Genomic DNA, 106,202 nt, shown 5'->3' on the forward strand with positions numbered 1-106,202 from the left:
ATGTAGAGCTATCGTGCTCTTTTTGTTTAAATGCTGATGAAACAGTGGACCACTTATTTTGGTCATGTCAATACACTCAGGAGTTTTGGTATGATATTGGTGCTTTTGTTAAGTTGAAGTTTTTGCCAGAATTTTCTATACAAATGAGAAATATTATATTTGGGTATTTTGACTCAGACCCCACAAAAGAAAATATTTGTTTTATTATACATTTACTTCTTTTCTTAAGCAAATTTTATATTCATAAATGCAAATTCTCAAATTGTAAACCTGTCTTTGTGGTCTTTTTAAGAGACACGGAGAATTATATTAATTTGATTTCAGTATATAATAATAATAAGAAAGCTATGAAGACTGTCAGAATTTGCTCTGCACTTTTTCGTGTAGGAAGTCTTATGTCAAACAATGGCCCTTTATTGCATTTATTATTTATTTATTTTTTTTAATTATTATTATTTTTCCTTTTATTTATTTTTTTTAGTGTATTTTTTACTGTTTTATTTTATTATTGTCTGTTCAAGTGTTATGTGGGTATTTTGTATGTTCTTGATTTCAGCAATAAAATAAAATAAAAAAAATGTTGGTCCGGGCAAACTTTTAAAACTTCATCTTTTTCATTTATTTTGTTAAAGCTTTCGTTTTGTAATATTTATTAATTGCTATATAATCATATATAAATGGTGCTTTGCATATAGTCACCTCTTTGTAAGCAGTGTTGATATTTTCTGTACTTTTATCTTCAGTATTTTTACCTTGGCATTAATAATAATAATAATAATAAACTAAGATTTTACGGTTTATGACACGACAGTGCTGTCTTTTATTTTTTTCCCCCAGCAATTTGCACTACAGACATTAAAACATAGCAGTAGGTTTAAAATACACATTTTGAGGGCCTCTGCCTTTTGTTCATGTTTGTTTTTTAACTATACATATTTCAACTACCAGTGTAACATTCCATACATTTTAGAAAGCAAACACTGTTTGTGATATTTAGCGGTGAACATTAAATGAAACATTATTTGTATTTTAAGCTAAATAACAACATATACAAATCATCCACAGTAAAATAATAAATAATTTGCACAATTTAAGTTTTAATTGAGTAAAAAAAAAAAAAAATTAAATTAAAAAAAAAACAGAAAACATCTTACACTATATTGAAAACACATGAACTGCAAGTAACCGTGATTGTTACAGTAAAGACACATTGCGCGCGCTCACATACACATACACACACACACTTCACTCTTTGTATGTACCAAGACCTCCATCGTCCATAAAGCAATCCCAGCTACAGTAGCCAGGGTGGTCATCTGAGGAGTAAAACCCCAGAAGCACTCCCTGTTGTCCATTTCCCTGGTAGCCAGCCCCACAGTCTTTATAGGATAAAAATATTCCATCGTGTTTCTTCATCCTTTTGTGCATAATTTCACCCAAGCCCTGTGCGTTCTGCTTGCACTGCATGTTAAGGACAGCGTCAGTTCGCCATTGTAGCGATGATAAGATAAAATTACTTGAGTTCAAATTTGAAGAAGACGCCATCTTGATTAATTCAAGTGGAGGTGACGTATTTCCTGTTCGAGAGTGGAGCTCGACTCGCCCACGGTCTGCAGCCAGACCCCTCTCAGATCCCGAAGCGCAGATGTTTCGAAACACTGCTCAGAAGCGTGATTCGAAACACCCATGTCACGTGACTAAGGCGATTCGAAGCATCGGGGCGTGGCTTACCTGCCAAATCTGCGTTTGATTGACAGGGTCGGGAAGAAATCACACAATCGCACATCTGTGTCAACCTAACTCCCACAAAGTATAAAAGTGAAGTTAAAGCATCTTCACTTCGTGGGTTTTTGTGAGAGGAGAGAGATAGTGATATTTATAGTGTAATTTCGTTATTTATATTTAGGCTACATTAAAGGTCCCATGACATGCTGCTTTTTGGATGCTTTTATATAGGCCTAAGTGGTCCCTAATACTGTATCTGAGGTCTTTTTCCCGAAATTCAGCCTTGGTGCAGAATTTCAGCCACTACAAGCCAGCCCAGATAGCACACGTACGTCTGCGAGATGTCTGTTAAAGATCTCTTGATCTGGAAAGCATCTGCTGTCTACAAACGTCTGACAGACGTCTTTCAGATGTCAGTTTTACATACATTCTAAATCATAAACATCTTAAAGACATCTAATAGACGTCTATTTGACAACTAAAAGGAGACGTCCAATAGACGTATTGCAGATGAGCAAACACCCTAAAAAATACGTCTTGCAGATGTAAATGCAGATGTCAAATAGATGTCTCCTAGATGTACGTGTGCTATCAGGGAGTCCCACAAGCTTTCCTTAGGACGTGCCATTTCTGTGTCTGTAGCTTTAAGGACGAGAGAGGCGGGGCAAGGTGGAGGGTAGGTGTGTGGCCTTAACCAGCTTGCGCTACCATGCGCTAATGTTGACAGTGGATGTATCGCAATGGCTCATAGACACACAGTCCTTCAAGCTTTTCAGTTTGACCCAGAATCTGATCCGGATGGAGAAGCACCAGATGAAGAAGCTGCAACTCAGCGGCTACAGCAGGACGTCTCCGAATGGTTACTTTAAAATATTGTGTCTGGATACGGTACTTTAGTTGGTTTGTTTATGTATGCTGTTACAGTTATTATCATGTAGCTAATGCTAGCCATAGGCTCGGATGAAGGAACTAAAAAAATATTCTCTCCCTGCTGGAAAAACCAGCATAGACCAGCAAGCTGGTCATACCAGCAAGACCAGCATATGTTGTGTTTTGGTGCTGGTATTCTGCTGGTGACCAGCATGGGATGCGGATGCGGTTGCCGGACTCTTGTGAATTACGGGAGTGAATGACGCGCTAGAATCAGCCCGAGTATGCTGGCCCGAGTCCGGTTGCCGAAACTGAGCCGACACTGCCGGTGTTAAACCAATTAAACCAATATTAATTTAATTAATAACAACAACAACAAAATTTACCAAAACAATATTATATATATATATATAGCCTACATGGAAAAAAAAAACTGTTCATGTAATTAATTGGTTCTCTAAAAACTCTCTAAAAAAATGTATTATTAAAGCCAGTATTTTTTTTAACAATGTTGTTTCCACAAATATTACACACACCATAGAATGACACCATATAAATGTAAAACTATGAGAATTTATTTGAATTTATTATTGAAAATTTGACATCAACAAATGCATAAAAACACTTTAGAACCTCTAAGAACTCCCAGGACCTCAGGTTTATCCTAAAAGAGGACAGAAAAAGGAAAGAGAGATAAAGAGAGGATACATATAGACACAGTTAGTCAGATCTCAGTGAACTCAATGTATATGCTCCAAATTTACCATTTACCATTAAGAAGAATTTATTTGTTTTAGGACCTGCTCTCTTCTTCCATGCCTTCTGTTTATAAACTTCTCAGTTTCTCCATCCAGCACACTGCAGTATTTGCAGAAAAATAAATAAATATATATTTATAAAAATATACATCAGAATCAGAAAGAGCTTTTATTGCCAAGTATGCTTGCACATACAAGGAATTTCTTTTAGTGTCAAAAGCTTCCAGTTCACAGAGACAACAACGGCACACAGACAATAAAAATAAGATGAGAATAAAAGGCATTTAACTGTTCTGTAGATTTATTTTTGGTACTTAAGCACTTTTAAAAGCAAGTACCTCTGTGCTTTTACTAAAGTAAAATTCTGTCTTTACAACTTTCACTTGTAATGGAGTAATATTTGACCAGCAGTATCTGTACTTTCACTCAAGTAATGGAGTTGTGTACTCGTCCGCCTCTGGTTTCCATGCGTGACGAAATTTCAGACTCTGTGTGCAAAGACCTTAACAGTTAATAATATTTTATTTCAATATTTATTTTAAAATTCCAGTTAAAGTTTTAGTAATTTTGTTGTGCGTTTTTATATATATATATATATATATATTTTTTATTTTTTTTTTTTTTTTTTCATTAAGCTTAAGTTGTTATTATAGCACTTTAACGAACTTAATTTTGAGCTTAATTTTGTTAAATGTTTAGTTACAATTTGTTGTGCGTTTTAGTCATTTTATTATTATTTTTTATATATCTATATAGTTTTAGTGTTTAGTATAAGTTAATGTTTTTTAAGTAATGAATTTGTTTATTTTACTTTATTGTATTTTTAAATGTATTTTATTTATTTATTATTATTATGTTTTGTTTTTGATGTGAAGACAAACTCCTTCATTCTGGCACATTCATACATGACCCTGTCGATCATTCATTCACAATGACTTGGATTGGAGTGATTATAGCTTGCACTATTGAAAGAAAAAATAAATAAATATATATTTATAAAAATATACATCAGAATCAGAAAGAGCTTTTATTGCCAAGTATGCTTGCACATACAAGGAATTTCTTTTAGTGTCAAAAGCTTCCAGTTCACAGAGACAACAACGGCACACAGACAATAAAAATAAGATGAGAATAAAAGGCATTTAACTGTTCTGTAGATTTATTTTTGGTACTTAAGCACTTTTAAAAGCAAGTACCTCTGTGCTTTTACTAAAGTAAAATTCTGTCTTTACAACTTTCACTTGTAATGGAGTAATATTTGACCAGCAGTATCTGTACTTTCACTCAAGTAATGGAGTTGTGTACTCGTCCGCCTCTGGTTTCCATGCGTGACGAAATTTCAGACTCTGTGTGCAAAGACCTTAACAGTTAATAATATTTTATTTCAATATTTATTTTAAAATTCCAGTTAAAGTTTTAGTAATTTTGTTGTGCGTTTTTATATATATATATATATATATATATTTTTTATTTTTTATTTTTTTTCATTAAGCTTAAGTTGTTATTATAGCACTTTAACGAACTTAATTTTGAGCTTAATTTTGTTAAATGTTTAGTTACAATTTGTTGTGCGTTTTAGTCATTTTATTATTATTTTTTATATATCTATATAGTTTTAGTGTTTAGTATAAGTTAATGTTTTTTTAAGTAATGAATTTGTTTATTTTACTTTATTGTATTTTTAAATGTATTTTATTTATTTATTATTATTATGTTTTGTTTTTGATGTGAAGACAAACTCCTTCATTCTGGCACATTCATACATGACCCTGTCGATCATTCATTCACAATGACTTGGATTGGAGTGATTATAGCTTGCACTATTGAAAGAAAAAATAAATATGTATTTAATCATATTTGAGTGATGCATATTAGCAGGTACAGGGTTTATGCAGATTTTATGAAGGTAAAGAAAATGTAAGATTTAAGGGATAAACTGAATGCAGCATGTCAATATGGTCTCTAAATGCAAATTAATAACACTTCAAAGTTTGAAAATACAACTTTCAACAGATCTCCATTACTTTTTCATTCTTTTAACAAAGTGTGTAACTAAATAACATTTACTGAACCTTCTGATCACACTTCAATAAACCGATGCTCTTCCTCAGTATTTCTGTCTTGTTTTGCAGTGCACTTTATACAAAGTCTTGTTTTCTGAGAAACTGATCAAAATAAAGTGATTTCACGATCAAAACGAACAAATATCTGCCAATGGGCTCAGAAAAATCTCATTAATTTAAAGGGAAAAAACTTCATTTTGTTCAATTTCAAGGAAAACAGGACTTAATATGTGACCCTGGACCACAAAACCAGTCATAAGGGTAATTTTTTTTAGATTATTTTACATTTAACTATTTGACAACAACTATTTGAAAATCTGGGGAAGAAACTGTTCTTGTGCCTGGCTGTCCTGGTATATGTGTGTGTGTGTGTGTGTGTGTGTGTGTGTGTGTGTGTGTGTGTGTGTGTGTGTGTGTGTGTGTGTGTCAGTCTGGTATATGTGGCACAAGTTTGCCTATTTAAACATGAAGCTGGTTTTCCTAACTTAGCATAAAGACCAGGTAGGAAGACTTGGGTAAAGTTGGTTTCATATTCGCACATTCACAACATTCACAACATTTCCGCGTTCAATAACTTTCTAATTATATGTGCAAAACATGTTTCTTTTGCAAATTCGATTCAGCGACATCATTGTCAACCTACTACCTTTTTTTCACAATCGAACAAAATGGCCAAGTATTGTTTTAATGGCATATTTACTTGCGAATGTCCGCCGAATGTCCAATGTAGAGCGGAAAGCAAGATAGGGACCGTCTAAAAGTTATATATTTTTAATTGTGTGCAAAGAGACAATTACTTGTATCAGAAATATCACTCCCATTATGCCTTCTAATGCTCCTTTAGCAACAATAAAAAATAAATTAAAAAAATAAAAACTGCAATATAATTATGCTGTTTGAAGAGACGTTTAGGAAATGACAAATAATGAACTTGTACATGAAGTGTAACTTTGTAGCAATACATACAACTGGTAAATCATGTGTAATCTCCTGAACATAGTTAATGTCTAATTTCAATTTATAATGCTTTTTATTTATTTCTTTGCCTCAAAATGAGCAAGAGGTGTTAACGATGGCATATATGATTTATTTCTATAGGTTTTGAAAGCATGGGTCGACTGCTCCAAAGCAAGTTGGAACATCTTGTCTGGACCCTACAGAACATACTGCAGCCCATGTCTTGCTGTGTTATTCACCTCTGGTTTTTCTGGTTTTAAGTGTGCTAAACACTTAACATTGTAACAGTATTCTCCAATTGTTGAGTTGAGATGAAAATAATTGCTAAAATAACTTTTATGTTTTCCTGTTGTATGAAATCTTTATTTAACATTACACTCTGACAATATCACAATTCATGTGCATTGATTGATGTTTACAGTCCTGCAGAAATATCACTGTCCATGGTACTGAATCCATCAGATTCTTGACAAGAACTCAGAAAGCATGGTATTTTGGGTCAACACTTCATAAAGTAATGGCTAAACTTTCTTTAAGATGTTTTATAAATAAATTGTGCCTCACTCACATATTCTATAATTGTTTTCTTTACATGTGTAATTTCTACCAACATTGTATTCAAAGTTTTTCTTCATTGACACACCTTCCAGTTCAATAACTTTTGAAAAGAGGCTCACACTGTTCCAAAACAAGTTGTTAAATATTTATCAGACCTTGTACAACATAGCAGAACTCCTTAAAGGACAAGAAATCGCTCTAAATGATACATTTCCCACATCTCTCTGTAAGATGGGTTTCTTCATAGAGACACCTTCCAGTTCAATAACTTTTGAAAAGAGGCTCACACCTTTACAAAACACATTTCTAAATATTTAGCTGAAATTGTACAACATATCAGAAGTCTTTAAACTACAAGTATTTGCTCTAAATGATACATTTTCAACATCTCTCTATTCTATGGTGTTCTTCATTGAGACACCTTTCAGTTCAATAACTTTTGAAAAGAGGTTCACACCCTTACAAAACTAGTTGTTAAATATTTAGCTGAAATTGTACAACATATCAGAAGTCTTTAAACTACAAGAAATCGCTTTAAATGATACTTTTCCCACATCTCTCTGTTAGATGGGTTTCTTCATAGAGACACCTTTCAGTTCAATAACTTTTAAAATGAGGCTCACACCCTTACAAAACTAATTGCTAAATATGTATCAGACCTTGTACAACATATCAGACGTCTTTAAACTACAAGTACTTGCTCTAAATGATAATTTTTCAATATCTCTCTATTCTATGGGTTTCTTCATAGAGACACAACTTTCAGTTCAATAACTTTTGAAAAGAGGCTCACACCTTTCCAAAACACATTTCTAAATATTTAGCTGACCCTTTTCAACATATCAGAAGTCTTTAAACTACAAGTATTTGCTCTAAATGATACATTTCCCACATCTCTCTATATTCTATGGGTTTCTTCTTAGAGACGACTGCCAGTTGAATAACTTTTGAAAAGAGGCTGACACCGTTACAAAACAAGTTGCAAAATATTCATTTGACCCTAAAGAACATACTACAAGTCTTTAATGTAGTAATATTTACTGTAGATGTAACATTTTTAACATCACTGTATTCTATGGATTTCTTCATTCACATACCTTCCATCCAAAAATATTACATTATCTAAATTTATTTATTACTGTAATGCCTGAAAATAGTAACTTTTTTTAATTAATGGATTTATTTATAGAGGAATTATTTGCTTTAAAAGAACTCTGAAACCATTATCAGCAAAGTATAATACAGAAATGTTGCAATTGTATCATTTAGAGCAAATACTTGTACTTTAAAAACTTCTGATATGTTGAAAAGGGTCAGCTAAATATTTAGAAACTTGTTTTGTAATGGTGTGAGCCTCTTTTCAAAAGTTATTGAACTGGAAGTTGTCTCTATGAAGAAACCCATAGAATAGAGAAATGTTGCAGTTGTAACATTTAGAGCAAATAACTGTACTTTAAAGATTTCTGCTATGTTCTACAAGGTCAGATAAATATTTAGAAACTTGTTTTGTAACGGTGTGTGCCTCCTTTCGAAAGCTATTGAACTGGAAGTTGTGTCAAAGGAGAACCCCATAGAAAACAGTGATGGTAGAAATTAAAAAAGGTCTGCAATGTCTTTCTCTAAACTTACTGAATATACTACTGCTAAGCATTAAACCTCAAATGAACTTGGCTATGTTTGTATGACATGGCGCTGTCCACATATGTGGTGCTGAAGGTCCATCCACAATCCTACCTGCACATTAAAGTTTCAATAACTTTTCGCTACCCAAGTTAACACCAAACCACTTTGATGTTATTATGCACACTCCAAAGAACACACTACACCATGGGGATTGGCATATTTATTGCATTTAGTTGACTGTGAAATGCAGCTATATATACAGCTCAAATCTTATATGGTGGAACAAACAGCTCCAAAGCTTTTTCAAAGTACACTGTTGCTGCAGTCTGGTAAAGATTTCCTGGCCAGAGAAAAATATATATATTTTTAGCATTCTTGCATCCTAATTAGGAAATAAACATTTTAGGCCTTGTAAGCATTTTGTAGATAATAAATAAAAAGTGAACTATCAAAATATCAAATGTCACATTTATTCCTCCCTCACAAATGCAAGTGTGCTTTTAACAACTACATTCACATAAAGGGCCAGCAGAAGACAACAAGCACCACAACAATATGAAACATAAACAGAATACTAAAAAAAAAAATTGTATTTCCATAACATATCAAATGGGCAATACACATTTCTCAGAATCAGAAAGAGCTTTATTGCCAAGTATGCTTGCGCATACAATGAATTTGTTTTAGTGTCACAGGCTTCCAGCAGAGACAACACACAGACAATAAAAAATAGGATGAGAATAAAAATACACACATACACTGTCCTCCAAAAGTTTGGAAACACCCCTGGCAAAGTGTGGTTTTGGATGACATCAGCATAAAACCTTATCATTTTTTTTGGTGCAAATACTGTACATTAAAGTAACTTGACATTATCATTGAAGACCAGCAATAATAATTTTCATTTTGATTACATAATAATGGCAATATATACATGTCAAAGTCAGACATGCCCCTTTGCCAGCTGTGATGCCTGGTTACTGGTTTAAACTTGGCCCAGGTTTTTAAAAGATTTTTGGGTCAGCACACCTTAATAGCTTCAACAATTGATTGCCAATTAAGTTTTGAATACAATTAACCTGTTTTATGAATGAGCTGTAATAGCTGCTAATGGTGGATATTTTGATGAATCGAAAATTTAAGTATTTTCTATGTATAAACTGTTTATGTAATAAAATATGTTTCCGTAGTTTGCGTTGTCCCTTATCAGTGCAAAACAATTTTCTTACAATTTGAACACTTTCAGTATCAGCTCCTCTAACTAAATAGCTTACAAACACACATCACAAATCCATGCTTGTTCTTCTGGTAGCAGATTAATGTTGAGGCACTGAACATGAAACTACCTCTGGCATAATTCACATTGAATCTGGAAGGGAAATAGGACATGTTGTTAGATGTATTAAGAAAGTGTTGGAATTATTAAATGTAGTTGTGAAAACAGTCAACAGGCAGAAATGGCGTAGTGAATAGATGCATTGCTCCTCTGTTTGGGCTCTTTCTTTTTCTCCACACACAGAGCAGTACTCCTCTCTTCACACTGCAATCATTTGAATGTAGATAGGATTATAATTCATCTCTCTGTGTCTGACATGGAAATATACTGTTCTTTCAAAGTACTTTATACCTGATGCCAGCAAAATTTCATTGGCCACATTTTTCCTGTAGTGGCAGATCATCTCCTTCTATTAATGCTGTCAGGAATTTTTGGGAACTCTTCCACCACCGGTTTCGCCATCTAGAAGGACAGCAATGAAAATTAATAGACACAGTGTCATATGGGAAAAGGTGAAGACAGTGTTTATGTAAACCACTTTCCCCCTCCATTTACCAGCATCACAAAGACACCACAGCTGGAACCATCCTCCTGAAATGAATGTTGGATTGTGCCAGGTTTCCACTTGGTACTCACCAAGTCCTCTCTTTCATACTTGTTTTTTCTCATTTGGAAAAATTCTCTGTTTTTGGAAAAATGCAGTGTGTGTGTTTATTGTGGTTTTAAGCAACACCAACTATGGCAATTTACCATCATTAATGTTGTGGAGCTAAACAAGCCAAATTACTTTTTAAAACAAACTGTCCTACCAAAGTTTTTTGCAGGCTTTTTTGGCTTCTTTCATTTAATTTGTACCACTTTGAGGGTCAAGTATTAAAAATGGTGTCAGTGTAAGCATGTAGTCACTAAAATGGAGAAAAGGAAACAAATAAATTATAACTACTAAGTCAATCAAATGTCGCTGAAAAGATCAAACATTTCTATATGGGCATGTCCATGTTTACATGTACTAGCTTAACATTTGTATTTGCAGTCTTTTTACTTACCACAAACCTCTAGTGTATGTTGTTGATATTTACGAAAGTGATGAGCCCATCATATTGCTCAAAGTTGACCTGTTTATCAGAAATATGCATAATCATGTCTATGTACTGTACATGTAAAAATTAAGAATCATAAGGAGCTGCTCTCACTGCTCTCATGTGGCCTCAGTGTTTGGAATTCCTTGGGATGTAACAGGTACTCAGATTCTGGCTAGAGACTTATCAACTCTGTAGGTGGCTTCTTCCATAGCATGTCGACCTATAATTACATGCAGTTCATACAGTAATAGTGTACCTTAATATATGCAATAAATAAATAGTTTTCATTTTTGTATAATGATTTCATTACCTCTTCCTCTACATTGAGTACCTTTGCAGGAAGCTGACATGCATCAAAACTTGAACATTTCTTGCTCTGTGTCACATACTTGTGGATCCTTTTTTGGGGGGAACATGTTTTTTTTTTTTTTTTGTGGAACAGAAAATCATTTGGAATTGGTGGATGGGAAATGTTTGTTCTTCTTCATCCAAGTTTCTTGAGACTGATCAAGGTTCATAGGTGGCTCAGTTGTCATTTGCACTGTGTGTTCATTCGTTCACTGCTGTGTGTGTGCAATTTGGATGGGTTAATTGCAGAACACAAATTCCGAGTATGGGTAACCATACTTGGCCACGTCACGTCACGTCACTTTCACTTAAAATTTTTGGGACAAGAGGGGAGGGGCTGAGAGCCGTGGGAGCCACCAAGCCTCACGTTCATGGTTCTCAGTCCCACCCCATGCATTACAATGATAATTATATATTTAATAATCTTTCATTTAATTCAATAATTTCTCATTAATTCTCAGGACACTGCTCCACTTGTCCAAGTCGTAACATCTAGCTGCTGGGGTGCCTCAGGGCTCAGTTCTTGGACCACTTATATTCTCTGTCTACATGGAATCACTGTCTACATTTTGTCATTCAGAAACATGGCTTTTCATATCACTGCTATGCTGATGACACTCAACTCTACCTCTCATTCCATCCTGATGATCTGATGATAGCTGCTTGCATCTCAGCTTGTCTAACAGACATTTCTTGCTGGATGAAGGACCATCACCTTCAACTCAACCTTGCCAAGACAGAACAGCTTGTGGTTCCATCAAACCAACCACTTCATCACAATTTCACCATCCAGTTAGACACATCAACCATCACTCCTTCAAAAACAGCCAGAAAACTTGGAGTTGTGATTGATGATCAGCTCACTTTCTCAGACCACATTGCTAAAACTACCCAGTCCTGCAGATTTGCTTTATTCAACATTAGGAAGATCAGGCTCTTTCTTTTGGAACATGCAACACAACTCCTTGTTCAGGCTCTTGTTCTGTCCAGGCTGGACTATTGCAATGCTCTCTTGGCAGGTCTTCCAGACAGTTCTATTAAACCTGTACAATTAATCCAGAACATGGCACCAAGATTAATTTTTAATGAGCCGAAAAGAACGCATGTCACGTCTCTGTTCATCAATTTGCACTGGCTACCAATAGCTGCTCACATACAATTCAAGACATTGATGTTTGCCTACAAAACCACCACTGGCTCGGCACCCTTTACCTAAATTCACTACTTCAGACTTACGCACTCTAGAAGCTTGCGTTCTGCAAGTGAACGACACATTATTGTGCCATCCCAAAGAGGCACTAAATCACTTTCACGGACTTTTACATTAACTGTTCCCTCCTGGTGGAATGACCTGCCCAACTCAATTTGAGCAGCTGAGTCCTTAGCCATCTTCAAGAATCGACTAAAAACACATCTCGTCCATCTATATTTGACCCTCTAACTCTAACACACTCTATTCCAAATCTATCTCTCTCTCTCTCTCTCTCTCTATATATATATATATATATGTATATAAAAAACACACACCTTGTTATGTGTATTAATTTTCAGTTAAAGGCATTTCATTACTGAATTCAGAGATGTCATTGTCTAGCTCAGTTTAGTTTAAATAGTGTCTATGCAATCAAATGGACGATAATCGCTGTAAATTGAGTATTTAATCTTATCATTATACATTACTGACACTCTGTCCTCCAATTTGATACTGTTAAGTGCTTTGACACAATCTGTATTGTTAAAAGCACTATATAAATAAAGGTGATTTGACTTGACGTGTACTGCGTTAGGCTAACCACGACTTGTCATAGCACTTGCATTTTATTGTTCTTTTGTTGGTTTTGATTACTTCTATTGTCATCACTTGTAAGTTGCTTTGGATAAAAGTGTTTGCTAAATGATTGAACATAAATATGTGGTTTGTTTATATAAACATTGTGTTCACAATGATCTTTTGTTGTTAATTATCAACAGCATATACTAACATGATAATCAAAAATGTTGTCACTATACATTTACATGTAAATAATCAAACAACATGAAGCACACACAATCTTAAAGTTTTGCTGTCCATCCTGTCCACAGGTTCTACTCTTCACGACAACGGTAACACTACAAAACCAACATAACAGAAACTTCTGTAAATCCTGAAACTGGGAAGTGGATTTCTAGTTCCCAGCATGCTTTGCATAGGGCTAGATCAGGAGTGTAAATATGTAAATTAAGTACTGCTTAATGTGTTTTTAGTAAAGGAAAGACTTTTAAAGTTTGTTGTTCAGCTATTTTGACATTTAAAGAGTTTTTGTTTATGCCGATTTTGAGGTTACCATTATTGTGAAGTGTAGGCCTTGTGGTTAGGCTATGGCTACATGAGCTAAAACTGTTGTTCTCAATGATTTGACAATCTTTTTTGGTTTGTTTTAGCGCATTTGCAGGCTGAAAAAGATTGATGTGAGAGCAAGTGTTATGTTGGATGTTTGTTCTTATGAGTAAAACAAAATACATCAATTTAAAGCCAATCACATGACTTATATGGTCAGCATTTCTATTCTTCCCGATTATATAACACTTATGTGCTTATAGTAGCTAATAAGCTAGTAGTAATCTAAACACAAACTCCACTCTTCACCACAATGGTTAAATGTTTAAAATAAATAAATATTAAGTTCCAACAGGTTTCTCCATTTTCATAAAAATGCAGAAAACTCATAACTCTGCAAAGGCACCAGTCTGAACATCAACAGCACTGGGTGGATCTATATGAGTGAATTGTGTTGAGAACATTCACAGAATATGTGAAATGAAACTGATGTGATCTCATTAAATTAGCATGATTTTTACTCATCAGTACAATTAACTAAATTTAAGTTCAAATAAATCAGTTCAACTGTATGGAAATAAGTGTCATAATTTCATTAATGCTTCAGCTGTTCTGGTATTTTGACACAACTCCTCCCGTGGCATCAAGATAGAAAGACACAGGAGACCTACTTTGCAAATGATGCAAGAGAATGCTGATGACATACTCTGTGTACAAATGATCAATGAACAGATTCATACTGAAAAGTTGTATGTAGCCTGGTATTTTGTGGCACATTCCTTGATTACTGTCTGCATTAACTATATTTATATCATGATGTCAGAGTGAATGGAATCCCTTTTCCTCATTTCTGAGCCTATTACTTTTAACTCTTTTTTATTGAGACATTGTGTCATGTTCCCAGCCAAGAGTTGCTCGTTTGGTGTTGAGTGTGCTGTAAAAATGTTGACTGGGTTCATGCGTTAGGGTCTTTGTTATTTTTCCTCTTTTTAGGTTGGTTACTGGCCTAGCCTTTTTCTCTGAAAGTTTGTGTTGTATATCTCCATTTTGTTGGACTAACATGTTTACATCTTGGCCCAGTGCAGCAGGATTATTTTGGATTGTAAAACAGGGTCATTATGTGTCAAATCAACCAGAGGTCCCCAGTTCAAATTTTTGATTTTGCTAATATTTTTTTCTGAAGAAAGACAGACATGTATAGTGATGAAAGCCAAAATATTAAATGTCATGGATGAATATTTACTAAGTAATCCACTATTTTGTAGAGGGGATCAAAATGGCCATTTTCACCTGAGATTCAGAGCCAAATTACAGGGGGTAAAAATGGCTTCAGAAAAATGGCAGCATCATAATGTAATTTTTACACAGAGACTGGTAGGCATGTTAGTAAAATCTGTTCACTTTAGCAATCTTTTTTGCATTATGTGCCAATGGTGACCATTCAAAACTGGGGAAACAGCACTTTTCAAGTTTTTTTCTCCAAAGTTTGCATGCCTGTAACTCAAGAAGTATAAAGATATCTTGATGCCCTTTTACATATTGGGTCTTAACAAACATTCCGTTTGACATCTCCATTTTAAGGCCCTATAGTTAGGTTCCAGAGATATTGGAATTTTAATATGGCTTCAGATGTAAATTGTTAAAATGTACATATTTTCAGTGGTCAAAAACCAAATGTGAGTCAATTTGCAAAAATATGATTTTCTTTTGGAATCTTCATTTTCAAGGCACTACATTATTCAATCCCAGAGATATAGGGACCTCAATCAGGCTCTATTTTCAGATGGTTGAATATTACATTTCAGCACTTGAAAACCAAATGTTGGTCATGGTCACTTTGTATACAGCTGATACTTAATGTATTTTAAAGCAGAATGTCTGAAGAATAAGTAATGTTGAAACTAGGAATGCGTCTTGTTTCCCTCTATCAAAATAATTGTATAGGACATACCTGTTTGAGTGTCATAAATATTGGTGCAGCCCCATGTCCAAATTGTTGTGTCCTACCCATTTTCACACCAAATGTGGTTTTGTGTTTATCTAGTCATCATTGCTGACAATGCAAATAATAACAGTAACCTAGTGTTTAGGAATGTGCAGTGTGACATGATCAGGATTAATTGTTGACTCTAGATAAAGAATGAACAGTGTGAAATGTACAATAAGATTACACAGGATCCCCTTTAACACTATAACTATGCTCAAATTATATAACAATAAAAAAGAAAAATAAATTCTAATAATTAATCCAGGTTAGGCAAATCTTGGTTTATTGATGTGAATGCAATGTGTGGTAAAAGCAACCACTTTTCCCTATGAGGTGTGGGATTTGATTCAAACATGTTGAACTCTTTGTTAGCTTCAGAAGCTGTTAAAATGAATAAAATCCCTTCTTCCAAATATCCCTGAAACTGATTCAAATCTTATGAATAGACTACTGAGAGAAAGATAATGTCCCTCAACTCCAATTTCAGTGCATTTTTAACACTCCAACAGGTATGTTCTGTGCATATTGTTTTGATAGAGGAAAACAAGATGCATTCCTAGTATGCCTAGTAACATTACTTATTCTTCAGAGATTCTGCTTTAAATACAATAAGTATCAGCTGTATACAAAGTGACCAACATCTGCTTTTCATCCACTAAAATAGGGAATATTCAACAATCTGAAAATGGAGCCTCATTGAGGTCCCCATATCTCTGGGACTGAACAATGTAGGGCCTTGAATATGAAGATTCCAAAAGAAAAGTTTATTAAGAACTAGAATCTAAAATCATATTGTGATATCTTCAATACTTCTTGAGTTATAGGCATGCAAACTTTAGAAAAAGAATATCCATGGCACTCGGACAGGTATGTTCAATGCAGTTGCTTTGACAGAAGTAAACAAGATACAACTCTAGTTTCAACATTATTTGTTCTTCAGACATTCCTCTTTAAAAGAAAAGTATCATCGTATTTTTGCAAATTGACCCACATTTGTTGTTTTTTTTACCACTGGAAATATGTACATTTTAACAATTTACTCTTGGAGCCATATTTAAATTCCAATATCTCTGGAACCGAACCATATAAGGCCTTAAAAATGAAGATGCCAAAAGGAACATTTGTTAAGACCCAATATCTAAAAGGGCATTAAGACATCTTTCTACTTTGAGTTACAGGCTTGCAGACTTTGGAGAAAAAAACTTAATTCACATAATTCAACAAAAATTGCTAAAGTCAACATATTTTACTAACAGACCTACCAATCTCTGTGTAAAAATTACATTATGATGCTGCCATTTTTCTGAAGCCATTTTTACCCCTGTAATTTGGCTCTGAATCTCAGCTGAAAATTGCCATTTTGAAATTTGGTTGATTTGACACGGAATGACCCAATAGTATTTGGCTGGGCAAAAGGGGAATGTGCACACTGCTTTCATTTGTAAATGTGGAAGATTTTTTGACATGTTGATATTTAAATGAGAGAGTACAACATAGATTTTCTTTTTTTTTTAAAGCGGTCAGACACATGGTCTGTCCAAGGTTGTCTTGATTTTGAGGACCCTTCTTGTGGCCTAATCTTATCTCACATTTTTTTCGACATAGGGTTATTTATTTATTTCACCTCTAAACATCATCTCCAAACATTTAGTCCAGGCTCTCCCTCCTGTACTTTCATGGCCTCAGGTGTATGCTTGAGACACTCTGAGTCAATGTCCGGCTCCTGGTATATAGGTTTTGAGTCAGAGTCTGTCTCTCTTTCCAAAATATCTGTGTTGCTAGATTGAGTACCCACACCTTGACAATTAAGATCTAGCCCTAGATGCCAGATCCCATCAGAAAATAACAGTTTGTCCGGTAACAGAACAACTAGTCGGCAGAGCTGTCGATACCCAAACCCTGTTTACAGCAAGTCTTGTCTGGTACCCAAAAATACCCAAAACGACTGTTAACAGTCTTCTGTCAGTCAAGAATTTGACCGAGGAATGCCAGAGAAGAGCGGAAGCAGGAGACGAAGTGATGATGGTAAAAAGTAGCAGAGTTTATTGAACAATCTTAGTTGCGTTTGTCTCAATGCTCAGACTTTGTCTGATGAGCACAAATTCAACAAGTAGTATTATACCAAACTGATTCACAACAACATCCCATTAACCTTGAGTTTCCATAAACATTCCCTGCTATCTCTTATTCATACAGACAAAACAGTTCATTAAACCCCACAATCCTAAAATTGAACAATAATGGAATTGCATAAGCAAGAAAAACAAAAATAAATATGAACTATAGAAGCATAATAAAATTAATAAGTAAATAAATGAATAAATGTTAAAAGACTTAATGATTTAAATGATAAATGATAAAAATAATCAAATGATAAATTATATGAATGTGTAATGACTAATGATTATATGAATAAATGATTATAAATGAATAAATGAATGAATAAATGAACAGTTTGCATTTGAGGATCCTCAGAACCTTTAGTGCCATACTGGGTTTCCACATCTGTCACTTCTGCAGCTGTTGTAGATCAGTTTAATCAATTACTAAAATTTCAAACACATTTAGATTCACCCTTCTGTTATGTCATACAGTGCCTTACGAAAGTATTCAAACCCCTTCATTTTTTTTTTTTTGTTTTGTCACATTTTATGTTGCAACCTTATGTTTTAAAAAAAAAAAATTCCACATCAATCTACACTCCATACACCATAATGGCAAAGCAAAAACAGAACTGTCACAACTTTGTAAATTTATAAAAAATAAAACACTGAAATAAGTACATTGCATAAGTATTCATACCCTTAACTCAGTACTAAGCACCTTTAGAGCCTCAAGTCTTTTTTGTTTGATGCGACAAGCTTTGATCATCATCATCTGGCAATTATCTGCCATTCTCTCACCTGTTCACCTCTTAAGCTCTGTCAGGCTGGATTGGGGCAGATGCACATTTTCAGGTTTCTCCAGAAATATTTGATTGGGTTCAAGCCCAGGCTGTGGTTGGGCCACTCAATGGACATTCACAGAGCTGTCTATAAGCCACTCTTGCTGTGCTTAGGGTCATTGTCCTGTTGGAAGGTGAACCTTCTGCCCAGTCTGAGGTTGTGAATGCTCTGGACTGGGTTTTCATTAAGGTTATCTCAATATTTTGCTGCATTGAGCTTTTCTTCTTCTCTGGCGAGTCCCTCAGTCCCTGCCGCTGAAGAACAGCCCCACAGCATGAGGCTGCTACCAGCACACTTTACTTTTGGCATGGTACTCTGCAGGTGATGATCAGAGCTGGTTTCCTTCAAACATGATGCTTGAATTCAGGTTAATCAGACCAGAGAATCTTGTTTCTCACAGTCTGAGGGTCCTTTAGGTGCTTTTTTTGCAAATTCCAAGTGTGTTTTCATGTGTCTTCACTGAGGAGAGGATTGAGTCTGGCCACACTGCCATAAAGCCCAGATCGGTGGGGTGTTGCAGTCAGGTTGTTGATCACCACTCTAACCAAAGCCCTTCTCCATCAGTTGCTCAGTTTGGCCAGGAGGCCAGTTCTAGGAAGAGTCCTGGTTGTTCCAAATGTCTTCCATTATGGATAATGGAGGCTACACACTTCTGTGAAACTTCAATGCAGCAGAATTTTTTTTCTGAACTCTTCCCCAGATGTGTGGTTTGATGCAATCCTGTCTCTGAGCTATACAGGCATTTTTAGTTTTAGTTTTTTTTTACTTCAGGGCTTGGTCTTTGCTCTAATATGCATTCTCAGCTGTTAGACCTTTTATTAAGACATGTATGCCTTTCCAAATCATTCCCATTCAACTGAATTTGCCACAGGTTAACTTCACTCAAAGTGTGGTAACATTTACAAGCAATATGAATGCTCCTAAGCTAAATTTCAACTGTCCCAGATAAGGGTATGAATACATATGCAATGGAATCATTTCAGTTTTTTATCTTTAATAAATTTGCAAAGATGTTAAAAACTGGTTATTTACTTTGTCGTAATGGTGTATATAGTGTAGATTAATGTGCGGAAAAAAGTAATTTAAAGCAGTTTAACATAAGGCTATAACAAAACAAAAGTGAAAAAATGAAGGGGTTTGAATTCTTTCACAATGCACTGTATACACACACACACACACACACACATACATATATATATATATATATATATATATATATATATGGCTGTGGCCAAGTGCAATGGATTCTATTTACACTAAGTGAAAATAGCAGTATATGTTAATGATATGCTATTTACACTATGTTAAAGTAGCAGGATTTTCTGCTATTTATACTACTTATTGCAAATAGTGGCAATTATCTGCACTTCAGTATTGTAGTACATTATAAAACAGTATGCAATAACGTATTGAGTGTAAATTATAATTCTAATTTAAATTATTAAATGGATGCAACCTCATTGGGATAATAAAGCCCTCCCTACACCTACCCTAACCAATACTTTATTTTCAACTTTTGATTATTTCCTTCATTTTATTGAAGCTAAATGCCTTTCCGATGCGATATGAGATTTGAAAAGGGAGAAAAAAAGTTTGGCAAAATGCGGTCTCGAACTCGGGTCGATCACGTCAAAAAGCATGCATTTTATGACATACGCCACTGGAGACACACTCTTATATACGTCTTTTATAGTATTGACTATCCCAATCACACCTTGGTGGGCAGATTTAGTGTAAATAGCTTCTGCCAATAAGACGGGATATTTGCACTTAGTGTGAATAGACACTCCGTTTTGTTATACAATATATATAAAACAAAACTCCCTGTTGAACAACTTTGCAATAAATTTATTTTCATTAGTGTATTTGTGCATCCTGAGCTGAATAGGTTTTATAATCAATAGAGAACAAAACTATAGATTTGATATAAATATGTACTTTTAATAAACACTTTACTAGAAAAAAAATGCTGTATGAATGCAACAGTAGTTTCCTCTGCTGGACAACACCTGCCACCTTGTGGGGTATTTTGACTTGAGTACTGTGCTGTTACAACAGTTATGTGTCTGACAAAGCAAATTAATAAATATCCCTTTGTAACATACAAGATCAAGATGATAAACATTCCTGACACATCACTACAGTTAGAATTAATAACTGAACATGATAATTAGAAAATTACAAAATACTTTAATGTTTATAATTGTTTAAAATGTTTTTAAAATATGTGTTTCAGCTGTTTAAAATGTAAGAGTTTGTCCAAATAAACCTCCTCTATGATGACTTTAGTACCATGGACAGTAAATCGTTGCAGGCTGTAGTGATCGAAACATGTTATTTGTAGACGGTCCCTCAGATGAGCGACACTCCATAGAGGTAAGCGTGTTTATCAGCGTCTTTAAAACGTCGAGTTCTACAGAAAAATGTGTTCTGCTTTGTGCTCATAGTAGTCGGTAATGATAACTGACCGAAATTAGCCTTTTTTGATGCAGATTAACAAAGTTATTGAACGCGGAAGTCCGAATGTGCGAATATGACACCAACTTTACCCAAGTGGTAGGAAGAAAAGGTAATCACAAAAATATTAGAAGAAATGTAGCAGGAACATTATTACACTATTCACATAATATGTTGTGTAATTAAATAATTAAAATTCACTAACAAACTACAAAATACATAACTTTTAAAACAGATCAGATAATGCAAGCCTGTTAAATAAATAAATAAATAACTGCTGCATGACATATATTTAATGAACCTAAATAAAAAAAAATTGAGAAAATGTTTGACAGTCAGCTTAAAAAATATATACTTACAAAGCCAAAGCCTGTGCTGTGGTGTGCTGTGCTGTGGTGTGGTGTGCTGTGGTGTGGTGTGGTGTGCTGTGGTGTGGTGTGCTGTGCTGTGGTGTGCTGTGCTGTGGTGTGGTGTGGTGTGGTGTGGTGTGTTGTGCTGTGCTGTGGTGTGCTGTGGTGTGCTGTGGTGTGGTGTGCTGTGCTGTGGTGTGCTGTGGTGTGGTGTGCTGTGGTGGTGTGCTGTGCTGTGGTGTGCTGTGGTGTGGTGTGGTGTGGTGTGGTGTGCTGTGCTGTGGTGTGCTGTGGTGTGGTGTGCTGTGCTGTGGTGTGCTGTGGTGTGGTGTGCTGTGGTGTGGTGTGCTGTGCTGTGGTGTGCTGTGGTGTGGTGTGGTGTGGTGCTGTGCTGTGGTGTGCTGTGGTGTGGTGTGCTGTGGTGTGGTGTGCTGTGCTGTGGTGTGCTGTGGTGTGGTGTGGTGTGTTGTGCTGTGCTGTGGTGTGCTGTGGTGTGGTGTGCTGTGGTGTGGTGTGCTGTGCTGTGGTGTGCTGTGGTGTGCTGTGCTGTGGTGTGCTGTGGTGTGGTGTGCTGTGGTGTGGTGTGCTGTGGTGTGCTGTGCTGTGGTGTGGTGTGTGTGGTGTGGTGTGCTGTGGTGTGGTGTGGTGTGCTGTGGTGTGGTGTGGTGTGGTGTGGTGTGGTGTGGTGTGCTGTGGTGTGGTGTGGTGTGGTGTGCTGTGGTGTGCTGTGGTGTGGTGTGGTGGTGTGCTGTGGTGTGGTGCTGTGCTGTGCTGTGCTGTGCTGTGCTGTGGTGTGGTGTGGTGTGGTGTGGTGTGCTGTGCTGTGGTGTGCTGTGCTGTGGTGTGGTGTGGTGGTGTGCTGTGCTGTGGTGTGGTGTGGTGTGGTGTGGTGTGCTGTGCTGTGGTGTGGTGTGGTGGTGTGCTGTGCTGTGGTGTGCTGTGGTGTGGTGGTGTGGTGTGCTGTGCTGTGCTGTGGTGTGGTGTGGTGTGCTGTGCTGTGCTGTGCTGTGGTGTGGTGTGGTGTGGTGTGGTGTGCTGTGCTGTGGTGTGCTGTGCTGTGGTGTGCTGTGCTGTGCTGTGCTGTGGTGTGGTGTGGTGTGCTGTGGTGTGGTGTGGTGTGGTGTGCTGTGCTGTGCTGTGCTGTGCTGTGCTGTGCTGTGGTGGTGTGCTGTGCTGTGGTGTGGTGTGCTGTGGTGCTGTGCTGTGCTGTGGTGTGGTGTGCTGTGCTGTGCTGTGCTGTGGTGTGGTGTGCTGTGCTGTGGTGTGGTGTGGTGTGCTGTGCTGTGCTGTGCTGTGCTGTGCTGTGGTGTGGTGTGCTGTGCTGTGCTGTGCTGTGCTGTGCTGTGCTGTGGTGTGGTGTGCTGTGCTGTGGTGTGGTGTGCTGTGGTGAGGTGTGCTGTGCTGTGCTGTGCTGTGCTGTGCTGTGCTGTGCTGTGGTGTGGTGTGCTGTGGTGAGGTGTGCTGTGCTGTGCTGTGCTGTGCTGTGCTGTGCTGTGCTGTGCTGTGGTGTGGTGTGGTGTGCTGAGCTGTGCTGAGCTGTGCTGTGGAGGCTTTGGGGTGCAGCAGCTACTGACACACAAACAAAGGGGAGCAAAACAAAAAGCCTCACTCAATATCAGATAATGTTTGTACAAACTGAACATGGCAAATCCAAGATGCAGGATGACTGCTTGACTGATAACTTACAACAATCGGATGACAATCTGAAAAAAGAAAGAAAAAAAGAATAAATATTTTCATTTTTGAAAGTAATTATAACTTTACTTGAATATGACTTTTATTTCTTCCCTGGTGTATACACATGCATATATGTTTTACTTTTATAGTAATTATTTGTTATTAAAATGCAGAAATATTATTATTTTTACTATTATTATCTCATAAGGATAGGCTACATTGGCTTGTGTGAGTCTTCTGTCTCTCGCTCGCTCGACCACACACGCTGAGAGAGAGAGAGAGAGACGCCGGTTTCACACCGCAAGCGTGAGCGGCGCGTGAGCAGCGCGTATTTTTTTCGGCGCCCATGTTAACAAATGAGTGCATTCACACCGGGAGCAGGAGCAGCGCGTGAGCGTCGAGCAGGAGCGTCGCGTGAGCGGCGCTGCAGCGATGGTTTCGGCGCCGAGTCTATTTTTGCTGCGCCGCTCACGCTCAATTAAAGTGACAGCACACTTTTGATGGACAAAATAAATATTTCACACAAAACGTGCTAAAATGCACAGAATAAGCATGTCTAGTGTGTTTTAAGACGAATTGGAGTATGTCAGGAAAGAAAATGAACAATTAAAATATGTGTAGAATATTTACCCATTTTAACTTGTTTTTCATTTTAATTGCCATAAGCAAATTATAACTTAAAGCATTTTATCAAACTCACAACGAACAATTCATCTTGCTCAGGATCTTAAGTTACAATGGAGTATATACAGTAGGCCTACATAATAAATTCATTATTCATTCATTATTGACAGCTTCTATAAGAAATGGAGATATGGGTAAAAGTATATATTATTAAAAATAATAATAATTAAAAAAACAGTATAAACAGCACTTTCTATATTTGAGTATGACTGAAACAACATGATAGGAGATGTTTTGTTGTTGACCATTTACACGCTAATCCCCAAGACTTCAAAACTTTCAAGTTTATAACTGACCAACTTCTAAAAACAAATTTATAGTTGTCTTTGTAAAGAAATATGTCGTTTTGGAGCCGCTGCTGTGACGCTGAACAAACGCTTCCAGTGTGAATACTCTGGCGAGTCTGCAGCTGCAGTGACGCTGTAGTTACGCTGACGTGATGCTGCCGCGAAGCTCACGCTTGCGGTGTGAAACCGGCGTCTCTCTCTCTCTCTCTCTCTCTCTCAGTGTGCGTCAGTGTCGCGCGCTCTCACTCAGACAAATCTGTGGGACAACACTGCTTAAGTTAAATGTGAAAATATTAATTGTAAATGGCTACATTTTTTTAAACTAACGTTACCTTGACCGACATGAATGTGAAACGAAAGGAGGTTTTCTCAATTCTAGCAGATCTGCGCAAATGACGTCACACAGAACGGCATTAACGGTAATTAACGGTGCTGAAGAGCGGGCCGTACAAAATAAAGACGGAAAGGCTCCTTTATGTGAACAGTAGGCTTATGGTACATTTAAATGACAGGCCGTCGATTTTATACTTGTGTACACAAAAAATACTTTACCTCGTGAAAGCTCTCCCGTCAGGCGATGTCCACTCAGAGTCCGGCTGTGCGCGTCACGTGACGACCGCAGCTTATATAACCTCCGGTTCTTTCGCGGGCTTTGCACGTGAGGTGTCAAATAGTTAAAGTTACATTTATATCTATTGATTTTTTTTTTTTTTTTTTTGCCAGGAAAAATATAACATGAGGTAATGATTGTAGCCTACATCTTAGATTATTAAAAAAAAAAAAAAAATGAAATAAATTACACACACACACACACGTTTGTTTTTGTGAAAAGTGGGGACATCCCATAGGCGTAATGGTTTTTATACTGTACAAACTGTATGTGCTATTGTCCTACACCAACCCTACACCTAAACCTACCCCTTACAGGAGACTTTCTGCTATTTCAGATTTTCAATACACTCCACTCTGTGTGATTTATAAGCGTTTTGAAAAGTGGGGACATGGGTCAATGTCCTGAAAAGTCACCTTCACCTTGTAATACCTGTCATACCCTCGTCATTATACACATCTATGTCCTGATTTGTCACAAAAATGCAGTAGCCGTTCACTGCAGAACAAAGGCGCATACACACACACACACACATATATATATATATATATATATATATATATATATATATATATATATATATATATATTGTTACAGTTATTAATAATAAAGTTTCACTCACTGATTTCAGAAGATTTGCTGTGGTACTTTTATTTGGACATAATAAAATCACTATTATAACATCTGAAATCATATTTTGTAAAGTTTACCACTTCTTACTGAGGTATCAGTTTTGCAATCACACACAGTCAGAAAGTGTCAATTTAGATTAAGGAACATTTTTAAATTATAAGCAAAGTCCATTTGAGGTCAGCCTAAAATTAATAGAAATATTAAAATAATAATAAAATTGAATAAATAACTTTGACAGGCAAAAGGTTTACAACTTTAAAGTATTTTGTTTAAAAATATATATTTTTGTAATTTTATAATTCAGCCTAATTGATTGATTGTGTGTGTACAGTTTTATTTTTTTTATTTTTAATTGTGGGGACCAAATAAAATAGGAGCAAATAAGGAGTAAAACTTGAATTTTTGACATTTTAGGACTGAGACTTCTGGCCCACAGTCGGGCTGAATGTGGCTAAATGTGCCGTTTCTCAACCAGAATCGGGCCAGATCCACAGATCCACAGACACAGATCCAAAACCTAGCCAAATCTGGCAACCATTACTGTGCCAGGCTGGTTGACCAGCATCACCAGCAAGACCAGTAGACCAGCATCACCAGCAAGACCATGCTGGTCCACCAGCTAAACCAGCACCAAACCAGCATATACCAGCATAAACCAGCATAGGAATTACGCTGGTCTATGCTGGTTTTTCCAGCAGGGCTAGGAAGGACGCAGCCTCGGTAGGATCCAGCCTTCCGTTTGAGAATCACCCTCTGCTCATCTCAAACAAGCCTAATGATTCACAAAAGTTTCGAAGCTTCACCGAGCTGAGTCGCGCCCGTCACTTTCACTCTGGGCTCCTCCCGTCCTTTGTGACGAAACCGAAAGTAAATTGTAAGGAAAAGCGCATTTTGAAGATCGCCGTTAAATCCAAAATAATGAGACGAATTCTGGAGCAGTAAGAACGGTCAGAAACATCACACTACAGTGAGTTCATTTACTTCTGATATTATGTTGTATTATTGTTTGTGTTGTTTAGTCGCGTTGTGGTCAAACTCGATCTTTAAACGTTAAGCTTCAAAAGTTATCCGGGATTTTGTGGAGTTGTGACGCATGTAGAAATGAACAAATTCATCTTCAGGATTATAATGATATTGAGCTCTATGGATTCTGCTTTTAGTTCAGATTAATTTACGGATTCATTACAGTCTAAATTATACAAAGATGTGATCATTTAAATATGAAATAAATCTCTCTTCGGTGATTTGCGTATGTTCAGGTTTAGTGATAGTCAGATATTCTCTGGTGGTTTTTGAGAGTTATTTTCTCCGTTCTTGATCGTTTTTGAACTTTTGCTTGAACACATCGATTTTGTGTTTTGAAATTCAAGAGTATTGTAAACTTTTACAGCCTCGTCGCCCGCAAACTGCAAAAAATGTGTGGCACACTGCACTTTTCTGACGTTTTATCTGTGGTTTTCCATCAGGAGCGGGTTTAATATCTGAATGCACATCTTCCAGTCTGCTGTGAGATTCACTTGGAGGTGAAGGTTGATGGTGTGTTATTGTGCAGTCTTGAGTAATTGTTTATTTTTATGTTCATTTATATTGATTTTTGTAAATTCAGCATGAGCATACATTTATTTAAGGTTGTAGTTATTTTTTTGTTTTTGTCATTTGGTTTCAGTTTTAGTTATTTTAGCACTTCGACTTAAATTAAAATGAGAAACATCATGAGAAACCGGCTAAAACAACATAAGTCTTAGTTTTATATTTTAATTTACGTTAAAATTTATTTAATATAATGAAGTTTTAAATTTTTATTATTTTAGCTAATGATAATTACTGTGGTTTACACAAGGAATGCTTCAAGCTCACTTCACTGTTGAGATATGTATTTTAATCGCTGCCATCTATGGATAGGCCTATACAAAGAAGCAAACATTTAAATATGAAATAGATCTCTTCTGTAGGCTCCAAATAGTAATTAAAGATCTAAAAATTTCTAAAATGTTTGTCCGTGGAAAGCAAAGCGCATCTGATGTTTTGGTTTTGAAAGGAACATGCAGGAGTGAGAAAATAAAGTGCGGGACTTAATTGATGTCAAAAGAGTTATTAATCCTCTGGTGTTGTTCAGTCATTTTGGACCGAAAAAAAAATAAATAAAGGAAATTTTAAAAATCACTACTTAATCGTTGCGAAACTCTGTGACTTTTATGACAGTCGCTATGTGACTTACAGCATGGTATTACAGAGGATTTTTTTTTTTTTGTCCAAATCTGAATTTGAACAAATTTGAACAAATCTGCCTCAATTCAATGGATTTTAAAAGTCCCATATTGTCAAAACTGAATTTCCTGGCTTTGTTCATGATAACTGAGGTCTAGGAGCTATGTAACTACCGTATAAGTTTCAAAACCAGGTCGATCCACAGTAAGTGCACACAGCCTGCATAAAGTTGTGACTTCTGTAAAAATGTGACGTCCGATCTTCAGTCACCGCCTTCAGTCACCACCCCGAGCACCGCACCGTCCCATCATCCTCCAGCCACAATTAATCACCACAATGTATACAATTACAAATGATTATAAATCGCCAGTTTGTTGTTTTACACATATGCACACAGACATTATTTCATACACGACATAGTTGTGAGATGCAAGACATCTTCAGACGCTCATAACAACAAAAGACAATACTTTATTGAACCTTTTCTGATAAGAAGTGTGCACTGCAAACGCGAGCATTTTTGACGATCGTTTCTGTCCAGTCAGCTCGTTTTATCTCGTTTAAACACAGCTGTTGTTGGCTTTTTGTCTGGCAGAGGCAGCAGGTATGCGATCAAATTTCTAATTTGAGGCTGTATTACATCGATTCTGGCACCCAACATCACAACAAGATGATATTTAAAGGAACACTCCACTTTTTTTGGAAATAGGCTCATTCTCCAACTCCCCCAGAGTTAATAAGTTGAGTTTTACCGTTTTTGAATCCATTCAGCTGATCTCCGGGTCTGGCGATAGCACTTTTAGCATAGCTTAGCATAGATCATTGAATCCGATTAGACCGGTAGCATCGCGTTCAAAAATGACCAAAGAGTTTCGATAGTTTTCCTATTTAAAACTTGACTCTTCTGTAGTTATATCGTGTACTAAGACCGGCGGAAAATTAAAAGTTGCGATTTTCTAGTCCGATTTGGCTAGGAACTAAACTCTCATTCGGCGTAATAATCAAGGAACTTTGCTGCCGTACCATGGCGCGGCAGGCGCAGTGATACGCGCGCCTGAAAGTAGTCCCCAGCTATATTATAACCAGGTACCTGGCTGGGGACTACTTTCAGGCGCTGCGTAATATCACTGCGGATAAACATTGCCATTAGACATATGCTGCAAACTAGTGGGCCCCCTAGTTCACAACAATGCCAATGATTGGACATGATAAATATTTTGTCCTAAGAGACCAGTTGTATTGCTGAATAGGTCTCATTTTAGAATTTATAAATAGAATTTGAATCAATTTATGTGTGATTGTAGCCATGCAAGTCCTATACACATTACAGTGTTTACATACAGTACGTTCATAAGACCATACAATGTGCACAAGGTTTTAAAATTGCGAAAATGTTTGCCATCATTGAAATGAAATTATAAAAAAATAATTTCCTTTGTCCAATATGTATGAAATCAATAATGATTGATAGGTTTGAATGATGTGAGTAATTTAGACCTGGATGTCCTTATGTTCAATACCAGGTAAGTATATTGTGCAGTTTCAATAATGAAAGTGTGTTCTGTATGCTGGTGTGTATGTTTGTGTGTAGGAGATGGGTGATGTCTGGCCTACCATAATCTGTGTTGTTGTATAATTTTTGTTCTGGCACTACACCGGGAGGTCATGTAACTATTTGTTTATTACTATGAGATGTGGATGACCCCTTGAAGTATCTACACCCCCGTCTCCTTGTTGTGTGCGTGCAAGTTGTTGTAGGTGGGACCAGACACCCTTGTGGAGTTTATCCCTCAGAGATGGCAGCAGTCAGTCTGAAAGAGAAACAGACAGCGAGAAAAACAGCCTAATCTTGAGCCTTTCCACAATTTGCTTGAAGACTGGTGGATCTTAATTTTCCTGTAATGGCCACAGCCATGCAGTTAATGCAGATGGTTGTGATCCAAGATTGCATATCATCAGGAGCAAATTTTTAGCTTACAAAGGCATATATCATTATCATGATCATGTTCTGCAAACAAAAGTCCAAAATAAACAGTGTTAATGGTCAGATATGGAAGCTAGTGTTTCAGCACCGTCTAAGCATGTTGCACCTTAAGCTGCTGCTACAGCTGAGTTTACACAGTCTGCTGTGTTACAGGCATCATGACACCCAGATCTGCTGGGAAATTTAACTTCTAAATGCTACTGTTTACACAAGTCAGATCTGTTGGTGCTGCAATGTTAGCTTAGCAATTAATATTTTCCTATTCTCTTCATAAATTTGACCATTTCCATCTCTGCAGTCTGTGAAGACTTGTGAATTTCTGCCTGATTTTAACATTACACACAACTTTAATCACATGTCCAGTAAAATGAGTTCTCTGATCAGATTTCATATGCGTTGTCCTTCCCAGAGAAGAATGGTTAAGTTTGTTAACTCTTGCGCAACTGTGTTTGTGGTTTTGTTGCAAGGGAAAAGACAAAACTTATACCTTCCCTTGTTACTGGGTTGCAAATCAATGAAATCAAATTTAAAACATCTTATGGCCTTGGATGGATTTGGCCTATTCAAGATATTGCAATCAGATTAGCAAATTCTGGACATGTTATTTTTTCTCCTTGAAGATTCTTACACAAATAGAAGATAAAGAAGCTGTTTTATATGAATTATATTTCATTAAAAATAGTATGAATTAAAATACGTTTATTACTGGTCTCTGGAGGGCCTCCTGAGCAACTTGTTTAGAATGACTGGTTATCATCTCACTGATCTTTTTGAAGATTTGTCTCTGTGGCTACAGCAGTCCTAGCATGTGCATCATGTGCACAGCAGCAGGCCAAACTGGAAACCAGTTATGGATTGTGCTGCTGTAAACCTTCAATGAACTGCAAGCACATACTGAGGGCACAGGCCAAATCATTGCTCAATCTGAAGATTTTTGTGACTACAATCATGGGATTGGACACAATTTTCTCATGTTTATGAGCTAAGACGTCACTAAGTTGATTCTCTTGAGAATCTCTTTGAGTATAAGAAAGTTTGGGGGTTGGGCAAACCCAGAGCAAATGCAAATGCAGAGTACACATGTTGCTTTAGATTTATGGCCTCTTCATGTTTGTATGTCTGCTTAAAGACAAAGACTAAGAATCAAACAAATGTGTAGTGATTTTTGTCAAATCTAAAATAAAACCAATCTATAGGCTGTATTTGTTAAGACTGAGCTTTGAACAGTGTTGTTGAGCCAACTATTGTGATCTCAGATATTTTCAATATATTTAATTTGATTAATTTGACTGTTTAACTAATTCTCCCACAGGAAAAGTGGTGCATGTCTTCTGAATGGGTTTAACCCTCAGGCCTGGCTACAAGCCTCATCAAAATTGTCATTATGTGCATTACATTAGATTTTGAATTTCTAATGTCTCTTCGTTTTGCAGTTCTCTCGGACTGAGACATATAATATATAATATATAATATATAATATTGTTTGCCAGATTAGAGTTTCTTTTAAAGTTCTCAAATTTTTAATTTCATTGCTCTGTCTTGCCCGACTTCACTTTCACATACAAAAGATTCCAGTGATAAATTAATTATCTTTTTAGTTCATCTAATGTTTGCTTTTCAAATGTGGCAAAGTTATTATTGTAAGGCCAATAGACAATAGTGACAGGAAATTATTTATATAAGGATTTAGGTTGCAATTTACAGCCCTCTGTTGAGCACCAGAATAAAATTTGGATGATGTTATTCCAATTTTAGTTTTGGTTCAAGAGACTTCATTCCTCATCTACTCTGCTGCTATCATGTCCCTGTCGAATCATGTGGTTTTGTCTAATTCTTATTCCCACCGGATTTCTACGGTCTCCGGTCTAATGATGAGTATTCCGACTCATTCTACAAATGTGTCTATATGGGGTGCGTTTAAACTTTCCCTCAATTATTCTAAAAAGGTAAATAAGAAGTGACTTACCGCAGCAGCTGGAGAAAAGCAAGGAGAAGCTCAAACCTCTTTCCGGAGCTTTTTTAGACATTGCGCTGAAAAGACCCTCGCCGATATGAAACGGGAGATCACGGAAGGGACAGTCACCAACTGTAAGGATCCACCCGCTAGCCCAAACAACGGAATCCAGCGGCCTGGACGAAGGTTTAATGCATGTTCGGTCTTTTACTTGCGCTTCTGAATTTATCAGGATTTAGTTTCAATTTTGACCTAGCTCCAATTCTGATCTGACTCCAATTCCAAGTGATCATTAAATTTAGACTAATTAAAAATTGATCACAAATATCGCTTATATATTTAATTTAGATATTTGATTATTCTCGACATACCATATTTTCAATTATCCATTCACTGGGGACCTAATGTCTCTTTTGAGCCTATAGCGTCGGCCGAAGCGCCGGTCTCACGATCACAAACTCGCCAGTCTGATGTTAGTCAGAGGATGCAGGTAGACTAATACCTAGTTGTCTGCCGCCAACTGCTTGCTTATGACAAAAAGCGTAGTTTATTTAGTCTTTTCCCGAACAACTTGCTAGCACCAGTGATAGACAGAAATCTGAGGTCTCCGATGACGTGCCTACTGCTCCGTTCATTCATGAGCCTTCAGTTTGACTGATCCTGGCCGTAGATTTGCGGTAACAAAAGCCTCCTCACAGTCTAATAGTCATAATGATTTAAGGACAGTTCAGAATAAATCAAATATAACAATTTATTATTAGTCAGGTAAATGTGTCGTGCCAATTACATAAAACAATAAGCCAATTCAAAAATAAGAAACTACATAATATCAGTTGTTCAAAAATGAATCTAAGAGTAAAATGTTTACCTGGCTTCAAGAAGAAAATACATAGTATGGAACATATTAAATACCCTCCACACTACGGGCTGATCTGACTACAAATCGCACCGACTGATTTGCAACTTTCCCTTAAATACTACCAGAACAAAAGGCCCATAAACATTTATTCTCTGCCCCAAAACAGATTAGATCTGTGGGGGATGAGAAACCTCTCTAGGAGCTGTTCTCATATTTCCCATAATATAAGTGACTGCTGTGAAATTGAGACCAGTTTACCCATCGCACCGAGACCTTTAAAATGATACCAAACATGAAAGGGAAAAATAACAGGTTCACAAGATACATGATATGTGGTATTTGCATATTCTTAATGAACTTGGAGTGAACCTTTTTGGGGAGAAAGAGGGAGATGCAGAGATGGCAGGGTGAGGAAGGGGTCGTAAATGATCAAAGAAGATAAGTTTGGTTAGGGTGGTGTTGTCTGTTCTCTTTGGAGATCTTTTGTTGTCTTTGGAGATCTCTTCTCCAGGTTAGTTTCATGGCTTTATTGCATGGTATCTGTGAGTTCGTGAGTTAATTTCATAAAGGAAATAATTTCACTCCCTACACAGGATCATCATCAAATGCATAGCTGATCAAAAATGCAGCTTTTCCCGGAGCATTGGGAACTTTTTGTAACTCCACGCTCCAACTTCTCCCTGATGCTCTGCATGGTCACCTGTATGCTAATGCGTGCATATATGCGTTGCGTATTGCTTAGGCGATGTATAACATTTATAATATAATCAGTATTTAATACAGTAGCCATGTGTGCTCTGCCCGTATATGGGCACAATAAAAGGACAGAAGCTAAATGAGCCCTAGTCCGACCCGAGCCCGATCTATAAAAAAAAAAAATGGCCCGAGCCCGGCCCGAATGGACTCAGCGTGTCGGGCTCCGTCGGGACCCGACGGGCTTGCAGACCTCTACTTCCAGCTAGCATAATCGTGAGTTACCTGTGCGTCATGAGGCCATTCACATGTCGCACCCAGAGCCATAGAGAGAGAGAGTTGCGACAACGGAAGTTCAAAACGCTCGATCGTCACGTGATTCACGTAGACCTCAATAGTTACAGGAAGTTAATAGCGGGCCATTGGAATGCACTGAGTTAGAGAGACAGCCCTGCTGGAAAAACCAGCATAGACCAGCATAATTCCCATGCTGGTTTATGCTGGTCTATGCTGGTATATGCTGGTTTGGTGCTGGTCTATGCTGGTATATGCTGGTTTAGCTGGTGGACCAGCAAGACCATGCTGGTCTACCAGCCTGGTCTTGCTGGTGATGCTGGTCTACCAGCATGGTCTTGCTGGTGATGCTGGTCAACCAGCATGGTCTTGCTGGTGATGCTGGTCTACTGGTCTTGCTGGTGATGCTGGTCTACCAGCCTGGTCTTGCTGGTGATGCTGGTCACCAGCATCTCACCAGCATCCCATGCTGTTCACCAGCATCCCAGGTAGCCAGTGGAATCAGGCCGAATGCGGCTGAGTGTCGGCTCACTCGGCTGTGTGCTGGCAGCGGCTTGCCAGAATTGAGCCAGGTCCGGCCTGGCACAGTAATGGTTGCCAGATTTGGCTTGGTTTTGGATCTGTGGATCTGGCCCGATTCTGGTTGAGAAACGCCACATTTAGCCACATTCAGCCCGACTGTGGGCCAGAAGTCTCAGTCCTAAGTCCTAAAGTCCAGAATGATCCCAGTCTACTCCCCTCAGAATCGTTTTCTAGCTTTGAAGTTCAGTTATTTAAGATGGATGGCTGTAATCCACTATTATGTATACTTGTTTATAGACCCCCCAAGTACAATAAGGATTTTATAAGTGAGTTCTCAGATTTCTTATCCTCTGTGGTGCCCAATGCAGATAGGCTCTTGGTATTGGGCGATTTTAACATACATGTTTGCTGTCCCTCTAAGCCTATGGTTAAAGAGTTTCTACAAATTATTGACACCTTCAATCTCATACAATCTGTTGTTGGTCCTACTCATAACCAAGGGCACACACTTGATTTAATTTTATCTTATGGCCTTTTAGTTAGTGATGTAGGTATTGAGGAATCCTTTTTGTCTGATCATAAGTCTATTACTTTTAACACAGCTGTCCCTAGTCCTGTACTATACCGTGCCTCGCATACCGGTGTACTCGCTTTTTAACTCATCCACATCTAAACAATTTTCTGATGCTTATATTACTTCCCTATATCTTACGAATTAGAGTCTAACTGTCTTGGAGGTAATCCTGACGAGCTGGTTAATAAGTTTAATGGACTATGTTCAAATATACTTGATGTTGTTGCCCTTTTAAATTGAAAAACTAAAAGTCGTGTTCATCCCTGGTTTAATGATGAAACTAGGGCGATTAGACAGAAATGGAGAAAAGCGGAAAGGAAGTGGAAGAGGGATAAATTACAAATATCATATGATTGTGTCAAAGAGTGTATGATTCACTATCAAAAAACTGTTAAGATTGCAAAGGCAAATTATTTTTCTGATCTCATTGCTAAAAATGCTCATAGTCCAAAAATATTATTTAATACCATTAATAGTGTGTTAAATCCGATGTCTAATTTATATCCAGATCCGTCTCCTATGGCCTGTGAAAACTTTCTTAAGTTTTTTACTGAAAAGATCGATGATATAAGATCATGTATTGTTCCCTCCTCTCTGGACCTTCCTCAGTCCACATCAATTTCTACATATTTATCTGAATTTACTCCAGTGTCTCATAGTTACTTGGTGCAAATTATTCATAAAATGAAGCCCACCTTTTGTTCCTTGGATGTTGTCCCCCCTTGTCTCTTATTAGAGACACTTGACGCTATTACTCCTAGTTTACTGTCAATAATTAATAACAGTTTAATCAGTGGAAAAGTCCCATCTTATTTTAAGCATGCCATTGTGCAGCCGCTACTCAAAAAAACAAATCTTGATCCAACAGTTTTAAGAATTACCGTCCCATCTCTAAATTGCCGTTTCTATCAAAAGTTTTGGAGAAGGTTGTTTTAATCAACTTTCCTCTTTCCTACAGGAAAATGGTAATTTTGATAAATATCAGTCTGGTTTTAGACCTCAACACAGTACAGAATCTGCATTGCTAAAAGTTTTAAATGACTTGTTGTTGATCGTCGATTCTGGCAATTGTGCGGTTTTAATTTTGCTGGATCTTAGCGCGGCATTCGACACTCTCGATCATGGCATTCTTTTAAATCGCTTACAGCAAATCGGGATCCAAGGTTGTGTTTTAAGTTGGTTTGTATCCTATTTAAAGGATCGAACCTTCTCGGTAGAGACTGGCAGATATTCTTCATCTTGTGCACCGGTTTTGTATGGGGTTCCACAGGGCTCAATTTTGGGTCCTGTTCTATTTTCTCTGTACATGCTCCCTTTGTATGTTATATTTAGGAAGCGCAATGTCTCATACCATTGTTACGCAGATGATACTCAGTGTTATGTTCCCTTGCACCCAAAGGATGTCTCCAGTCTACAGTGTTTATTTGATTGTCTGAGAGATGTTAAACAGTGGATGTCTGCCAACTTCCTCCAGTTAAATGAGTCTAAGACTGAGGTCCTACTCTTTGGCTCCCCTGCTTCTACAGAGGTTGTGGCCAGTATAATGGGGCCTCTATCTGGTAATCTTCATTCACATGTCAGAAACTTAGGCGTTACTTTTGACTCTGCTTTGACTTTTGATAAACAGATCAATGCTGTGGTTAGAAGTTGTTTTATCAGCTAAAGAATATTGCAAAAATGAAGTCATTCTTAACATTAAGAGACATGGAGTCTGTAATACATGCTTTTATCTCATCCAGATTAGACTATTGTAATGGATTGTACTGGGTATTTCACAGTCCCTACTTTCACGTCTTCAACTTGTTCAAAATGCTGCCGCTAGACTGTTAACTGGAACAAGAAAGAGGAACATATTTCACCAGTGCTGATCTCTCTTCACTGGCTCTCAGTTAAATATCGTATCCATTTTAAAACATTGCTGTTTGTATACAAAGGTTTGCATGGACTGGCTCCGTCATATATCTCCGATCTCCTGTTTTACTGTAGTGCTTCTAGGAACTTCGATCAACCAGTAGTCTTCAGTTGACTGTTCCAAGGACACGCCTGAAATTGAAAGGTGACCGTAATAAAATTACAAAAATATATATTTTTAAACAAAATACTTTAGAGTTGTAAACCTTTTGCCTGTCAAAGTTATTTATTCAATTTTATTATTATTTTAATTAATATTTCTATTAATTTTTAGGCTGACCTCAAATGGACTTTGGTTATAATTTAAAAATGTTCCCTTAATCTAAATTGACACTTTCTGACTGTGTGTGATTGCAAAAACTGATACCTCAGTAAGAAGTGGTAAACTTTTACAAAATATGATTTCAGATGTTATAATAGTGATTTTATTATGTCCAAATAAAAGTACCACAGAAAAACTTAGGTTAGTGGGTAGGCTAGTGATTCTCTGCTGCCATCTTCTGAAATCAGTGAGTGAAAGTTTATTATTAATAACTGTAACAATATATATATATATATATATATGTGTGTGTATGTGTGTGTGTGTGTGTGTGTGCGCGTTTTTGTGAAAAGTCAGGACATAGATGTGTATAATGACAAAGGTATGACATAGGTATTACAAGGTGAAGGTGACATCTCAGGACATTGACCCATGTCCCCACTTTTCAAAATGCTTATAAATCACTCAGAATGAGGTTTTTTTGGGGAAAGTTGACATGCACAGTCTCCTGTAAGGGGTAGGTTTAGGTGTAGGGTTGGTGTAGGGCAATAGCACATACAGTAAGTACACTATAAAAACCATTAGGCCTATGGGATGTCCCCACTTTTCACAAAAACGAACATGTGTGTGTGTGTGTGTGTGTGTAATTTATTTTATTTTATTTTATTTTTTATTTTTTTGCCAGGAAAAATATAACATGAGGTAATGATTTAAATGTAGCCTACATCTTAGATTATTTAAAAAAAAAAAAAAAAAATCAATCAATAGATATAAATGTAACTTTAACTATTTGACACCTCACATGCAAAGCCCGCGAAAGAAGCAGAGGTTATATAAGCTGCGGTCGTCACGTGACGCGCACAGCCGGACTCTGAGTGGACATCGCCTGACGGGAGAGCTTTCACGAGGTAAAGTATTTTTTGTGTACATAAGTATAAAATCGACGGCCTGTCATTTAAATGTACCATAAGCCTACTGTTCACATAAACGAGCCTTTCCGTCTTTATTTTGTACGGCCCGCTCTTCAGCACCGTTAATTACCGTTAATGCCGTTCTGTGTGACGTCATTTGCGCAGATCTGCTAGAATTGAGAAAACCTCCTTTCGTTTCACATTCATGTCGGTCAAGGTAACGTTAGTTTAAAAAAATGTAGCCTATATATTCATTTTACAATTAATATTTTCACATTTAAGCAGTGTTGTCTCACAGATTTGTCTGAGTGAGAGCGAGCGACACTGACGCACACTGAACGCCACACCACACCACACCACAGCACACCACAGCACAGCACAGCACAGCACAGCACAGCACACCACAGCACAGCACACCACAGCACAGCACAGCACAGCACAGCACAGCACAGCACAGCACAGCACAGCACACCACAGCACAGCACACCACAGCACACCACAGCACAGCACACCACACCACACCACAGCACACCACACCACACCACAGCACAGCACAGCACAGCACAGCACACCACACCACACCACAGCACACCACACCACACCACAGCACACCACACCACAGCACAGCACAGCACAGCACAGCACACCACAGCACAGCACACCACAGCACAGCACACCACAGCACAGCACACCACAGCACACCACAGCACAGCACACCACACCACACCACAGCACAGCACAGCACACCACAGCACACCACACACCACACCACAGCACACCACACCACACCACAGCACAGCACAGCACACAGCACAGCACACCACAGCACACCACACCACACCACACCACACCACAGCACACCACACCACAGCACAGCACAGCACAGCACAGCACAGCACACCACAGCACAGCACAGCACAGCACACCACACCACACCACACCACAGCACAGCACAGCACAGCACACCACAGCACAGCACAGCACAGCACAGCTCAGCACAGCACAGCACACCACAGCACAGCACACCACAGCACACCACAGCACAGCACACCACACCACACCACAGCACACCACACCACACCACAGCACAGCACACCACACACAGCACACCACACCACACCACAGCACAGCACAGCACAGCACAGCACAGCACACCACAGCACACCACACCACACCACACCACACCACAGCACACCACACCACAGCACAGCACAGCACAGCACAGCACACCACAGCACAGCACAGCACAGCACACCACACCACACCACACCACAGCACAGCACAGCACAGCACACCACAGCACAGCACAGCACAGCTCAGCACAGCACAGCACACCACAGCACAGCACACCACAGCACACCACAGCACAGCACACCACACCACACCACAGCACACCACACCACACCACAGCACAGCACACCACACCACAGCACACCACACCACAGCACAGCACAGCACAGCACAGCACAGCACAGCACACCACAGAACAGTCTTTGGCTTTGTAAGTATATATTTTTTAAGCTGACTGTCAAACATTTTCTCAATTTTTTTATTTAGGTTCATTAAATATATGTCATGCAGCAGTTATTTATTTATTTATTTAACAGGCTTGCATTATCTGATCTGTTTTAAAAGTTATGTATTTTGTAGTTTGTTAGTGAATTTTAATTATTTAATTACACAACATATTATGTGAATAGTGTAATAATGTTCCTGCTACATTTCTTCTAATATTTCTGTGATTACTTTTTCTTCCTACCTGGTCTTTATGCTAAGTTAGGAAAACCAGCTTCATGTTTAAATAGGCAAACTTGTGCCACATATACCAGACTGACACACACACACACACACACACACATATATATATATATATATATATATATATATATACCAGGACAGCCAGGCACAAGAACAGTTTCTTCCCCAGGCAATCTACAGAACAGTTAAATGCCTTTTTATTCTCATCTTATTTTTATTGTCTGTGTGTCGTTGTTGTCTCTGTGAACTGGAAGCTTTTGACACTAAAAGAAATTCATGTATATGCAAGCATACTTGGCAATAAAAGCTCTTTCTGATTCTGATATATATTTTTATAAATATTAAATATATATTTATTTATTTTTCAGCAAATACTGCAGTGTGCTGGATGGAGAAACTGAGAAGTTTATAAACAGAAGGCATGGAAGAAGAGAGCAGGTCCTACAACAAAGAAATTCTTCTTAAGGTATATGCTCCAAATTTACCATTTACCATTGAGTTCACTGAGATCTGACTAACTGTGTCTATATGTATCCTCTCTTTATCTCTCTCTCCTTTTTTCTGTCCTCTTTTAGGATAAACTTGAGGTCCTGGGAGTTCTTAGAGGTTCTAAAGTGTTTTTTATGCATTTGTTGATGTCAAATTTTCAATAATAAATTCAAATAAATTCTCATAGTTTTTACATTTATATGGTGTCATTCCAACTGGGGGGTATTGAAGGGGGAACTGCACGTGTGTGTGTGTGTGTGTGTGTGTGTGTGTGTGTGCGTATGTGTGTGTGATATTTGTGGAAACAACATTGTTAAAAAAATACTGGCTTTAATAATACATTTTTTGTAGTTTTTAGAGAACCAATTAATTATATGAACAGTTTTTTTCCATGTAGGCTATATATATATATATATATATATATATATATAATATTGTTTTGGTAAATTTTGTTGTTGTTATTAATTAAATTAATATTGGTTTGTATTTCATATACATTTCCATTTGGTATCCAGACTCGGGCCAGTACCGGCTAATTGTATAATTTATGCTGGCGTGATTGTGGCCCGATGCCGGCAGTGTTGGCTCAGTTTCGCAACCGGACTCGGGCCAGCATACTCGGACGATTCTGGCATTCACTCCGTAATTCACAAGAGTCCGGCAACTGCATCCGGGCGAGCTATTTCTTCCGGCTTGCGGATTTGGGCTGTTATCGGGCGGATCATTTTGGCTACCTGGGATACCAGCAGCATCCCATGCTGGTCACCAGCATACCAGCACCAAAACACAACATATGCTGGTCTATGCTGGTTTTCCAGCAGGAGAACTGCGATTTTTGGTAATTAGTAGACAATAAAATACTTTATTTACATTATTTATAAAATAATGTATCGTAGTATATGTAGCTGTATCAGTGTTGTTTATAAAAGATAAAATCCGCTAATATTTGAGGATTAATGTGGTCAGCTATCCTTACCTGCCATGTTAACATATTTTAGGCTGGCGTTATCATGGTAAAAGTCCATGTTTGTTATATAAACGACATCGTGGTCTTTACCAAGATTCAACCTCTCTGTATAAATATAATTATGTGTGTGTGTGTGTGTGTTCTAACAACTTGTATGTTAGTCAAGTGCAATCACATCTTAATGTTCGTTGTCGTTTTATTAATCTAATGGTGAATGTTAAGTTTGTTGTCTTTGAAAATTCATTCCAAATAAGTGAAGATATTTTAAGACTAAGTGGGAATTAATCTCTTTTAATGTTTTTGATTCTTGCCCAGTCAACACGTGAGATCACGGGATGATCACAGTGACATCACACCATTCTCATACGGTGATCCTCACAGTGTGAGTAATATATGAGCTCATTGTGAACTCAAAATGTTGAGCAGGTTGAGACGAGGCAGCTCAAATATCAGTCGCTGGGGGACATTCTACTTCCTGTTTCTCAACACTATCACAGAGATATCACAGTGCTCTCACATGATGAGCTCATGAGTGCACGCCCAGCTAACAGATTTCTGTTATAAGAACCTTCTCCAAACATACAACTGACTTCCAGCCACAGCCTTAGATGAAATCAACTGAAATAAACAAATCACCAGCTTCACTCATTATTAACCAGACTGACTTAATTTCTGTCAGACATCTTCAAAAGCGCTTATTGGGAATTAACAGAGATGTAGATGATGATGTTTTATTGTTTTGTTTGATGTTACCATCATAGTGATTAGTGTTTGCTTTAGTTGGGCTCTTGACCCTTGACTTTATAACATTATATTTTTTTGGGCTGCTATAACTGTGTTTGTAAAGCACATATGTTATGGCAAGGAAACCCAAAAACAGACTGCAACCAGGTGGTTTGTTATTGATGACAACAACACAGTCATCACCTAGATTCAATATGCAGTCTTGGTCTTGGGAAGTTGTGGCCTAATGGTTAGAGAGTCGGACTCGTGCTCGTAATCCAAAGGTTGCGAGTTTGAGTCTTGGGCCGGCAGGGATTGTACTACGAATGAGGTGCCCTTGAGCAAGGCACCAAACCCCAACTGCTTTTACATTTATATGGTGTCATTCCAACTGGGGGGTATTGAAGGGGGAACTGCACGTGTGTGTGTGTGTGTGTGTGTGTGTGCGTATGTGTGTGTGATATTTGTGGAAACAACATTGTTAAAAAAATACTGGCTTTAATAATACATTTTTTGTAGTTTTTAGAGAACCAATTAATTATATGAACAGTTTTTTTCCATGTAGGCTATATATATATATATATATATATATATATATATATAATATTGTTTTGGTAAATTTTGTTGTTGTTATTAATTAAATTAATATTGGTTTGTATTTCATATACATTTCCATTTGGTATCCAGACTCGGGCCAGTACCGGCTAATTGTATAATTTATGCTGGCGTGATTGTGGCCCGATGCCGGCAGTGTTGGCTCAGTTTCGGCAACCGGACTCGGGCCAGCATACTCGGGACGATTCTGGCATTCACTCCCGTAATTCACAAGAGTCCGGCAACTGCATCCGGGCCGAGCTATTTCTTCCGGCTTGCCGGATTTGGGCTGTTATCGGGCCGGATCATTTTGGCTACCTGGGATACCAGCAGCATCCCATGCTGGTCACCAGCATACCAGCACCAAAACACAACATATGCTGGTCTATGCTGGTTTTTCCAGCAGGGAGAACTGCGATTTTTGGTAATTAGTAGACAATAAAATACTTTATTTACATTATTTATAAAATAATGTATACGTAGTATATGTAGCTGTATCAGTGTTGTTTATAAAAGATAAAATCCGCTAATATTTGAGGATTAATGTGGTCAGCTATCCTTACCTGCCATGTTAACATATTTTAGGCTGACGTTATCATGGTAAAAGTCCATGTTTGTTATATAAACGACATCGTGGTCTTTTACCAAGATTCAACCTCTCTGTATAAATATAATTATGTGTGTGTGTGTGTGTGTTCTAACAACTTGTATGTTAGTCAAGTGCAATCACATCTTAATGTTCGTTGTCGTTTTATTAATCTAATGGTGAATGTTAAGTTTGTTGTCTTTGAAAATTCATTCCAAATAAGTGAAGATATTTTAAGACTAAGTGGGAATTAATCTCTTTTAATGTTTTTGATTCTTGCCCAGTCAACACGTGAGATCACGGGATGATCACAGTGACATCACACCATTCTCATACGGTGATCCTCACAGTGTGAGTAATATATGAGCTCATTGTGAACTCAAAATGTTGAGCAGGTTGAGACGAGGCAGCTCAAATATCAGTCGCTGGGGGACATTCTACTTCCTGTTTCTCAACACTATCACAGAGATATCACAGTGCTCTCACATGATGAGCTCATGAGTGCACGCCCAGCTAACAGATTTCTGTTATAAGAACCTTCTCCAAACATACAACTGACTTCCAGCCACAGCCTTAGATGAAATCAACTGAAATAAACAAATCACCAGCTTCACTCATTATTAACCAGACTGACTTAATTTCTGTCAGACATCTTCAAAAGCGCTTATTGGGAATTAACAGAGATGTAGATGATGATGTTTTATTGTTTTGTTTGATGTTACCATCATAGTGATTAGTGTTTGCTTTAGTTGGGCTCTTGACCCTTGACTTTATAACATTATATTTTTTTGGGCTGCTATAACTGTGTTTGTAAAGCACATATGTTATGGCAAGAAAACCCAAAAACAGACTGCAACCAGGTGGTTTGTTATTGATGACAACAACACAGTCATCACCTAGATTCAATTTGCAGTCTTGGTCTTGGGAAGTTGTGGCCTAATGGTTAGAGAGTCGGACTCGTACTCGTAATCCAAAGGTTGCGAGTTTGAGTCTTGGGCCGGCAGGGATTGTACTACGAATGAGGTGCCCTTGAGCAAGGCACCAAACCCCCAACTGCTTCCCAGGCACTGCAGCATAAATGGCTGCTCACTGCTCTGGGTGGGTGTACACCTTGGATGTGTTAATTGCAGAGCACAAATTCCAGTATGGGTCACTTTCATAATCATTCATGAAGAGCTACAACAGTATAAGACACAAACATTATTAACTACTCTGATTCTTGATGTTTCTCTTTGTGTTTAAATGACAGTGTATGAATCTCAACAATGGTGACAATCAAAAGCTTCATGCTGCAATGCATGCTGGGTACCTAGTCTCTGTGCAGTGAGTGCACTTTGACCTCACATTACTATGAGCTCACAGTGAGGGCGCTGTGAGGTTACACTTTTAGCTCACTGTTACTTCACATTGTGACCTCATCACAAGTATCCTGTGAGCTCATGGTGACATCACTGTGAGATCAAATTGTTGACTGGGTGTGCACCCCTCCGTTATTAATATATAAATATATATTTGTAGTATATTCAAATTTAAAATAACTTAAAACATTTTTACTCATTTAATCATATTTTATGTATGTTAACTTTTGTTATGCACTTATTTACGTACTATAAAGCATGCTGTCCTTGAACGGTCTCCGCTATAGTGTGCTGTGCTGCATGGGATGCTCCAGTCACTCACAGAAAGGAGTGTGAATGTATGGTTTCTCTACTGACACGGAGATGAGAAAAAAATGATGCATCAAGTTTTGTTCAATTCACATTTGTATAGCACTTTTTATTATACAGTTTATTGTTTCAAAGCAGCTTTACAGAAAATTAATGTTTCTACATTACAAATAAGAGTTCTGTTAACAGGTGAGTAACAAGTAATGTTCATATGGCAGAAATGTTCTAAAATGAAGCTATACAAATCATGCAGTTAAGTAATGTCATGAGTTCAGAAACAATGAATAAATTAAAGCAATGGTTATGTGATTTGATCATGTTGATTACAATGAAAGGATAATTGAGCAGTTTTGTATGTCAGAGTCAGCTTCATCTGAAGTCCTCTCAAGGGCTGGCGTCATCTCTTCACAGGTGCTGGTCATCTGAAGTCTTCATGAGAGGCTGGATATAGTCAGCAGGAGCAATCTATAGATTACACCAACAAAATGTGATGTAATCATATCTGGGAACTGGCACTTTTTCACAAGGAACAGGGAGAGACTTGCCAAACCCAGTGAAGAGACTCATTGTGAGGGTGATATCTCATTACAGGGAGTCTTCAGGTGCTTCTTGTTCTGATCCAGATAGAGAAGGAGAAAAACACAGGAGAAACGGTTAAGTGATGCTCCATCACATTTCAGTCCTGTGGCATCTGCTCCTTCAACACAGTGCTTCTACAGTAGCTAAGACATTTAAGTATAAAATACAGTACAGGTTTATTGTGATTACTTCTATAAAATAGTAGTGGTAGGCCTATATAATACATTTTTGGAAATTTAGCCTATAGCATGATTCTGAAATGAAAACTGCTCGCCTATTTTAAACTTTTTTTATTCTCACTCAGGTCCATCAGCATCCTTTGCAATAAATCTAAATCTATTAAATAACTTCCCAGCAGCAGAAATCACGTTTAAAAGCCTTAATTACACAACAACGAATAAACTGCCTGAAGAGAATGAATAACATCCCTAAATCTACTAATTAAGTGAGGAGTAATCTAATAATAATCTGTTTTAATGCACAAGGTAATTTGATTAGCTGTGATGATAATATGCAATTTTGTTCTATAAATGTCTTACCTTTTAAAAGTTCATCACAGCGGTCTCTTCTGCTGCATCTCTACGGCGCTGATAGTATGAGCGCTAACTTCCGGGAACTATTGAGCGGCTCCATGATCCAGTAGCCCCTCACTGCAGAACAAAAGATCCAGGGGGCGGGGTTGGATCCACATCCAGGGGGTGGAGATGGGTGGGTTTAGGGATCAAGGGGTGGAGACGGGTAGGTTTAGATAAATGTAAGGTGGGAGGAGTTGGATCTAGATCCAGCCACACCCCCTGGATCTTGTGTTCTGCAGTGAGGACCATCTCCCATGATCCGCCATTGCTGTAAAAAAACGGTCCATTGGAGTCAACGGAGTTGTCACAACTCTCTCTCTCTATGGCTCTGGCCTAGCCATGCGTCACTCAGAAAACAACAGGCCAATCAGAAGAGAGGCTCATGAATATTAATTAGACAGGCTGTTCTTAACAGAGCTCCTGAGAGAAGAGCTGTAAAAATATATCGAGATGGTTGTTGGTACTTATACCGCAAATGTATATTCTTAAGGACATCAAAACCTAAATTAAAACTCCAGAAAGGTGTACAATATGGGACCTTTATATACTTTTGCTCTATTTTTAACTTACTGCATTAATTGATAAATTATATACAGATAAGGGGTGGAACGGTACGTGCACCGAACCGTACGGTTCACGGGCAAATTCCAAATGGAAGTGATCATCCCTATCCCGTTGGAGTGAACAGGGCATGTTTGTGCCATTATTTAGTCGTTTGGAATGCACTTGGAAAAGGGAGAGATGTAATTTCCTCATTAACTTCAGCTGGGATGTTGCCGTGACAACACAGCACGCTGATGTCGCTGTTTTAACAGCATAAATGTCTTTTTATTGTTGTTAGCATAACTGTTGCAAATGAACATACATTTTATATTTTAAAATGTTTTTAAAGATTTTTGCTATATATTATATAAAAACTAATATGTATACAACTTTTTAAAATATAAAATGTATATATATATTTTTTTTATGTCCATCAAACGAATCTGCTAAAGGCACACCTTAAGAAAAAATGTGCTATTCCCTGCACTGCACCTAAAATGTATAATTGCAAAAAAAAAAAAAAAAAAATATATATATATATATATATATGTTTGTATTGAACAATAATGGAGCAACGGATTTTGTGCAGAAATAAATCATACAAGTTGTTTAGTTTTAAAAATCTTATAAATGTATGAGGTGGCAAGGGGGCATTTTACCCCACACACGGTATTGATACAAATACTTCAGCTAAAATAATGTTTTTTTATTTTTTTTTAATAATGTCTAAGTTAATACTTGTTCAACAATCACTTTCACTTTTGCAAAGTTTGTACTATTTTCTGCTTATTCAAAAAAAATATATAATAAAATATTTTTTTTGTTTAATAAATATACTGTCATTAAAATATGTTAATATATAAAATATATATTTTTAAAACACAGAAACAAAATCATTTTAAAAAGTATAGATTCTGAAAGTATTGAAGGAGATCCAATAATAATTTAATATATATTAACAGTAGTAACAACAAATTATATTTTATTATATGATATGATTAATATCATGTTTTTATTAAATATGATGGTTTCATTCTAAACATGGTGATTATGTCTAATATGGACACCCAACATAATATATGATATTTACCATCTGAATCTAACCATGTCATGTCATCAAATGGAAAAGTCAGCGGTCTATTAATTATCATGTTAATTACTGTGCGCCTTTAGCCCCAACAGCAGGGGCGCTTTTTACCCCAAATACCATATTTTTACATATTCTTTCCTTATCTAAAAACTGTTGCTTTAATTATCTTAAACAAAGCTGAAAATCATAAAGAAGACCTTTGTCTCAAAATATATGATTTAATTTTAGCGATTCTCATTTGCTACTTAAATCTACAACATAAAAAAAAAAAAAAAAACATAAAATATTAGACCAAGTAAGCACAGAATCAACTTTGCGCTGCTGCGCACGATCACTTCAACGATCAGACAAATATACACGTGCACCTTGAAAAGCGGCTGTTTTGTAAAGTGCTACGCCAAAGTGCTTGTGCCATCTAGTGGTTTAGATGAAAATAATATCAAAGACACCTTTTACCCCAGGGTGCCTTTAGTTGTTCCCTAAATACACTGAGCTTCGCGATTGATATCGCTTATCCTGCCCGAAAAGACCATAAACATTACAGTTCACATCTGCAGTAATAATTAACTGACAGACATGAATCCTAAAAACTAATAATGTCTGTGCAAATCATGACTTTTCACTTTACACCTACGTGTACCTCTGACTAGGCATGAGATTTAGTCTCAGATGTAGCACTACGCTGAGATGGTGCAACGGGTATAAATTCTGCACACAACTTAAAGCGCATTTTACATCCAACCTAGTCTTACAACTGGGTGTAAATCCAGCCGGCCCCTGATGTGTAACATTATATTAGATCCGTGCAGTACAGCAGATCTTAATATACAGGCCCTCTGCCGCATTAATGTTAATCTAACAATAAAATAAAAGAGGAAATCACTCGCTGATCTTGACTGAACTGATGTATTTGTAATGAATACACTAAAGACTATACAGAGATTTTTACATCTGATTATTTGTTTTTATTACTTGAATGATTCTGTTTAGATGTGAAATGAAAAATGTAAAGCACTGTTAATTTAATTAGTTTCTTTCTTATATTTGTTCCAATATTTGCATGTTTGTTCTTATTTTTAATAACACCGATTAAATAACAAAAAATAGCTATATTGTGATTATTAATACAGTAATTATTAAGAAATGAATTGGAGGAAAAGATGAATCGTGATGCATTGAGAATCGTTTTATAATCTAATCATTACCCTCTGAATCATAATTGAATCGTGAAGCAAGTGAAGATTCACGTCTAGTCACAATAACGTCTTCTGTGATTGGTCAAAACACCCCGTGCAGTGCATTGTGGTATCATGGAGGAAAAAGCTGAACATGTATTTTTCCTATAGATTGGTGTGTGCTGAATGTGGTTGTATTACCAGAGATTTTGAGGTACGGTTGCTCTGTGATTTTGTTTTTGAACCTTCAGAAAACTTCTAACTAGGCCTAGATTTCTCTCTAAATTGTCATTGCTGACTCTATCAACTTCAAACAGGTGTAGCTCAGTCGATTTTTGTACAAATCCAACAAATCATACGTCACTCTGAAGGTTTTGTAATGGAGAATGTGAAAATAACACAAACAATTTTAGAAAATTTGCCGATTGTGACTTATTTTGCCAGCACGAGTCACAAATGTATTTCTGCTCTAAAAACCCTATAAATCCTTATTAAAGTGTCTGGTTTGTGATATTTAAATGATGAGGCCCAGATAACTTATAAACTTTCAGAAGGGGAAAACATAAAATAAAGACTTGCAGTAATATGGTTGCATAAGCGTGCATTATTTAACTTTTTCAAATATTAAATATTGAGCGGCTCTTGTCCAGTTTCTCTTCGCTCTCTCCAGTTACACTGATGATCGTGATATATGAATCACTGCCTGATTTGTGTTATTAATAGTTTGACTGATCTTGTTTGTTTGGTGAAACTCGTTGTGGAGGAAGAGCAGCAGAAATATAATGTGCTGCATGTGTGAGATTTGAGGGGTTTTCAGCAGCGCTTCAACAATGAAACATCAGCTCTGAAAATACTCCTCATCAGATGTCATGATCAGTTAGTTGATGTGTGTCAGTGGCGTCCACGTTACACATCAAGCTCTGAACAGATGGATGCTTTTCTCCTGCTGCTGAAGTCAAATATGTTCAGTAAGACACAAGAGCATCAGTGAGCTCAGATACTGACGATGCTCATGAGGATCACTCTTCAGATCTTCTTCACTACAGTCAGTAAACCAGCACTTTATGATTCAGAAGAAAAGGATCCTGCTGCAGCTCCACATTCTCTTCAATCTCATCGTGTGTGTAGCGTTAAGATTTACTGCAATAATCATCACAATATTATGTGTCATTTGTGCTCTTATGTCTCCATATGCAGGTGTGAAGTCAGTTTGTCATCATGGAGAACAGAGAGAGATCTTCATCTCCTGATCACAGCTGTGTGTCTCTGAAGAGTGACAGATCCTTGCCTCTTCCTCCTGAATTCAGTAATGATCCAGTGACCTCTGACCCCAGGTGAGACACAATTCAGTATAAGACACAACAAACTGACTTGAAATAAATGAAACAGCCGACAGAACTAAAAGAAGAGTTATGTATGTGTGTTTATCATGATATTCAGGAGGAGGAAGAGGAAGATATCTTCATCTCCTGATCACAGCTGTGTGTCTCTGAAGAGTGACAGATCCATGCAGATTCTTCCTCCTAATTTCAGTGATGATCCAGTGACCTCTGACCCCAGGTGAGACACAATTCAGTATAAGACACAACAAACTGACTTGAAATAAATGAAACAGCCGACAGAACTAAAGGAAGAGTTATGTCTGTGTGTTTATCATGATCTTCAGGAGGAGGAAGAGGAAGATATCTTCATCTCCTGATCACAGCTGTGTGTCTCTGAAGAGTGACAGATCCATGCAGATTCTTCCTCCTTATATCAGTGATGATCCAGTGACCTCTGACCCCAGGTGAGATATAATCCAGTGTTAAGGTCAATTCATGCTGCGCTGATAAACACTGACCAGCGTGAACAATCAGCGGATCACAGTTCATCATTTCTCAGACGCTCCACGAGTCGACAAGTGCTGCTTCAACATGTTCAATCAGAGAAACACACACTGAGCAACAGCAGCAGATTCAGACACACACTGATCCACAAACCAGAACAAGAGTGTGTTTCCACTGTTAGTGACCCACAGACTGTAGAGCTGTGTTCGGTGCATCGATACGATGATGTATCGTCACAGAGGTTTGATTCTGTCTCTGTATGGATATCGCGGCACGTGTGCAGCAGTGGACCACGCTTAATTTGAACACAATATAAAGAGGTCCCTGAAACAGAGCTTCACACTTGAGCAATACAGAAATATCTGCTAAGTGTGTTACTTATCTTTGTCAACCTGGCAACCATGTGTGCACTCGCTCTCTCTTCACTGAGGATAAACACGCTTGCTTTCTGAAAACACCGGTTAGCTTGCAGTTTAGCGATCTACACTTAGATACTCTATTCTCAGAAAAGTGTAATTCATCAAGTGTTCATTTACGAGAGAGCTGTGGCTTTAATTGCTTTAGAAACAATGATGTTACCAGCTCCTTGTTGAGAAAGTAACCCAGTCAACAATTTGATCTCACAGTGATGTCACCATGATCTCACAGGATACTCGTGATGATGTCACAATGTGAGGTAACAGTGAGCTAAAAGTGTAACCTCACAGCGCCCTCACTGTGTGCTCATACTAATATGAGGTCAAAGTGCACTCACTGCACAGAGACTAGGTACCCAGCATGCATTGCAGCATGAAGCTTTTGATTGTCACCATTGTTGAGATTCATACACTGATTCTTGAGGTCTCTCTTTGTGTTTGAATGAGAGGGTAGTTAATAATGTTTGTGTTTTATGCTTTTATAATCCTTCATAACTGATTATGAGACTGCTGGATCCTATACTGTATAATCACAGCGCTATTATGTTTAGAAACTGTTGATTTATAAAACCTCAACCAGACTGCATATTGAGTGTAGGTGATGGCTGCGTTGCAATCATCAATAACACACCAATATCACCTGGTCGCAGTCTCTTTTTGGGTTTTTTTTGCCATAACAAATGCGCTTTATAAACACAGTTAGAGCTGCCCCAAAAATATATAATGTATAAAGTCAAGGGTCAAGAGCCCAACTAAAGCAAACACTACTCACCATGATGGTAACGTATGTTTCAGTTGTATCTTATAACAGAAATCTGTTAGCTGGGCGTGCACTCATGAGCTGATCATGTGACACCACTGTGATATCACTGTGATAGTGTTGAGAAACAGGAAGTAGAATGTCCCCCAGCGACTGATATTTGAGCTGCCTCGTCTCAACCTGCTCAACATTTTGAATTCACAATGAGCTCATATATTACTCACACTGTGAGGATCACCGTATGAGAATGGTGTGATGTCACTGTGATCATCGCGTGACCTCACGTGTTGACTGGGAATGTAGCTCTTGATTGATTAAGATATTTTACTGATAAAATCGCGTGGCAGCGCTGAGAAGTTTGTGTTGCTGAATGTCTCTGCGTATGTAACGTGATCTGTGTGAGTGACTGAACGTGAGATACAGTGAAAGATGGCGTGTTACAACTCTTCTAATTAGGGGTTCGAGCACGCAGTGCTGAAACCCTATTGTAATTGTTAGGATTTTTATTATTATTATTCCGCCGTAAAACGAATCGTGCAGCCCAAACCGTAAGTCGTAGAGACTTGAAACTCGACCAGATCGTAGAGCTCAATTTGGGGAGAACGTATCAAAGTCTCAGCCCAATCGGCCAAACGGGGGCGCTACAGCGGAAAAAACAAAAATTTCAGACATTTTTGGCCGTAGCTAGTACACCTTTTGTCGTAGACTCAATATTTTAACATCGTTGCGATCCTAGCGTCAGCCCGAACAGGACGCACAGTTTTTTCCGCAAAATTGAGCTGTATCTGGAACCTACTTTTGCGAACTAGTCATAGGTTTTTCACCCGATCGGAACCAAACCACTGCAGAAATATTCTAGGGACACTGAATATCAAAAGTTATCAAAAAAAAGTTGAAATTTCGATTTTCGCGCAAAACAGTACGCCAATTAGCGTCTATGCTAACGTTAGTCAAATGTTATTTGAAGCATAACTCTGGAACGGAATTAGATATCATACACATATGTAAGAGCTCAATCTTTGGTCAAATAAAAAAAAATTGCGAAGCTCTGCCACTTGGTGTCGCTGTAAGACTGAAAAAACATAAAAACAGTTATAACTATGTGACCGTTAGTCCGATCGACTTGAAAATTGGTATGCAGCCTGGTATAAGGGGCACCAGTGTATATGAGATCATTCGCGTATCTAAAAAAACATGGCCGCCATCAGCCAACGAATTTTGAGCACTTATTAGAAAAGGTTATTGGATGTCAATCGGAACGAAACTCATTGGGCATGTTCGACTCATGGCCCTAAAGGTCTGTAAGAATTTTAAAAGAGATCGGCCACTAGTTGGCGCTAACAAGTTTTTTGGCTCTGTAATCACGTGGCGTTTAACATATCCACACAATATTCATATCATTTGATAGATCTCCTCATGATGAGCAACTTTGCCTCAAGAACCATTGCTGTCAATCAAATCGTTCATTAATTATTCAGAAATATGTTAAAACCTACTTTTGAAAACTAGTCTGTGGTTTTTCGCCCGATCGCAACCAAACCACTGCAGTAATAATCTATGGACTCTCTAGATCAATAATTATCGAAAAAATGTTGAATTTTGTCCTTTGGTTAGCTATAATTGGCGTGGCCACACATACCCAAAAGCCTATAAAACCTAAACAAAAACTTTAAATTTTACGAAAGTTGGTGAAAACATGTGTCAGACATGTGACTCTTAACAATTATGAAAAATTTCATGGAGTTCGGAGCATAGGTGGTGCTATAACAGTAAAAAAAGCCATCAAAAACAATATTTCAATTGTACAAGAACCTAAATCTTAACAAATCGTTCATATATTCACACATCCATTAGTTATTCATATCATATGATAGATCTCCTCATTTTGAACAACTTTGCCTCTAGGAGCACTGCTATCTATCGAAGTGTTATTTAAATATTCTCAAGTATGTTCAAAACCTACTTTTGCAAACTAGTTCTAGGTTTTTCACCCAATCGGAACCAAACCACTGCAGAAATGTTCTCTGATCAGTGAACATCAATAATTATCAAAAATATACTTAAAATTCAACTCGCATTCGCAATGAGGCCCCAAAATGTTTAAAAGTCGCGGGCCAATTTTACGAAACAGGCTATAATTAGTGAAGGAAAATAATTGCGCTGATCCGCCACTTGGTGGCACTATAATGTAGAAAAAACTATAACTGGGTAACCGTTAGTCCGATCAACTTGAAATTTGGTATGCAGTGTCTTTGTTCGGAGTGGCTCAAATATCTACGAGAACATTCGCGTATCTCAAAAAACATGGCCGCCATCTGCCAATGAAATTTAAGCACCTATTTGACAAGGTTAACGGAGGTCGATCGGAACAAAACTCGATGGACATCTTCGACTCACGGCCCTAAAGGTCTGTAAGAATTTTAAAAGAAATCGGCCACTAGTTGGCGCTAACGACATTTTTTGGCTCTGTAATCACGTGGTGTTTCACAAATCCATGCAATATACATATCATTCAATAGATCTCCTCATAATGAGCAACTTTACCCCAGGTACTATTGCTGTCAATCAAATATTTCATTAAATAATCTCAATTATGTTAAAAACCTACTTTTGCGAACTAGTCCTGGGTTTTTTGCTCAATCTCGATCAAACCACTGCAGCGCAATTCTTTGGACTCTCTAGATCAATAATTATCAAAAAAATTTTGAATTAGGTCCTTTGGTTACTTATAACGGGATCATTTAGAAAAGTGGCATAGCCAAATATACCCAAAAGCCTATCAAACCTAAACGAAAACTCAAAACTTTACGAAACTTGTTGACAACATATGTCACATGACTCTTAACAACCATGCAAAGTTTCATGGAGATCGTAGCATAGGTGGCGCTATAACAGTTAAAGAGGCCTCAAAAACACAAGATTTCTATGGAAAATGACCTCAATCTGTAGAACGTGTTCATATATTCACACAAACACTAGATCTTCATATCATATGATAGATCTCCTCATTCTGAACAACTTTCCTTCTTGGACTAATGCTGTCAATCAAATCGTTCGTTAAATATTCACAAATATGTTAAAAACCTACTTTTGTGAACTAGTCCCAGGTTTTTCGCTCAGTCTTGATCAAACCACTGCAGTAATACTCTCTGGACTCTCTAGATCAATAATTATAAAAAAATGTTGAATGTTGTCACTTGGTTAGCTGTCAAAAAAATACCACTATAATAGATATAAAGGAACAGTGTTGTATGAGAAATTGCTATTTATAACCACTAGATGGCAGCGGAAGACCACTAATGGGCTTATTAAGATCTCAAACAGAACTGCTCATGGCTTTTCTCATGGAGATATTATAAAATCACTGTTATAACATTTAAAATCACATTTAATTCAAGTTTACCATTTTGTCATGTCAGTTTTTACAATTTTGCCATATGATCACAGAGAAATATAGACTCTTAAAAAAAGAAGACTTGCAAAAATTATTGTCACCTATCATTTATTTCAAATATCTATATCTGCAACAAAATGTGTGTGCATGTATGTCTTTGTATGTGTGTGTCTGTTTCTGTAAGCATGCTTATTGAGGATTATGTGACAAATGAGTGTGTTTTATCGTTTAAAAACCGTTCTAAATGATCTTGATCGTGATCTGTAATGTGAGATGGGCGCCGCCATGTTTGTTCGCGCTGCAGTTCACAGAGTCCTGTCAGTCGATTTACATCACGTAAATTCATCAATTTCTCGCGAAATACATGTAAGTAAGTGGCAGGTGAAATGGGAGAAGAATAGAGTGGACTTTATAGTTACTTACACTATGTGTGTTTGATATTAATTAAACACGTCTGAAAATTATAAATTATAATTAAAAGTTATTACTGCTTCCATAAACATCTGAGTGTATTTTTTAACCTATGTTGTTTTACTAGTACTTATGTGTATTTAAATTTCTAAAGCATAAAATAAACATTAGGGTTAAAAACACTGCATAGGTGCCAGTGGGGATTTCTTTAAGACTGCAAGGGAAGCTCGGCTTCCCTATAATGTCAAAAATTAATGGTCAAATATGTACTATTGTGTTAACATTTTATTGACTAAAATGCTCAGAACACGAATCTCAAGACGAGTTCGCTCAGAATCAGCTACATATAGCAGGTCGATTTCCTTCTCATACATTCCCGTAGCTTCAGTGCATTCCCTGTTGAAGCCGGCGTCCATTGACTTCAATGGGCTGTTTGAACAGTTTTTTCAGTGCCTCAAACTAGACTCATTGGATAAATGCTGCGATTATGTCCCGCCCACGGACGCTCAGCGTCTCTGGGGTGAATGGAGGAGGGCGTGCCTGGACGCTGGGCTTCATGATGATTGGACGTCTGTATCTCCTTTTGATTGACAGCGATTTTGTACTATAAAGAGTACGCCAGTCAAAGCGGCTTTGCACTTGGTTCTTATCAATCTTTTTTTTTTTTTTATTCATTTATAATGTTATGTTTTAATATACATGCTGCTAACTGAAATTTCAAGATATGAAAAAATGCTCCTGACACTTAGGCAAACACGAGCAAGAGTGTTTTGTTTCGTTTGTGTTCTCCAGATCCGCTGCTGATTTGGGAGAATCACTGATTCACTGAGCCATTAATAAAAACAGTCATTTGATTCGCTCCTGAAGGATTCAGCCGTTTTGAAAGAATCATTTAAATGACTCAGTGATTCAATTACAACTTCTGCCACCTGCTGGCCGTTTTAAGTTTCCGTCTAAAAGTAGGCATATTACATTATTTTCCAACATATTTCTATATTCAGAATTTAGTATTTAAAACATTAATCTCATAACATTATTCATGCAATTATAAATATAGTCAAATGAATAAATGTCACTTCATGCAGCTTCTGTGCAGTGCTAAGATGAGTTTTGTTTAGATTTTCATGGATAACAATAGCCAGTCATTCATTCACATTAATTAAGTATTCAGAGAATAATATTGTCTGTTTTCACTTACATCTATTTATTTATTAAATTTTGATTAATTTTAGAATTGAAAAATTAAGTTGGTATAGTATTTACATTTTTATATGACAATATTATACACCACATTCCTTGTTTCAGTTTAACCCTTAACTGTCACCCACAGTTTTGAACAGAGACATTATAGTGCACTATCCAAACTTAATTTTTATAATTCATGAATGAAAATATTTTGTAACATGATTTTAATGTACCATTTACATGGTAATGCAATGTCTGATTTTAAAATGGGTTTCAAAGGATGAATTTTGAAATTTTAAGTTTTCTACTGATAAATAATTTCTTATGATTTCTAATTCGTGATAGAGAAAAAGGCAACTAAGAAGACTTTCTGTGACAAAGGTCAGAATTCATGTCATGATGTAGATTTTTTTCAGGTGCACTCTTGTCATAAACAGAGGTGTCAAATCCAGGGTCAGAAAGTAAAAGTCCTGCCATGTGTTTATTCCACCCATGAACTCAGCAGCTGATTTCACCAGAGGAGGAACCAACTCATTCCTTTCAAGTCACAAGCAAGTTTCGAGACCAAATCCCAAGACCTCAATGAGTTGAGGTAATTAAGAGATAATTGAGAGACTAATTAAATGATGATTGTGCATTAGTGATGAACACCTGCTGTTACTGTGAATCACAGAGGATCAGATGTTGATGTTTTATTGGTTAAAATGATACCACCATCATGTAGATCAGTGTTTGCTTTAGTTGGGCTCTTGACCCTTGACTCCTGTGTTAGATCTCTCTGTAGCAATGCATGTGCTGTTGTAAAGCGGAGAGATCAGTGCTGTGCAGTGAGCAACTGTTAGTTGTTTTCATATGATGAGGTAATCATCAGGTGCTTACCTGTTTGCATCCAATATATTGTGTGTATATATATACACATACAACATTTTTCATTTTTTTAATTTATGTTCTGCTTTTGAATAAACAACTCTGTGAAACCACAGTGCGCAATGAATTTACTGCTGTAGCAGTTATAGAGAAAGAATTTTAAATCTAATGCATTTAAATATTTAAACTCCAGTCCTACTCAGACACACACAGACATCAAGAACAGCGTATGAATCTCAACAATGGTGACAATCAACAAAATGCTTCATGCTGCAATGCATGCTGGGTAACACCACAGTATGAATAATTATTGTCACCACTGTTGAGGATCGTATGATAAGTGTTCATGTCTAAAAGCCTGAGCAATATAATTCTTAATTTTTCCAATATTTAATATTACGATGGCATTTGTTTAATAGTAAATTCCTGCAGTTCTGTAACAGCTGAACGTCAGTAAATAAACCAAAGAGACACCTTCATGATGTTCATTCAAGTGACATAAAAGCCAAAAGTGTAAGCTCATCTGCTTCCTCAAGCTTTTAATTCAGCAATGTGCAAATGTTTGTTGTGAAGCAATATTGCAATTGCTTAAAAGCAATCCATTCTCAGTTACTAAAAGGGTCAAGAGCCCAACTAAAGCAAACACTGATCTCCATGATGGTGGCATCATTTTAACCAATCAACATCTGATCCTCTGTAATTCTCAATAACAGCAGGTGTTCATCACTAATGCACAATCAACATTTAATTAGTCTCTCAATTATCTCTTAATTACCTCAACTCGTTGAGGTCTTGGGATTTGACTCGAAACTTGCTTGTGACTTGAAAGGAATGACTTGGTTCCTCCTCTGGTGAAATCAGCTGCTGAGTTCATGGGTGGAATAAACACATGACAGGACTTTACTTTCTGACCCTGGATTTGACACCTCTGGTCATAAATTAATCTATTACTTTTCCTACATAATTTTTAACAGAAAAGTGGTAAAATACCTATTTAGGAGTCTTAGACCTTTCCAACGATATATAGTTTGTCATGATTAGATTAGGATTTAATTGTAAAATAGTGAAGTAAAGGTAGGCGTCCCACAGGGTGGACGGTGACAGTTAAGAGGTTAACCTAATTCCCACATTTCCTCCGTCGAGTTTAATATCTTTTTTTTTTAGATTGTTTGTTCATTCATTCATTCATACAGTAGGCTAGCGTCACTGAAAAAGACGCCTAGTTGGTACGACAGGGTCACAGAGCATTTTCTTGAAAAGGAACGTAGGGCAGAATTTAAGTATAAATAAACGGACAATTTTTATGATGTAGGCCGAAAATGAGCTTCCCCTCTTTGAAAGACCAGCAGCCGCCACTGATAGGTGCGATTATATGACAAGTGCAGCGGCATCTCAGCGTCAGACAAAGCGCGAAAACGCAGTTTGAATTTGGCAGTTACGCGACGTCACCGAACGTTCTAAATCATGTGTGGGACCGTTCCGCTCAAAAGGTTAATGTCAGACTGTACGACAGTCAAGACGAGTTAAAACGCTGCGTGAAAGAAAACTCGTCCGGTGTTTTACATCATCAACCCACACGTCCAGTGACCACGAGCTGCATTACACGCGGGACCCAAATGTTGGCTATCATGAAAAGTATATGAACACCGGCAATACCGGTGTATTTAAGAAGAACAGTGTGTGCAGCTCTACACACCCATATGACCAGTGTTTATATGTTTCTTTTCTATATCATATGAATTCTGTGAGCGCCGGAGTTTATGGCTGATAGAATAATTCTCTATAATTCTCGCATTAATTCTGCTCATAGCTTGTCTTGAAAAACGGAGACAGCTTGACCTTCATCGTAGGGGTAGTCACTGCAGGACGGTGCGCCAAATCTTCTGACAAATTTAATCGCAACAATCATTAATCGGCTGTCGGTGAACATGTCAAACCAGCGATCAAAGACTACAGATTTTAGCCTAAGATTATAGGAATCTTTTAGGATTTTCAAAATTTGTCTCAGACGACCAAATCGTGGCCAAATTGCACAGTGTGAGCCTGGCTTTAGATTCACAGAGAAGAATTTAACCGTATGTAAGCTCTGCGCTGAGGAGAACACGTCTCTAAAGCATTAAACAGCAGACGCGTGTGTCAAAGCACAACAGAAGAAACCGCAGTAAACGCTTGTGCTTTCGTCTGAAGAGCTGAATATAAAGCGCTCTGATGTTTCAGACGACTTGCTCCTGCACTGTAAAAAATTGCTGTAAAATTTACAGTAACTTACTGGCAATTTTGGTTGCCAGTAAGACTGTAAATTTACAAGAGTACTGTAAATCAATAATTACAATTATACTGTAAAAATACAGCAAACTCTTGCATGCTGTAAAATTATGATGGTGTGTAAACATTTGGTAAACTTATTTCATTTGATTCTACTAAGAAGGAACATTACAAGCAGAATCACTGAATGAAAGAGAAACAAGAACTACAACTGACTTCAGACACAGCCTTAGATGAACTCAACTGAAATACAAGACATCATTAAATCTCTCAAGATCTGATTAAACAACTCCACAAACAGCATTACCAGCTTCACACATTACAATTTGACTTTATTTCTGTCATATGTCTATAAAAATTATTTGAGAATTAACAGAAGTTTAGTTGTTTTATTGAAAACATTTAGTTTGACCTCACCATTGTGGCGGTCAGGGTTTGCTTTAGTTGGGCTCTTGACCATCAAATTTTAATCTTAGCTTTTTTCTGGCTGCTGTAACTGTGTTCGTAAAGCACATTTGTTATAGCAAAAAAAAAAAAAAACAGAAAAATTTGTGATTAAGTGCTTTTGATTGATAATTGGTAATGATATAATCATTATCTAGTGGCCTGATTCACTGATCTCATTCAGAGGCTGATCTTTAAAGACATGGTGTGGATATTATTATTTTTTTTTTTGTGTGTGTTGTTTACAATCCCTGAATGAGACGACAAACTGCTACTGAAAATTTTTAAAAATGTCTAATGCACAAAACTTTTAGTACTACGGCAACAATTAGACACACACAGACATCAAGAATCAGTGTATGAATCTCAACAACGGTGACAATCAACAAAATAAGCAGATCAACTCTGAACATCACAAAACATGCTACTAAAACTCAACACAAAAAATAAAAATAAAAGCACATAGTAAGAATTAAAGACGATAAGTGGACAATTCAGCGGCATAATTTATTCATGCCGCAATGCATGCTGGGATTCATGGGTGAGTTTTGTACTGTGCTGGTACCCAGCATGAATTGCAACATTAAGCTTTTGATTGTCACCGTTGTTGAGATTCATACACTGATTCTTGATGTCTGTGTGTGTCTCATTGCTGCCGTAGTACTAAAAGTTTTGTGCATAAGACATTTTTTAAATTTTTCAGTAGCAGTTTGTCGTCTCATTCAGGGTCATATAGCAGCTGTAAACAACACCAAACTAACAAATAAAAAAAATCCACACCATGTCTTTAAAGATCAGCCTCTGAATGAGATCAGTGAATCAAGCCACTAGACGATGATTACATCATTATCAAAAGTCAATCAAAAGCATGATATCACACATTTTCCTGGCTTTTCATGCTACAACAAATGTGTTCTACAAACAAAGTAACAGCAGCCAGAAAAAAGCTAAGATTAAAAGTTGATGATCAAGAGCCCAACTAAAGCAAACCCTGATCGCCACAATGGTGAGGTCAAACGAAACGTTTTCAATAAAACAACTAAACTTCTGTTAATTCTCAAATAATTTTTATAGACATATGACATATGAGAAATAAAGTCAAATTGTAATGTGTGAAGCTGGTAATGCTGTTTGTGGAGTTGTTTAATCAGATCTTGAGAGATTTAATGATGTCTTGTATTTCAGTTGAGTTCATCTAAGGCTGTGGCTGAAGTCAGTTGTAGTTCTTGTTTCTCTTTCATTCAGTGATTCTGCGTGTTAACAGCAGATGTTATCTATAAGGAGAGTAAATATTTAACTGATGTTACGGCCAGCTCGTTTCGACCGTACATAAAACATACAAGTACAAAATAATGACTTGCAAGATTTTATTGGTCTTCAAAAGAATACAAATAACTTAATATAACGAAGTCTAGGATTCAAAATCAAAGGGGAAAAATCATAATCCAAATGGGGAGGAGAAAAGGTTGATATGAGTTGTAAGCAAGCAAAGGTTCGCAAGTGACTTCTCCAGAGGCCGTCGATCCCCTGGACGAAGTGAAGAGGAGTGTTTGGATCCAAGGTTTTATCCTCTCTGCAATCAAATGGTGAACAGGTAACAGGGGTGTGCAATCTCCCACGCCCTCCTGGAAGAATTACGCCACCAGCAGGCGGGCAAGTAGAATGCAGGGTCGTAACACCTCCCTCCTAAAAAAAAAAGATTCGACAACGAATCTAAAAAAACAAAGAAAAAAACAGTTAAACACTATCCAGAACGAACACAATAAAAGTTCTGATGGTCCAAAGGAACGTCGTTTTCTCTTCATTCTTCAACACCTCTGGGCCCTAGAGATGCAAAGAAAAGGGAACAAACAACGCAGAAATTATGTTACGCTCTAGAAAGTGTGTCAGCTATAATGTTATCTTTTCCTCGAATGTGTTTAATCTCAAGATGGAAAGGTTGTAAAATGAGACTCCATCGCATAAGTCGCTGATTTCGATTCCTCATCCGATTCAGAAAGACCAAAGGATTATGATCCGTATAAATGATAATCGGTGCAGCAATTGACCCTAGATATACCTCAAAATGTTGTACGGCCAACACTAGGGCAAGAGCTTCTTTCTCAATGGTGGAATACACCTGTTGATGTCGATTGAATTTCTTAGAAAAGTAACTTACAGGATGTTGAACATGGTTCGAATCCTCCTGCAGGAGAACAGCGCCCGCACCACAAGCACTCGCATCAATTGTAAGACTAAAAGACTTTTCAAAATTCGGAGCTGTCAAAACAGGGCTACATGCCAGCAAAGCCTTACAATTTTCGAAAGCCTGCTGACAGGACTCAGACCACTGAAAAGATAACTTCGGACTCAATAAATCGGTAAGAGGTGAGACTACACTGGCAAAATTTTCGCAAAAACTCCGGTAATAACTCGTCGCAATTCACGACGAGTGGTGGGAGCTGGAAAGTTACAAATGGCTTCTATCTTAGTCTCAATAGGCTTTACACAACCATTTCCCACTACCTTACCCAAATAGGTAACGGTTGCCTTCGCGAACTCAGACTTAGAGAGATTAACCGTAAGATTAACCTTTGCTAAATGAGAAAAAAGTTCTTTAATCTGGTTAAGATGCTCAGACCAGGAGGAACTATACAAAACGATGTCATCTAAATATGCCTCACATCCTGACATTCCATACAGTATACGGTTTACGAGTTGCTGGAAAGTCGCAGGTGCATTTCGAACTCCGAAAGGCATTACCGTATACTGTAGGAAAGCATCAGGCGTAACGAGGCAGATAATTCCTTTGCACGACTAGTCAAAGGCACCTGCCAATACCCTTTAAGAGGTCGAATTTACTAACATAACGGGCAGAGCCAACATGATCGACGCAGTCATCAACTCGAGGTAAAGGGAAACAGTCCGGCTTTGTCACAGAGTTAAGTTTTCGATAATCTGTGCAGAATCGATATGAGCCATCAGGTTTATTTACTAAAACACAAGGAGAACTCCATGAACTGAAACTAGATTCAGCCAGATTATGAGTAAGCAGATAGTTCACCTCTTGTTTCAGCAAATCTCTTTTAAAAGGATTGACTCGATAGGCGTTCTGTTTAACTGGACATGAGGTTCCTACATCGATATCATGTTCTATGACAGAAGTGCGACCAGGAACGTCAAGGAAAAGAGAGGGAAATGACATCACCAACTCAGTGACATCACTCCTCTCTTTCTCTGTCAAATAAGAAAGATGAGAGGATAGGTTAAGAAGAATCTCAGAGTTTTTAAGTCGCCCGTCGACTTTTTCTCGAGAAAGAAAACTCTCATCTTCATCAGCATTCTCTAAAGAATCCCCACTCACGCTGCGAAAGAGAGGAGACGATTCTGGAAAAGAGTCACAAGAGTTTACCACATTAACAGTAACAGAACGAACAGGCGCTATATACAATTTCAACAGATTACTGTGACAGACTTGTACTTTTTTCCTCCGGTCAGGAGTATTCAACAGATAATTATTATCAGAAAGACGTTTAACTACACTGTAGGGGCCTGTAAATTTAGCCTGAAATGGGTTGGCAGGTAGAGGCAGCAGAGCCAGTACTTGATCACCCACCTGAAACTCTCTTAACTTAGCTTTTCTGTCAAAATGTTGTTGCATTTTTATTTGAGACTTACTCAACTTCTTTTTAGCGAGAGCTCGTGCCTCATACAATCTACGTCGGAATCCACTCACATAATCAGAAATGTTTTCAGAAGGTTTAGACATTCGCCACTCCTCAGCTAACACAGCTGTAGGTCCTCGCACTACATGTCCGAACACGAATTCATTTGGGCTAAACCCAAGGCTTTCTTGGATTACCTCACGTATCGCTAATAACATCCACGGCAGACCTTCTTCCCAATCCGCATCGAGTTCCACACAATATGACCTCAACAGGGACTTCAGGGTTTGATGAAACCTCTCAAGAACTCCTTGACTCTGCGGATGATAAGCACTAGAAATATTGTGCTTTACTCGAAGCTGACGCAGGGCTTTTGAGAACGGTTTTGACATGAAGTTCGAACCCTGATCGGATTGAATAACCTTGGGAATTCCAAAGGTCGACATAAAATTAGTGAGGGCCTTCAAGACAGATTTTGTAGTGATGGACCTTAACGGATAAGCAGCAGGATAACGAGTAGTCTGGCACATAACGGTTAGAAGGTATTGGTGACCAGCCTTAGACCGGGGCAAAGGACCAACACAGTCTATGATCAGATACTCAAAAGGAGTGGAAACGACGGAAATAGGCTGCAACGGAGCAACAGGCACTTTTTGATTCGGCTTACCGGTGATCTGGCATGTATGACAAGATCGAATATGTTTTGCCACATCTCGCTTTACCTTAGGCCAATAGAACTGCCGTAAGACTCGATCATACGTTTTACGAACTCCAGTATGACCAGCAAGTCCTTGATGAGCCAAATGCAACACAGAGTCTCTCACTGTAAAAGGAATCACAATCTGAGTTTTAGGTTCTAGAGAAACATCTTTATGCAGGACCACTGTCCGACAAAGCAGACCTTCATCAAGAAAGTATGAAGAGGACCGAGCATCAGAACACTTCCTAGACCCTACTGCAGAAAATAAAGGTCTAAGAGTGTCATCGCTCTGTTGAGCTTTAATTAAATCCTCTCGAGAGATCTGTAACAAAGAAGTCAAAGAACAGTCATCAGCATCAGAGAGATCAACATTGCTTTTCTCAAGAGTGGACAGAACCTCAGATGTATCAGCAGATTCACTTTGCAGCCCTGTTGAATCTTTCTGGTCAGAAGACGACGAAGGACAGGACTTCAGGTCTTTTTGCTCAGGACATTTAGACACATCAGATCTTAGCTCACCTGTATTAACAGTATAAAAGAAAGTGTCATGCAATGGAACTTCAACTTGATTTTCAGATAATGATTTAGCCATTGATCGAGTAACTGCACAAGCTGGAAACAAATCAAGAAATTCTCTACAATTTTCAACATCAGATTTCTTAGGTATACATGCCATTATGGGCGGAGCGGACACACTACTCCGTCCCCAAACATTCCCACCAGCTAAATCATTTCCCAGAATAAATGTAATCCCAGGGACTGGAAGTGCAGAACGAACACCAACTACTACATCACCAGATACAATGGCAGAGGAAAGATGGATTCGATGCAAAGGCACTTCAACAAACCCCATCTCAAAACCTCGCACTAATACATGAGTTCCAGTAGCAGTTTCAGAAGTTAAAGGCAAAATTCCTTCTAAAAGAAACGACTGCGCAGCTCCCGTATCTCGAAGAAGACGTACTGGCACCATTTCGTTTGAACCACGCAATGACACATTTCCCTCAGTGATAAAAGGTGTATAATCAACAGAGGAAGACACACACTGATCAACAGTTTTATCACTAGAACTAGATAGATGACGATCTTTCTCATCACGAGTGTCAACCGTGAATGGTGAGGTAGAAACTAAAGCAACAGGTTTCGACAATCTCTCTTTCTTCTTGAGAATAAGACTTTTTACAGTAAAAGCAAACCATGTCTCGTAAGAGTGCCGGTTTACTAGCATGTTCAGCAACTGTCGCCTTAATATTCCTACTCATCACAGGAGACTTTGTCTTAGGTTGAAAGCAAAACTTAGACTTACTCATATTGTTGGTTTTAAGACCGACTGAACTGAATGACCGACGATGGGTTAACACAAATTAATCAGCCATGATAGCAACTTCAGAAAGTGTATTCACCTTGTGTTCAGTGAGATGCGTAGCCACTGCATGAGGAACACAATGTTTAAACTCCTCTAAGAGCACTAATTCTCTTAACTGCTCTTTAGTTGTAACTTTCATTGAGGTGCACCAACGATCAAATAAGTTCTCTTTTTCTCTTGCAAATTCAACATGAGTACATTCATCAGCTTTAGTCAAATTCCTGAATTTTTGACGATATGCTTCAGGCACGAGTTCATATGCATGCAACACAGCAGATTTCACAACATCATACTCACCACTCTGTTCCAGTGAGAGTGCAGAATAAATTTCTTGAGCTTTACCTGTGAACACACACTGTAACAATAAAGTCCAAAAGCTTTTCGGCCATTTCATGGATAAAGCAACACGTTCAAAGTGATAAAAATATTTATCCACTTCCTTTTCAGAAAATGGCGGCACTAATCTCATATTTCTGTGAACATCAAACACAGGGTCACCTGCATTCGCATGCTGTTGTGGAACAGGAGGCACATTCGCTTGTGAAACTTCAGCTGTCTTTGCTGCTAATTCTAACTCCAACTTTTTTTATCTGAAACGCTCTCTCATCACGTTCTTTCTCTAACTTAAGCTCCATTCTTCGCATAGCTAATTGGTGATCTAATTTTCTCTCTTCAAATTCTCTTTCTATCGCTCGCTCTTTTATAGCGCGATCATCACGTTCAGCACGAATTTTCACGGCATCTAAACACAATTGCTTCTCTTGCAAAGACAATTCTGGAAATTTTATCTCACTTTCACTATCAACCTCCGCAGTATATTCAAACGATTCACTAGGAGCTATAAACTCAACGCTTACCTCTATAACTCCTCTATCAACAAGTGACTGTTTCAAAGTAGTCACAATAGTTTCCTTCAGCCTCTTTTCTTGAGAAGTAAGATCGACCTTGAAGCGTTCGGCAATTTGCACCAACTGCTCCTTTGTACAACTCTCAAGCTAAGCTTCTGATGGACACGCAACGAAATCTTCGATCACCGAAGACATGTTATTCGTATCTGTATACGCACAATAACACAAACGAAACTACTAGCTAACACACGTGAGATGCTGTTTATCCAAAATACAACTCCCATAAGCCACTGCTTCAAAAATGAACTACGTCACCGTATTACGCAACCTATGCTCATTCACAAAAACTTTCAAAGACTTCCCACAAGTCAAAACACAGTGCAAGCGCGAAAATAAACCGCACTATACACAAACGCAACGATTTACCTTCATTTATTTTTGTAGAATGGATTTTCCGTTTATAATATGAGAAAACTCCAGCTCCTAACTCAGAAAACACTAACTAAATCCTACCTGGTCTTCAGAGATGTACCGGGCTCGGGGCGGCATTAAACGCTAAGCTCCGCGACAATCAGTCAAACTGAAAGTCCGGAAGCGTACCCCCTACAGAGAGTTAATCTCCACCCAGGATAACCTCCAAAAACAAGAAAGGCAAAATAACAAAACAAAACAACAAACAGTGCTCCGTCGAAAGGATTGTATTCACAATCCAGCTGGAAACACTCTAACTCACCAGAGTTCTCATTTATAAAGGTAACCATTCACAAAAACATACACGCATATAACCCATACTTACCAACGTTTCCTACCCCCATAGGATCCCGGACGAGCCTCCAATTTATGTTACGGCCAGCTCGTTTCGACCCTACATAAAACATACAAGTACAAAATAATGACTTGCAAGATTTTATTGGTCTTCAAAAGAATACAAATAACTTAATATAACGAAGTCTAGGATTCAAAATCAAAGGGGAAAGATCATAATCCAAATGGGGAGGAGAAAAGGTTGATATGAGTTGTAAGCAAGCAAAGGTTCGCAAGTGACTTCTCCAGAGGCCATCGATCCCCTGGACGAAGTGAAGAGGAGTGTTTGGATCCAAGGTTTTATCCTCTCTGCAATCAAATGGTGAACAGGTAACAGGGGTGTGCAATCTCCCACGCCCTCCTGGAAGAATTACGCCACCAGCAGGCGGGCAAGTAGAATGCAGGGTCGTAACAACTGAACTGTATTATTTTGCACAAGAGAGATCTATTAGTTTAATTTAGTTTTGTGGGTCACCATTGTGGTGGAGAGTAGAGCCTGTGCTTCAGTCAATGATGAGCCACAAGCACTGATGTTCTGCTGCTTTATTTAAAGACAGTAACTGTAGAGTTGCTGATATAGTGATGATTTCTTTGTTAAGTGCTTTATCACATGCATGTGTGCTATAGCTGATGATAAACTGCAACGATTTGAGTTAAAGTCATGTTTTTAGTAACTTTACTATTACGAATTAAGTGTTTGCAGTTTTATATTAAGAAATGTTCTTTCTTAGTAGAATCACATGAAATAATTTTACCAAATGTTTACACACCATCGCAACAATTTTACAGCATGCAAGAGTTTGCTGTATTTTTTACAGTACAATTGTAATTATTGATTTACAGTACTCTTGTAAATTTACAGTCTTACTGGCAACCAAAATTGCCAGTAAGTTACTGTAAATTTTACAGCAATTTTTTACAGTGTGCATCTTTCACACAGCAGCTGTTTTCCATGAGTTTATCCAGAGAAATGTGTTATTCACTGATATAAAGTGATGAGACGGACGGATGCTTTCTGAGCACAGCGTTCAGACGAGACTAATCCATAATCACACTCACTGACGAGTATTATTATTATTATAGATTTGATCAGTTATTGTTGCAGCTCTGCTTATAATAAATGAAACAGCAGACAGAACTAAACGAAGAATGATTTCTGTGTTTATCAGGATCTTCAGGACGAGGAAGAGATCTTCATCACCAGATCACAGCTGTGTGTCTCTGAAGAGTGACAGATCCATGAATCATCCTTCTCCTGACCTCAGTGAAGAAGCAGTGACCGCTGACCCCAGGTGAGGATAAGTGTGTAGTGATGATTGAACTGATTTATGGGAGTCAAAAACACACTCAATGCACACAGACAGAACTCAACACAATAAACACATGTGCTCCAACATTAACATATAATATATTATATACAACACATATTACTTCACAGATAAACTGAAATTATACTGAAAATTCAAGACTGACATCTCTAAAGAATGTATGAATTAAAATCTAAATCGATATTTTCAGATATGTGTAATCAGTTGTTCTTGTGATATTTCAGCAGAGCAGATGGAGAGCGAAGCATCTTTGGAGCAGCCTCTGTCTTCTGTCTGAACAAAACGAGCGTTACAGCATCTCTGAATAAACATGATCAACCAGTGAATGATGAACTACAGAGAGTCAAAGACCAGCTCAAAACCAGCATGAAGAACAAGTATGAGAGATTATTTGAGGGACTGAACCTCCAGGAGAATGAAAGCCTCCTGAACAGGATCTACACACAGCTCTACATCATAGAGGGAGAGAGTGAAGGAGTGAATGAAGAACATGAGGTTTTACAGATGGAGAAAACAGCCAGAACACAACACTCACAAGACACTCCAATCTACTGCAATGACATCTTTAAAGCCTCAGCTGAACCAGGATGTGAGGAGAAAGACCAGATCAAGACTGTTCTTACTAAAGGCATCGCTGGAATCGGAAAAACCGTCTCTGTGCAGAAGTTCATTCTGGACTGGGCCGAGGGAAAAGCCCATCAGGACGTAGATTTCATGTTTGTGCTTCCATTTCGAGAGCTGAACTTGATCCGAGATGATCAGTACAGTCTTCACAGACTTCTGCTGAACTTTCATCCTGAACTTCAAGATCTGGACTCAAAGATTTATGAGGAGTGTAAAGTTGTGTTCATCTTTGATGGTCTGGATGAAAGCAGAATCACACTGATGTTTTCAGACGATCAGAAAGTTTGTGATGTGACTGAGACTTCATCAGTGGGCGTGTTGATGTCAAAGCTCATGAAAGGAGAGCTGCTTCCCTCTGCCCTCATCTGGATCACCTCCAGACCAGCAGCAGCCAATCAGATCCCCTCCAAATACATCAACCGTCTGACAGAAATTCAGGGATTCACTGAGCCTCAGAAGGAGGAATATTTCAGGAAGAGAATCAGTGACTGGCGTCAAGCCAGCAGAATCATCTCACACATCAGAAGAGCAAGAAGCCTCCACATCATGTGCCACATCCCCGTCTTCTGCTGGATCTCATCCACTGTGCTTCAGAAGCTCCTGGAAGAAGATCTGAGTGCAGAAATCCCTCAAACTCTGACTGAAATGTACATCCACTTCCTGCTGATTCAAATCAACATGAGGAACCAGAAGTATGAAGAGAGAGATCCAGAGAAACTCCTGCAGTCCAACAGAGAAGTGATTGTGAAACTTGCTGAAGTGGCTTTCAAACAGCTGATGAAGGGCAATGTGATGTTCTATGAGGAGGACCTGATTGAGAGCGGCATAGACGTCACTGACGCCTCAGTGTATTCTGGGATTTGCACTGAGATCTTTAAGGAGGAATCTGTGATTCTTCAGAGGAAAATCTACAGCTTCATTCATCTGAGCGTTCAGGAGTTTCTCGCTGCTTTCTATGTTATTTATTGCTATTTAATGAAGAACATGGAGCCACTGCATGAATTCAGTTCTTACAGATTTAAGAATGAATATGGATTTGGATGTGGTATATCTGGTAAAGTCTCTCTGTATAACATACTAACATCAGCAGTAGGTAAAGCTCTTGAGAGTAAGAATGGACGTCTGGATCTGTTCCTGCGGTTCCTGCTGGGCATCTCACTGGAGTCCAATCAGAAACTCTTACAGGATCTATTGACACACACAGAGAACAGCTCAGAGAGCATCAGAGAAACCACACTGTACATTAAAGAGAAGATCAAGGGTAGTCATCTCTCAGCTGGTCAATCCATCAATCTGTTGCTCTGTCTGCTGGAAGTGAAAGATCAGACTCTGTTCAGAGAGATTCAGGAGTTTGTGAAATCAGACAAACGCTCAGAGACACTCTCTCCTGCTCGCTGCTCAACAATCTCCTACATGCTTCAGATGTCAGAGGAGCCGCTGGAGGAGCTGAACCCCATGAAGTACAACACATCAGCTGAGGGCAGAAGAAGACTGATACCAGCTGTGATCAACTGCAGAAAAGCTATGTGAGTGTTTCATCATTAACTAAACTATCATATTTAATAATGAATCTGACACCTTTAAAATAAATGTTCCTGAATGAGAGATTTTCTCCTAAATAACAGGCCAGAATCTTAAAGGAGTCACGACAGGTGTGTTTAATACAGTAGATAGTGGAGTAAAATATCTGTTATCACCGCGGTAAACACAACCCAGTCACATGAGAAACTCGTTCATTAAATCAGCAGCAGGTGGAGCAAAGGGACGGTCGACACCATTGATCAGTAAAGCTGCAATTCAGACATTTTCACTGTGAATGAAGATAAAATACTGACACACATTACTGGTAATATTAATAGTAATTATAATATAGCATTATAACCTTTAATCTTCAGTAATTATTGATCATAAATGCTTAATGTTCCAGCTGTTTGACTGCTGTTACAGTGAACTATTACAGTGAAGGCAGTGCTTGAAGTGTGTTTACTCTTTACTGTACAGCACTTGCCGGTATTATTACTGTGAATGGGAATATTATGAGTGATATAGGTCTAGTTTTTTCTTTTTACTCATATTTACTCTGCCAGCTTTGTGATCAAATTAATTTCAAAAATTAATCTGTACGACACGTACATGAATTATTCAACACAGCATAACCTAAGTTTTGTCTTTTAATGAAATATGTGTTATATATCCATTTACATGTTAGCCTTCCCAGTCAACAATTTGATCTCACAGTGATGTCACCATGAGCTCACAGGATGCTCGTGATGAGGTCACAATGTGAGGTAACAGTGAGCTAAAAGTGTAACCTCACAGCGCCCTCACTGTGTGATCATACCAATGTGAGGTCAAAGTGCACTCACTGCACAGAGACTAGGTACCCAGCATGCATTGCAGCATGAAGCTTTTGATTGTCACCATTGTTGAGATTCATACACCGATTCTTGATGTCTCTCTTTGTATTTAATTTACACAGTGTTTCAAAATGTTTGTGTCTTATCATGCTTTTAAAATCCTTCATAAACAATTATGACACTGTTAGGTCCTATACTGTATGATCACAGAGCTATTGTTAAAAATTTAAGATTAATAACTACTCACAAAGACTGCATGCTGAATCTAGGTGATGGTCACACTGTTATCATCAGTAACAAACCAATATCACCTGGTTGCAGTCTCTTTTTTGGTTTTTCTTGCCATAACAAATGTGCTTTTCAAACACAGTTACAGCAGCCCCAAAAAAATATAATGTTATAAGGTCAAGGGTCAAGAGCCCAACTAAAGCAAACACTACTCACCACGATGGTAACGTCAAACAAAACAATAAAACATCATCATCTAAATCTGTTAATTCTCAATAAGCGCTTTTGTAGATGTCTGACAGAAATAAGAACCCCGCTCATCTTTTTGAGTTCACAATGAGCTCATATATTACTCACACTGTGAGGATCACCGTATGAGAATGGTGTGATGTCACTGTGATCGTCGCGTGATCTCACGTGTTGACTGGGTTTTGAGGAAATGACTCAAACTCAGATGTGACACATTTCTGTGAAAGACTGCAGAGAACAAGCCCTGATTCACAACATTAGTCTCCAAACACAGAAATAAGCTGCAGTTTAGCTTTGCAGCATCCAAAACTGATGAATTATATTCACAATAAGCTACAGAATATGTGGAAGACTGAATCTGACTAATAGTGACAGTTAAGATATAATCTTATCTTAATAATATGATTCTTAATATCTTAATAAATTATCAAAACGTTTTCGGTGTTCATTATAAAAAGTTCATTATAAAAACTAGATCTATATAAAAGATCAGGATTTGAAGACCATAATAAACACAAATCCAGCACTAGATCATCATATCTCACAGTCAGTGCAGAACTGTCTTATGAAGGTAAAATAAAGCCATAAAGATTTGCATACGCAGGGTAAGAGTTGTGGAAGTGTACATAAGACTGTAAGCATACATTAAATTTGCATGCGCAAGAGCAGCTTTGTAAAGGTGTAAATCGCGTTTCAAGTGTAAGAAAAATTTATTTGCAGCATTTCACTGTACTTGTAAGTGTAATTCATGTATTGTGAAACTGCAGCTTCATGCTAACGCAAAATAAATATGATCTGCATTCTTCTGACTTCCATTTTTCCACGCTTACACTTTTGGCACGTTGTTTTCGCTAAAATACAGTCAAACGTACTGCAAGCCTGTGAACAGTGACTTGCAAGCAAAAACAACAGTTTAAAGAACTGCAAAACGGATTGACTGCGTAGGACCAATCTGTATGTGTAAAAAAACCCTCACCAGACGCGCGTCCTCTCCTCTCCAAGGCGCCGCCGATCGTTCTTCATTATCTATAACTTTTCTTTTCATAACCAAAGATCGCATTTATCCATGATGCCGATGCTTTAGCCTTTTAGCGTGCTATTGATAGTTTTCACGTGATGCCACACCCTTATAGGAACGCCCACCTGGAGGACAAAACCAAGCTTTGCTCCAGTAACCGCCAGCTATTTTTACACAGATTGCATCAAGTAATAATATAGTAAAATGCAGATATTAAATTCAGTAAACACCTTATTGATGATGTATATTTTGTACAGTTGAATGAGTGAGATTATTTTCAGATCATTTTGAAGCAAATATTCTAGGCTACAAGATCCAGTTCTCAAAAGTCTTGTGAACAAATGTTCTGTATGTGTTTTATGGCCTTATTTCAGTTACTTTAAAATTTTAGTTTTTTTCAAACCACGCATAAACGTTGTTTTCTCAAAAACACAATCACGTACTTACATGCTGCTCACATATTATTGTAGCCCAGTTTGTGCTGAATGCAATGTTTTTAGACTTTAGCCATTAAAATGTTTATAAGCAACTGAAAAAAGCACAAATGTCAGGGCATGTCAAAACTTCTCCGGAGCCCCAAAACACCCTCAGACCCCAGAGGGTTAAAGCAAAAGGAGCCCCTACCAAGTATTGAGTACATATACAGTAAATTAACATACTTTCCAGAAGGCCAACAATTCACTAAAAATGTTTTTTTATTGGTCTTATGAAGTATTCTAATTTGTTGAGAGTGAATTGGTGGGTTTTTGTTAAATGTGAGCCAAAATCATCACAATTAAAAGAACCAAAGACTTAAACTACTTCAGTCTGTGTGCATTGAATTTATTTAATACACGAGTTTCACAATTTGAGTTGAATGCAGTCAATCTACTGCAGCTTTTCCTCTCTCAATCAGTAGAAAATGTGGTTAACATTTCATGCATGAAAAAAATAAATACCATCATAGGCCGTGAAACCGGTATCATTTTGAAAAATACTGTGATATAAATTTTTGGTCATACCGCCCAGCACTAGCCTGAGCTCTTATGTTTTGGAGAGCGCGTGTTTAGCAAAAAGTGTGTTTTTTGCTCTGGTGCGCGTCTGCTACAAACAATGATTTCTCAACGATGCAAGCACATGTGAAAATGGTCTCGTTTGAAAGAAGAGATCCTAGTCTAAAACATAATATAGAGTTTGTGGCTGTCTGCGGCTGACTGAAGCAGTAGTACGAGTAGGAATGTGACCCAAACAAAGTTTGCTAAGGTAACAAATTTTACATTGTGATTCTATTGAAGATCATTTGATCTGTGATTGTCACACAATGAAAAGCTACATAGACAGCTTCCTGAGAATGAGAGCTTTCTTGTGATATATGACTTGACTGTATTGTGAAAAATATAAAAAATACACATTCTAAGGAAAAATTCTTTGCAATCGGTAGGCGGAAATATGTGTGTGGGAAGAATACATTTCTAAGCTAAATTGTACTGCTTTATGTTTCATAAAACCAAAAGTGGTATTCTTTGTAAAGAAAAGACTCAGCTTTCAAATGATACCATATAAGGAAGGCTTTGAAAATGAAGCATAAACATTTTTAACACGAATTCTTACATTTTATTTAATCTGTGTCTGTAGATGATCTGTCTGTTTGTGTTAATTCTTAAAAAGTATTTAATCTCTTCCAGATTTGCTGGCTGTTATCTCTCAGATCAGCATTGTGAAATTGTGTCTTCAGCTCTTCAATCCTCAAACTGTGTCCTGAGAGAGCTGGATCTGAGTAAAAATAACCTGCAGGACTCTGGTGTAAAGTTTATTTCTGATGGACTGAAGAATCCAAACTGTCAGCTGCAGATACTGAGGTATTAACAACATAAAAGTGTAACACGGCAAAACTTGTCAGTATAACACTGTGTTATATCACTCTGAGTAGATAGAGGGCTAGGATCGACTCTTGGGAGGATAAAAATGAAATCTGGGCCAAATGGTATGAAACGGTTAACAGCCAGCACATTTATTGCACATATAACAAAAAAAAAACAAATAGAAGAGACATTAGTATTTTGCTGTATTGTCCCAACACAACACTGTTGAAATGGGAAAAATTTGATATTTAGTCCAGGTTGTGCACAACAGGTCCGAGAAAACTGACTGTGTGTCTGTAGATAATCTGTCTGTGTGTCTGTAGATGATCTGACTATGTGTCTGTAGATGATATGTCTGTGTCTGTAGATGATATGTCTGTGTCTGTAGATAATCTGTCTGTGTCTGTAGATGATCTGCCTGTGTGTGTCTGTAGATGATCTGACTGTGTGTGTCTGTAGATGATCTGACTGTGTGTGTGTGTGTGTGTGTGTGTGTGTGTGTGTGTGTGTGTGTGTGTAGATGATCTGACTGTGTGTCTGTAGATAATCTGACTGGGTGTCTGTAGATGATCTGACTGTGTGTGTCTGTAGATGATCTGACTGTGTGTGTGTGTGTGTGTGTGTGTGTGTGTGTGTGTGTGTGTGTGTGTGTGTGTGTGTGTGGATGATCTGACTGTGTGTGTCTGTAGATGATCTGACTGTGTGTCTGTAGATGATCTGACTGTGTGTGTCTGTAGATGATCTGACTGTGTGTGTGTGTGTGTGTGTGTGTGTGTGTGTGTCTGTAGATGATCTGACTTTGTGTGTCTGTAGATTATCTGTGTCTGTAGATGATTTGTGTGTTTCTGTAGATGATCTGTCTGTGTGTCTGTAGATGATCTGTCTGTGTGTGTCTGTAGATTATATGTGTGTGTGTGTGTGTGTGTGTGTGTGTGTGTCTGTAGATGATCTGACTGTGTGTGTCTGTAGATGATGTGTGTGTGTGTGTCCGTAGATTATCTGTGTCTGTAGATGATTTGTGTGTTTCTGTAGATGATCTGTCTGTGTGTCTGTAGATGATCTGTCTGTGTGTGTCTGTAGATTATATGTGTCTAAGTGTGTGTGTGTGTGTGTGTGTGTGTGTGTGTGTGTGTGTGTGTGTCTGTAGATGATCTGACTGTGTGTGTCTGTAGATGATGTGTGTGTGTGTGTCTGTAGATGATCTGACTGTGTGTGTCTGTAGATTATCTGTGTCTGTAGATGATTTGTGTGTTTCTGTAGATGATCTGTCTGTGTGTCTGTAGATGATGTGTGTGTGTGTGTCTGTAGATGATCTGACTGTGTGTGTCTGTAGATTATCTGTGTCTGTAGATGATTTGTGTGTTTCTGTAGATGATCTGTCTGTGTGTCTGTAGATGATCTGTCTGTGTGTGTCTGTAGATGATCTGACTGTTGACAACAGAAATATATTAAATTAAACTAAATTTAAATTATAATAAACAAACAAATATATATTATAAAAATAGACCGATAAACAATAAATGCATTAAACTATACATTACAATTATAGCAAAAAAAAAAAAAAAAAAAATCATATACATGAAAAACTTCAAATAATGAATAAAACACAAATATATCAAATACATTAAATTATAAATTAAAATGCTCCATCGGGACAAGACCACGGGAATCAGATAAGCCCTTTACACAATCTGACATGGCTGCGGTTGGAATTGAACTGCAGGTTTCGTCTGGCCAGAGGAGAACTGGCCCCCCGACTGAGCCTGGTTTCTCCCAAGGTTTTTTTTCTCCATTCTGTCACAGAGGGAGTTTTGGTTCCTTGCCGCTGTCACCTCTGGCTTCCTCAGTTGAGGATACTTAATTTCTAGCGATTATCGTCGATTTGATTGCACAGATACTATTTAAACTAAACTGAGCTAGACAATGACATCTCTGGATTCAATAATGAAATGCCTTTAACTGAAAATTGAGTGTTTAATCTTATCATTATACATTGCTGATACTCTATCCTCAAATTTGATACTGTTAAGTACTTTGACACAATCTGTATTGTTAAAAGCGCTATATAAATAAAGGTGACTTGTTGATGTGTGTGTTCTGCTCTCTTTCAGTCTTGCTGTCTGTAATCTGACTGCTCAGTGTTGTGAGGGTTTGTCTTCAGCTCTACAATCCTCAAACTGTGTCCTGAGAGAGCTGGATCTGAGTAACAATGACCTGCAGGACTCTGGTGTAAAGTTTATTTCTGATGGACTGAAGAGTACAAACTGTCAGCTGCAGATACTGAGGTATTAATAACATTTAAGAGATAATTTACAGTCAACTGGTCACAGTGGTGATGAGTGTCTGTAGATGATCTGTCTGTGTGTGTCTGTAGGTTGTCTGGCTGTATGGTGTCAGAGGAAGGCTGTGGTTATTTGTCTTCAGCTCTGAGTTCAAACCCCTCAAACCTGAGAGAGCTGGATCTGAGCTACAATCACCCAGGACAATCAAGAGTCCAGCTGCTCAAACACAAACTGAAGGATCCAAACTATAAACTGCAGATACTCAAGTATGTCAAACACTAATACTGACATACTGAACATGTGTGTGTCTGTGTCTGTGTCTTGTCTGTCTGTGTGTGTGTGTGTGCGTGCGTGCGTGTGTGTGTGTGTGTGTGAATGATGCAGATCTACATCAATGTGTGTTTGTGTGTTTATAGTGTGGATCATGGAGGAGAGATCATGATGACAGCAGGACTGAGAAAGTGTAGGAATATAAACGCACCCACACACTCTCACAGACACACACACACACACACACACACACTCACTCACACTCACTCACACTCTCTCACAGACACACACACACACACACAAATTGTTGTTTGACTGTATCACTGATCTCATCTCATAGACTTTCATTGTTTTTCTATCAGGTTAATTAGGTCTATAAGGTCTTTTTTATTTCAAGTGTTTTTATTGAATTTTGCAGACATATAAAATGTATTACCTCAGTTACAAAATGAAACAGTGTCTGGCAGGCATCCAAGGCTCCCAGTGGACCTCATCTTCGGGTCAGATAAGAGGAAAAATAAGAGACAAAACAAATAAACAACAACAAAAGATATATATATAAAAAAAAGAATACATCAATAAATAAATAAATAAGGTCTAGTCAAATGGTCCCCTACTAACATTCTAATAAAAAGGCCCTGATGTTACAGTTGCATTCTCAATAGTACCTAGTATAGGGTTCCATATTTTGTAAAATGATCTCAATAATCCTTTGGAAGAGTGTCTGATTTTTTTCAAGGTGGATGCATTGCAATACCTCTCGCATCTAATCCTCATGTGATGAGGGAGAGGCATGTTTCCATTTAAGGAGGATGGCACGGCTAGCTAATAAAGTGGTAAAGGCAATGACGCAGTGCACTGTGGATGATGCAACTGAATCTGGAAGAAGGCCGAACAGAACAGTCAATGCATTAGGGGCAATGGGTGGTGTTAAGGGCCTGCGAAAGTGTTCTAAAAATGCCTGACCAGTAGTCCATTAGCCTCGGGCTAACATATGAGTATGATCAGCTGGAGATTGTTTGCATCTGTTGCATGCATCACTTCTGTTAGGAAATATTTTAGCCAGTTTAGCATTAGTGAAGTGAGCTCTATGAAGCACTTTACATTGTATTAGAGCATGTCTAGCACAAATAGACGAAGAGTGAATTAAACCAAGAATGTTCTTCCACTGGTCTTCAGATATATCAATGTCCAAGTCCTGCTCCCAGACTTGTGTAACGGGGCTGACGAGACGTGAGACGTGCGGATCCAAATGCAAGCTTTTATTAACAGGCATGGTCATAAATACAGGCAGGGTCGAGCAATGGCAAACAGGTATGGCAGGGACAAGACAAAGAGTAATCCTAGGGCAAGCAAAGGTCGACGATCGGCAAACAGTATCCAGTGGGCAAGGCAGAGAGATAATCCAGGGAACACGGGCTAGAATCCAATGGGGGGCAAACACAATCCAAACTAACAGGGGCTCTGAAAGTTGCTACGGCTAGGGGAGCGGTAAATGCAAACAATACTCGGCCAGGAGGGAAACAAAGTCCAGGGTAAAAATAGAGTGTGTGATTAGTGAGAGCAGTGTGATCAGGTGTGCGTGTGATTAGTGAGATGAGTGCTTGGTGACAGCTGTGATCAGTGTTGGATGATGGGAATTGGAGTCCATTGTGCTGTGTGGTGTGAGGTCCATGTGATGAGCGAGTGACCTCTGGTGGAGGGTGAATGGAAGTGCAGACCAGATTCGTGACAGAGCCCCCCCCCAAAGAGCGGCTTCCAGACGCGCCAAACAGTCTATAATCCAGGAGGGAGGTGGAGCGGAGGCGGAACAGGGGGAGGGATGGAGGGCCAGGTCCATGTGGAAGCGGAGTTGTCTGGAACCGAGGTAGAGCCGGCAGGGCAGGAAACCTGGGCGGAGCTGGCCGGACTGGAGTCCACCAGGGCGGAGCAGGCGGGACTGGAGCCCACCAGGGCGGAGCAGGAGCCCACCAGTGCGGAGCAGACGGAGCAGGAGCTCCCCAGGGAGGAGCAGACGGAGCAGGAGCCCTCCAGGGAGGAGCAGACGGAGCAGGAGCCCCCCAGGGCGGAGCAGACCGAGCAGGAGCCCCCCAGGGCGGAGCAGAAGACCACCAGGGCGGAGCAGACGGATCCGAAAACCACCACGGTGGAGCAGATAGAGCAGGAGCCCACAACGACGGATCAGGAACCCACAGCAGAGCCTGGGACCTAGGGAGAATGGAGACATAAAGAGGAGAGAGAACATGCACGGACCCAAGGGCCGAGGCAGGGAACACAGAAAGTTCATTGACGGGCTCCATAGCCGTGACAGGACAGAACGAAAGTTCATTGGCGGCCTCCATAGCCGTGACAGGACAGAACGAGAGTTCATTGACAGCTACCGCTGACACCTCTGGAAGTTCTGCAGCAGCTGCCGACACCTCTGGAGGTTCTACAGCAGTAACCTCAGGACACAGGGAGAGTTTAGTAATGGTCTCTTCGACCGCAACATAACAGGTTGAGAGTACATTACTGGGCGCCACCACCATACAAGGGGTTGAGGCGAGCCCCGCCTCTTCTGGAGGTTCTGCAGCGTGTGCCGCCACCTCGGGCAGTTCTGCGGTGGTGTGCACAGCCCAAACGCAACATAAAGCGATTCCCATCAGAGGAAGCACTTCGGACAGGGGAATATGCAAAAGAACAGGAGGGTTAGAGTGAGTGGGTTTGGGGATACCAGCTGCGCGTGCAGACACCAGCGGTACATCCCTCAAACTAGACATCAAACCAGGATAATGGAAGACTGACCTTGATGATCTGGGTGTGTCAGCAGTGACGGGCTGTGGCTCTGGACGATCAGCCGTGACGGGCTGTGGCTCTGGATGGTCAGCGAAGGCCTGGCGAGACTCTGGACGGTCAGCGGAGACGTAACCCGACTCTGGAAGGTCAGCGGAGACGTGCTGCTGTGACTCTGGAAGGTCAGCGGAGACGTGCTGCTGTGATGTGACTTGACTTTAGGAGATTCGCTGTGGCGTGCTGCTGTGACTCTGGACGAGCAGCTGTGATGTGCTGCTGTGACTCTGGACGAACAGCTGTGACGTGCTGCTGTGACTCTGGACGAGCAGCTGTGATGTGCTGCTGTGACTCTGGACGAACAGCTGTGACGTGCTGCTGTGACTCTGGACGAACAGCTGTGACGTGCTGCTGTGACTCTGGACGAACAGCTGAGACGTGACCCGACTCTGGACGGACAGCTGTGACGTGCTGTGACTCTCGACGAGCAGCGGGGATGTGCTGCTGTGACTCTGGACGAACAGCTGAGACGTGAAGTTATTCTGGACGAACAGCCGTGACGTGCTGCTGTGACTCTGGACGAACAGCCGTGACGTGCTGCTGTGACTCTGGGAGATCAGCGTAGACGTGACTTGACTTTAGGAGAACAGCTGAGACGTGAAGTGACTCTGGATGATCAGCTGAGACGTGAAGTGACTCTGGATGATCAGCTGAGACGTGACTCGGTTGATGACGACCAACTGTGACTTGGCTTGACTCTCTGACATCAACCGTGACTTGACTTGGTTCTTGAAGATCAGCTTTGACTTGGCTTGATTCGTGAAGATCAACGGTGACTTGACTTAGCTTGTGAAGATCAGCTGTGACTTGGCTTGATTTGTGAAGATCAGCTTTGACTTGGCTTGATTTGTGAAGATCAGCTTTGACTTGGCTTGATTCGTGAAGATTAGCTGTGTCTTGGCTTGATTCGTGACGATCAACGGTGACTTGACTTAGCTTGTGAAGATCAGCTTTGACTTGGCTTGATTCATGAAGATCAACAGTGACTTGACTTAGCTTGTGAAGATCAGCTTTGACTTGGCTTGGCTCATGAATGGCAGCAAAGACATGACGGGGTGTTGTTGTGGCCGCCATTTTGTGAACGGGCTCCGGTGTCGCTGCCATTTCGTGAGCGCACGCTGATACGTCTGCCATTTCAGTCACAGACGCGGCGTCGCGTTCCTCTTCCGCGACACCCACAGTAAACAAAGAGCCAGCACATAGCAAAGCATAGTCCAAAAAATCAGTCAAACTACAATTAAACTTCCCTCCGGTAAACATGACTTGATTGGCTCACTTAATCCAAAACGGAAAATGTCTTTTCATCAAAAGGAATCCTATACGCCAGCTCACAGAATTGAATAACGTACTCTTCAATAGATGAACTACCTTGTCGCACATCGAGCAGCTGGTCGAATGGATCCATACCTGGCCAGGGTTCTTTAGAAAAGCCGCTGGATCCTTGTGTGGCCGAGTATTCTGTAACGGGGCTGACGAGACGTGAGACGTGCGGATCCAAATGCAAGATTTTATTAACAGGCATGGTCATAAATACAGGCAGGGTCGAGCAATGGCAAACAGGTATGGCAGGGACAAGACAAAGAGTAATCCTAGGGCAAGCGAAGGTCGACGATCGGCAAACAGTATCCAGTGGGCAAGGCAGAGAGATAATCCAGGGAACACGGGCTAGAATCCAATGGGGGGCAAACAGTGTCCAGATGGCAAGGCAAGGGTTAATCCAAGGAACACGGGTAGAACAAACACGGGGAAACCACAATCCAAACTAACAGGGGCTCTGAAAGTTGCTACGGCTAGGGGAGCGGTAAACGCAAACAATACTCGGCCAGGAGGGAAACAAAGTCCAGGGTAAAAATAGAGTGTGTGATTAGTGAGAGCAGTGTGATCAGGTGTGCGTGTGATTAGTGAGATGAGTGCTTGGTGACAGCTGTGATCAGTGTTGGATGATGGGAATTGGAGTCCATTGTGGTGTGTGGTGTGTGGTGTGAGGTCCATGTGATGAGCGAGTGACCTCTGGTGGAGGGTGATTGGAAGTGCAGACCAGATTCGTGACAACTTGTTTAAGAGAGTCAACTGGAGATGAGGTTAAGGAGATTATTTTACAATAAAAGGTGGATATCAGCCGTCCTTGACCAGGGTCAAGGGTGAGAATTAAATCAAGTTCTGTTTCAGGGGGCCGATTGGGAAAATAGGGAAATAACTTTTGAATAAAGTGCCTCACTTGGAAAAAATGAAAAAGATGGCTATTAGGACGATTGAATTAACTGATAATGAAGAGAAAGAAGAGAAGATTTCTTTTTTATACAGGTTGTTCAAAGTACAAAGGCCCTTACTTGCCCAAATATTGAAGACACGGTCTGAAAGGGACGGAGGAAATAAGTGATTATTTGAAATTGGCATGTAAATCGAGGCTTTGTGCAAACCAAATTGTTTCCTGAATTGAAGCCAAATCTTAATAGTGTTGATAACTACTGGATTGCTCGAAATTGTGTGTACTTCAAGAGGAAGCTGCGAACAAATATTAGAAAGTAAGGAATGAGAAGAAGATATCTCTATGACTAACCAGGGTGGGCTAGAGGCACAACACCTAAGGCCAACCCAGTAAAGTAATTTAGTGATATTACACGCCCAGAAGTAATATCGAAAGTTTGGAAGTGCTAAACCCCCTTCAGATTTGGGAAGCTGGAGAACTGATTTTCTAATATGGGACATGTTGAAAAAGATACAAGAACTTTGGCAGGATAATAGGTCGAGTGAATCTTATTAAAATGATTAAGGATAAGGAGAGGGAGCTCCATCGAGCAAAATCTAATTTACATTTGTCCAAATGTGGTATAAAATTCTTAAAAAACAAGTCTTTAAACGAGTTGGTTATAAATATGGCCAAATATTTAAACCCATTCAAGGCTAACTTAAAGGGGAATGAAGAAAGAGGAAGAGATTTAGCCAATTGATTTATAAAAAATAATTCGCTTTTTTGAAAATTTATCTTGTACACTGAGAGGCGGTCAAACTGGTCTAGAATGTCTAGTATTGGAGGGAGAGAAATTAAAGAGTTGGAGATAGATGTAGCCCTCTCGCTCTCTGCGTGCTTGCTGGCCTCTAGCACCGCCGCTGCTACTCTGCTGTGTTGTGTGTGTTCGTGGGTGGTGGTAGAGAGGAGATGCAGACACAGAGGGGTTCGGGATCGTGGCTTGACCGTTTATTCCACAGCACGGCATCTATAGTGTTGATAACATAAACTCACTTAAGTTTTAATATAATAAAGTACATTTTAATGCACATTCAATTCAATAACAACCTCTTGCTGCTTATATTATCATGCATAGCTTTGCATCAGCCACCCCGTATTAATCACACTCCAAAGAGAGAACAAAAAAAACATTTTAACTCTCCATATTACTCTGCATTAGGTCTTTAGCAGTTTAGAACACAAAATATCTCAATAGATAGAACTTTAGAGCGATAACAACAAATATACTTTAAATTGAAATTTCCACTACTATTAACACTACTGTTGATAACATGAACTGAAGAAAAGATGGTGCACTACACGCCTATCAACACTACGGTACATCAAGAGGCTCAAACAGCGCTAAAAATACTTGAATCTGCCATAACACAACAGTGTCATAGTGACATCTTGTGGACAACACTATACACTTCCCTACATCCACCCCTTCTTTAATTGATGGCATCCCAGCCACCAGATTAACCAAAACTCAAGTCTTATCTATGACAATCAAAACAATAAATGTGTTTTGAGTAAATGTATAGCACACAACGTGTGTAGATTGTGTGTGCGGGGTAGCTAACTGTTATCAGGGTGCATGCAGTATGGCTCTGCGAATGCCCCTCTGCTCCTCTTATTTTTAGCCTTTAGCCACACCTTTCTCCCTCTTTCTATCTTTTGGAGGTCACTCTCCAGTTTCACAACTTGGGATTCGAGTGAGAGTTTAATCAGGGGGTGCCGGTTTCTTTTTGGGTTTCTCCTTGGAGGGATGGGCCCTTGAGTGGAGGTGGCCCCACTTCCGGTCATAAGCACTCCCTCTCTGTCACTTGTTTCTTCTGTCCACATGTCAGCCTCCTCTGTGCTTATTTGCTCCCCCTCTTCATCGGCTGCTCCAATCAGGGCTCTGTCCAGAGCCTCCTCTGAACCATCACTCCCTGTTCCCTCTTTGCCTTCCCATTCAAGGCCTGCCCCATTTATCTCACCATCTGACTCTCCCTCTTCTACGATCACTCCTTCATCTTGTTCCACTGGAAGAAACATACATTGCGTCAAGAGGTTTCTATGAACCACTCTCTCTGCTCCTCCATCCTCTGGCCGCACCACGTACACAGGCAAACCTGATTGCTTCCTGACCACAACATATGGCCGTGCATCCCATCGATCTCTCAACTTCTGCTTCCCCTCCATATGACAGACCTTGACTAAGACTCTATCTCCTGGACTGAAGTCTTCACTCTTAGCACTTTTGTCATAATACTTTTTCTGTTGTCCTTTCACCAGCTGAGATTGTCTGATTAGCCAGGGCATAGTCTGGACGTACTCGCTGTATTCACACGGCTGGTCCGTTGTGGGGGACCCGAAGATGCGGTCCACTGGGAGCCTTGGATGCCTGCCAAACATGAGGTAGTACGGGCTGTATCCAGTGGAGTCATGTCGCGAGCAGTTATATGCGTGTGTCATGGCATCCACATACTCATGCCACCGGGGCTTCAGGTGCGGCTCTAGTGTTCCCAGCATGTTCATCAGGGTGCGGTTGAATCTTTCGGTGGTCCGGTTGCCCTGGGGGTGGTAGGGCGTGGTGTGGGTTTTAGTGATGCCAGTACACTTGCATAGTTCCTTCACAATTGCGCTTTCAAAATTGCGCCCTTGATCAGCGTGCAACCTTGCAGGGAACCCAAACCGGCAGAAGAAATTCCTCCACAAGACCCTGGCTACTGTTCCTGCCTTTTGGTCCCTGGTGGGGTAGGCCTGCACGTAGCGAGAAAAGTAGTCCGTAATAATTAGCACATTCTCCATACCACCCTTGGACTTCTCCAGCATCAAGAAGTCCGCACAGACCAGCTCCATGGGGGCACTGGTATGGATAATGACAAGGGGGGCCCTGACGTTGGCTGTGGGAGTTTTTCTAAGGCAGCACCTCTCACACTGTTCACACCAAGCCTTGATCTCCTGGAACATTCTTGGCCAGTAAAATCTTTCCCTTATCATCTATAGTGTCCTCTCGAATCCCAGATGCCCTGAGTCATTGTTAAGGGCTATTTTGATGGTTTCACGCAGCTTTTCAGGCAGTATTAGTTGCTCCACCACCCCTTCATGGCAGTCTCTAATGTTACAGTACAGGATCCCTTTTTTTACCACTAGCCTCCTCCGCTCTTTTAAGAGGAGACCCCCAGTGGTTCCCACTTTCATCCTCTCGCTGTGGCTTGGTTTGTGGTTCCTGCTCTTAAAGTGGAGGATGGGACCGATAACTCTATCTTCCTTCTGCCCCGCTCGAAGCTCCTGTGTGGTCATAGCAGGTGGTGCCTCCATCCCCACATCCACATACACCTCACTGGTCTCCTGACCGCTTTCAGGTTCCTCTGTGCCGGCTGTAGCCTCACCTGAGACCTCCTTAGGCTCCTGGGTGGGTTGTGCCTCCTCATGTCTCAGTCCACCAGTCCTCAACTGCTGCGGGCATGACTGCAAGGTCTCCACCACCTCCTGGTTGGACATGCGTGATAGGGCATCAGCGTTGGAGTTATCCTGTCCCCTCCGATACTGGATGTCAAAGTCAAATATGGACAGATGAGAAACTGCCTTATCAGCTTTTCTTTTAAGCAGGCTCGGGTAACCCCACTGCTTAAAAAACGCTCTCTAAATCCAGCACTTTTAGAAAACTACAGACCAGTATCCCTTCTTACATTCATTGCAAAGACACTTGAGCGAGTTGTGTTCAACCAACTCTCTTTGTTTCTTGCTCAGAACAATCTCCTGGACGACAACCAATCTGGCTTCAGAAGCGGCCACTCTACTGAGACTGCCCTACTCTCGGTTACAGAGGCCCTGAGACTGGCAAGAGTGGCTTCCAAATCCTCTGTACTCATCTTACTGGACCTGTCTGCTGCTTTTGACACAGTTAACCACCAGATCCTCCTGTCCACTCTCAGAAAGATGGGCATCACAGGAACCGCGCTCCTGTGGTTCGAGTCTTACCTTTCAGATAGGTCCTTCAGGGTGTCTTGGAGGGGAGAGGTTTCAAAGTCACAACTTCTTGCTACTGGGGTTCCTCAAGGCTCAGTGCTTGGACCACTTCTCTTCTCCATCTACATGTCATCATTAGGATCGGTCATTTAGAAGCAGAGGTGAGACTTTCAAGTCACAAGCAAGTCTTCAAGTCATATCCCAAGTCCTCAAAGAGTTAAAGTTAATGAGATAATTAAGTGACTAATTAAATGATGATTGAGCATTAGTGATGAACACCTGCTATTAACAATCAACATCACTGAAGAAAAGAGAAACACAAGAACTACAACTGACTTCAGCCACAGCCTTGGATGGAATCAACTGTAAAAAACAAAAAACAAAACAAAAGAAAAAACACGATGCCACCATAATTGTGGTCAAGGTTTGCTTTAGTTGGTCTCTTGACCCTTTTACCAATTCAAAGCAGTTTGCTTCTAAACAGTTGCAATATTGTTTCACAGCAAACATTTGTGTATTGCTGAATCAAGCCCTAGCAGATTAACTTACACTTTCTGCTTATAACTCATGATAAATGAATATCATGAAGTGGTTTCTCTTTTTGGTTTATTGACCGTCATTCAAGTATTACTCAACAGCAAAAAAAAAAAAAAAAGATACTATGAAAGAAACGCCACTGTAATGCATCAATATTGGGAAAAAAACAACTTTATTTTCTCAGGATTTTAGACATGAACACTTATCATACGATCCTCAACAGTGGTGACAATAATTTTTCATACTGCAGTGCACGATGGGAGTTTTTACTATGGTGTTACACAACATGCATTGCAGCATGAAGCATTTTGTTGATTGCCACCATTGTTGAGATTCTTTTGCTGGTTCTTGATGTCTGAGTGTGTCTAAATAGAACCGGAGGTCCAATTTGTATATGCATTACATAGATTTCAAATTCATTCACTATAGCTATTAGAGCAGCACTTTGTTTGCATGCTGTAGTTTCACAGGGTTGATTATGAAAAACCTAACCACATAAATGAAGCAAAAGTTATTTTGATTGTAAGCATACCAGCTCATGATGATGGTCTCACCACACGAAAACAGCTAAAAGCTGCTCACGGCATAGCACTGCTCTCTCTGCTTTACAACACCACATGCATTGCTATAAAGAGAGATCTAACACAGGAGTCAAGGGTCAAGAGCCCAACTAAAGCACACACTGCTCTCCATGATGGTGGCATCATTTTAACCAATAAAACATCAACATCTTATCCTCTGTAATTCTCAATAACAGCAGGTGTTCATCACTAATGCTCAATCATCATTTAATTAGTCTCTTCATTATCTCATTAACTATAACTCTTTGAGGACTTGGGATATGACTTGAAGACTTGATTGTGACTTGAAAGTCCCACCTCTGTTTAGAAGCATGGCTTTTCTTATCACTGCTATGCTGATGACACTCAGCTCTACTTCTCATTCCAACCAGATGACCGACGGTAGCTGCTCGCATTGCAGCCTGTCTGAGTGACATTTCTAGCTGGATGAAAGACCATCACCTTCAGCTCAACCTTGCTAAGACAGAACTGCTCGTGGTCTCAGCCAATCCATCACTTCACAACAAATTTCTCTATACAGCTGGGTTCATCAACCATAACTCCTTCCTGGACAGCCAGGAACCTTGGAGTTGTGATCGATGACCAGTTAAGTTTCACTGACCATATTGCTACAACGGCCCGGTCCTGCAGATTTGCCTTATACAACATTAGGAAGATTAGACCCTTCCTGTCGGAGCATGCCGCACAACTCCTTGTCCAAGCTGTTGTTCTCTCCAGACTGGACTATTGTAATGCGCTCTTGGCAGGCCTTCCCTCAAGTACTGTCAAGCCTCTGCAACTGATCCAGAATGCAGCAGCCAGAGCGGTATTTAAGGAACCAAAAATAACTCACGTTTCCCCTCTCTTCATCAGGTTACACTGGCTACCAATAGCTGCTCGCATCAAATTCAAGGTACTGATGCTTGCCTACAAGACAACAACTAGAACTGCACCAATATATCTAAACTCGCTAGTTCAAACTTATGCACCCTCCAGAAGCTTGCGTTCTGCAAGTGAACGACGCCTTGTGGTGCCATCACAAAGAGGTACCAAATCTCTCTCACAGACCTTTTTCTGGACTGTGCCCAGCTGGTGGAATGACCTCCCGATCTCAATTCGAACAGCTGAGTCTTTAGCCATTTTCAAAAATCATCTAAAGACACATCTTTTTCGCCAGCACCTGACCAACTAATACTAACACTTTCCTTTTCTATTTATTAAAAAAAAAAAAAACTAGCTACGTGTACTGTGCTGGACTACCTGAGACTTGTCATGGCACTTGTATACTGCTCTCTCGATGGTCTGATTGCTTCTATTGTTCTCATTTGTACGTCGCTTTGGATAAAAGTGTCTGCTAAATGATTAAATGTAAATGTAAAAGGAACTATGCAAGTTTTGAGTTGAGTTTGCATAGGTCTGCGACATTGCCATGTAACCTGCTTGCACATAGTAAATACACGTTTACATTCTACAGTGTAATTGGATTGTAAGTAGGTGTTATGTGGAATGTTCCAATCTCGTAGAAATAAGAAAAAAAATGTGCTAAAGTAAGCTATATATTTCAGTAAGATTATCACAGGGAAATATACCACCAGTTTATCCCAAAAATGTATAAACTCAAACTAAATTGGCTTGTCAGTTTACACCTAAATGTCTGTTGTATGTCTCACTGAATATCAAGTAGATGCACAATAATCTCAGAAAAATTACATGAAAAATTGTTTTATTTTTTTTTATTATTTACTTGCTGTTAGGAAGGAATACTTCGTTTCCTACCTATTTCTATTCTGCATTTTCGTTGAGGTTTATATGTTTGATTGCACTTACTGGTAATTATAATAATTTGCACCTCGGCTAAGAAGGAACCTGGGTCATTTGCATTGCTCCTTGCAAGCAAAGTGTTAGTTTCGTCTTGAGCTATTTGCACTAGGCTATTGGCTGGGCTAATCAGAAGCCGGCCACAGCGACTGTTAAAGTATTTAAATTATTTACTTGCTGTTAGGAAGGAATACTTCATTTCCTACCTATTTCTATTCTGCATTGTCGTTGAGGTTTATATGTTTGATTGCACTTACTGGTAATTATAATTATAATAATTTGCACCTCGGCTAAGAAGGAACCTGGGTCATTTGCATTGCTCCTTGCAAGTGTTAGTTTCATCTTGAGCTATTTGCACTAGGCTATTGGCTTGGCTAATCAGAAGACGACTTTAACCGAGCAACGACACCGAGCCACACACTTAAGTATTATTTTTCCCTTCCCTTACACACTATCCTTTCCCATCCTCTTTCCTTCCACCTCTATCATGTGTTTCCAAAACATTCCGGTTCTCTGTTAACCATGCTCTAACATCACACGAGACGGCAACGTAATCCTGCTAACCTGCGCCCTATCTCTACCTCTTCCACTACACCTCTTTCTTTCTCTGTGGGTCTCTGGAATTGTCAGTCAGCTTTCAACAAAGCTGACTTCATTCTCTTTTTCCTTAAAATCCACGCTCAGCATCTTGGGCTTGACTGAGACCTGATTCGTCCAGAAGATACAGAAACCCCAGCTGCTCTCTCTAATAATTTCTCTTTCTCTCACACCCCACGTCAAGTTGCTCATTTCTAACAATTGGAAATACTCAACCCGCTCTCCCCTATGCAATTACAAGTCATTTGAATCTCATGCCATTACTGTATCTGCTCCTATAAAACTCCAGATTGTGGTCATTTACCGTCCCCCTGGCCAAATTCTATCCAACTTCCTAGAGGAGCTGAACAGGCTGCTGTCCTCTTTCGTGGAGGATGGCACTCCACTCTTAGTCTTTGGTGATTTCAGCATTCACCTAGACAAGCCTTATGCTACAGACTTCCATTCACTCCTAGCCTCATTTGATCTCAAATGCCTTACCACCACTAGCACGCACAAATCAGGCAACCAACTTGATTTAATTTACACACGCAATTGTACTGCAGATAACATTCTGGTACAACCGCTACATACCTCTGACCATTTCTTCATTAAATTTACATTACATTTTGCTACTCGTGTGCCACCAACCCCCCTACCGGTTACTTTTAGACGAAACCTATGCTCCCTTTCTCCCTCCCATCTCTCCTCTGTAGTATCCTCCTCTCTTCCCTCACCTACCCATTTCTCATCTCTGGATGTGAATGCAGCTACTGACACTTTATGCTCTACCTTAACCTCTTGTCTAGACGACATTTGTCCTCTCTCCTCTAGGCCAGCACGGGCTGCCCCTTCTAACCCCTGGTTATGAAGAACATCGGACTAAACTCAGAGCGGCAGAGAGAAAATGTCGCAAATCAAACGATCCGTCGGACCTGAGTAGGTATCAGTCTCTGCTCTCATCTTTCTCTGCTGAAGTCCACACTGCCAAATCCTCACATTTCCACAAGATCAACAGCGCTCCAGACATGCGTAATCTCTTCAGAACATTTAATTCTCTCCTCTGTCCCCCTCCACCACCTCCCACCACTTCTATTACAGCTGTTGACTTTGCCACTTTTTTCACAGACAAAACTAGATCGATCAGTGGTCAGTTTTCACCTCCATGCACACAGGACCCCCAACCAACCACATCCACTGCTAAAACTCCTATCTTCTCATTCTGTCCCCTCACTGAGGCGGAAGTATCCAAACTTCTGCTCTCCAACCATCCTACAACATGTCCTCTTGACCCAATCCCCTCACACCTTCTCCAAGCAATCTCTCCCACACTCTTACCGGCACTCACACACATCATCAACACATTCCTCCTCACAGGCATCTTCCCCACTGTGTTCAAGCAGGCTCGGGTAACCCCACTGCTCAAAAAACCTACATTAAACACTTGTCTTATAGAAAACTACAGACCTGTCTCTCTCCTTCCGTTCATAGCGAAAACACTTGAACGGGTTGTCTTCAACCAGGTCTCACTGTTTATTTCACAGAATGACAAACTGGATGCTAAACAGTCAGGTTTCAGGAGTGGCCATTCAACTGAGACTGCGCTACTCTCAGTCACTGAAGCCCTGCGAATTGCAAAAGCCCATTCCAAATCATCAGTCCTCATTCTGCTGGATCTATCTGCCGCGTTTGACACTGTAAATCATCAGATATTCCTGTCCACCCTCTCATCACTGGGCATCGCTGGAATTCCACTTCGCTGGTTTGAATCCTATCTCACTGGTAGGTCTTTCAGGGTGGCCTGGGGAAGGGAGGTATCCAAAGCACATCGACTGGTCACTGGGGTTCCTCAGGGATGGGTTCTTGGACCCCTCCTCTTCTCCACATACACTACATCACTGGGTCCCATCATACAGGCACATGGATTATCCTACCATTGCTACGCTGATGACACACAGCTCTATCTCTCTTTTCAACCAGATGATCCAACGGTAGCTGCACGGATCTCAGGCTGCCTGGCGGACATCTCGGCATGGATGAAAGAACATCACCTACAGCTCAACCTGGCAAAGACTGAGCTTCTTGTCTTCCCTGCCACTCCGACTCTACAGCATGACTTCACGATCCAGTTAGGTTCATCAACAATTACCCCATCAACTTCGGTCAGAAATCTTGGTGTAATCTTTGATGACCAGCTGACCTTCAAAGACCACATTGCAAAGACTGCTCAATCTTGCAGGTTTGCACTATACAACATCAGAAAGATCAGGCCTTTTCTGACAGAGCATGCTGCACAACTTATTGTCCAGGCCCTTGTCATTTCTAGGCTGGACTACTGCAATGCTCTTCTGGCTGGACTTCCATCAAACACAGTCAAACCCTCTACAAATGATTCAGAATGCAGCAGCACGACTTGTCTTCAAAGAGCCCATGTTACACCTCTCTTTATCTCCTTGCACTGGCTACCAGTCGCGGCTCGCATCAAGTTCAAGACACTGATGCTTGCATATAGAATAACCACAGGCTCAGCACCCGCCTACTTGCACTCACTATTAAGAATCTACATCACCTCCAGAAATCTGTGATCTGCTAGTGAGCGACGCCTTGTGATACCATCACAGAGAGGCTCAAAATCACTCTCCAGAACATTCTCGTTCACCGTTCCTGGCTGGTGGAATGATCTTCCCACCCCTATCCGGAATGCTGGATCCCTGTCAACCTTCAAGCAACAACTGAAAACGCATCTCTTTCGACACTACTTGACTTCATCCTAAACTTAAAAAAAAAAAAAAATTCTTTCTCTTTACTTATTCCTTCCATTGGTAGCTTGTACTTAATTGAACAATGCCTGTGACTTGGAGTTGCAAGCACTTTGTCTGTCTGATTGCCTCTTCAAGATGAATCGCTTTATGTATTCCCCAGTTGTAAGTCGCTTTGGATAAAAGCATCTGCAAAATGACTAAATGTAAATGTAATGTAAGTTTTTTTCCTTCTTATCAATAAACCTTCAAATATGTTTTACATAACAGCAAATCACTCAAATTGAAATAGCAAAACAGTTCAGATTCCCAGCAGGCTGAAAAGGATATAGCGGTGACGGTAATGCATCCACAAAATCACCAGTTTGGCTAAGAATTCAGTTTGTCTATTAAATAGAGTTCAGCATTCAAACCACTGGCTGTAGAATTCTCTTTCTCTTCGGTCTAGTGATGCCACAATTCGGGTCACGGCACCAAAGATGTAGCCATCTTGCTCTCTGCGTGCTTGCTGGCCTCTAGCACCGCCGCTGCTACTCTGCGCTGTGTTGTGTGTGTTCGTGGGTAGTGGTAGAGAGGAGATGCGGACACAGAGGGGTTCGTGGCTTGACCATTTATTCCACAGCACGGCATCTATAGTGTTGATAACATAAACTCACTTAAGTTTTAATCTAGTAAAGTACATTTTAATGCACATTCAATTCAATAACAACCTCTTGCTGCTTATATTATCATGCATAGCTTTGCATCAGCTACCCTGTATTAATCACACTCCAAAGAGAGAACAAAAAAACATTTTAACTCTCCATATTACTCTGCATTAGGTCTTTAGCAGTTTAGAACACAAAATATCTCAATAGATAGAACTTTAGAGCGATAACAACAAAGATACTTTAAATTGAAACTTCCACTACTATTAACACGTCTTACCTATAGTGTTGATAACATGAACTGGAGAAAAGATGGTGCACTACACGCCTATCAACACTACGGTACATCAAGAGGCTCAAACAGCGCTAAAAATACTTGAATCTGCCATAATACAACAGTGTCATAGCGACATCTTGTAGACAACACAATGCACTGCCCTACATATACAATAACAAATCATCCGCATAAAGGGAAAGTTTATGGACCTGATCATGGCAGACAATTATAAGGTCTTTTTTAACTAGTTAGCAGTGATGGTCAGCACCAGGGGGCTCCTTTACTCTCTAAAGATGATTTAAGAAGCAAATCACTACATAATGTAAACAGAACAGTAATATGTGGATTCAGCTTCAGAGTCACGTGGAAATATCTTTATTTTAATAAGTAACGATTTATATGAATAAAGACAAGCAGCTCGTAAACTTCAGCCGAAGCTCGTTTGATGTTGTGGTGCATAGAGACTCTAGTGATCCTCACAGAATTTTTGTTCATTGTCTATTTTGTATATTTGTATATTATTCTTTTTATTATCTGTGTCCTGTCCTGTCGCTGTCATTCTGTTGCACTGTGGAGCTTCTGTCACTATAACAAATTCCTGATAATTGATAACTTGATAACTTACCTTCATAGTCGTGAACACATTTTTAAACACTAATAATAAAGGCTTTATTATGTCTCAAGTCTACAGCTGTGCAATAAAATTCACTTTAAAGATTCACTTTTCATTCATGAAGATGATCTGATTAGGCCTGTCGCGATTCGTCAATTTTATTCGACTATTCGATTTTTAAAAATCCTTAACTTCATTTTGCTCGTGTCGACTAACTGGCAAAATACCGGAAGTGGTGCATTTCATGGACGAGAACCCATAAAACACATTATTAGATTGTTTTCCAAGGCTGCATGATATATTAAACCCATTTAAAAACCATAATCATGCATAATTGTTAATTCACAAATGCTAGGATTTAATTAAATAATTATATGTGATGCAGTGCTGTAATTATTTACATGCGTGTAGGTTAAGTTCGTCACACAGCGGCTCCGTTCACAGTAGCTCCACATCTCTGCATGTTGTTATGAGTTTGGGTTTATTATAATGTTCATCTGGGAACGCAACGTGCGCCATTTCATCAGATTTGTGAAGTAAATAATCATTTATAAACCTACACAAACACAGGAGAATACATCACGGTTTCAAAATAAAAGCTCAAACCCTCACTCTGAGTTTACACGTTTGATGTCCACATATTAATTTAATTACAGTGGCTATAGCATTTCTGTCCTAAAGAAATGACCAAATATTAAAGATTAAGTGGACATTTAAATTAAATTGTTGAGTCAGTATTAAACAAGGATTAGATGCACAGTAATGTGTAAAAACAATCATCAGGCCATTGGCGACCCCTGCAGGCCTGTGTTGTAGTGTGTAATCTACATTAGCTCTATTGTTTATAATACATTATGTATTTTAACAGTTTTGTTCAATAAAACCATATGATTTCTTGCTTTTGATACTTTATTTACTATTACTATTGCATTATTGCTATTATATAGGTATTTTAAGTAGTTTTAAAGGCTATTGTTCACTTACATCTATTTTTATTACCACAAAAACTGTAAATAGGGCCCTATGAAATACATTTTATTTCCAAATTCATTTTTTTCTATTATCATTTTTCTATACTCTGTTTTAATGGTTAAATAAAATTGTATTAATCAAAAAGCCTGTGTAATTAATTGAGTTTTACAGTTTTATCTTCACCAAATTCTGTTTTCCATTTGAATGGTTCCATTAAATTTTAATAATCAAAGGCATCTTCAATTTATTGATTTTGTTTTTTTAAAAAGTATTTATTTTTTTATTTTTTTCTTTCAGAAATACTGCACATTTACCTTTTTCTCCTAAATAAATTCTGGTAAATAATATTTCTGGTAAATACTCCTTTAAAAAGTTTTTTGATGATAATTGTTATTATTAGTAGACTAGAACACGTGGATATGTTGTCATTCTTACACTATAATACTGAACTGATTTCAGTGATTTGGACTGAGATGGACACTTGCTTCTTACACTCTATGTTGCACTTTACTTCTGCTTTAAAAAAAGGATTTCATAGAAATAAGTAAAATTGTTGATTTTTTTGTGTGAAATTAATTGTTTAGATTAATCGATAAATTAGTCGATAGATTAATAAAAATAAAAATAGTCGTTAGTGGTAGCCCTAATATATATACAGTGCCCTCCAAAAGTATTGGAACAGTGAGGCCAATTCCTTTATTTTTGCTGTAGACTGAAAACATTTGGGTTTGACATCAAAAGATGAATATGAGACGAGAGATTAACATTTCAGCTTTTATTTACAGGTATTTTCATCTGGATCTGATACACAACTTACAAGATATCACCTTTTGTTTGAACCCACCCATTTTTCATGTTACCAAAAGTATTGGAACATGTGACTGACAGGTGTGTTTTGTTGCCCTGGTGTGTCCTATTAATTTATTATTCAAACAATAAATAGCACTGAATGTCTGCGCTCAGTTTCAGATCCATGCAGCCTGCATTTATAGTTAGTTAGACGTGTAACCAACATGAAAACCAGAGAGGTGTCTATGGGTGAAAAACGAGCAATTGTGAAGATGACAGAAGAAGAAAAATCAATCAAACCATTGCACAAACACTGGAAATAGCAAGTACAACCATTTGGAATCTCCTGAGGTAGAAAGAAACCACTGGTGTACTAAGTATCACACCTCGAACGGGTAGATCAAGGAAAACATCAGCAGTTGACGACAGAAACATTGTGACAGCTGTAAAGAAAGACCCTAAAACAACTGTTAGTGACATCAGCAACAGCCTCCAGCGGGCAGGAGTGAAGGTATCACAATCTACTGTTCACAGAAGACTTCATGAACAAAAGTACAGAGGCTACACCAGAAGATGCAAACCACTCATTAGCGAGAAGAATAGGAGACGAGTCTCAAAAATTCTGGGAGGTTTTATGGACTGATTTTATGGACCAAAGTGATGGAAAGGCTAAAGTTTGGAGAAAGAAAGGATCTGCTCATGATCCCAAACATACAAGCCCATCTGAAACACAGTGTACACAGGTGTACATTATAGTATACATTACACAGGTAATGTAATGGCTTGGGCTTTCATCGCTTCTTCTGGGACAGGCTTAATAATCTTCATTAATGATGTAACACATGACAGTAGCAGCAAAATTAACTCAGAAGTCTTCAGAAATATTTTGTCTGACAATTTACAGAAAGATGCAACCAAACTGATCGTGAGATCCTTCATCATGCAGCAAGATAATGACCCAAAACATAGCGCCAAAACAACACAGGAGTTCATCAGGGCAAGAAGTCAACCTCCAGACTTAAACCCTGTAGAGTATGCATTTTACCTGCTAAAGAAGAGACTGAAGGGAGTAACCCCCCAAAACTGAAAGAGGCTGCGGTGAAAGCCTGGAAAAGCATCACAAAAGAAGAATGCAAAAGTTTGGTGATGTCAATGGGTCACAGACTTGATGCAGTTATTGAAAGCAAAGGATTTGCAACTAAATATTAAGTCTTATTCACTTTAATTAAGTCAATCTGTTCCGATACTTTTGCTCACATGAAAAATGGGTGGGTTCAAACAAAAGGTGATATCTTCTAAGCTGTGTATCAGATCCAGATATGAATACCTGTAAATAAAAGCTGAAATGCTGATCTCTCGTCTCATATTCATCTTTTGATGTCAAACCCAAATGTTTTCAGTCTACAGCAAAAATAAAGGAATTGGCCTCACTGTTCCAATACTTTTGGAGGGCACTGTATATGTATATATATATCTATATATATATCTATATATATATATATATATATATATATATATAAAATCTCTCAGTTGTTGCTGTTGCACTTTATTCATAAATTATGAATTATGAAAATTTAGTATTTTTAGTTTACCCTGAATAAACTTTATCCTCAAACTTAATCCTGAACTTGACCAAACAATAATCAATCAATAATCTTTATTTAAAATGTTTCAAGTTTTCAAAATATTCTGTCTTCGGTTAACTTTTTCTTTAACTGTGTAGCATTAAATAATTTCAGATGTTTGCTAAAATAGTTGGATGTGGTTCAGTCCTGTCTAGAAAATGTTCCAGCAGCCGTCACTGATGTATTTTAATGTGTAAGAAATGAAGATATTTCTGTTCAGTCCTGAAGCTGTGTGTGACTCCTGTCAGCTTTAACAACAATCACCATCAGTCTAAAGCAGGAGTATTCAATTACACTACAATAGAAATACATATTAACACAATTTAACACACACACATATATATATATATATATATATATATATATATATATAGGTCCAGTCTCTATATTTCCTTTCCAGTGGAGGTCCATAATGTGTGTGTGTATATATATATATATATATATACACACATTTCGAGCTGGGCAGCAGTAATGCTTTGTAAAATAAATAAATAAATAAAATAAAAACTCAGCAGGTTGAGCCTAATTAGATATGAATATTAAGAGATGAGATCAGATGTTTTATCAGGCTATTATTATTTTTTACCTTTAGATGCATACAGTATATAAGGCAGAAGGTCATGTGACTGAGGAAAGATACTGTATGGGGTTCAGAGTTTTTATATTTTGTTTAAAACAAACATAATCAAAATACTCTCATCATGAGCAGAAAACAAAGATATAGTAATTTCAAACTTTATGTTGTCTTTCCTTGACATCTACAAATAATTTCCCAATTTTAACAAATATATATTTATTTTTAAATGCACTTAAAATGATTAATAATGCTCAATGTAGATTATAAAATGTTCTGTCACAAACCTGGTTTGAACGGTCAGAAATAACTATATTTGCAGCATTGTTGTTTTCTGCCATGTTTTAGTGAAAGTATGGATCTGTTTTGCTGCTCGCTGTGTTTCTGCTTCTGTTTTTAAAATAACTGCGTCTTTAAAAGCTCTTAATGATGCTTTAGTGTCTTTACATGGAAGCGACACACACGAGAAGAGCTTGAATGAAGTGTGTTTGACTCTAAATATATATAAATATAAATGGAAAATATATGTTTAAAATATTAAAATATATATGGAACCAAGCCGAGATCTGGACCTAAAGTTTGCATATTTAGAGAATTATGTATTTTTGTATTTTACTTCTTGAGTGATCTATATTTATCATGCTTTAGTTTCCGCAGGAAATCACACATCTGAAAAATAATTTTGTTATAGTTTTTCTGACAGCTAGATGTGCAGAGCATTACTGTCAAAATATGCATTTCATTTCACTTGTAGTCTTTTTTTTTTTTTTGTATCTCTGAAAATATGGCTCCTTTTCTCTAAATTCTACACACAAAACCACAAACATTACACAAACACAAAAGTTTCTTTCAAAACAGTTTTAACTCTTATAAAACTTGCTTTTTCACTCTACACACAAACATCAAATGATCATCCATACACACAGCAAACTCCACACAGATGTGATGAATGTAAAACAGGACTATCTTGTGTGTTTTGTGTGTTCAGTGTTCAGTGGAGTCTGTGTATGAGCACAAATACACTGTATATACAGTCTGTCTGCACAACTGATGAACTTTACACTTACTGAACTGAACTGAATCAACACTGAACTGACTCGAGCTCTAGAATCACACTATTGGCTTGTTAGAGCTGCTTTACAGCACAGTCTCAATCTGTTACTGCTTTGAAACAATCTGTACTGTAGAAAGCGTTATAGAAATAAAGCTGACTTGACTTGTATTCATGATAAACCCACAACCGCTGCTTTACACAACACTAGTCTGCACTGTTTTAGGCCTGACAGGGTTTTTCACAGAGTTTTGTTTGGGCTCCAGAAGTCTAGGACCAGCACTGCTAGTGAGATCTGAATCATTAGTCGCTCTTCAACAGCTTTCACTATATTAGTGAACACATTTGAGAAGAGTGAGGACAGTCTGGACTTTAGCTGTAAACACCCACAGACATCTTCACTGTTGTGTTGTTCTTGATGTTTCTCTCTTCTTGTGTTTAGGGGCCTGTGATCTCACACTGGATCCAAACACAGCAAACACTGAACTCAAGCTGTCTGATGAGAACAGGAGGATCACACATGTGTTTGAGCGTCAGCCGTATCCTGATCATCCAGAGAGATTTGAGTGTCGTCAGGTTCTGTGCAGAGAGATTCTGACTGGACGCTGTTACTGGGAGACTGAACGGAGCGGAAATAATGCTGTAATATCAGTGTCATATAAAGGAATCAACAGGAAAGGAGGATGGAGTGATGACTGTTTGTTTGGCTGGAATGACAAATCCTGGAGTCTGGACTGCTCTAATAACAGATTCACTGTCCGTCACAATAATAACATCACTGTTATACCTGCTGACCGTTCATCCTCTAATAGAGTAGGAGTGTATGTGGACGTGTCGACCGGCTCTCTGTCCTTCTACAGTGTCTCTGACACACACACACTCACACACTTATACTCACACACACGCTTACACACATTCAACACCACATTCACTGAACCCCTCTACGCTGGATTCAGGGTTGATTCTGGTTCTTCAGTGTCTCTGTGTGATATTAAACGATAGAGAGACTCTCTGTAAATCTTTCTGATGTTCACATGCACACAAACTCATCAAATCCCACATCATTTAAATTTATACTAATTCATAATTAAGCGTAGTTTATAGTTGTCATTTTCCTTTTGTAAGTATTTTTCTAGATGTTACCCATGTTTTATTTCTCAATGACATGCAGGCAAACAACCAAATAAAGTTTACAAACTTCAGTCAGTCACACGAAACGAAGAATGGAAAGATAAAGAGCTAACGCATGGGATTAATTGCTGTAGATTATCCTTTTCTCCCTTTTATGACATTATGTCTTGTAAGAGGCAAAATATTGAGGCCCCTTTATCCAGTTTGGATGGGTTTCATTCTAATTGGTCACGGACCCTAATTCTTTTTATGACTAGTAGCTTATGATTCCATTATAATGTTGAAATTCAGACAAGTAATGAGTTTACATTTGCATTATTATATGAAATCATCTACTACAGTCAGCCATTGAATACTATGGGCCTAAAAGAATGCGTCATTTTCTTTCAGGTATACTTTTTTTATTATATAGATGTAATATTTTCTTCATTCTATTTATTTTTAGTTATTTATTTTCATTTAACTAACACACCTCTAAGAATGAAAATACCTACATGTTCAATAATAAGTAAATAAATATACGAACAATCATGGGTGTAGCTTACACATGATAATTATTTAAATAAGAATATATTTTAAAAGGAATATTATTAATTTCATGAATATCAATGACTTTTCTCAGGGTTAATCCATTTGACCTAATCAATATGTGCCTATTCATAAAATATGTGATATTTTACATATTTACATCACAAAGTACAGCATGCAAACAGAGGCGGACAATCCAGGGTCAGAAAGTAAAAGTCCTGCCATATGTTTATTCCACCCATGAACTCAGCAGCTGATTTCACCAGAGGAGGAACCACGTCATTCCTTTCAAGTCAGAAACGAGTCTCAAGTCAAATCCCAAGTCCTCAAAGAGTTAAAGTTAATGAGATAATTACGTGACTCATTAAATGATGATTGTGCATTAGTGATGAACACCTGCTGTTATTGAGAATTACAGAGGATCAGATGTTGATGTTTTATTGGTTAAAATGATGCCACCATCATGGAGATCAGTGTTTGCTTTAGTTATTACAAGCTTTTACATGTTTTAACTAGGACTGTCAAATCGATTAAATTTTTTAATCAAATTAATAACATGATATTAGAGCCCATGAGCTTGTGGGCAGCACTGCAGCTTAGTGACCAAAGTTTGAGTCTGGAAATCCTCTCCGGACTCCATTCTGCACTTCTTCTCCTACCGCTGCCTGTTTCTGCTTAACTGTCCTGTTATAATAAAGGCAACAGGCATTTACGCATGGTGTAGAATAACTGAATTCATTTTAAATCCTGTTTTTTAAGTGATTGTGGTGAATGTACAGCTCTTTATGACAACGGTGTGCTTTGACATGGTGGAGCGACAGGTTCTTCAGGGCTGTCTGATGCTCTGTGAAGCTGAATGCTATGATTTGTGTTGTTAAATTCATAGTTAGTGCTCACTGAAACTGTCTGATATTGTTTTATTGATTATCATGTGGATATTTAATTTCCCTATTATTCTTGTGATTCACCTGCGGACTCAGCTCTGCCTTAAACACATCTCTGTATGTGTCTCCTTCACTTACACCGAGTTTCTGAGCACACTGATTGTGTTTGTGTTTGTGTAGCTTGAGCTAATCGTCATATGCTCAGAGCTTTGGCTCAGGCAGGCGGAGGAACATAAAAACACTTGGACAGAGAAGGTGAATCACACTCTTGATTATATTGTGAGTAAAAAGGAAGCATTATCTTTGCGCTATGGGCCAGTCTGAGGCTTGAGTAGAGGAGATTTGTGGGTAATTTGAGGTTCAGCGTATGGAGTCTCCAGACTGCAGATCAGTGTTAGCAGTTTAATCCCAGAGCGCCGCCTCCTCACAGCTTCACGCTCTCTTCAGTGACTGTCACTCTCTCGAATACACACTTGTGCCACACTGCACTCAGATAGACAGGCTTTACTTTAAAACTGTGTTCATACTTATGATAGTTGTTATTAGGAATGGGTCTTATATTGAATATTCACAATAAAATCTGGCAAAATCATGAATGTGGTGGATTATTTTAGTGTTTCTTCAGTGTTAGCACAGTTAAAGTTGGTATGTTTTACATTTTTCTGAATCGGTTCATACTGTTTCAGTGAAATGATTCAAAACTCTGAATCAATGATTCATTTGGATAATCACTGAAAAATATTGATGTATGTTGATGTATCAAGAATGTATTGTTTTAGTAAAAATATATGTTCTGTAGGTAAATACTGATATTTTGTACAGATCACTTTTATATTTGTGCCAGTGGCATGCAGTGGTGTTAGGAATATTTTTTAATGGAAAATCATGTTCATGTGCATATAATAAATGAAAATAATTAAATATCATTCTTCATATAATTTTTAATTAACCAACAATGTGCAAAACATGCCTTAATTATTTTAAACTAGGTTTTTACAGAATTTTAGTTTTTAAATTAATATTTTCGTTGAATCTACTTGGCTGCAGTGTTTAAAAACATAAGCCTATGAAGCAATCTTAGGGCAAGATTTGTCTAGATAACTGTAATATTAATCAAGACTAAAATATGAATAAGATTTAGCTGAAGAGCGATCATCAGAGACTATGAAGATGGCGTTCTAGCTGACAGTGAGGCAGAACATGAGGTACAATATCTGTCTGTGTAATGATATTTTTTATATAACTGTTAGATTTGCTAACAGAAGAACTTGATGTCTTGTATCTCTCTTCTATCAGGGGAAGAAAGCAGAGCTGAAGTCCTACATCACTGAGCTCAGTAAAGAGTTCTCCATCTTGTCTCAGTTCACAAGCTTTGTCTCCATTGAAGAGAGGCTATGATTGCTGCTAATGTAGAGATTTGAGTGTTTAGGTCACTGACGCTAAACAGAATGAAACAATAAACATCCAGTTCCAGAATTAATGGCAGATCTGTTGTGAGTAGCTAGCTGTTATCCTCAGAAATACAACATTTGCAGCTCGGGTAGTGATTGACTGACTGACGCTGGCTCTTAATCACTAATATATTTATCTTAATACGAATATATTTAAATCTGTAAAAACAGTGTGTGCTAGCTAGGTAGGCATGCCATTATAATAAATAGTTCACACATAAATAAACTGTTTAATATTGATAATAAAGAATATGTAATGAATTAATTTCTGTGAATCGTCTTAAACTGAGTGACAATAAAAATAGCAGCTAATGCCCTCATGTGTTCTTTGCAGGAGCAGAATGAGCTCGACACTGGATTCACAGATATTCCTGAAAGCATATCAGAGGAGGACGAGGATATTTTGCTATATATGGGCCGGACTGAGGAGAAGCTCAAGATTGCGCTTATTATTGGTGCTGAAGATGATGAAGTGTCGTAACAACAAAATGGTTTATTACAGCTGTTATGATGTAATGTAGTGATAAAAGTTGACATCGTTCAGTATTCAGCTCTTCAGTCGTCACAACAATGATTTATTTATTTTTTCAGATGGAATCAGAGGGGTGCCGCAGTAGCTCCTCCACATCTGAAGAACTCCTGGGTTCTGCTCGTTTAGCAGCTGATGATGATGATGATGATTCAGAGGATGATTATGGATCTATGAATGATTTTGACAGGCTTCTCCCTCCAGCTGCCGCCCAGGTGAACGCCTCAGTGCCTCGTCTCCTTGACCTTCCCTGTAACACTGGAATCCCTTCAGATTACAGCCTTGATTTCCAGACAGACATGACTCCCGTAGGTGCCTCAGTGGATGCTCTTCGTCCTCATCTCATTCGTGGTCTCCGTCACGAGTTAATGGAGCCCTCTCCAAGCGTCTCAGTCCTCCGGCCACCCAGCTTTCCTGACACAGAGTTCACCACCCAGTGTTGTGCCTCAGCTCCTCCTGTCTGTGCAGATCCTCCTCATCCTCCTCGTATGTGTTGTGTTTGGATATAGGATGGATTCTGGGAGTGCACTGACAGGCTGAGCAGCTTCCTCAACCTGGATGTAGACTTTTTTGCCAATGTCTTCTTTAAGGAGAAAGGCATCCGTTCCTTTGGTAAGAAGATATTTTACATCCCTGTTGCTGGTCTGGACCATATTGCAGCTTGTTCTCAGCAAGAACCTCCCACTTAGACAGAACGAGGGCGTCTAACTGACAAATGCGACCAATCACAGTTTGTACCTTGTGAACACAACTGTTTCCAGACGGACTGAGAAAACACCTGTGTGCCTTTACTGTGTAACACCAACCAATCATAAAGAAGTGGACAATCCAGGGGTCAGAAAGTAAAAGTCCTGTCATGTGTTTATTCCACCCATGAACTCAGCAGCTGATTTCACCAGAGGAGGAACCAAGTCAATCCTTTCAAATCACAAACGAGTCTCGAGTCATTATCCCAAGTCCTCAAAGAGTTAAAGTTAATGAGATAATTAAGTGACTAATTAAATGATGATTGTGCATTAGTGATGAACACCTGCTGTTATTGAGAATTACAGAGGATCAGATGTTGATGTTTTATTGGTTAAAATGATGCCACCATCATGGAGATCAGTGTTTGCTTTAGTTGGGCTCTTGACCCTTTTAGTAAATCAAAGTAATTTAATTCTCAGCAAATGCAATATTATTTCACAGCAAATATTTGTGCGTTGTTGAATTAAGAGCTTAATGTAGCAGATTAGCTTATGTTTTCGGCTTTTAAATCATTTAAATGAACATCACGAAGGAGTTTTGTTTTATTGAGTGATATTCAACTATTACTGAACTGTGGGGGAAAAAGGTCCAATTAAACAAATGCCACTGTAGCGATTACATATTATGGGAAAGAATTGCAGCAGCTCAGGCTTTCAGACATGCACACTTATCATACGATCCTCAACGATGGTTACAATAAATATTCATACTGCAGTGCATGATGGGAGTTTTTACTATGGTCTTACCCAGCATGCATTGCAGCATGACGAATTTTGTCGGTTGTCACCATTGTTGAGATTCATATGCTGGTTTGTGATGTCTGTGTGTGTCTAAATAGCAGAAGAGTTCAAGTGTTTATATGCATTACATACAGTAGATTTAAAATGAATGTATCATAACTATTAGAGCAACACGTTCCTCACATGCTGTAGTTTCACAGGGTTGCTTCTTCACAGCCTAAAAATGCAAATGAAAAAAAAAAAACCACAATCAGTCCAGCTGTAAAAGCATACTTGCTCATTGTACAGCACTGATCTCTCTGCTTTATAACAGCACATGCACTGTTTCAGAGAGAAATCTAACACAGAAGTCAAGGGTCAAGAGCCCAACTAAAGCAAACACTGATCTCCATGATGGTGGCATCATTTTAACCAATAAAACATCAACATCTGGTCCTCTGTGATTCTCAATAACAGCAAGTGTTCATCACTAATGCACAATCATCATTTAATTAGTCTCTTAATTATCATTAACTTTAACTCTTTGAGGACTTGGGATTTGACTCGAGACTCGTTTGTGACTTGAAAGGAATGACTTGGTTCCTCCTCTGGTGAAATCAGCTGCAGAGTTCATGGGTGGAATAAACACATGACAGGACTTTTACTTTCTGACCCCTGGATTGTCCGCCTCTGCAATCATAGCAGAGCTTGCTAGACTGTGGAAGTCCTTTTCAGTTTAAAGTGCAATATGCATCAGACTGTCTCTTAATATCATTTAAAATATAACTGAATCTTCTTTAGATTACTTCTTTGAGTCAGAATCAGTTAATCAGTCACATGTTTTGTGTGTCAGGTGCAGTGATGGGAATAACGGCGTTATAAATAAACGGCGTTACTAACGGCGTTATTTTTTTCAGTAACGAGTAATCAAACAAATTACTGTTTCCCCCGTTACAACGCCGTTACCGTTACTGACAATAAAATGTGGCGTTACTATATTATATTATTAGAATTTAATTTTTCAGTTCATCTGAATGGATGCGCAGTGTAGCTGTATTTGACGTACCGTAAACTCCGCCGCCGTCGCTTTCTCTCACAGACACGCACGCAAAGAAAGATACAGAGTGAGAGAGTGTGAAGAGGCGCA

The 106,202-nt window shown here is 38.8% G+C and overlaps 1 protein-coding gene and 1 long non-coding RNA gene across 8 annotated transcripts; one reads left to right on the top strand and one right to left on the bottom strand.

The window, feature by feature from the left end:
• Positions 1 to 9,301: 9,301 nt before the first annotated feature.
• Positions 9,302 to 10,513, bottom strand: LOC131524818 (uncharacterized). Its single transcript, XR_009267087.1, has 3 exons — positions 10,386 to 10,513; positions 10,182 to 10,292; positions 9,302 to 10,094 (listed from the first exon to the last, which is right to left on the bottom strand). It is a non-coding gene; the product is annotated as an uncharacterized LOC131524818 (long non-coding RNA).
• A 15,561-nt stretch (positions 10,514 to 26,074) lies between these two features.
• LOC131523633 (NACHT, LRR and PYD domains-containing protein 3-like) lies at positions 26,075 to 102,495 on the top strand. Of its 7 annotated transcripts, none has more exons than XM_058750557.1 (14): positions 26,084 to 26,174; positions 26,674 to 26,743; positions 37,276 to 37,373; positions 39,503 to 39,600; positions 49,320 to 49,456; positions 49,563 to 49,682; positions 49,789 to 49,908; positions 68,222 to 68,344; positions 68,608 to 70,530; positions 74,521 to 74,694; positions 76,809 to 76,982; positions 77,072 to 77,245; positions 77,396 to 77,442; positions 99,509 to 102,495. In XM_058750557.1, exons 5-14 carry the CDS (start codon positions 49,341 to 49,343, stop codon positions 100,066 to 100,068), a joined length of 3,531 nt encoding a protein of 1,176 aa, XP_058606540.1. In that variant the 5' UTR covers positions 26,084 to 26,174; positions 26,674 to 26,743; positions 37,276 to 37,373; positions 39,503 to 39,600; positions 49,320 to 49,340; the 3' UTR covers positions 100,069 to 102,495. The 7 variants fall into 7 exon arrangements, with proteins under 7 accessions (XP_058606424.1, XP_058606263.1, XP_058606540.1 ...); XM_058750212.1 differs by having other exon boundaries at positions 26,085 to 26,174; positions 68,605 to 70,530; XM_058750622.1 differs by lacking the exon at positions 76,809 to 76,982 and having other exon boundaries at positions 68,605 to 70,530.
• The last annotated feature ends 3,707 nt before the right edge of the window (positions 102,496 to 106,202 follow it).

Source organism: Onychostoma macrolepis, chromosome 01 (assembly GCF_012432095.1).
Source record: "Onychostoma macrolepis isolate SWU-2019 chromosome 01, ASM1243209v1, whole genome shotgun sequence".
NCBI classification, from domain to species: Eukaryota; Metazoa; Chordata; class Actinopteri; order Cypriniformes; family Cyprinidae; genus Onychostoma; species Onychostoma macrolepis.

Coding starts and splice junctions, on each gene's coding strand:
- LOC131523633 (XM_058750441.1), top strand. CDS start 49,341: ATGGAGAACAGAGAGAGATCTTCATCTCCTGATCACAGCTGTGTGTCT. Junction 49,683..49,788: donor CCAGTGACCTCTGACCCCAG/GTGAGACACAAT, acceptor CATGATCTTCAG/GAGGAGGAAGAGGAAGATAT. Junction 70,531..74,520: donor ATCAACTGCAGAAAAGCTAT/GTGAGTGTTTCA, acceptor AATCTCTTCCAG/ATTTGCTGGCTGTTATCTCT.